At 28.3% G+C, this 144,179-nt stretch overlaps 1 protein-coding gene and 1 long non-coding RNA gene across 8 annotated transcripts; both read right to left on the bottom strand.

The window, feature by feature from the left end:
* Positions 1-37,069: 37,069 nt before the first annotated feature.
* Positions 37,070-57,386, bottom strand: LOC147816031 (uncharacterized). The gene is made up of 3 exons (XR_015430991.1): positions 57,182-57,386; positions 50,191-50,440; positions 37,070-37,334 (listed from the first exon to the last, which is right to left on the bottom strand). It is a non-coding gene; the product is annotated as an uncharacterized LOC147816031 (long non-coding RNA).
* Positions 57,387-79,346: 21,960 nt separating this feature from the next.
* Positions 79,347-136,655, bottom strand: LOC147816030 (disheveled-associated activator of morphogenesis 2-like). 7 transcript variants are annotated; one of them, XR_015431597.1, is made up of 11 exons: positions 136,489-136,643; positions 135,394-135,493; positions 130,595-130,730; positions 127,875-127,958; positions 120,766-120,827; positions 116,522-116,708; positions 111,830-111,947; positions 104,325-104,447; positions 102,777-102,910; positions 88,751-88,850; positions 79,347-82,185 (listed from the first exon to the last, which is right to left on the bottom strand). XR_015431597.1 is itself a non-coding variant. In XM_087158018.1 (5 exons), the coding sequence occupies exons 2-5, from the start codon at positions 135,394-135,396 to the stop codon at positions 127,932-127,934; spliced, it is 249 nt and encodes an 82-aa protein (XP_087014144.1). In that variant the 5' UTR covers positions 135,397-135,493; positions 136,489-136,643; the 3' UTR covers positions 123,891-127,931. The 7 variants fall into 7 exon arrangements, 4 of the variants coding, with proteins under 4 accessions (XP_087014144.1, XP_087014143.1, XP_087014142.1 ...); XR_015431596.1 differs by lacking the exons at positions 79,347-82,185; positions 88,751-88,850; positions 102,777-102,910; positions 104,325-104,447; positions 111,830-111,947 and adding exons at positions 116,042-116,161; positions 131,984-132,066; XR_015431598.1 differs by lacking the exons at positions 79,347-82,185; positions 88,751-88,850; positions 102,777-102,910; positions 104,325-104,447; positions 116,522-116,708 and having other exon boundaries at positions 110,908-111,947; positions 136,489-136,642.
* Between the last annotated feature and the right edge of the window lie 7,524 nt (positions 136,656-144,179).

Here is a 144,179-nt window from a genome sequence, read left to right as displayed (position 1 = left end):
TTTTTATATTATTTTCAATTCAGAAAATATTTCCATTCTCAAATATACAGTTACAAAAAAGTTAGCTTTTTAAAATAATATATCTTAAATATGTTTAGTGATCTGACAACCAATGCAATCCAAATAAATTTTTTCTTAAATTTGAAGCATAAACACGTGCTTTTAAGCCTGACAATGTACAGAAAAAAGTTTAAAAAAAGCAAGTTTTCTTAAAAAAAAGCAAGTTTTTTAATAAGATTAAAAAAATCTAATTATATATTAAAATTAATTACTGAAGTTAACATAATATTCACAGACAATTAGTTACCAATAAAACTCTTCAAATAACAGTAAACTTGACGAATATAACAGTACATGACTAGTTTGCAATTAAACAATCAGAGAAATAATTTGCTGATATGAAAATCCCTGTTTTCTGACTAAAAAGTTTCAGAGTTAATAATAAGGCTTCTTAACAACTATGCGCAAGTTGCATTTTTGTAACATTTTTTTAAGCATTGTATGGTTTTATTTTACTTATATTGAATATATCCTTTGTCATTAAAATCATAAAAAAGGTATGCATGAAAAGTGGAAATTATACGTTAATAAATAAAAGTAAAGTATAAAGATTAGTTTCAGATTACTTTTTTTTTAACTCGTTTTTTTTTTTTTTTTTTTTTTTTTTTTTTTTTTTTTTTTTTTTTTTTGCACTTACTAATAGACGCACATAATTTGAAAACATTTTAGATAAACGATTTAAGTTCATGCATAAACATTTTAAAACTGATATTTCTTATTCATTAGAATTTGAAATTATTAACAACTCCGTAAATTCAATTTTTAATAAATGAACTTATTTATATATGCTTGAAATTGAATCATTAAAAATGACACTTTGCTTCTTTTAATTGATATTTTAGTAGTAATAAGAAAACGCTGCTACATATTTCGATCCGTTAATAGAATCTAAATGCAAATCTCGGTTCCATAGCAGTATTTAATTAAATTTCTTATCCTAACCCACACAGAATACAGGGCAGGAATAAAATTTCCCCAGAGGATATATGGATCATTATTTTACAGTTCCATAACTCTCACGCTAACAGCGAAAGATTTTTTTCAAAACTATCTCCATCGAAGACACTGGTAAATGTAGCTAGCTATTTAACTTCGTAACTGCCCTAGTCTCCTTTGTTGAGTTCATAATAACTGACATAGAATATGTTAAGTTTTATATTTATAGCAAATGACTGCTCTTCAGTTTGCAAAAAATCATTAATCACAGTTGCTGCTGATATACAGAAAGCGACAAAACATTTTCTGCCATACCTTGTACAAATTGCTTTGCATCGGTGAAGAAATTTTTCTGCGAAGACAGAAATTTTAAATATTCAATAGATAAACCATTGAATACTAAGTATTGAATATATTCAATATTCAATAGGTAAAATTGTAGGGCGTATTTATCACAAAGCGTAAAGTTAAAGGTTGAATTTTTAATTTGATTAAAGCCCACTACAAATACAATCAAAAAATTCTTCTAAAAATAATTCAAAACTTTCATGACTTCCATAACTAATTAGGGCTAAATATCAATGTGTATTTTAATCATCGTACTGTTTTGGTTTTTAACCTTTTATTTACTTTTAAACCTTAATTTTTAGACAGAAAGAAATAAAAATGTAATTAAAAAATTTTAATGCATTTAATGCATTTTTTCAATATTATGAAAACTTTGCACACATAAAAATCGAAACAAAAATTTGAAAATTTTTAGTAAATGATTCTTTCAGTTAAAATATTTCAATAGAAATAGTTCAAAATTTCATTTAAGTTCAGCTCAACAAATTGAAGTTACATAATTATTTTAATAGACTTTACACTTGAAGGGATTTGATAATTCTTTGACTGGCTTCAAGTCGTTAGAACGATAGTTGCAACGAGAGGTAGCTTCACCCTGTTTCATAAAGAATTTTATTGATTTCATAGTAAATATTTAAGACAAGAAAATAACAGGTTCAACTTTGTAAAAACGTCCTTTAAATATCAACTTATGATGCTGCCGATTATAGTTAAATATTGAGTCGAAGCTCCGAATAGAAATATTCACGAGTCTTTGGTTTGATTCAATGTTTTTGAGGATTCTATTAATTGATTCGAATCTATTACTTTAAAGATACTCAAAAACTGAAAAAAATTTTGTTTCTTTCGAATGATTTAAATTCATTCTTACAAACTCTACTCTGTATTTAAAATTTAATTCGTAAAAATATAACTTTTTACTGGAGGTTTTCAACAATTCCGAAATTAAAATATAATATCAGTCACTCAAGTTATGAAAAAGTAATGCATGAAAAAGTATGAAGCACTGATGCAAAGATTTAATTTTCTTTAATTTAACAAAATGATTCAGTTAAAAAAGTTTTTAGAAAATTATTATATTTTACAAATAGCCTATAATTAAACAAAAAAAAAAAAGAAAGCTATTGAAAAATAGAAACTTTAAATGTAACGAATGACATTAATGTAATTAGAAAAAATTGTCTATGTTTATAGATAAATAAAATGATGAAAACAATTTTTCAATAAATAGAACACTAAAAACAAAAAAGCATACATAATATTAATTTCTTAACTTTTCTAGATAAATAGTACAAAAAATTTAAAGTACATATTATTTAAAACATAAAGCACACATTTGCATAAAAATATTATACAAAATACTATTACCACAGTTTGCTTTCTTTAACTTTTTTTTTTATATTTTCTTTTTTTCTTCTTTTTTTATATTTTCAATATTATATTTTTTCTTTTTTTCTCCTTTTTTTTTCTTTTTTTATATTTTTTTCTTTTCTCTGTATTTTCTTTTTTTATATATTTTTTAAATATTTTTTTTTAATATTTCTTACTTTCTATATATTTTTTTTTTTTTTTTTTTTTTTTAAGCAAACTGTTAGATTGTTTACATAATACATAGGTTCAAAAGATTACAATCAAGTAAGCATTGGATTTGCAAGTGTTTCATGGAGGCTTAAATTGGTTGGATGTATGTTATATATAATGCCGAATTGGATTTTTTAAGTAATTGTTTAATAGATCACTTTATACCCCCTTTTTTACGATGGGGGAGAATTTTTTTTTAATGACAAGATTTATAAATAAATGAATTAAATAAGTATATAAACATGAATAAACAGATGAATTAAATTAAATAGCTTTCAAATGCCCAAGAAAAACCATTCAAACCGAAAATAATTTCTCAAAAAAAAAATCACATTTAAAGAAATAAAAAAAATTAAAAATTTGGAATAAAAAGTTTTATACCCCATCTTTTTAATTTGCTACGATGGGGAGAAATGGATTTTCTTGATGGCAAGAATTAACTATAAATAAATTAATTAAACAAATATAAAATCTTTCAAAACACTGCAGAAAATCCATTTAGTCCGAAAAAACTTTTTTTTAAAAATTCACATTTAATGAAATAAAAAAATAATAATAATTTGGAAAATAAAAAACTTTATACCCCATCTTTTTTTTTGCTGCGATTAGGGCAAATGGATTTTCTTTTGTTTAAATTGATTAAAACTATAAAACATTTAAGATATATAATGATCTAACTGACTGCAGATTTTAAACTAAGACTAAATGAGAAAATTGAGCTATACATTTCTTAAAATGTTTATCTATCAACATAATTCATTTTTAAAAATAAAGTTATTTTGCAGCTAAAAGAATTATGTTTATATATTACTTATCAAAATTAGAATACTACAGATGAAGTATGCATGTAAATTAACAATGAACGATAAAATACTTCTAGAACAAGTCTCCATAAAAACAGCAAAGCAAGTTTAACAAAGTTTTCATCTTACTTACATAAAAACGATTCAAGAAAAATTCGCAAATAATCACAAGCTTTTAAAACAAATAGGAACATAATGAATAAACTAAAACATCTTTCTTGAGTAAGTTTGTTTATTTTTAATCACCCCCATTTCCTTGTTTCTGTTATTCGACATTATACACTATTATTTAGCCAGAAGTTTATAGATTGCCACTATTGTTTATAGAGAAGAAAAACTAAAGTTATATGTTAGTCGTGTCAGACAATTTATCAGACAATCGAAAGGCTTGTTGCACATTTTGTGCACAGTTTCAGTATTAGTTATTTTTCAGAGGAAAATTCAATTCTTGACAGTTATTTTCTCTACGGAATTGTTAAGCAGTTGTCCATATACTTGTTGGTATGGTGTAATGTATGCATCAGAACTGAGTGTCATTTTACAGTTGGGATACATCAAATTTAAATGAAGAAATAGTCCAGTTACTAAGCAGATATGTGAGCTTGTTTCCCATTAGTCCACCTTTTTCATATGCTTCCTAGTTTTCACAACAAGTTGATTCGTCTTCTTTTTCTTGGGCACTACAGCCTATGGCAGGCCAAGGCTGTCCCAATAAGTTTTGCCGTCTTAATATATTCTGTGCCATGGTCTTCCAGTTAGTTATTCCTTTTATATTTAGGTCCCTCTCAACTGCGTCCAGCCACCTAGTCGGTGGACGACCCCTTTTTCTTGTACCTTCTGGCTTAAAAGAAGTTTCTTTTTTAAACCAGGCTAAAAAAAAGGTTGGTAAATTTGGTTAAAAAAGTATTTTTAAACTTTTTTGCAGGATTTTGGTCTTCAGATCTATAAAGGAGTCCCAGACATCGAATACGATTGGCCTGAATAACATGAACTATGCCTGGTTGTTTATACTTTTTATATAACTCATGATTGTAAAGGGTGCACCATTTGTTATTCTCATAGCCTGCACCAAATATTCTTCTTAGTATCCCTCTCTCAAATATCAGCAATTTGTTCTCTTTTTTATTAAGAGTCCAGCACTCACTACCATATAGGATCACAGGCCGTAAGAGTGTTTTGTATATGTTAATTTTTGTCTTTTAAGAAATTCACTTTTTAGTTGGCGTTTTGAACCAAAGTAGCACTTGTTTGCCATTGCTAAACGGCTATTGATTTCAGTATTTGTGACATTTTTGCAGGTAACAGTAGTCCCAAAATATTTAAATTCATCAACAGTTTCAAAGTCATAATCATTCACATGAAAGGGCATTCATTGCCTTAGTGAGCCCTCTGTTTGTATCCATGTGTTTAGTTCTGTCAGCATTAATGATTAGTAGTCCCATTTCACTAGCTGCTACTTCAAGAGCTTTGGAGTTCTCCACTACTGATTGTCTAGATCTTCCTATAATATCAAGATCATCTGCATAAGAATTTGTGTTGATCTTTGAAAGATACTGCCTCTTACATTGATTTCAGATGCTCTGATTTACTTTTTCAAGTGCGATATTAAATAAAAGGCAGACAAGTGTACCTCAGACCACCATCAGTGTAGAAGAGCTCGGGGAGTTAATTTTGCAACTTACGTCTGCACTTGACTCTTCTGAGTGTTGCCTTTGTCAAGTTAATAGGGGGAATACCAAATTCCTCCATTGCTTCATACAACTTATTTCTCTTGATACTGTCGTATGCTGCCTTAAAGTCAATAAAAATAGGAAAAGTCTCAATATTAAATTCGTTTGTCTTCTCAATAATTTGTCTTAAAACTTGTATTAAATCGGTTGTAGATTTTTCTCTTTGTAAACCACACTGTTAACTTCCAACCACCTTCTCCACGTGTGGAAAAAGTCTTTTATATAATACATTGGAGAAAATCTTGTATGCTGTATTCAAGACGGTGATCCCACTATAACTTTTACAATCCATCAAATCTCCCTTTTTGTAGATTAAGCAGATAAAACCATCATCCCATTCAATGGGCATCTGCTCCATGCTGGAATGCTGGAAATATGTGTTATCTCGGCATTAAGCACGAAGCGCTTCTAACCGATTCATCGAATCTAGTAAGTCCTAAATTATAATGTCCTAAGTTCACAAGATATTTGTAAGATATCTACACAATATAAGTCCATTGCAGATGTTGGGCCTGCGTTGCACTGAAGAAAATCATCATTGGGATGGGGGTATTCCCCTGAAGAAGTGTCTGAAGAAGGCTGAGTGCCTCCTGATTTTTCAAAAGTTCTTGTAACTCTTTCATTAGTGTAACCAAACGATGAGCTGAGGTAGCTGTAGTTGAAGCTTTGTTGTTGAATCTTTTTCTCCTGGGGCCTGACCTCGCACCCAGAGAAGTTCGAGGTATGATCCTTACTGCAATTGCAGCAGGTAGGCGGTGTGTTCTAGCTTTTTTTTGCACTGGAATGAGTAGTGACCTTCGGCACACTTCATACATCTTGGATCGGAAGTGCAGGCACGCTGAGAGTGTCCGTAGCCTTCACATCTAAAACCCTGTATCGGCCACCGGCCGCCATGAAATTTCTCTACACAAATCGGAAAGTCCTTAATGAATTCGATATGGTAGATCTTCATGTAGTTTTCATCTCTGTTATGATGAGGAGGAACAGTGGGAGTGGCCTATAGGCCCCGCCCACTTCCTTTTTTAACTGAACAACTTTCAGTATTTCTAAATTCTGTTTCCCTAATTCAAGGGAAATATTGTCCGTACTAAAGTCCGTACAAAGGAAGCCCTCGGATGAAAACTTTTAGGTTCTTGGGTGGTTGAGCTTTATGAACATTTGTGGATGGCTCTGGGACTTTTTCTGTGCTCTCCTCCGGAGTTTCCATCGGGACTGGAGTCGGTTTCACTGGCGGAGTTAGAGGGTCAGAAGAACAGTTAGTAGGCTTTGTTGAGTCTACATTAGTTGAGTTCTTCTTATTATTCCTCTTTCTCTTTCTGATAGGTGGTTCTTTAGGATTTTCTGTCTGGGGATTCGTATCAGAGGCCGAAGGCTCCTCACTAGGTTCCAAGTATTGGTCAAATTCAGTAGCATTGGTTGTGACCAATTTCTCAGTTGTTTGAGCTATGGGAACTGAAGCGGGAACTGGGTCTTCTTTCTTTGCTAATTCCATCCCCTCCGGTTTCTGTCTGCCTAATCTGTACATGATGTAGTGGGCAATTTCACTCCTTTGAGTGATGTAACGTCGATGAGATCCATCAAAAGTAGGATATTTTCTGTAGAAATATCGGAAAGAGTCATCAATTTTGCACAGTTCCTCTAGGGAAAACTGTTGGTAGAAGGCTTCAATTTCAGGCTTCTCTAAGTTTCCGGACGAATTATATTGCGGGGGAATCCCGCAGTTAGCAAGTATATCATCTAACGATGACTCATCAAATGGCAGTACTTGAGAGCGGCCGGAAGGGAAAACCTTTCCGCCGCGCGCTCTTCTGTGATACGGTATTGGTCGATCAGAGAAAAAACACGTCCTCACTAGTCAAAGGCTTGAGTCTATCTCCCTGTCGGCATCTGTTCCAATTCCCATATACTGCATATATCTTGGATTGCCCTGATCAATGCTGGTTCCTTAATTACTGGCAATGTAGATTATTTACTAATCCATTTATATCTTCGCAACTATTATAATCTCATATCTTCTTAACTGACTCTTACTTGTATTATTTTTACAGACAGGCCAGACCAACTCAAAATGTAAGTTAAATAGCCAAAGCATAAATCAAAATGTCGTCAATCAGTGAAGAGTAGTACAACACTCTTCCAAATTGGTTATGTGCAGATTAAAGTAACATCAACACTTTAGAGACTCTCCTCCCTTTTTATTTAAAATCAATGCCAATCCACTTTCTTGAAAAGATTAAAAGAAATTTTCCTACCATTTTCGCTGAATTTTTTTTTTTTTTTAAATCCATGTGTAACGAAAATTTGAGCTCTGGTAGCTATCGCTTAAAGAATAATTTTACCATACAAGCTTCTGATGCTTCAAATAATCATTTACTTCATTTTGTCTCATTTAACCTGTATTTACTAATAATTTCGCCTTCAATTTTTTTTTTTGCGAGTTAATTACTGGCACATATACTTGGAATAGCTTGACATTTGAGATTGAAGTTTCAATTTTCAGGGCAAATTCTGTGCGAATGTTGTATTTTTTCTTCAAAAGTAAGTTGGTCAACAATTTTTTGACATCGACCACTATCATTAGAGCCTTGAAATTGAAGTTTGTCTCATCATTTTTGCTTTTTATGAGCCAAAATGCATAAATTTGAACTGGTTACTAAAAAATGGTTCCTTAAATCCTAATGAACTGATCGTTTAAGCTAATCAGTTTAACTTCTTAGAAATAAGATTTTTGATAATTTGTATCAGGCTTCCTCATAACCTTTTGTTGATATCACTCGTTATTTTAAAACGAATCACAAACCTAGATTTTCAAGCCATTCCTAAGAATTGAGAAGTGATCAAAGTGTTCTCTGAAGTGTTCAAAGCTCAATTTAAGCAATATGAGTAAACTGCTTTTTTGTAAGCGCAATCATTGAGCTTGTCGCACTTGACTATTCAAGCATTTATCTGACAATTTAGATGGCCTAATAGATTTAAGTTGTCAAATAATTAAAATCCATATAACATGCTTACAGTTTTTGTAACATTTCTCGATTTTCGAATTAAAAGTCTAAATGTTGTGCTTAAAATGGGGAATGCTATATTTGAAGCATTCAAATCTTTCCTCTAAAACTTATTTAACTAAGTTACTTTCTAGCTGTTTATATTCCAGAACGCTTGGCTTTTCGATTTCTTTTTCTTTTATTTTTACGTCAATTCAGTTCTCTGAGATTCAATATTTCCAGTTAATTCTGCATATCTTTTAACACACTGTTCAAGAAGCTACTCAATTTCGATCTCTCGTTCAGCGAGTTTACGAACAGAGTTTGCACTATTCTTGGAATTCCAAACGTTTGATCAAAGTTTGAAGCAGTTTTAAAAACCACTAAACATAGTTTGTTTCGTAATAAAATCCAGCTTATTGATCCAACTCAGTGTATTTAACTTTTTAATCAGTGTGAGGGGGGGGGGTGATCATGAAAATACAAATGAAAGTTTCAATTTTCTGAAAATGTCTGCTTCAAGTATTTCCTATTGCATCTAGTTTTGTTTAACGTTTTGTAATCTTTTACTTATAATACACAATACAATTAAAATATATGCTCTTTCAACTAAAATAATTATAACTACATTCAAATATACACTCGTAAATAAAATTAGCTTTTAAAATAATATCATAAAGAAAAAAGTTTTAGAGATCAAAAAATTACTAATAACCAGTATAAACAAATACATTTGAAACAAAAATTAACACGATTTTAAAGCTTGATATATTTTTCAAACTTCAGGCATTGTTTAATAATAATAATTCGTTAAGCTCATAAAGCTAAGGTCTAATCTTAGAAATGAAAAAGTTACTTTGAAAAAATGAATTTTCTAGAGAAATTTTCAAGTAAATTAAATAAAAATCATTCTGAATTTGAAAATGTTTAAAATAATCAAAAAAAGCTTTTAAACATGCAAAACAACTCATCGTTAAAACAAGAAATTCATTAATTTTTATTTGGGTAAAAAATTAAAGTTAAAAAGGTTTAGAGCTAGCAAAAGATAAATATTAATGAAATTTTATAAGAGAACAGTTCATTTTTATTTATCTATAAACTCAAACTACGTCTTTGTGATTTTTAAGAAGATGCAATATGCTTAAAACTATTTAAAAAACAAAAATTGAAGAAAAAAAAACATTTAGATAATAATAAATCTTTGCATAGGTGATTTTACTTTTGCAACATTTTTATATATTAAACAAACAAGAAATGAAATTAGAGTTCTAAATATTGAGTGACAATACTTCTCAAATTTTAAAATAGAGTTTTGATATACATGTCGGCAACGCTGACATGCTTTGTCGGTATTTCTATACTCTGCAGCATCATACATTGTAATAAGAGGACGTTATGAGGATACAGTTAAAACCCTATCTAACCCTAACAAAAAATAATTATTTTCCAATTATTTTTTATCTAAAAAGAATTACTCGGGGCGAAGATTCATATAAAGCATCTTAATTAAAATGAAAATTATTAAAAGAGTTTGCTTTTTAAAGTAAAAAGCAAATTTACAAAACTTTCAAAGTCTTGTAAAAATAATCGCATTTTTTTAAAATTTTCCTTATACCTCGATCGATACACACGTTTACGAACGAGAAGCCATCAAAAAATATCCATAATTTACCCACTACAAATTGATACTTCGTTTTTTTTTTGAAAAAATGTTAAAATAGTATCTTTCCTTAAAAAAAAAAGGGTTGGGGGGTGATGAATGTACACTCAAATTCCTGCATAAGATTAATGTAGTTAGGCATACCAGTCTTATCACGAGTAATCGAAAAACTTTTTCAACACATGGACAGGGAAATAAATGTTGAGAATTTATGCCACTCATTCAATTAGCATTCGTCATCATGGAACAGATTGTGGTATGAAAGAAGGTTTTACGTTAGCGATCGTTTAAATATTAATGCAACCATTAGGTACTATGAGTATTGTGTGTTTTAAAAAAAGGGGTTTTTGAGAAGTTTCAGAGGCATAAAATATTTTCAAACTATGAAGCAAAACTCAAATTTACAAAGATTTGCCATTTTAAACTGCGTATTGCCGTTCTATAACTTTTTCTTATAATTAACAAGCTACTAAGTTTAAAACACATATCGAGTAAAATAAAAGTCATACTGATCGTGTATAATAAAACGTTTCCCGACAAAGACTTTGATCATAGATGATTGATGTAACTGAGAACAGTCATTTTTAAACGGACTGCTGCTGTCCATTAGAAATTGGCAGAAAATGTTTTTGCTTTTTGTTAAACAACCTTACACAGTAAAACGTCAAAAGAACTTTTTATTGCGGAGCTTTATTAACGTTATCTAACTGGAAAAGATTTTTATTTCTATTTCTATAAATTTCTATTTAATAAAAGAAATTAAATCCCTTGTATCAAACTTCATTAACGTTTGACAACACCAGTTCCTTTTTTTTTGTAAAATAAAAAAAATATTTGAAATATATGAAATCACTAAAATAAATTGATTTTCCCACAAATCTTAAATACTAAGATGAATTTCAAGCATTTAAAAAACAAGCTTAATTTGTTCTTAATTTGTGTGTTATGCACACGGATAGCTACGAAGATTGTTCAATTTTAAGCATCAAATTAAGAAATAACATTTTGGGAACAGCAATCTAGATACAAATTTATTTATGTTTTTAAACAATGCATTTATAATTATTGATAACATCAACAAATTTGGTTGCAGATTACAAGGAGTCGCTCGCTACCTTATTACTTCTATGGTAGTTCATAGTTGTAGAAATGTTTGATTTTTTTTCATAAGATTAAGATGATTTAGGTTTAAGTAAATTATCAGTTTTTTAATGAAATGATTTATTGATACTTTTAATTAATAGAAAGGTTACGAGGATATCTTAGTTTCCTCTAGAGATTTAACTTTGATATCACATTTCCGTAAACTTTTATTTTTCTCCATTTCTTCAAGTTTTGAGACGACTAATCATGTACTGATACATTCAAAGAATATTTAGTTTTATAAAACTGTTTCAAAATAGTAATTTTTTTAATTAAAAAAGTGTCGTTAAACAAAAAGTAAAGAGAAAAGTAACATTAAAACTTTTTTTTTAAAACTGCTCAACATTTGACAATTTTCCAATATTATCTGTAATATTTATTTAAAAAAATCGCTCTAGGATTTTAAAAAAATGTTTGCCTTATATTCGAATTTTTTTTTGTTTAATAAACCTTTGCATGAGTCACTTTTTTCCTAACATTTTTTTTTTGCACTTCAATCAACAAGTACTAAAATTCAAGTAATAAGTTACAAGTTACTTAATGTAATTTAATGCGCTAATAATTTCACTGAACTATTTTTGAGACAAATTAACACCTCTAAGCAAATTCATTTCAAAATTTGAAAAAAAAAATGCCACCACTTTATCAACAGTGCCGTCATTATATTAAGAGGATGTTACGTGGATACAGTTGAAATTTATTATAAACCTTTCAAAAAATAAATATTTTCGAATTATTTTTAACTTAAAAGAATTACTCGGGGCGAAACATTCCGTTCAGAAAAAACAACGGAAACAAAATAAGTTTAAAAAAAACAATTCTTAAAAAGAGTTATGCTTTTTTAAAATAAGAAGCAGGTTTACAAAACTTTCAAAGTCTTGTAAAAATATCAAATTCAATAAAAAATTTATATACCTCGATCGATACAAACATTCACAAACGGGAAGTCGATGAAAAATTATGAATATACAAAACTTTCCAACTACTCACTACAAAGTGATACTTCGTTTTTATTTTAAGAAAACATCTTAAAACGTGATCAGATCGCAATTTAAAAAGAGCAGCGGAACCATTAAAATCCAATCTATTCCTTAAAAATATACATTTACTTAAAATAAAAAATAACTCGGAAGAAAAATACATAATTGCAAAGATATCGCAAGGAGATGCATAAAAATACTCAAACTAATACATAAATTGAGTATGGTTAGATATGACATCTGTTATCACGAGCCATAGGAAAAATTTTTCAACGCATGAAGACACATGACAGGCTAATAAGTTTTAAAAGTTTACACATATTTGAAAATTATTTTGCGTCAGGAAAGGAGGTTTTTCATTAACGATCGTTTTAATATTAAGGTAACCATTTAGCAGAGTTGGTATTGTGCGCAACAGAAAAATAGCAAATTTTATAATAAAGTAATTAATTTGGTTCAAAGGATTGCTAAAATGTACAACAAAATCGCACATTTTCATAAGCTTTGCCATTTGAAATTTTTTATATTTTATTTTGATAACTACTAATGATACGCTACTAAAGTTTAAAACTCATATTAAATAACAGAGAACTCGTACTATACAAATATCATCTTATAATAGAAAATTTTATCTGACAAAAACTGCCTGTTGCTGTGAATTAGAAGCTAAAGAAATCTCCTTAGGGCAGAAAATGTTTTCGTCTCTTTTGATATCTTGAAATTCCGAAATAATTTTGCCAGAAATTTTTATTATGGAGCTTTAAACAGCATTTCTCATGAATATGTAAATAAATGTTACATTGTGCGTCCGTGCGCAATTACTGTTTTACAAACCAAATGAAAAGGAAATTAAGAATTATTGACGTCTATGAAGTTTTCCGCATAGTTTCAAACATTTAATATATGATCAATTGGAACTGCGGATATAGCTGAGAGCATTAATAATTATTTAATATAATACCATGCTACTTATTTATTTCCAAAAGCCATAATTCTAATTTCAAAATTCTTCTGGAAATGACATTTACCTTGTTAATCACTTTTTGGTACAATTAATATTATTCAAAATAGTTTTGCTTCATTATTGAGTAAGTTTGATAAAAAAATATTTAAAGCAGCTAAATTTTCATATTTCTTATGATATAAGGAATCTAAGTTAATTTTACAAGGGAAAAAACATACTAAATTATTAAAGTTTGATTAGTTTCATTTTTCTATGATGAAATTCATGTCCTGAAGAAACGCATATGTGTGATGAACAGGAAGATATTGAAATTGTTAAATTTTATGCATGAGTTATGAAATATTTTGAGACATAGCTACACGTCTAAGATAATAAACTAAATTACTTTTTGAAACATTTCATTTGTTACCTTTTTTAGCATTAGTTGCACAGAACATAGAGTTATCCACATATTTTCCATCTTTTAAAACAAATAGAAAAAATAACTAATACTTCTTTCGAAGCTTATGGTTGTCGAATTGATGCTTTCACGAAATTTATTTAATTCGTGTTTCGGTTTTTTCCACAAAAGCATTTAATTAAAAAAAAATATTAAAAACTAAAGAAAGGTAACAGCAATTTTTTAGAAATCATTGCCTGATTTATTTCCCAAATCATCTTTACACTTATGACGTTTTTCCATTCCGAGACGACTAATCATTTACTGATTGTTTAAATCAATTCATAGTTTTTCCCAATAGAGTTTAAAACTACTTGGTTATTCTCTATCTAACGTAGAAAGTTAAGGCGTGTAAAGAACTGCTTTTTGCTGAGAACCACCAGAAACAAAAAATTTCTAATTGACACAATATTAAGTATTCGGAATCTCAATGTTATTAGTTATTCATTTTTTCCTTGCGTTTAAAAATTCATCTTAACTATTCATGCAAAAGTAATGCTAAAATAACAATACAGTGTTTAGATAAGTTATAATTCATGGCTGTAGGAAGCTGTATTAGGTTGTATGTAGGTATTATTAATGATAACTAAACAGTTATTTGTTTGATAAAAAGTTAGCTTTCATGATAGAAAGAAGCACTGATATTAGAATAATTTTGTGCAACAGGTAAAAAATAAAGCAATACTGTTAGGAATTATCGTTCGTTTAATCTTTAATTTTGATGTAATTCATAAAAGGAGGTTTCCATATTAACGGTTTGTTTTGCTTTTTTTAAGCTTGTTTGTTCTTTTTTGTGTAGAAGAAACAAAATCAACTTTAGTTTATATATATTTATTTTTGAGCATTAATATATTTATATTTACGCCATTTTGTTTCAAGTTTTATTGAGGAAGCTAGTATTTTATATTTTTGTAAACAGAACTGTGAAATAAATAATTTTGTGTGTTGTAAGTTGTTAACGGTATAATCAAGAACACTGGCATTAATAACTAATGCTGATTTGAAGTGAAAAACAAAATAAATACAGTGCAAAGATGTACTAAGATCACAACTTTGATATGCACAGTAATCGACTATAGGGACAATTTATTAATTATTTAAACTTATTTCTGAAATATTTGTTAAACACTTAGTTCATTTTTTAGTAATACAAGTTTCATACATAAAATGCCTAGTCATTTTAGATAGCAAACATTCTTTCCCTCTTTAATATATATAATATACCCCTCTTAAAAAATATATATATTTTAATTAGTCAAAATTACAAAACGGCACCGGCGGATTCCTCAAACATCTATCCATATTTTTGAAATTTTAGAATGCAACTCAGAAAATCAATATTTATACTTGAACATTCATGTTTTTATTTGAGAACAGAAATCTTGCTTTGATCAATAATCTAAAATCAAGTGAATATTTTTAGTACTTCAAAAAGAAACCAATATGACAAAAAATTATGCATAAGAATTGAAATTTTCTAAGCATATATTTTTTTAAATCAGAATTTTAGATATAAATTTCTTAATTAGCAGAAAAATACTTTACATATAGAAAGTGTTTAATGATGACTCAAAAATATGGAAATTGTTCCATTTCAATTTTTGCTTCATTCTTGCTTTATTTATAATTTCAATTGATTTTTAAAAAAAATTACTTTTTATGATGCATTAGAGAGAAATCGATACATGTCTCAAAACTATTAACATAAAGAGAATGATTTAGGAATTTTATGGTAGGGTGAAATATACTTAGTATCCGGTGCAATAAACTTATACAGCAGACCCAGAAGAAATACAAGTTAATAATTTCAAATGGTGTGGAAAAATAGACCTGACGCAACAGTAAATGGGACAGAAAACAAAGCGAAATGAAATGAAACTAAGATATTTCGTGATCGAGAAACCAGTTTTTATAATTAATAATTAACTAATTATTTATAATTTTTTGGGGAGGGAGGGGGAGAAAGCACCACCTAGGGCACACCTAGTTGATTGTGGTACCAATGTTAACTTGAAAACACGATGCGAATTTAATGAGCACCGAAGAATAAATGAAAATAAAGAGTTTGTCTTTCTGGAATTATGAAAATAGTAATAGAAAAAGTTTATACTACCACATGTCGTATGGCAATGTAAATTTTAAAGAAAAAAATGCAACAGATTTCAATCATAGAAAATTTAGATTACGGTGAAAGAAATTTTTTTAATTTAAATCAAAATAAGCATAAAAATAAGAAAAATTATCTTAAGTGGAAAGAAAAAATATAGCACTATCTAGAACTTTCTCTGCAATAATTAAAACCATTTGTGTTTTCAAGAACCTTCGTTCGACAAACTAAAGCCGCTAAAACTACTATAAACTGTGACCTTCATTTAATATAATTATCAAAAAACTTTTTGTAAAGCTTATGCTGCATTTTATATGATGACTAATAGCAAATAATGAACTAGTGGAAATTGCCATTATGTTATAGAAATGCATTTTTTAAATAAAGTTTGAAAACATTTAGTAATTTATTAAATAACTGGGGACATTTTTTTTTAACAAAAAAATAATTTTCAAGAGATTTTTTCAGCCGCCTTTTTAGTTTTGAAGTAATTTTTCAGTGCTTAAACTAATTTTATGACATTCCGTTGAATGAAATAACCACAAATATAAATGTAAAATGAATATAATACAAATATAATTCTAATGAAACAAAAACACCAGCATAAAGTATTTAATGTTTAAATTCATCACTTCTGAAACAAACTCTCAAGTTCGCATCAAAGTGAAGACTTGTGTTTGTTTTTTTCTTTTTTAACAACTATACTTTCACCACGATGTCTAAACGAAATTCTATATTTTTTAAAAACAATAAGGTAGCTAACACTTTTCACTAATTAAGACCTGGTCAAATCTGCAACCATCATTATTTGTAATATTTGCTAACGAATTTACAATCATGAATACTAATTTCTGCAGAAACTATAAACAATGACACCTACAAAAGAATTAGGTTTCACATTTTAATAATATTTTCCAACAAGCTTGAAAATTTTTTCCTCTTTTTTTTAATAAAAAACCAACAGAATTAATATCGGGCTAACAGCCACAGAGTCTCTTAGTTTTCTTTTATATGTAGCCAAATGTGGATTAATAATTAAAAACTATCCCATAAACGTGTGCTTATATGAGTATCTATCAGGAGTCCCAACATTGTAAACTGAGTTCAAGATATCAAAAGATAAGGAGTTGACATCACTACAAATCCATTAAGTGAATGGATTGATAAATTGAATGTATAGTTTAATAGCAAACGGAGCGAGGAAGCAGCTACTGAGTTTATCGCAAACCTTATTAAGTTATCAATGCAACAAAATCAAACAGTCTTAAAAACCAAGTCTTGAACACCAAAAAAAGTTGAGAACGATTACTATTCTACGTCTGAGCCCATAAAATTGTAGCTTATTAAATTGTATGAAATTGTGCAATAGAAAATAACAAATTTGTTTTCAGCTATTTATTACGTTCTGATAGAGCTTTTATAATGAAATATTTCTTAAGGGCTTATGATTACATTCCGGAAAGAATGTATAATAAAATAAACAGTGCATGTTTAAAAGAAAACGTTTTACTTAAACTGACACGTTTCGTGTATTATATTCACGATTCATGTATTAGATTTCGTCATACTGGTCGGAATTAGTTTTCGTTGAATAAATTTAATGTGTGAACAATAAATATAAAAAAAAAAACCTTACAAACGGGATCACACTTCAAACGCAATTTGTAAATAATTTTAACTCTCAGATATTTCCAAAGCCTATCAAGCTAAATGAATAATTGTTCAATACTCTTACATCACTTTGGTTCTTTGCTGTGCTTGCGGATAGCTGACTATGACTAAGATTAAACTAAAAGGGTGTTTTTTTTCCTGAGAAAGCTACTGTCTTTAGCGTCTAAAGATAATATTAATAACAAGGCTTCTATCATTAGTCTCAATTAAGAATGCTATTTCGAATTCTTAGATAAAATTAAATCCTAAAATTTTTAAATTTTCCCCAATTACAGCTGGATGCAAGTTTTTATAAAAATTAATGTTCCATTTTTTTTAATTGTGCACTTCTTGGCGAAACGCTTTCAGAAATTCAAGGCCTTCATATTTCGAGAATTTGACGAATTAAAAATTTGAAATATTTAAGAGTTTTCAATTGTAATCAGCGCCATAAAATTGAAGGCATTATTTTCTGTATCGCGCAGCAAATAATATTCAGGAGATAAATGACAGATAGAAAATATATCTAGTTACATAAAAAAATAATAAAAATGTTAACATTTCTAAAAAAATTTTTGGTTGCTCATCATTTAATTCTATTTGTCTTTCTAGTAAAATATATTATAGAAACAAAATTCAGTGACAAGTATAAATGTGTGTTCTAATTATTACAGTTTACTGTAATTCATTATTAATCTTTCGTTTCATAGAAAACAAAAAAAAAGGCTGACAAGTTATTAATTAAGCAATGAGAACATTTTCTTCTAAAGACATTGTCAGCAAACTGTACAAATCAGAAACTTCTGTTTAAAAAAAATTTTCTTAATGCAAAATATTTCTGCTGTTAGCCATAAACTTTTATTCTTATTATTAGAGGTCATATTAGAAAGTAAAATATCTCTTAAGTTTGATTACATTATGAAACCCTTCTTCGAAGATTTAATTTTTTTAATGTATAGTGGAAAAAATATTTCTTCGAAATCTATCAATATTTTACCAGAAAACGTACCAGGCCCGTATCCACAATATTCGTCCGGAGGAGAGAAAGTGGACATAAAATATGCTTTATTTGATAAATTTTCCGATAACATTCATCCGCGACATTTACTACCAAATTAATGCACAATGCTTTTAACTTTGAAGCTGAATAGTATTCACCTGTAGTGTCGTTCCTATTTTTTATATAAACGACATAAGCTTAGCTGTATATAACCTACTTTTCAGGGTAAGTTATCTAACTTGGATAAAGTCTAACCACGGACAAGAAAGCTCTGTTAAAAGAGGAATAAACTTTTGTTCAATTCATTTCACAATGAAGATTATCTTCGTCATAGTTATAAATGATATAATCACACCTCAAGCAATTTGCATAACGAAAATGTCATCATGCCAGTTTGCAGCAGTAGTTCAAAATGCCCATTGCAGTAGTAGTTAATAGGTTAAACTAAAGTTTAGTTTTGATATCGAAAGTTTTTTTTAAATATAATCATTCAAAAGCCTTAATTATAAAAAATATTTTGTTTCTAGCTTTATAAATAAAATTCAAAATTAAAAAGCAATTTTGTTTTAAATAAGAAAAAATTATTAAATGTTCCATAAATCGTAAACATTTATACGCTTCTGAAGCATATGATGACCTTGAAACAAGATTTTTATTTGATAACAGATACTACTATGAAATATTCAATCACGTGTAAATGAAGCTACCAGTAAAAATTCCAAAAAAATTTTTTTTAATGTTTAGTTTTTAAGTAAATATTTTTCAAATTTTCTCAGGAAGGCGGTTAAGCCTTAAAGGACACCATTTTCATTTTGTTTACATTCAATCGATGTGATTTTACTTAGGATCAAATTTAATTGAGACCTTATCATCAAAAGATTCTAACTTATAATCAAATTTAATACCGACCTTATAGTTAAAAGATTCAAAAGCGACTACACAGTAGCAAACTCATATGGCATTACGCACCCAAGAGCTCGCAAAATTAAATTGCGTTAAAACGAAATTTTTACTCAAATAGCAAGAGAGCTTTCAATCTTGCAGTTCCTATCCGTAGGGGGAAATTTAAGGAATTTGTAGATGTAAAATAACACACAATTGTGTGCATAAAATTTTTCAACCCTCACATTTTGGTCAAAACACAAAAAAACTTTTCTTTTTTTGAAAAAAAGTAACCATTTTTAAACATATGTAAATGGATTTGTTAAAGTTAGTTATTCATTTTGGCATAAGTATAGAGGAGCTTTCTATTAAATCAAATTGTTTTCTCACCAAATTGTTTCGTCTATCACAATACATCGATAGCTTATTTTTGACTTAATTTTGTTTCTTAAAATTTAAATATTATATTCCACCTCCGAAATCTCAATTTTCTTCCGTGCCTTTTCAATATTCTAATCAAGACTTTACCCTAAAGTTTCATATTTCAAAATGCTGACTTTAGCAGAGGTGCCAACTTTCCTATTTAGCTATCAGAAATCAGAGCACCAAAATATAAACGGATAAATTAGAGCAATTTTAAGGTGTATATACAACCTAATTTGATATAGGTATATAATTTTAATAAAAATATGCACGGATTTACTATTAAACATAAAAGTAGCATTTAGATAAAAAATAATAAAACTAATTTAAAAATTATACAACGTTGAAACTTTATAAGATGATAAAATTAAATGGAATGAATTTTCAAGGTCTTAGTCAAAAACTAGCCTTCATGGCTTTTTTTGTCATCTTGCACTTGAACCTCAAAAGACTTATGCTCACAGCATCAGTTTTAGTTAATATTCTAATATGCTCTTCCATAAGGAGAGAAGATTAGTTTGCTGGAAGGAAAAATATATAAAGTTTCTTTCCTTTTTTTATTTGTTTCTATCAAAACATTGTTTTTTAATTTGTAGAATTGTTTGAGGAGTAGAAAAAAAATCTCAGATTAGTTGCAGCCCACCAAATTTCGTAACTCTTGGTAATGGAGAGGAAAATAAACTTATTTTAAACAGCTTATTACGGAAATTCTTAAAAAGTATAATTTTTATTATTTGAAAGTAAATAGTAATCTTGACAATTAAAGCGTAATGATTGAGGACAAATTGTAATTGATGGCACCTCTGCTTTAATGGACATAGACTCAAAACAAAGCTACAAAGAACTGTTACTCCATTTATCTTCCCCTTCTGAGCTTGCTTCGAATAGAAAAAATAAGGCATCACACTCGTAGGGCACCACACTCTCAGCATGTCCGCAACCAATACACCACAAAAAGGTTTTGACTACTAAATGGTAGAAGTGTACTTTGTCTTTAAATGAATTTCCAACCTCAAAATTTGCAAGTTAAAAACTTTAAGATAAAAACACTATTTCGGACTGTGGCAAAATCGCTCTACGAGTTGCGTGATGTCATTGTAGGAACTTATTGTGAAACGCTGTCACAAGAAGATAACTTTTATTCCAATGAGAAATAGATTTTTAGTAGTTCTAATGTATAAAGCCACATTTTCACAAAAAAAAATTGAGGCCCTTTAAGTAATTTTATTGAATATAATTCAAAATGATTATAGTACTTAAACAGAAATCAAGAAAAATGTGAAATCTATAGAAGTTATTTTTTAATTTTTTAACCCTTAACGGTCTGGAAGTATATGAAGTTTACTTCCTACCATATAATTAATCATAGTAATTATAATTAATCATAGTTATGTAATTAATTGCAGTTAAATTGTTGCAATCATGACAACAATAAGTGTGATAAAAATAATAAAGAGATTGCAGACTCCCTCTATAAGTAAAAGTGCCGTTTAAATGACTGTCCGTTAAGGGTTAAAAAAAATTCTCTTTTTTTTCTTCTTTTTCTTTGTTTCACAATAAGCCTTACAATTAGGGTTTATAACACGTGATTCGGAACCCCTTCCTTGTTTTAACGCTTTCTACCTTCTCCTTAACCCTTTTCAGCATCCCCAGAACATATGCCTGCAATACTCCAGTTTCATATTTTTTTAAATACAACCCAGAAGTAAATGGACGTTTAAAATTCTTTATAACCTTATTATAGGTGCAGGGAAAGATCAAAGTGACATAAATTACAGAATAAATGTAAAGCTGAAAATATAAATATCCGTTTAAAAAATGTAAGCTCCATTGCGTAGTGTCCATTTATTTCTAAATTATTCATTTGACTATTTCATTATTCTGACACTTTATAGCAAAAAAAAATTTTATTTTTTGAGATTAAGTATAATTTCATAGATGATGCGTATTGAATTAGTTCCACCATAATTCATTCACGATTTAGTTGCAATTTCCGAATAACATTTCATATACATTAAATGTCCTAAAATAGTTTGAAAATTTAGTCTGAAAGGATCCGTGCGGAAAGCTGTTTTTTATTTGAAAAAGTTGAAAAATCCATTACATTAAAGAGCTTTACGAGTTGTCGAAATGAAAGAAAAGCTGTTACTCAGAATTTCAACAAATTAGAATAGAAATTTCTGAAAATTATATATTTATAATTTAACACTTTCATTTTTTCATGTATATCTTTTTTGATAAGGTAGTATTTAAATGGTTTTGTTATTTTTATTAATCATTAGTATTTTGATATTTAATTACAACAATTTAACTTTTAATGAACAGACAATTTGAAAGTCCATCTCTGTCAGTAGCTTTATCCGCCGTTTCTCATTGATAAAATGTGAAGAAAAAATTGCTAAAAAGAATTAATGCCAAAACTTAATTTCTGATAAATTGATCTATTTTAGGGAGGCCATTTGTCAAAAAATAATGGGCACTAATGCTGCTTAGAATAAATACTAGTACGTGTTACTGATGAATGCAATTTCAACCAAAGTATGCTTCAAAACAAATCGGCGATGAAACGTTTTTTTACTTCCAATCGTCCGATTTATGTTTATTTATTTTGTTTAGAAATATCTTATTTCGTATTTAATTATTTTTCCCTTTAAGTTTAAATTCGATATTTCACAATTAATAGAAAGCTAATTTTTTTGGTTGAAAATTTAGCCCAAAATTCGGTAGAATTTGCTTACTAATATTTATTTTCTAATCGAATATATTAATAATAGTGCCATTTGAAATATGGATATTAGGTCATTTTCCTGGGACCATAAGTTGTTGCATGCAGCGGAACAGAATTTTAAGTATGTACCATTCGTCCTAATAGATGAACCTTATTTCTGTTTCATAAAATATGATAGCCGCATTTTCGAAAACATTTTGTTTTTTGTTTGGGAAATATATGCAACCCTTTAACCTTGAAAGAATAGTATTTTCCAGACATTTATCAAGCTTCATATACGTTTGGAAATGAAGTATTTGTGACTCAGAGACGAAACGTTTTTTAAAAGATTTCATTTTGTGTGGGTGCAATACGCATCACTTTTTCTCCCTACAAAATTTAGTTTCAACCAGAAATGAAGGGGTTACCTTTTTCCTACTCATTCCCTAAAAAATTTCATTTCCTTTTGAATGATGAGATGGAATTTCTCAATCTTGCAATTACTATCAACAAAAAAAAATTATTTAGACATTGAATACTACGTAAATTGCCCTAAGCGCGAGCGTAAATGCAATTTTAAAAAATTCATGGTTGGAGAAAATAAAACACAGGACAGTATAAGATTAAAGATTGTGAGAAATTGAAATATTTGAAAATGCATAACAGATTAAGAAGTTATTTCACTTTTAGTTAAAAAATATATTTTTATTCAAAATATAAAACTCTTTTACTATAGTGTCTACTTTTTACTTGTTATAAACTGTCACACATAATAACTGTCACACTACCACTCATAATATTTCAATACATCTCTTTATTTTTGTGTTTCCTTTTTTTTCGAAATACAAAGAACAAAAAATTATAAATATAATATTTTATTCAAAAATGAAAGAATTACATAATATAATAAGCTCAATGGAAATTTCTCTTGAATCTTCCTTTATTAAAGTAGCGATTTCTGTCATTGGTCACTACAGTAGTTCATTAGCTTCTCAAAAATTTTATATTATTCCAATTATATTGAGTTTACATCTACACGATTTCAGTTTCAATTTTTATAATTTTGAAGCGACTATTCAAATTTTTCTAAAGTCGCCCAAGAGAGCAGTAGTGTGAACATAGGAGGAGACCAAATCATACTTTGAGATCTCACTCGTCTTCATTCTTTTGAATTCTTTGAAACATTTTTCTTCACAATCCTGACTTTCTTCACATATCAGTTGCACTAAAAGAATGAAGTTTTTCAGTAGATTGAATAACAGACCAATAGTAAAAAATGATCTGGCATCCACGATCCCATCTAGTTATAGTAGATCACAAAAAAAACTGTTTCTTCTATTATCAGGGGTCTGTCCAGACATTTTGTGAAAGGTCCGTTTTTTGTAAAATTGTGAAAAAATTACTCGTAATTTGTGAATATAAAATAAAAGTTAAGTCACATTCTTTCAACCATGGTCCGCTTTTGTGAATTTGTGCAAATAGGGTCCGTTATTGCAAAACTTTTTCAAGGAGTTTCTAAATTGCAAAGACATACAAGATTATGCTCAATGCTGTAAAATTATAATTTAAAAAATTAAATTTTAAAAAATAAACAGCAAATGCAGCTACTAAATAAGCGATGCAACATACAAATATTTGGCATTTAGCCGACTGCTGAACGCAGAATATTAATCTCGGACGAATAAAGGAAGAAGCGTCTGCGGAAGACGAAATTTAGTTCGTTTACGTCTGTCTTTCTTCCCCCCCCCTTCCTGGGAAGGGTTTATTCGATTAACAAAACAATAATGAAGATAAACAAATTTGTGAAGGGTCCGATTAAAAGATAAATTATTTTGTGAAGGGTCCGTTTCTAAGTTAAAATATTTTGTGAAGGGTCCGTTTTCATGAAAAGATATTTTGTGATATTTTCTTCAAAACAGACCCCTGATTATTATAATAAAATCCTCTAAATGCTTGATAGTAGGTTGGATACCAGCGGATAAAATGGTCTATAGCACAAACTAAATCTTTTCAGAACCAGATATTATTCGTCAGTGTAGCTTTCTCCAGCAGATCTCTGGTGCAATATCCATGTCTTCATTAGTCCATATAATCCTAACATTACGGCAATCCACTTTGCTGAGGTAACAACACTAAATGGTGTGACATGCTGCATGTTATGATTTCTTATAATATTTAGCTTCTGTGGGTAGCAAATACTTCACTCCTATATATAACTCACGGAGGAAATATATTAAGCGAACTCAATATATACCGTTAATGGTATTAATTCTATATAGTTTAAAGGAATATTGCCAATAGGTTGATTCAATGTTAACAGATTGAGACTGTTACCAAACGGTATCACGACTGCTAATTACGGCCCCCGTACACACGTGGGCGCGTGGATAAATACGGCGATCATAACGAAGGGGTTTCCTTTTATTCGTCTGTTTTTCTTGCTGACACACAGACCTGAAACCTCAAGGTTCGGTGGCGACTTGTATATATCGATACACTACAGTTTCTATCGCTTCAACCTTGTCATAAGAGGACGTTCTGAATCCATTTCTTTTGGATATCCCCTCTTATAAACATTTTCCTGGTGTGAGGTTTTCGGAAGATGTTAATGTTCAGGCAGTTAATGGCTCTTGATAGTTCTTTTAAGAGAATATCGGAAAACTTCTTTCAAGAAGCGATAGTAAGATTTATTCATACAATGTTTGTATTGCTTGATGCAATATTTATATTCGCTTTTTTACCCAAACTTGACTTTTCTAATCAGATACACTTTACATGATTCCTGAATTTCCAATTGATGACAATACTTAACATAGAAACATCCTATAGCCTACACACTTCTCTATTGAAGGAGCTGTCGAAATCGATTTGAGAATCAATCTAATTACGTAACTCCCTTCTATTGATATCAGTTTTAAATTAATACAACTTCACAGGAACGAAAAATCTTCTTTTAAAAAAGAACAAATTCTATTTACTGCAAATTTTCAAACGCAGTCCATATTAATATCTAGTTATATCCTTGAGATTATGTCATAGTAATATTAATACTAGATAATAGTAATATTTAGTTCGTCACCAATAACTCATTGTGCAGTCCTAGTGCGACGTATGTAAAAGTACTATTACTATCTAGTTTTCCGACGTAAATTAAATACTACTATTATCATTTCAAACCTAAACAACCTAAGCAAATTCTAAAAACGTTACGTTGAACAACTTACCACAAGAATTCTGCATATGTTTCAGTTATCAAATGCACTTTTCTTTTGAAATTTTCATTTCAGGGCATGTTCATAAAAAGTAAAGTTTTGCCTATTTTATCACCTGGAATAACTTTTTTTAATCTGATGTTCAAAACCTAAGCTCCAAGAACGAGGTTCAATGATGTGATTTCAAGTAAGCTAACAAGTTAGAGCTAATTATTAAGTTACAGCATCAAACACAAAAACACTATGTCTCTGAATAAGCATACTTTTTTAATGAATTTAGATTTCTGACCCTCAAAATAGGGGCAGGGATCTTTATTAGGTAAATTTTATTTCATTTTAAAATACATTGCTTTCCATTTAGAATATTAATCCTTAAAGTTCACCTTTTAATCCTTATTAATCCTTACTGTTCACCTTTTTTCTTATGAAATAATCGAATAAGTTTTCCTCGAAAACTAAAAGTTTGTTCTATTCAAGATGGGTAAATATTTTGATCTGGGAGATTTAGTTCAGGATGATTATGGGTAATATTCAATCCTATTATTATTCGGAAATAAACTTTAGTTAATGTTTATAAAGAGAAATGCCTGGTATAAGAAATCAGGTCATTTGAATAATTATTGTATTGATTTAATAAATTTGATGTGGACTGTAAAATATGTCTTATGTCTGAAAATCATTGGGGAAAATAATTATAAATACTAGCAATTTTCTGATTTTCAGTTCATGGTAGAATTAACCGGAATAAAGGGCAAATTATAAATACAATTAAAAACTGTTATTCAAATATTTCTTGAATATTGAATTTTGCATTATAACTCGTGGATACACAAAGTTTTATATTCGCTTTTACTTAAATTTATTAATTGATGTAATTTGTTATAAGTTATGAGCCAATTTAATTTATGTTCCTGGTGCCTTTCCCAGACTTCGAAATTTGTTTGTAATTTTCTTTTCGATCAACTTATTTTATTTTAAAACATATTTAAACTGTAAAATTTTCAATACATTTTGTTACTTAAAAATAACTTTTCCTTCTTTGCTTATTTTGTAATCTGGATAAATTTGCTACAAAATTGAAATGCTAGTTTTTCTTGTTTTGAATTTCATACAAAACGATGCTTTTGGTGTTATTTTAGCAGTTTTTTTTTATTAATAAATTTTGCAGAGAGATAAATTATTTTATTTTGGTTGTCATAAATTTATTATTAATCAGCTTCTCCAGACGTCGACTACCTTTGGAAATGAAATGAGTAGCTTTGTATCCATTTTATTAGGTTTCTCGCGAGTATTACGCGGTTGAATTAAAAATAATACATATCTATGGTCGTATTATCTAAAACTTTGGGGAGTCATTAATTAGTTTTTTCTTAACGCAGTAGATCAATTGACTGATTGCGATGGATTGGCTGGGTTATGCCATGAAAAAAGTGTAAACTTATGCCTTACTTCTATTTTATCCACGTTACTAATTAAAGTAATACTTATAATTACTATTAGTTTCGATTAATTTGATTTAATTACTTTTCCAACATTTACAAAAAATACACAAGTAATTTCAAATTCTAATCATTCTTATTTTAATAAGTTCGTTATAAACAACGTTTCTCAGTAATTATTTCTCACATGTTTAGTCAGAGAAAGTGCGTTTTTATGTCTGATTCTGATACTTAATTAGATATTTGAGGTAGTTTCTTTCATCCAAAAAAATCGGCACTAAATTCACGAAAATCTGATCATTAGAGCAAAAGTTATTCCGGGTGATATCTTTCATTTTGTGCACTGTAAAAGCCCAGAAATATGTGGCTAGCGGACTTTACGGGAAATGGGCTTTGTCTTAATACGTAAGCTACAGGGCATAATAGGGTATTGAAAGTACCCCATTTTTCTTGTTAATGAATGGAGATGTATTGAAAATCATGAAAGGTAGTGTATAATAAGATTTAAAAAAATAAAGACAAAATAAAATCACATTTCTGGGATAACTTTTTCATATGAATAGTAAATTCCAAATGAAGAACTACAGTTAGAGTGTGGAGACAGATCTTCCGACAACCTTCAACTATCAGAAGGTACCCCAAAATTGAATCTTTACCCTCATATTATTTAACCGAATTTGAGCAATATATGAAAAGTTATACCTTCAAATATAACAATGAATAATTACTCACAATGAACGGTTAATTTTAGTTTGCAATGCGAAATGTCACGTCATTTGGCGATAGTTTTCTCGATAGTTATTTATAATACGAGAGTAAGGAATTAGTATCACGTCCGTTTGATCTTGAGCCGCTGGAGTCAAAAAGGCTCGTTTCATATATATATATATATATATATATATATATATATATATATATATATATATATATATATATATATATATATATATATATATATATATATATATATCGGGTTGAGTAAAGAGTTTCCCGCCAAAAAAAACAATCCTGTAAAAATGATAAATACATAGGACAAACGTCAAGCTCTAATGCAATGGTTTGTGTAGAAACATTTCTGTCTTGATCAATAATTTGCTTTAATTGGTCACAATTAGGACTGGGCTACAAATTGATAAATCGCGACATATCGATTTAACGCCTGTATCGGTAGGCCGACACAGCGACTTTCGTTCCAGGCGATGCATCAGAAATCTGATTTAAACCGTCGAGTAAAGAAGACGAACAATATAGCGATACAAAACACGCAAGGATCTCTTACATTCCGATGCCAACTCACGCTGGGGAAGAATATGTTCGTATCGTTATATTGAAACGGCCTTGATTGATGAGAGGCAGAATCAGAATCAGTTTTGAGAACGTATATCGTGATCTCACATGTTCGTTTCCGCATCTCTTAGTTTTTTTTTACTTCTTTGTCGCGACTTGATATCGTTTCTTGTAGATTATTTTCAGTGGGACTGACTTTGTAATCGTCGTCGTTACCTTGTTCTGAACGCTGTTCTATTATTGAAAAGAATTTATAAAGAAGTGTTTCTTAATTAGGTAAAAAAAAATTTGAGACAAAACTTTCTTTATTTTTAAATGTGAAAATAAATTTTGATATTATATGTTTAAATATTATTTTACTTTATTGAATTTATTGCAAAAGGAAATCTAACTTAAGGTGCCCATAAAGAATTAAATTAAAAAGTAATTAAATTTGTTAGGCTATTTTTTACTTTATTTTAATTTATTAAAAACTTTTTGGATAAAATAATAATTTAATGTGTTCTAATTACTGATTTTAAATTTATAAATCTTTAGTTGGTTTCATTTTTATAAATAAAATTATAACAAAACTTATTTTTCCTCTTGTGGATTTGGACATAAATCAATCAACTTTGTTTATTCAAAAAAATTAGTAATGTTTGCGACAGGGTTGGCAAGTTTTTGACACATGACGGTTTTTACCGCTTTATACCATGGTTTAATCGTCATGCCGAAAACCCCTCTGTCAAAAACGTCAGAAACTGTCAAAAACCCATAGTTTTGATAAAACTGTATTTTAATTTGAGTTTAACTGGTTGTGATTTAAAATTAATTCCTTTTTAGGCAATAAGATTGGAAAAAAAGTTGTTAAAGGATATTTAAGAACAGAATTTTGCACTTTTCCAACATGATTATATCAAATCATACTATTTGAAGTAAAATATTAGGATACTTAACAAAATTTTCAACATTTCCAAGCATAATTTTGTTTGGCATATTACATTACTGAAGAATGTCAAGTCATTCCTGACTTAGAGTTTGTTAGTAGTTACAAGTTTTGAAAGTTTCGTTTGGCTTATTTCTAATATTTAAGAAATGCCAAATTTTAAATTCTTCTTTTTAGTTCTTGAATTTATTAATAGTTCCAAGTTTTTTTGTTTGTTTGTTTATTTCTAACAATTAAGAAGTGCAAAATTTTGAATCTTTTGCAAATCAAGCTATTATGATAAAAGTTAAGTATCACTATTTTCAATAAGTATTTTACAATATTTCTGTATGAATGTATATCTTTCTATAAGAATACATGTATATAGGTGCAAAATCAATAGCAATCATTTACAACATTCATTTATAAAGGCAATTAAGTGAAAATAATATATTGTCCGCTATATGCCATAAATTAAAGAAAACAGTAGGTTTTTGACGGTTTTTACCGGTAAAAACACGGATTTTACCACTATCATGTCAAAAACCAGTTTTTGACGGCAAAAACACAATCCTGGTTTGCGATTGCGACTTCTTTTTTTAAAATCATTAGGCACTTCGTTTTATTAAAGAGTATAATCGTGTTTTTTAATTTTCTTTCAATATTGTCAGTTGAATATATTATCGAATATCATAATTCTTTTGTTTTTATTTTTAAGAAATTAAACCTTACTTTGTTTTTTCGTTCAGAATTCGGTAATTATTCAATTTAACTTTATTATTTATGTGAAATAATAATGATAAAAAATAGTGTTGTTTTAAAAGTGTTTTTGTTGTTGTTGTTGATTAATTTATTTAGCACTTTGTTTTAAGCATACAAATAATTTTTATCAAACTTATTTTTTAAATTTTCTTTCCATATTGTTAGGTAAATATATTGATAAATTTCAATTTTATTTATTTTTTTATCATTTATCTTTAAACTAAGAAATCTTTCGTTATTTGCGCAATCATTTTTAGAAAATATAAAATTAATATCTTCCTTAAGCAAAACATACAATCAAATTCATAAATTGATTTAAATCAATCAGAGTATGAAGTTTTGATAGAAATCAGATTTTCTGCTCCTTACAAGTAAATGAATTTCAAAAATACTATATTGCGATACATCGCTATGCAAAACTGACGATGCATCACGATATAAAATTTCTTATATCGCCCAGTCCTAGTCACTATCAACCTCAATAGGGCGGCCAGAACGTGGTTCATCTTCAATGTTGAAATTCCCACTATTAAACTTTCGAAACCAAACTTCTACCGTATTATAAGAAACAGTATTGAAACCTAAACTTTCACAGATTTTCTTGTGGCATTCAGTAACACTGTGTTTATTTCGAAACTCATAGTACATAATCGTTCTGATCTGCTTACGTGATAGCTCCATTTTAAACACTTTTTTGGTGCACAAGATGATAAAGTTTTGACAAACAAATTACACAGTTGTGTAGTTTCAACTTTCAGCTTTAAAATGTAAAAGCCCGTTTCAGAAAAGGTTAATGGCTGCTGATGGCACGGAGGTATATATATATATATATATATATATAAATACCGTAGGTCGTAAAAGGGAGATATATGTGATCATGGTCTTGATGATGCCTGTTTGGCAAAATGGGAGCAACCAAGATGATCGAATACATGGATCAAGATATATTGATCAGATTAGGCAGGGTTGAGTGGACACATGAGCTACAATCATTTCGACATGATACGGACATGACGGGAATCAATCATAAAATAATTTTTAAAAAATAGTTTGAAAATGTACTTATCCATTTCCGGCCCTGTCCGCAACGTCTTACAGCCAGTCTTGCCGTTCTTGTCTGAAAGACAAAAAATCAAATATAACAACAAAAATATTAACTTTGCAGAAAAAAATAACGAAATCCATTTTTATAAAGTAGGGTTTCCATTTGGGATATTTAAAACTAGGGATTAAATAAAATTTTCTGTCCTGAACTTAAATATCTAAACCGTTGAAAAAGGAATTCAGAAAAGCCTTTCGTAATTTTTTGAAATACAATAGAATAAATCGCAAACAATAAACAGAAAAATTCCGCGTCATAACGATCACTTTTAGTTCCCCCCCCCACGATTTTAATTAAATTTGGAGGATTTGAACACACATTATAAAATAATTCGGATAATTAAGCTTGAAAATTGTGAACAATAAACTTGTGAAAAATTGAAGTTATCAACAAAAAGGACAAACTTGTAAAAGTTAATGCTACTTTTTTCTAGAGATGTACTGATGGTCACTAAAATTTTGATGGGTCTGGATTACCTGTTACATTGAATCTTCCACCCTCCCAGGTAATCGGCAAAGATTTTATCTGCTACCCATGCGATTCCGGGTAACCAGGCAAATTCGGATTTATCATCTCGTAAGTTCCGGTTACTCAGCCGGGTATTAAAACATTTATGCAAAACAATATAAAAATCGTATAATTTTCTATTGAGCCAATATTTTACAGGATATCCCAGCTAAAAATAAACTCCAGAAAATCTACAAAAAAAAAAAATGCAGTTTGAAGACTGTGGTGATTCGGCCAACTCCGCTACAGAATTTTTGAAATCGTAAAACACTGCAAAATTACTGCAGTTTGTAAACTGCAGTAATTTTGTAGTTGTACCAACTTTAAAATTTTTACTGTAAGTTTACAAAATGCCTGCCATCTATCGTGAATGATCGAAAAATTTTCGTTAAAAAATTTTTTTTGTTAGAAAATGTTTCTGTTAAAAAAATTCCCTTTGAAAAAAAGTTTTTGATAAAAAAACTTTTTTTTTAATTTTATCTATTCTCTATTTTATTCTCTAATTAGGGAGTATAGTACTTGCGAAATTTTTCGTTGTGAATATGTCGATACATTATAGCCTGGGATTCGAACCAACACCTCCTAGATAAGAGCAGGCCTCAACACGGGTTACCATAAATATCCTTTAGTAGTCCAAACGTAATAACATATTTCGTATTTTCAACCACTGCGCAGCCTAGTACCCTTAACGAAATGACATCTTTCTTATTTTTCATCTACTGCGCAGTTAAATTCGTGTGGTCGGACTGCTAAATTCATCCGTACTGAGGCCTTCCTTCTTCTAGGAGGTGTTGTTCGAACTCCCATCACGCCTGGCGTGAAGTTGACCGATTAGCCCTCTCGGCTATCCCTGTGTCAACACGGCTGCAACAAACTAAATAATTTCATGAGCTAGGTCTTGTTGCCAAGGATAAAGTTTCTGTTTGTTAAACCATAAAACACAGTTAATAAATTCTCTCAAGGATAACAGTTTGAATAGCGTCATTTTATGGTTATTTAATTGCTTTGATTGTATTCGGTAGAATAACAATTAAATGAATTATTGCTTAAGAGTGTTTTTCATGAAAAATTCCTAACAGTGTAGATTTGTTCCCCCCCCCTAAATTTTGTTAATTTTCTTTTAAGTTTAATTTTTAAAAGCAAGGAGTTCTAAACGAATTTTTGAAATAGACAGTTTTATAAATCTTATGCTCATTTAGGTTCAATTGAAAATACTGTGAGCTATTTCTTTTTCAAACGAAATTATTTGTTGAAGTGAAACTTCTAATGCGACTTCCAACAAGGTTGCGTTAAGCGTTTAACGCTACCATGGAGGGGGTATGAAAGCACTGTTGCGTTTAACGTTCAACGCTCCTGGGGAGGGGGAATAGAAAGAGACAGAGACAGAGTGAATGCGTGGCACTCAAACGCATGCGCGTAGTATACCTGTTACAGGTCAGCGCGAGAGTTAGCAACGAGTAGCGTCCGATATTCCAACACAAGAGAGAGAGAGAGAGAGAGAAAGAAAGGTAGAAAGTAGGAGAGAGAAAGAGAGTGAGTCGGTAGATCACATGCGCGTGGTATTCTTGCTATGCAGCGAAGTAAACAGTGTGAGCGTCGTGAAATTAGCTGAAATACGTACTTGTTGTTCTATTTTATTGTTCTATTTTAATTTATAATATTCATTATTTCATTTACTTGTTTTTTTTTAGTTTGATTTGATACACATATAATTTAATAGGGTAGTATTTTTTATTTTCAAATTTAGTGGATAACAATTGTAAAAAATGAGTGAAAACAATCCCACGGACAATGCGACGGATTTAAGGTTGTGTCAAGGTACGTCTCTTGTGAATATCAATTGATTGTTAGGTTTTCTCTTTTGAAATTAAATTATGATGCATTCACATACATTATTAATACAAATACATTTTCCAGGGCGAGACGATGAGGCAACCACAAGCACTTCCACTGGTTCAAGAGGTCCACGAGGGAAAAATGCACAATATTACCGGGATTACAGAGCACGGAGGCGAGAGGAACAGGAAAAAGAGTCGTTGAATAGAACTAGTGATCCTTCTACGGCTGCTGATTCTTCTACAATTAACGTCGCAGGCTCAGTAACATCGAAGAAATAATAATCTCAATAACAATCGCTAATAATCTCAATCTTTTAGCTGTCCCGATCGGTCGACGAAATGCTACAATCTATCTTGCAAAGACAAAGAAGTATCTCAGCTAAGAGAAATCATTTTCCACCAGCCTGTGGATTGACGATTCATAAGTCGCAAGGGGGAACTTTCAATGAGGTTGTTTATGATTATGAAAAAAATTCAATCCCAACAGCTGGTTTACGTTGGCCATGTCGAGAGCGGTTTCAATTGAGGGCTTGTGTATCATCCCAGTCAACAAACATAAGAAATTTTACCATGGGAACGGGAGTAACGACCGCTCGTGGGTCGCTTAACGGAATGAGATGATGAAATTGCGTCAAAATCCACTTTCCACCTTGGATGAAGAACTATGTAAATTTATCAACTGGAAAAGAAACTTATCAATCGTAGCATTCAATTGTCAAGGTGTTCGTGCACACGCCAATGATTTGACGGATAGAGTTTTTGAAAAATCGAACATTTTAGTGTTATCAGAAACGTTTATGGGCGATAATGAACCTCCTGTTCTCATACCAAATTTTGATTTCATTGTAAGATTTCAACGTAACGAAATTCGGAATGCAGGGGTTGCTATCTATCACAATCAGAAAAATAGATGTCATATTGTGACTCCACATTTAGATATAAAAGCTCCTTACTCAGGTAACCCTCATGTGACAATTTCAACGTCAAAAAGAATTGGAGACATATGTGCTGTAGAGTGCATAGTCAACCACAGCGAAAATAATCCGAAGAAATTTATTCTAATTGTCATTTATATTTCACCAAATGCAGCCATGAGGGATATTAAATTATTTATTGCAAAATCTTTATTGCCACTATCCACTGCAGGTTCACAAGCTCTGGCAGACGGTGAAGAAATTTATTATTGTAAGCGGCCTGTGGTCCTTGCAGGAGATTTTAATGTGAATTTCTCGTTACCTGAAGCTGAAACATTATTAACTTTCCTTAAAGACAAATTTGGATTGGAAATGATAAGTGGTAGGAATGATCCAACAACCAAAGGGGTAACTACCATTGATGCAGTTTTTGCAAGAAATATTGAAAAAATAGAACTCAAACATTTCGTATCTTACTTTAGTTATCATAATCCTATTGTAAATGTTATAGATTTGGATATTTCTTCACTCGAAAAGGATAATTAAAAGATGCGATCAATTGTGAATTGTAAGCAATGTTAATAAAGTTTGTCTAAAAGAAACAATATGATTTCACTAAAAATTAATTTCTACCCCTTCCTATTTTCATTTCCACATTACGAAGTTTCACTTCTTCCGCGCGGAGGGACTGCACGCACTATTTTTTTTTTTCAATTTATAAAGCTTTATTTTCAAGCAATAAAAAAGGTATATTGTTTTAAGGGTCAAATTAATAAACTTTTGATGGAAAGGTTTGAAGCTAAAAAATCTGGATTAAATATCCATTTTCAAATTCAATTCTGTAAACTCTTTTGATATAAATTTGTTTAAAATCCAAATTGAAGTATTGTTTTGATTCGACAAAATATGCATAATTTTTGTTTAGCAATAATCCTAGCTTTGTATGAATTCGAGACAAAAAAAATATCTAATTAACATTAACTACTTGCCTTTACTTTAATATTGTTTTTACCATAAACTTTGCGCAAACATAGTGTTCTTAAGTCAATAAGAAACAAATAATAAAAATTAATAAAAATAAAATTAGTGATAAAATTACTAAAATACAGAAATATTTAAATACTTAATTTTAGGCATATTTTAAACCAATTAAATTGTGTCAAAATCTTACATAAAAGTTTTTGACACTTCTGAATTATAAATAATTACGATTAAATCAAGTATGTATTTTATGAATTTTAACTTTTTTGAATATAGACAGTGTTCGTTATTTCCGTTATCAATATGCATGTTTAGAATTTTTACCTATTTATAAGAAATTAATAGATAATCAAAAAAAAAGAAAGGGAAAAAAAAAGACATAAGCATTATAAAAAGTTGATATACCAACCAGGAAAGCAAGATTGAAGATATCAAATTCTTTCAATTTTACATCAATACAAAGTAACTGCAGTTTTTTTGCAGATTCAGAAGTATACTTCTGAAACAATGACTGCATAATTACTTCAAATTTACTGCAGAATAACCAGGGATTTAAAGTTTCAGTTTTTCGTAAGTTTATGATTTTAAAGTGACCTACCTCACTTAAACTACAGTAATTTTGTGGACAATAGCTAAAAGTTTTTTCGAAATAAATTACTGATAAATTACTTCCCATTAGCTGCAAAATAACTGTAGTGTTTTTAGAGCTAAGATTGTACTACAGAAAATCTGGAGTTAACTCTAAAAAAACTACAAAATTACTTTAGTTCTGTAGAAAAACTGCAGTTTATTTTTAGCTGGGATAGCTCAAAGGAAAGCTATTTTCCACTTATATAAATAAAAACGAATGTTTTTTTTTAATTCTTTTTAACTAACATGAAATTAAAGTTTATGAGAAAAAAAGTATTGAAAAACACAAGGTATTTTATTTACTTCACATTAGAGCTCTGCACAATGGGCAACAGATAACGGTCTGGGAAACATCCCTGAAGAGGATCCTAAGATTTGCTATCCTAATTTGAAACTTCTGCAGAGGGGATGGCTCCTTCGTTTTGGTAGCCCGATGACCTGCGCGTGAAGTCGAGCATTTTATGGTAGAACAGCTTAACGAGAACCGATACCGTGCACTCTCGGTCCCTACGCTGGTTGATCAAAATGGCCACCCACCCACGACCAGTAAGGCTTGACTTCGGTGTTCTATTGCAAACCGTGTCTTTACAATCAGTTCACTGCGGGACTAAAAAGCACAAGATTAAGCGAGTCAGTAATAGTAATTAAGGGTTATAAAGTTAGAGAGAGAAAAAGAAAATATAGTACTGGAACATTCTTAAAACGCAAGATACTTTTCATTTTTTAACTTTTATTTTGAAATATTACTTTTTTTTAGAAAAAAATGGGCAGAAAAAAGGCAAATTTGACAAATAGGGTGAAGAGAATTATAATATTTAGACTTAGATTAAAAAATCTATATACGAATATTTTTAATTAGAAAAGACCAAGCAGTGATGGTTCACGGGATAGAGCAACCACACCTATCACAGAGCTGATGTAAAATATCCTCAGTGGTAGACGGATCATGGGTTAAAGTCCCCTTGCCGTCAAGCTAACCGTTGGAATTTTTCGTAGTTTTTCACTCCTTGAGAGGCAAATGCTTCTTAGTTCCATCAGAAACTCCTCCACAAAGGAAAATTTCTCCCAATATTTGATTCAGTTCTCTTGTCTTCCGTATTGTGTACAAAATTACAAGTCTGCGGAGTTAAACATTAGTAGTCGTTAACCCAAATATTGGGTTTGACAAAACAAAATTTAAAAAATGAGATCAAATAAAAATAAAATTAAAAAAAGACCACAATAACGATTAATAAATCAATACGAGTACTTACAGTGACCAGTGAACTAATCCCAGATATCATTGATAGTTCAATCAGGGTTCAATGGCCCCTGCTAGTTCCATCAGGCCCCACACCGAGTTCCAACAAAGGCGTTAATTTCTAAAAAAATAATAATAAATAAATATAAAAATAAAGCACCGTTACAATTGAATTGAAACGTAAGATATCAGTGATTACTTAATCCGTGATAAAACTCAAAATATAAGGGAATATACAAGTCATTTAAAGGGCGAAGGGTTTCTAAATAAACTACATATATGGAAATATATAAGAAGAAGACCTAAAACAACAGTGGCTTGATTCTGTGGAATCATATTTTAGAGTAATTGGGGTAAACAATTGGCAGCCCAGGGTCAAAGAATAAGTTTCCCGGGCAAAATCCTCAACTATAGGAACCCACTCTGGGCTGTCGTCATATTTGTAAAAACATAAATAGACATAATCTGCTACATCCCTGTAATCCGGAAACAGTTATAAAATCATTCTTGAAAAAACATCAATAAAGACAAAGTTCACACAGTCTAATTTAAAACACAAAAACGACGTTTTTCCACTTGAAGTGAACAAAATTCAAATTCAAGTTTTAAGTTTTTTTTTTTAAATTGATTGCAAGATAAAGAGCTCAATTTCAATCGTTTTATGTTCATTTATTTTAAATAATTCAGTAGTAACAAATATGAAGTTGTAATAAATCAATTTTTTTTTCAATTCTCGATCTTGATTTGTTGAGACTTTGAATAGCTGTTTTAAAAGTGTCTTTTTCTTTGGAAATATTAAAAGGTCAAAATGAAGCTTTTTGTACTAGGTGTGTCACCTAAAGATGGTTGAGTACAATTCAATTTTGCTATTTGTTACAGGAAACAAAAATGATATTTATAGTGTCAGACACACAATTTTATTTTAGATCTAAACTAATGGAGAAAAATTTAAGTAAAACTTCGATCGCTTTTATCGATAATGAGCTAAATATCAATTTTAAATTTATAAAGCTTATATTGAATTTAATTAGATTAAATTGTAAATTAAAAATATACTTAGGGATTAAATCGTCTACCTATCAACAGGAATGCGTAAAGTCCCTTGGCGCCATCATAAGGAAAAGCAATTTCCAAACATTCAAAACACATTAAATTTATCAAATGATCAAATAATAACAAAAACTTAGTGCAAAATACGTTAGAAAAAAGTATAATAAAAAGAATAAGAACAAAATAAAAACCTCTATTTTTCCCCGCTAAAGAAAACTAACTAACGTAGTCAAGGATTAGACAGTAAAAAAGATAAAATTAGAGTTTATTGGCGCAGAAGCTACCTTTAGGTGATACTATCGGGTTTGGCGAAAATGGTTAACATGATAATCAAAGAGTACTCAAAGAAGAGGGAGTATCAAAAATTAGTTTTAGTTTTAAATTGTAACGGCAGCAATTAAAAATTACAAACTCTACTGTTAAAAAAATAACATGTTTAGCACATCTTAATCGTCATTGGTATTATAAGAATATTAATCTGCCCATTTGCAAAGTACATCTATAGCTAACAAATTCACGTATTAACCATTTCCGAAAAATAAACTAATTGTAATATTGGACTCAGCATTTTTAGTTTATTTCTGAATTTAGTTGTCAATAGAACGTAATTACTTAACGAAACATTCCTTAAATTCAGAAAATCTTTAAAAATGTTTTATTGTAATGTAAGACATTCAACAAATATTTACTGTAAAACTAAAAGGGAAAAAAGTAAATAAGAGCGTGAAATTGACTGTAATGAAAAATTATGTTAGTATCTTGTGGTGTTACAGAAAATATATACGTAACTTATTATTAAAAATAACAAAAACATTAGCTGAAAAAGAACATTAGAAATAAATAACATAGTTAATTTTTAAAACTTTAAATTGCCATTTAAGTAAAGAAACAAATATACAAAATAGCTACATGTTTATCATGAAGAAGAAAAAGTGGAACATTCAAAAAAGCAGTTTTGAGATTTCCGATGTGACGAAAAAAATTCACCTGGAACAATTAGCCGTTCTTCAACTGAGCATTTGAAATGAAAAATATAACTAAAATTTTTCTTCAACTCTTCGAATTAGCGGATTGCTATATCTGTGTAAACTAAGCGTTGTAATCTCTATGCGTGCTCTTAATTTCTGGATTTTTTCAGATGATATTTATTTAAGAAGCTTAATATTTATAACAATGATAAAAAAAAATGGATTTTATATTAACGTTTTGGTATAAGTAACTTAAAATAATCATGTTTCAAACATTTCAAAATTTACAAAACTGAAAATAAATTAATCATAAAAAAAGATTATTTATGTAATTAAAGATTTCAATCTATACATAATAATAAAAGCGGCTGTGTGTGTGTCTGTCTGTCTGTAATCACAATATATCGCCCCAGAAGCCTCGCCAAGGCACGAAACTCGGCACATAATTGTGTTTTGACATAATGAAGAAGTATTTTTTTTCTTTTTCAAAAATTTTGATTAGTTATTTAGTTATCAGTCATTTTGTAAGTCTATGCTTTTCGTCTGCTTTTTCGTCTTCAAAGAGCCATATTCAAAAATCTATTAAAAAATGCATATACTTTTCCCCACTCTTATAAATGCATGCTAATGCGAACCTTACAATTGAAATATTAATTTTCGACAACTTAAACCAATGATATACGAAGGAATTAATAATTTAATTGTAAAGTTCGCATTAGTTTACATTTATTAAAGTGGAGAAAAGTTTAACTTTTGTATTAAAAATGTGGCAACATATTCGATACGTAAATAGAACGCTTCGCTTTGATATATTTGTCGCTGTTCATAATTGTTATAATAAGTTTTTCTTCTTCTTTCCACTCTCTATTTTTTTTTTTCTTAAGCGAAGACGATAATTTTTGTAGCGATATTGTAGTACTTTGTACAACTAAAAATTCTTTTCACAACACTTTAAAAATATTTACTTTATTTTCTTTATATATACAGAGAACAGTCGGCAAAGAATTCGATTAGGTTGAAAAACATTTTGCTAAAAAGGAACGAATTCCAAAAGAAAAAATAAGCAACTTAAAGAATAAAAATGCTGATGCCAGCCAATTTTTTGAAAGTTAACTTAGAAATAACAAACCAAACGATGTTAAATAACAAACCAAACGATGTTAACAAAATGACGTAGAAAGCGCAACTAGATCAAAATTATACAAGCACAACTAGATCAAATTATAATACCTGAGTGCTTGACGTAACAGATATAGAAATAGAATTTGATACCATAAAAAATTATATAGAAATAGAAATTGATACCATAAAAAATTTATTCGTTTTCGTGTTCTTTTCATGTATTTAGCATTTTAGTTTTTTATTTCTTAAGCGTTGTAGCTATATAATTTCAAACATCCTCAAGAGCTATAACACATCTGCAGCAGAACTGGATATGAAGACAAAATTGCAGGACAGGAACACTTTATACATAATAATAAAAGCGGCTGTGTGTCTGTCTGTAATCACAATATATCGCCCCAGAAGCCTCGCCCAGGCACGAAACTTGACACAAAATTGTGTTTTGACATAATGAAGAAGTATTTTTTTTCTTTTTCAAAAATTTGGATTAGTTTTTTAGTTATCAGTCATTTTGTAAGAAAATCTATGCTTTTTCGTCTTCAAATAAGAGCCATATTAAAAAAACTATTAAAAAATGCATATCTCTTATAAATGTATGCTAATGCGAGCCTTACAATTGAAATATTAAATTTCGACAACTTAAACCAATAATATACGAAGGAATTAATAATTTAATTGTAAGGTTCGCATTTGTTTACATTTATCAAAGTGGAGAAAAGTTTAACTTTTGTATTAAAAATGTGGCAACACATTCCATACGTAAATAGAACGCTTTGCTTTGATTTATTTGTCGATGTTCATAATTGTTATTATAAGTTTTTCTTCTTCTTTCCACGCTCTATTTTTTTTTCTTAAGCGAAGACGATAATTTTTGTAGCAATGTAGAAATAGAAATTGATACCATAAAAAATTATATAGAAATAGAAATTGATATCATAAAAAATTAATTCGTTTTTGGGGTAGACTATATTTGAGGGTGCCCCCGCCAAGTTGTGATCGAGGTTGATCGCCAAGCTGGGCGATGTTGAAAACCAATCGTTATTCTGATTGGTTTAGATTTTAATCGTGATTCTGATTGGTTAAGAATTTAGCGTTGTTTTTAAATGTAATTTCAGAGATCCGTTAGTTCTACTTTGGATACTGGCTGGTAAGGTTACTTTTGCTTCTGGTACTAAAAATGAATACTGTCAATAAGACAAATCTTAAGTTTCTGTACGATTTGAATAACAAAGGAAAAAAAGTAGTGATTGACTGGTGTATGAATGAAGGTTTAATTAGTAATAGATATAAATGTCCTGTTTGTGGGAAAGATGTCTCTGGTTGAACGTAAAGATTGATCAGATGGATTTGAATGGGTCGTGTGAAAGGTTCAAATGCTCCCAACATAAAAAGATCTATTAGAAAGGGATCGTAGTTTAGACAGTACCTAACTGCAATTAGAGAATTCTGTGCACCAAAATCTGAAGATATTCAAGCTTAATGAAGAAGTGAGTTATTTTTCTCTTTTTCTTTCTGTGCTTACTCCATTAATTTTTGTTTCGATTCAAAATGCATTATAGTGGGTTTATTAATTTTGATTCTATTCTGTTCACTGCAATTTTAAAAAGCTTTGCTTGAATTTTCAATTGTTTCATTGAAATATCACTATGTTTTGGCCGCTATTCCTGTTACCACGGAGTTCTGGCAACCAAGTAAGACGCCAAACATAAGTCGCCGATTTCGCCAAGGGGCACCCTCAAGTATATTTTCCCCCGTTTTTGTGTTCTTTTCATGTATTTAGCATTTTAGTTTTTTTTCTTGAGCGTTGTAGCCATATAATATATAAAATAGGAATTTAATTGTTTTTGAAGGAACGATCACACTTACCTTGGATCTCTTTGGTTTTTCTATTCTTTATTTTAACAGTTTTTATTAAATGTAATTAGTTATTTCAGAAAGTTTCAGTTTGCAGGTAAGCACTTAGATTTTAATACTGAAGTTTCATGATTTGCTTTCATAGTATGTTCTAAAGTATTCGTTGACTTCTTAAAAACCCGATTACTGACATGACATGGCAGAATCGCCTTCCAAAAAACTTTGTATTTTGTCAAAGAAAAGGATATTAAGAGATTCTCAAAGAAGAAGAAGGGCCCAAGAAACATCTGTGGAACGTCGAAGAAGGATGGAACATGACCGAATTTCGACAAGCAATTCTAGAGCCCAAGAAGTATCAGAGAAACGTCAAAGATTAGAAGAGGTTTTCACCTAATGATGATTTCGAAAGCAACTTTTGTATTATGCTTTTACAATTTCTGAGGCCTTTTTAAAAAAAAATTTAAAAAAATCAAGTCTCCACCTGATATTTATATTATAGGTTAGATTACCATAGGCCTTAGGTTACCATAGGCCTTATGTTACCATACCAAAGTTACATCTTCAAACATCCTCAAGAGCTATAACACATCTGCAACAGAACTGGATATGAAATTGCAGGACAGGAACACTTTAATTGTCCACTAATTTTCAGATTTCCTGCTATGTTTTAAAAAGCTTTATTTGTGAAAACCGTTAGCGTGGCGGACAGCTGGCCGCCTTTAGCGGCTAGTAAGTAATAAAATCAGGCAAATTTAAAAAATCACAGTCTTGTATTCCGTCTATAACAGTCTTAAACTATTTTTTGTTGCTGAATCAAATTATTTTTTTAAGAGATTAGCTGATTTTTGTCGACTAATCTAAATAACATCTTCTTATAAAAAATAAAATAATGTTAGGCTAGTTATTGCCATCGATTAACCGATAGCTCGGTAATCGATTGTTATAACAAAATCGATTTTTATCAAAAAGATAATTTTCATCAAATAAGTTTATGTTCAATTTATATATTTCAGTAATAGGAATCAAAATAATAAAAATGCTTCTGTAAAGAATTTCAAATGAAAAAATTCACAATGTCGAAAAAAACTTAATTATTAAAAAGTTCATCTATTGTTCTGGAATCAACTTATTTAAAATTTAAATTTCGGCATTCAAAATCACATACTACTCTAAAAAAATATATAAATTATATTTTGACTTTCAATCATAGTTAAACTAGAGTGAAAAAAAATTATTTTTCGCATTAAATTTCAATGTAAATTAATGTTTCATATTTTTTAATTCGTTCTATTTTTAGATATTAGTTTTATAGTTTAATACGCAAAAGTAAAAAATCTTTCATACACTTCCTCTTGCCACTAACTTTCAAGCTAGATTTCACATGTTGGAAGCAGATTCAGCACTTTCTTTGTTTCATAAAAAAAAAAAAAGAAATCTAAATCAAAAACTTTACAGAAAATATTTCAGATTAAGTTTTAAATTTGGAAACAGTTCTGGCAGAATAGGGTCTACGAATCCACACCTCATGACGTCACGCAGCGTACATATTACGAAAATCAGAACTAAAAAACATGCAAATCGCAACAAAAGGATATGAAAACTTAGAAGTTATATTTTCTGCAAGAAATGAGTGGAATATTCCACGCTTTTATTTTTATATCTATCTATCTATCTATCTATCTATCTATCTATCTATCTATCTATCTATCTATCTATCTATCTATCTATCTATCTATCTATCTATCTATCTATCTATCTATCTATCTATCTATCTATCTATCTATCTATCTATCTATCTATCTATCTATCTATCTATCTATCTATCTATCTATCTATCTATCTATCTATCTATCTATCTATCTATCTATCTATCTATCTATCTATCTATCTATCTATCTATCTATCTATCTATCTATCTATCTATCTATCTATCTATCTATCTATCTATCTATCTATCTATCTATCTATCTATCTATCTATCTATCTATCTATCTATCTATCTATCTATCTATCTATCTATCTATCTATCTATCTATCTATCTATCTATCTATCTATCTATCTATCTATCTATCTATCTATCTATCTATCTATCTATCTATCTATCTATCTATCTATCTATCTATCTATCTATCTATCTATCTATCTATCTATCTATCTATCTATCTATCTATCTATCTATCTATCTATCTATCTATCTATCTATCTATCTATCTATCTATCTATCTATCTATCTATCTATCTATCTATCTATCTATCTATCTATCTATCTATCTATCTATCTATCTATCTATCTATCTATCTATCTATCTATCTATCTATCTATCTATCTATCTATCTATCTATCTATCTATCTATCTATCTATCTATCTATCTATCTATCTATCTATCTATCTATCTATCTATCTATCTATCTATCTATCTATCTATCTATCTATCTATCTATCTATCTATCTATCTATCTATCTATCTATCTATCTATCTATCTATCTATCTATCTATCTATCTATCTATCTATCTATCTACCTATCTATCTACCTATCTATCTATCTATCTATCTATCTTGCTTTTCTTAATTATCTTTGTTTTTTTTTGTCCTTTTGTATTTATCTATTATGCTACATATATTTAAAAAAATTTAAATTTCTCAAAACAATGTATTACCAAAAGAAAATTTTCTATGCGTCAGAAGAGAAAAAACATAAATTAAGCAGATAGGAAAAGTAAAGAATTAATGTTTTAAATTTGAGAACTACAATAGGAACAATATTTAAAAATAAATAGCAGCATTTTTAGACAAATGTACTATGCTTGGACACATAGAAAATGAATTTAACATAAATTGAAAGTTTAAATACCACGTTTTTTAAGTAGAAGTAAACAGTAAAGTAGACATAATTTTTTTTTGTCATAAAAAATGATAAAGGTAAGGTAAACGGCATACGATAAATACGTTTGAAAGATGGTCGGTATTATCAGCCATTACAGATGGGATTATTTTTTTCCTTTTTATCGAATTAAAAAAGCTTTTAAAAAATGTTACTTCATTTTATTATTTTCTTTTTTGTTGTTGTCTAAGTTTAAGCCAGAAAGTGGTCTGAATTTCGATTGGAATTAAAAATGGAAACACATTTTAGCTTAGAACTTTTACAAAAACAATAGTAACTTGTTGTAGTCAAGGTCAAAGCACCATTTGAAATTTGAAAACTCTAGCTAGACAAAAAGAGGTCGCAATTTTTTTGGTAATGAAATTCGCTTGGCAATATAAGTGTAATGATATTTACTTATCGCTTTCAAGAAGCTATTAACACATGTACTGTCTTTTTTTGCAGAAAGCTCAAGTTGAGATTCGAATCCTCTGGCTAGTCGGAAATTTGTGGAAATTTCGATTGACGATAAATGCTGCTTTTAGAGATAAGAAAAAATAATAGAAATTTGTCATTCCGCCAACAGTTAGTTCCAGCTGAGCCGTGATGGCTCAAGGGATAGAGCTTTTTCCTTTAAATGAGGTGAACCGGGTCGAATCCCAGAGATGGGTGGCCAATACGAATTCCGCGTCTGGCTTGCACCGACCACAGTACTGACGTAAAATATCCCCAGTAGTAGACGTATCATGGGTTAGAGTCTCCTTGCCATCAGGCTAATCGTGGAAAGTTTTCGAAGTTTTCCTCTCCGTGTAACGCTAATGCCAGTTATAGTTCGATCAAAAAGTCCTCCGCGAAAGCAAAATTTCTCCCAATACTTGATCCAGGAGTTCCCTTGTCTTCTGGATATGGTTCAAAATTACAAGACTACGGAGTTTAATATAAGTAGTCGTAAACCCAAAAAATGGGTTGGCTGTTCAACGACTATTATATAACAGTTCCAGCTAAAATTTTAGTCCTCTAGATCTTAAAAGATAGGTTTGAAAGTTTTCATGATTCCAGCCAAATACATACAAAGGCGTGTATGTCAGATACATGTAGCAAACAATACTTAAAATTAAACAGTTGTCTAATCAGCATATCTTTCTTTTATAAGAATAAAGTATTTTTTAAAGGTAATGCAAACGTATAATAACTATATAGAATAAATGACATGTATTTCTCATAAACATAAAGATAAGATTGTATAGGAGAAAACAATTTTTTTAAAGTTCATATAAATTTTGACATCTTTAATTTCAAGCTAAGCTTGGATTCTAACCCAACTCAAAATATAACTTTAAAAAAAACTTTTTTCTTTGCTTATTTTATTTCTTCTTTCTGTGAAATCTTTTTTTATTTTTTTGTTTTCCGATTTGTTTAAAGAGTAAAAAAAATATCGTAGATTACTTGAGTACAACAAAATTTCATAACTCTTGGATATTAAATGGAAAAAAATAGTTTTTTAACAGATTGAACTGTAGGCTAGAGTTTCTGATCCTTAATTAAAACAATATAAAACGAAAACATCGTTCAAATGATGAAATTCTCGTTTATTCACAACACAAGAAACAGTTCATGGAATCTCCCTGGTTCCATACCTCAAAAATAAACTCAACAACTTAATGCGTAGCAAAAATTAAAATGAAAAAAAGAATTCTAAATATATCTATTTGGAGTTAAGTAAAGTTAAATACATGGAAGGTAAATAAAATCTCAGTTATGCGTAGCTATAATTTTTGATTGATTTGAATTCAAAAAGTAATAAGTGATAAAAGAAACTTTTGCTTTTTTACCTAGAAATTTTTGTCATTAAAATTTTGTTAAGAAAATCGTGATTTAAATTGCCTGAATTCCGTGAATTTTTTAAAGGAAATAAAAAAAGATCTGAATCACGAGTAAAAATAGCAAAACATGGCACATCAACCCGAGTATGCACTTTTGAATCTCAAGCTGGCAATTTTAAACGGAAAAAGTAATTTCATCATTGTTGCTGTCAATACTCCTGGCCATAATTTATTTTAAATGAAAGTTTGAATCATGTTCTTTACTATTTTCCTTATTGTTTTTTCTTTTCTACGTTTACTTACAAAGTGGAAAATTCTAAAAAAAGAAAATACAATATGTAAGCTATATAAAATAAATTGTTAGATTGCAAAATTAATTTTATAGTATTCAATAAAAAAACTTAGCTAAGATTGCCTTAATTTTCAATTTATGTAACAGTAGGTACTATTAATTTAGAGAAAATATTAAATTTCATGCTTCTAAAAAGAACTGAAAGCAAACATATTTTAAAACTAAAGTTTAATTACGCATTCTTATATTATTTTATAATCGTCGTTAAACAGTCGATAATTTGACAGGAAGAACAATTTATTGCTTTATAAGGCGATTGGATCAGAAATTACTATGTAATGCGTGTTCAACGTATTGCATTCGATTAGTTGCACATTTTTGCAAAACTGTTGCGTAGTTAATTCAATCAGAATAACTGAATTCAAATTTCAAGTAAGCACCTAAAATTTCAGATTGGCATTTTTATGTAAAAAAAAAAGCGACGAAAACTAAATGTTTTGATAAGTAGCTTCTATTTAATTTTGATAGCTTTACTTCATTTCTAACTAACTGATAGTTCTTACCCAGAAAAATGTCGAAACAATCAAGACAACACAAGTTCTTCCAAGAAGATGGATTAGGCGAGGAGGTCCAATTCCTTGGCCACCTAGATCACCTGATATAACGCCGCTAGACTTTTTTCTTTGGGGATTTATTAAAGACAATGTTTACAGGAGGATCGTGTCGAACATTGATGATCTAAAAGCCAGAATTACAACCGCAATAGCCTCTGTGGATGCCGACATGCTTGCCGCTACCTGGCGTGAAATTGACTATCGACTTGATATTCTCCGTTCGACAAGGGTCATGAAACTTTTTGAGTCTATCTAACCATTTATGTTATTAATTTTAATCCATCTTTATTATTTTATGAGTTATTAAACATCAAAATGGGTTCGGGACTTTATAAACACCCTTGTATTTTCCTTGATAATATACTAAATTATTTTGTTTAATTTTTATTGCTAATTAAAGGTTTTCTTTAAATTATTACTCGTTGTAAGCGTTTGCTAAGCTTTTTTTATATCTGAACTGTAGCCAGTTAGCTGATAAGATTTTAAAAACAATTTCTATGTTAAAATTAGTCAGTGCAAAACGTCTGACTGATCGTAGTAAAGAAGTGCACACCTTTCTTTAAGATTGAACAAACAAATTATTTACTTTACTGTTTCTTATTTGTTTGGTTTGTAAGAAGTAAATACATATTAGTGCAACTCCAAAAACCACAACATTTTGCTTTATTTTTTAAGCAAACAAATTTGGACTGCAATTTTTTTTTTGACGTTTAAACTTATATATTAAGCAGTTAATTTTAAGAAAGTTGCTCTTTTGAAAAAATATGTTGAAAAAATTTACTTCTATTAAAATTATTTTTCAACCCAAGTACGATTCCCAAGATATTATTATAGCATAATTTGTTATTAGGAAAAATGCCTTATTTTGTTAAACAGCGAATATTAAATATTGAAATTTGTAAAAAGATTCTGAAAGCATGCCAATTTTAGAATCCTCATCTGATTTTTTAAAAAACTGCAATAAGAAATACGCGATTTCCAAACTTATTTTGATAAAAAAAAATAATAAATACGCGGAGAGAAGGCTAGTATACTTTTTACAGAAACTGTGAAAACCAATTTTTTTCCTATATATTTTGTCATAAGAGGATAAGAGTAACATTGCTCCAAGAAACCTACTCAATAAATTTCATTTTTTCCAGAGTTGAAATTCCAAATCTCTTGAGCCATGGGTTATATCATGGGACTATGGGTTATCTTAAAATATTCATTTGCGGTGGCGACTTTACTTGGTTGTTTTCAGGGACTATCGCCAAATATATATAAATCTTTATTGCGACCCAATTTACAATCCAAATTTTTCGAAATTTTGTCTACTCCCCTATTTTAAGGGTCAGGATTCCAAATATGTAAAAAGAAATATATGTTTATTCAGAGAAAGTACGTTTTTGTGTCCGTTATCGTAACTTAATTAATAGTTAGCACTAATTAATTAGCATATTTGAGGTCACCCCCAGAAACCATTAAGATTGACAACTTAATTCGTGAAAATCCAAGGTGATTCGCTTTTTTTTTTTTTTTTCTTTTTTCTTTTTTGAGGACTGAAGAAGTAAAAAATGCGTTGAGCAATAAATTAAAAATTCTTATTCATTGTGTTTGTAATGCATAAAAATTGGCAATATACAATTTTGTTTCATTATAATGAATTTTTTTTAGTTTATTTTCTTACTCACATTCATATTTCATTCATTCAATTAAGAAACATAAAATCCGGTCGTTTGACCATCCATGGTAGAAGTAGGTATGTATTAAGTGTTGGTAGGTTTAGTGTTAAACGCCATTGGCAAATTGAGTTCTGATTTGGATTTAATGGCGTCCAATAACTTTTCAACTGCTTTCAAGAGTAATAGTAAACCGTGCGCATGCGTCGTCATTGCATGCGTTGCTAAGGCGACCGTTGTTATCTTCCTTTTTATTTTCACTAGCAGGCATTTTCGATGTATTTACATAATAATAATTTAAAATATTTTTACATTCTTTTTATTATTAACGTATCATTACTGGCTTGACGGGGATTTCAATATGAATGCTAAAGAAGGAAAAGTATTTTGTGAAACACGTACATAGGCAGAATTTGAAAACTAATCCGACGACAAACATCCATTGAGACAGTTTTTGCAACCCATGATTTGATATGTTTAACGGAGTCAATTCAGAAGGAAAAAAAGCATTTGACCAATGGGTAGCCAGTGATCGAAATATGGCGATCACAATTTTTTTTAAATTTTTAAAAAATGGATGAAAAAAGTTAATTTTAACAAAAAAGGTAATAAAAATCACAATATAGAATAATAATGCCGTTTTTACACTTAGATTAAAAACCTATCTACCAATATTTTTAATTAAAGAAGACAAATATGATAATTAATAAATCAATACGAGTACTTACATGCAGTGCCCAGCATACTCCGTATCAAGTTCAATCTGGTGCCGAAGGTGGGTTTTACCAAGTTACATGACAAGTTCAATCCGACGGCATGACAAGTTTCACCAGATGGCATGACAAGTTCCATTTGACGCCATGACAAGCTCCACCCGACGGCATGGCTAGTTACGTAAAGCGCCATGGCAAGTTCTTTAGGACGCTACACCAAGTTCCGTCAAGGCACACAGCTAGTTTCAGCAGAGGCTTTTAATTCCTACAAAAATATCAAAACGTTTTCACAATTGAAACATAAGATATCAGTGATTATTTATTTCTTGCCAAACTCAAAATATCCTACAATAAAATGACACTTTCAGTTTTTGATATTTTTTTTAAAATTTCTCAAGAAGTACTTTGAAACTTTAGAAGTGGTCATGCGATTTTTTTTTATTTTTTTTTTCTAATTGTCGCTGAACAGCAGACTGGAATTTTCAGTTTATGTCAGCCAATGTTCAACTCCATAGCCTTGCAATTTTGAGCCCAATCCAGAGGACAAGAGAACTCCTGGATCAAGTATCGGAAGAAATTTGACTTTGTGATGGAAGTAACCTACATTTACGTTACGTAGAGAGGAAAACCTCGAAAGTCTCCCACGGTTAGCCTAACAGCAAGGGGACTTTAACCCTTGATCCGTCTACCTCTGAGGATATTTTACGTCAGCACTGTGGTCGGTGCAAGCCAGATGCGGAATTTGTATCAACCAGCCCTCCCTGGGATTCGAACCGGGTTCAAATCATTTAAAGGCAAAAGCTCTATCCCTTGAGCCATCACAGCTCATCAGGAGCTGTTGGCGGAATGACAAAGCTTCTATCATTTTTTCTGATCGCTAAAAGCAGCATTTATCGTGAATCGAAATTTCGACAAACTTCCCGACTAGCCAGAGCATACAAATCTCAACTTGAGTTTTGTGCAAAAAAAAGACAACACATGTGTTAAATAGCTTCCTAAAAGCGATAAATAAATATCACTACAATTATATTGCCAAAAAAATTTATTACCAAACAAAATTGCGACCACTTTTCATCTAGCTAGAGTGTTCAAATTTCAATGTGTTCGTGGAATAATTTTTGCCTGGAAAAATTTTGCCTTCGTGGAGCACTTTGGGAAACAACTAACCCGCATTTGAGTTACATGGAGAGGAAAACCGCGAAAGTCTCCCATGATTAGCCTAACTGCAAGGGAACTAACCCATGATCTGTCTACCACTAAGGTTATTTTACGTCAGTACTGTGATTCATACTTTGAAGTACATTTTAAATCTTTTAGAAATTTGACAGACTAGCAATACTTGACGAAAGAAAATAAGTATTTTTGAACGCCCTAAAGCAAAAAATCCAGCAAGTAACTTGTAGCGTATATATATATATTACTTTGGTTCTTGTTTGTAATAACTACATAACATTTAGTAAATCTAGCTTATATATTTAAAAAAATAAGAACGTTCTTATAAAAAATTCATTTTTCTTTTTCTCTTTTGCCTTAACTTTGAAAACTGCGAAATTAAACAAAGCTTTTGAAGCGATTTAAAATTAATTACAAAAATACTGTTTTATTGTTAGAAAAGAAATTGCGCAAGATATAAGTATTAAAAGTAGTTTTTTTTAAACTGCGCATGCGTGGAAAAATTAAAAATTATTTTTTCATAATTTTGTAGTGAACCATATTTGAAAGCTAATGGGAAAATCTGATTTAACTCTCTTAAAGACTTAACACGTTTCAAACAATTTTCTAAGCTTCTTTTGTAATTTTTTAAAGAAAGCTCTAAATGATCAGGGAGTTTCTACAAATTTCATAATGTACGTAGTATTGCAAATTAAATTACACTACATTGGAATTACTGGACAACATGAACCAAATTTAATATGTGAAAAAACCCTTACTATTTTGAGATTTTGCTTAAAAAATACAAAAACTCTTTAGAAAATGACTTGAAACTTTTTACAATTGTAAGATATTTAAATCAATATTTTTTCCATTAGTTGCCAAGTATGGTTCTAATTACTAAATTATGAAACAATAATTTTAATTTTTTTCCACACATGTGCAGTATAAAAGATCTGCTTTAAATACTTTGCACATTTTCCAGAACTTTCTCTTCAAATTTTGGAACAATAATTTTGCAATTAATTTTAAGTCGCTCCAAATGATTTGCTTAATTTTACTGAATATTTTCAACGTCACATCGAAAAATCATAAGATAAAAAAAATTAGTTTTTTTTTTTTTTTTTTTTAATAAAAATGTCCATATTTCCTTAAATATTTAAGTTAAAAAAGCTTTTAAAAAAGCTTAGATTGAATTTAATTAGCTAAAATTGCAAACTGAATATTCATTATATTAAGTATTATATTAGTATATTGTACTAATTAGACCCAATATGTTTCTATGTAATACTTTTTTACACAAGGAGTTTGCAATACTTTTATACTTAAACATACATGTAATTGGTTTTATTCAGGAGATTTTTTTTTATACTTCCTACTTGTATTTATATTTAACGTATTCCATTACAATGTTAACCAACTGATACACGAATGATGCAAACCAGTTTCAGTCACGTAAAAAACAATAAAGCTGTATGATATCAACCTGATAATTACGATTTTATATAAAATCTTATAATCCGTCTAATAATTTGGCCAGGGATTGTACTAGACTGAACATTTTTTAATTTCTTTCCAAATCAAACTATCGATAGAACATAATTACTTCAGCTCATATGAAAACATTTATTGTATTCAGGAATTATTTCCAATGTTTTATAATTATGTAAGAAACTTAACAAAGCATTTACTGTAAAATTAAATGGATAAATTTAAAATAATGGAAATACAGCGTGAAACTGACGGTAATGAAAAATCAAATTGGTATCTTGCGGTGTTACAGAAAAAATAAGTACGTAATTTATTTAAAAACACGCATACTACATCAGAAATAAATAACATTCTTAATTTAAAACTTTAAATTGGTATTGAAGTAAAAAAGCAAATAAACAAAATAGCTATGAAGAAAGAAAAAAAGAAAGAGGAAAATTCACAAACGCCGTTTTGAGTTTTCCGATGTGAATAAAAATAAACTCACGTGCATCAATTTGCCGATCTTCAACTGAACATTTGAAATGAAAAATAAAACTGGAATTTTTTTCTTCTAATTAGCGGATCGCTACTTCTAAGTAAATTATGCTTTGTAACATTTGAGTGTTTTCAACTTAATTTCAGGATTTTTCAGTTGATTTTTAAGAAGATTAATCTTTATAACAATGATAAAAAAAGTTAATTTTAAATTAACGTTTTGATATAAGCTACTAAAATAATCATACTTCAAACATTTCGAAATTTGCAAATTCAAAAATAATTTAATTCCAAAATAGGGTTCTTTATGTGATTAAAAAGTTATATTAGTTTTCAAATCTAGCAAATTTATAAAACCACAGTTTTGTATTCCGTTCATAACATTCTTAAACTTCTTTTTGCTGTTGAATTAAATCGCACTTTTAAGAGATACACTATTTCTGTTGAGAAGTCTAAATAACATTTTCTTATTAAAAAAAATAATAATGTTACCCCAGTTATTGCCATCGATTAACCAATAGGTAATCAATTGTTTAAAAAAAATTCGATTTTTTACAAAAAGATAATTTTTATCAAATAACTTAATGTTTAATTCATATATTTCAGTAATAGTAATCAAAATAATTAAAATGCTTCGGTAATGAATTTTAAATGAAAAAAAAAACCACAATATCGACAGAACTTGAGAAATAAAATAAAAAGTTCATGCATTTTTCTGGAATCAACTTATTTAAAATTTAGATTTCGGCACTCAAAATCACATACTACTCTAAAAAAATGTATAAATTGTATTTTGATTTTCAATCATAGTTAAACTAAACTAGAGTGGAAAAAATTTAATTTTTTGCACTAAATTAAATTTAGATGCAAATTAATGTTTTAATCGGTAATAATATTTTTTTTATTTTTTCTATTTTTTTATTAGTTTTATAGTTTAAAAAGCCAAAAGTCCTCCATTAGTTTTCAAATCAAGCAAATTTATAAAACAGCAGTTTTATATTTCTTCCATAACAATCTTAAACTATATTTTGTTGTTGAATCAAATCACTTTTTTTAAGAGATACTTAGGTGTGTCTACAGAAATCAGGGTAATATTTTCTAATAAAAAATAAAGTATTGTTAGCCTAGTTAATGCCATCGATTAAACTAATTACAATAGCTGGGTAGTCAATTGCTGTAACAAAATCGATTTTTAATGCATTTTTCTTTTGATGAAAAGATAAATTACACTAAATTAATGCTTAATTCATTTACTTCATCAATAGTGATCAAAATAATTTAATAAAATTAATAACAGTTAATAATAATTAAATAATAATTTAATAACAATTTAATAACAATTTATTAAAAATTAGATTTCGACACACGAAATAACATACTATTCCAAAAAATGTATAAAGTATATTTAGATTTTAAGTCACAGTTAAACTAGATGAAAAAAAATATTAAAATTTTTGCATTTGGTTGCGATATTTTTTTAATTCGTTCTAGTTCTTTCTATTCGTTTTATAGCTTAATACGCAAAGCTACCATTCAAGCTGGATTTTACAAGTTGAAGACTAATTTTCAATTTCTTTGTTTCATGAAAGAAGGAAATCAAAAAATTTACGGAAAATATTTCGAATTTAGTTTCAAATTTGGAAGAAGTTCTTGTAGAATAAGGGGTGGTTTCATTAAGATGCGACGATATTAAAAAAGCATTTCTTTGCGTAGCATACAATCTGAACATGTTTTAAATATGAGTGGTAAGAAAAATTAAGAAAAAAAAACAGTTATTAAATGCTTTTTCTCTCTGGATTGACTCCGTTAAATGCCACAACATTTCAAATCATGGGTTGCAAAAACTGTCTCAATTGATGTTTGTCGTTGGATTGGTTTTCAAATCCTGCCTATGTACGTGTTTCACAAAATATTTTTCCTTCTTCTTCATTCATATTTATATTGAAATCACAGTCAAGTCATTAATTATACTTTAATAATAAAAATAATATAAAAATACTCTAAATTATTATTATGTAAATACATTAAAAATGCCTGCTAGTGAAAATGAAGAGAAAAACATCAGTGGTCGCCATAGCAACGCAGCGAACAAATTTAAACTTGCTTAATCGCCAAATTGCTCTTTGCATACCGAAGGCTATAAATTTTGAAATTAAAATCACCGGTAAATTCATTTTATAGTAAAACATCTGTGTAAAGAAATTCGTTATAATTTGTTTTTAATAAATATTTCATGCCTTAAAATTCTGTTACTTTAAAAAAAAATTGAAAAGCAAAATAAAAACTGTAACAAAAAATTACGTATGGAAAACTTTCAAATTTGGCATTAAATTTGAATTTGGGTAGAGAAAAAAATTTGAAAAGAATATTTGCGTAAAGTTTCAGTTTCAAGAAGAATGAACAAAAAAGAAATACACAAAAAATAAAGAAATATTAAACCTGAAGAAATATTAAACTCAAAATTTTAAAAAATGAACTAAAATATATTTCGTTTTTAACAAAGTTAATCTTGTATTTGAATTTAATCCTAGAATTTGAATACTAAACAAAACCCCTGAAAAATTCTTACGTAAGCAGCGGCACCAACTTTCCGAACTAGCAATCGATAATCACAGTCAAATAGAATTAACAACAATAACATAAAAATGTATACACTATACAGTAAACGTTTACAAAATTCAAAATAGTGCAATTTTAAGGCACAATATACTTAAATCTATATTGGTATACAATATTAATAGATTAGACCAAAACTTTGCTATTCAATAAAGAGTTAAAGGTATTAAGTTAAAAATTAATATGCACTGAAAGAAGTCGGACCTCTAGTTAATGAAGTCTTTAAACCCGATAATAACTTCGTTATATGGAAAATTCGCTAAAAAGAAAATAGCCTTTTGAAATACTTAACACAAGCAAGTTTTAAATTCATGAACATAAGACATAATTAAAATATCAATTGATACACCTTTATCTTGCAAAGTAGTATCTACGATTTATTTTTTAAATCTTTACCATAAAAGAAATTTGCGTGAAATGCAATAATAGAGCAAAACATTATCCAGTGTTACACTATCATGCTACATATATTTTGAACTAACGAAAGCTAAATTTATGCATAAAATTATAGCTGCATTTATTATAAAAGTAATTTTAAACATACATTAACCACATGCGTTCTTAAGTTTAATTTCTACTGATAAAATCCATTCATTTTGTCTGAGTTCTTCGTTTGAAATGCAAACAAAAAAGGAAAGGGATTTTACTGCTTTCTCTAAAAATTAAGTGGCTTCGAAAATCAACTCTCAGTCATTTCCCCCCATAAAATGCGTTAACAAATCTAAAATGCTCTGAAATAATTTGGGAAATAGGGAAAGTGGATTTCAAGGAAAAGTTCGTTAAATAGAAAATTCGATTCGCTATTTGGAAGCTATTTTACGAAGAAATCTCCAAAATGTTCTTGGTTGCCCGAAAAAATTCGCAAAATGGAAGTTCGTTAAATAGAAATCCGAATGATTTCATTAAAAAAACAAGTCTAAATTGATTACTCGGAATTATTATTTAGGCAAAATTAGAACTAGCCCCTATAACATTTTTATGATCCTGTATTTGAGACACAAAACAATTTTGTTCACAGCATTTACGATTTGAGTTTATGATGTATTTATGAAATTTAAACATATATGTTTAACCATCTATATTTCCTTAAATATGCTTACAAAAACTTGATAATACTATAACATTCAATACTTTAACTTCAACAATAAGTTAATATAAATTTAAAAAAAAAATTAATGCAATCACAATTATCAACTTAAACAGCAATAAAATAAAGGATTAAACATTATATAAATCTGCAATAAATGTGGGAAAGAAAATAGAAACTTACTTGATAGATCGCAACTCGATTTTCAGTCTTATTAAAAATAACACGGATTTGACAGACAATATATTGAGTTACTACAAGAAACAATTTAAAACACGCTATTACTCCGCTCGAAGATAGAGAATACTAGTTAGGTTTTCAAAGGTTGCTATAATCTGATTTTATTTCTTCCTAGTTGGCTTCCTAGTAAGTCGCCAATTCAAAATTCACTGATTAAAAAGGTTTCAACTAAATTTTACATGGAGTTTTTAACTATAAATTTTCTTCAAGTATGTTTAAAACAAAGTTGTGAAATGTTTTATTTAACATGAATTCGATTACCTAGATTCGAGAACGAAATACTTAATTACTCATTTTAATCGCATTGACGAAAAAAATTAATGCATTTTATTATAACAGATACTTTTACATAGATCACGATTTTCTAAATAAATACTACTATATTGTCAATTTTTAAAACCTTGTTTTTGTATTAAACATAATAAATCCAATTTTTAATATACTAGTTTGAATCGTTTGCCTATCCATTGCATATACAATCGTTTGCATTTACTGTTTTAATCGTTTGCTGTAATAAGTAGAATTAATCTTTATTTTATTACTAAAATGTTGTTGTTGTTGTTGTTAAAGCACTTATCAAGTTTTTTCAAGGTAATATTTTTAATAAAAAAGTATTAACTCACGTTTAACTTTAAATATACTAATATGTAGGTACTTTTTATATCTGCTTTTTTCATAATTTAATAGATTAATTTATTTTTTGAAATTAAAGGAAAAGTTCAAATTATTTATCTAAAAATGAAGTCTTTTTCTTAAGGTTAAATATTTGAAAAAATGGGACAAGTAACACTGATACTCCTTGTAATTATGCATAATTTTAATTTCACTTTCTATTAATCTTATAAAAACATGGAAGACCATTAAAAATTTATTTCAGTTTTTACTGATTATAAAAGACTTACTCATACCTTAACAATATGTTGCAGAATTAATTGGTTGGTATTATTTTATTTTTAATGACTGTTCCTTATTGTCTCTTGCCTTAAATACACTTGTTCACCTTTCTTAATAAAATTTTTTACTTCTATTGCAGCAAAGATGAGTCAAAATTTTTAACAAGCTCCTGTTGGGGAAACTTTTAAATGAAGCATGGAAATTATTGAGCTCTTGAAGAAAAATGAGAACATTTGGAATGTAACATTTCGCCACCACAGGAAACATCATTTAAGAGCTCATAAAAATTTAATCGAAACTGCTTTTAAATTTCTTTTGGAATAAATTGTTCACTTTTATCAGTTCTTGTTTTTCCTAAGTTTTAAATAGTTTGTGTTATTCATGTTAAACAAAACAGTGCCGTTTAATAGCTTTCTATTTTTTTTAAATTCAGCTTCACATAAACTTTTAATTTTTTATAAATAGCACAATTTTTCTCAAACTAGAGTATTTCACTAAACTTATATATAATAATACTTATCGAACTCTAAAAAACTATTCTAATAATTTTTCAAAAACTTAAAGTCAACATAAAAAAAAATAATTGTAATGGCATTAATTTGGTGCAAAAAATTATCAAACTCCTAAATTTTATTATTTCTGTTTATTTTTTCTTTTATATTAAATTTTGCTTTCTCCGTTGTAAAATATACATATTAAATGTAAATTGCAAAAAGCTATATTATGTTATTAAATATATGAAAAACTTAAAGGTAATTTATTTGAATAATTTAAAATAAGTATATGACTAAAGGTAAAGAATAATCTAAAAATATATTTATTAACTAAAGATTAAAATGTATTAACTATAGATAATCTATTAGAAAGATTAGCATTCGAAATGTGTTCCATGGTTAAAATCAAGTGTCTTTCTTGGTGAAAGAACGCATAATGGAATAAAAAATAAAATAAAATGGCGGGAAAAAGGTTCAAATTTCAAGCCCTACTAACTCCTTTTATTATTAAGTTATAAATTTCAAACTCGGACGGAAATTTGGCCTCTATGAGCCGAACCACCTTACAAAGAAAAATTTTTATAGACCTATTAGGGGGGCTGCAAACGCCCCTTAAGTCTTTTCTTTAGCTAGCCGGGAGAAGGTACTTTAATCTATGTAGTAGCCCGATCTCCGTGTAAGCGTGGTTCAACGGTTAAGACTGTGTGTTAGCAACTTACGCCTTAAGCAATTTGGTGCGGGTTCGAACCCCAGATAAGGTTAATGTTTAAAATTTTTCATTTTTTTTCTTTTGCTTATTTTACATTATATTATTTATTTAATGTGTTTTTCGATATATTAAAGGATCCTAAACTGCTGTTTGTAGAAAATGCAACACCATGAAGGAATCATCAGAATCAAATGAAATTCGCAGCAAATGTCAATTATAGGATATTATGCAAATTAATAAAGTTTCAGAGCCATCGCGCGTAAGTGGCGCGCGCAGCGCCCTCTGAATTGATGCTGAAAGCGTATAAATAAAGTGCTGTAGCGGGACGTTGAAAATAGTCTATGATTATTTGTTAGTGGCAAACGTTTAGTGAGACCTGAGTATGCCTCCACGACGGAAGAATAAGAAATTCAAGCAACTTACGGAGTTTGAACGAGGGAGGATAATCGGCCTTCGAGAAGGAGGATTTTCCTATCGCGCAATAGCAGCTCGTATGCAGCGGAACAGCTCCACAGTGATGCGAGTTTGGAAGCAGTGGACCGACGAGCACCGAACAACTCGAAAAACAGGCACTGGACGACAGAAGGTGACGTCAGAGCGCGATGATCGACACCTGCTCCGCATGGCGGTGAATGATCGCACAGCTTCCTCCAGGCAGCTGGCAGCACATTGGTCTACTGCTACAGGTGTACAATTGTCGGCTTCGTCAATTCGTCGTCGTCTGCTGCGCCGTGGATTGCGTGCAAGGGTGCCATTATACAGGATTCCCCTCACGGCGGATCATCGACGGCTACGTCGGCAGTGGGCTCTTGAGCACAGAGACTGGCGAGCTGATTGGCACCAAGTTGTCTTTTCAGATGAATCACGCTTCAATTTGTGGACCCATGATGGCCGTGTTCGTGTTAGACGTTATGCCGGTCAACGCTGCCTTCCTGAGTGTATTATTGAACGACATAGTGGTCGAACACCCGGAGTTATGGTCTGGGGTGCGATTTCGTATCATGGACGATCCAATTTGATACGAATTGAGGGTAATCTCAATAGCAACAGATACGTCCGTGAAGTGCTACAGCCCGAAGTCGTTCCTTTCCTTCAAGGCATCCCTGGAGCTATCTTTCAGCAGGATAATGCACGCCCACATGTTGCGCGGACTGTTAGAGACTTATGTTCAGCACAACGCATGCAACTTCTTCCTTGGCCTGCTTATTCGCCGGATATGTCGCCTATTGAGCACGTGTGGGATATGGTTGGTCGGCGTCTCACTCGTGATCCGCGTCCTGCAGTTTCCAAAGACGAACTTTGGTTGCGCATACAAGCGATATGGAATTCTCTTCCTCAAGCAGATATTCAACATCTGTTTGACTCCATGCCACGTCGTATAGCAGCACTTATTGCAGCGCGTGGTGGCTGCACCAAATACTGATTTCGGACGCTTAATTTGTTTCTTTTGTTTTGAAAATTTCATCATTTATTTGTATCAGTACAAGTCGTTTCTGCATTAAATTTCATTTGATTCTGATGATTCTTTCATGGTGTTGCATTTTCTACAAACAGCAGTTTATAAATAAAAATAATTTTTTTTATTCGGGAAATTTCAAATAATGCTTAAAAATTCAAAAAATCCCAAAAAATAAGTTTATTTTTATTATATCATTTTTCAAATTTCTTTTACACGATGGTTTAGCATGCGAAATGTGTTCTGTGCTTGAAATCAAGTGTTTTTTTTTTGGTGAAAGAACGCATAATGGAATAAAAAATAAAATAAAATGGCGGGAAAAAGTTTCAAATTTCAAGTCCATCTAACACCCTTTATTATTAAGCTATTATTAAGCTGCAAACGCCCCTTAAGTTTTTTGTTTAGCTTACCAGGAGAAGGTACTTGAATCTATATAGTAGCCCTATCACCGTATATACGTGGTTCAACAGCTAAGACCACGTGCTAGTGACATACGCCTTTAGCGAGGGGGTGCAGGTTCGAACCCCGGCTGAGGTCAACTTTTAAAATTTTTTATATTTCTTTCTTTCCTTTTTTTTACATTATATTATTTATTTAATGTGTTTTTCGATATATTAAAGGATCCTATATGTAAAAAATAATTTTTTTTATTCGGGAAATTTCAAATAATGCTTAAAAACAGGAAAAATCCTGTAAAAATAGTTTATTTTTATTATATTTCTTTTAAAACTCCTTTTACATTATTTTCACGATAGTTTAACATTCGAAATGTGTTCCATGCTTAAATTCAACTGTCTTTCTTGGTGAAAGATAGCATAATGGAATAAAAAATAAAATAAAATGGGGGGGGGGGGAAAGGTTTAAATTTCAAGTCCATCTAACACCCTTTATTATTAAGCTATAAATTTCAAACTCGGATGGAAATTTTGCCTCTATGAGCCGAACCAACCTGCAAATAAAATTTTTTATAGACCTATTAGGGGGGCTGCAAATGCCCCTTAAGTTTTTTGTTTAGCTTACCGGGAGAAGGTACTTGAATCTATGTAGTAGCCCGATCACCGTATAAACGTGGTTCAACGGCGAAGACCACGTGCTAGTGACATACGCCTTAAGCGAGAGGGTGCAGGTTCGAACCCCGGCTGAGGTTAAGTTTTAAAATTTTTTATATTTTTTTCTTTTCTTTTTTTTACATTATATTATTTATTTAATGTGTTTTTCGATATATTAAAGGATCCTATATGTAAAAAATAATTTTTTTTATTCGGGAAATTTCAAATAATGCTTAAAAACAGGAAAAATCCTGTAAAATTAGTTTATTTTTATTATTATATTTTTTTTAAACTCCTTTTACTATATTTTCAAGATAATTTAGCATTCGAAATGTGTTCCATGCTTAAAATCAAGTGTCTTTTTTGGTGAAAGAACTCATAATGGAATAAAAAATAAAATAAAATGGCGGGAAAAAGGTTCAAATTTCAAGTCCATCTAACTCCCTTTATTATTAAGTTATAAATTTCAAACTGGGACAGAAATTTGGCCTCTATGAGTCGAACCACCTTACAAAGAAAAATTTTTATAGGCCTATTAGGGGAGCTGCAAACGCCCCTTAAGTCTTTTCTTTAGCTAGCCGGGAGAAGGTACTTTAATCTATGTAGTAGCCCGATCTCCGTGTAAGCGTGGCTCATCGGTTAAGACTGCGTGTTAGCGACTTTCGCCTTAAGTGAATTGGTGCGGGTTCGAACCCCGGCTAAGGTTAATGTTTGAAATTTTTAATTTTTTTTCCTTTGCTTATTTTACATTATATAATTTATTTAATGTGTTTTTCGATATATTAAAGGATCCTATAAATAAAAATAATTTTTTTTATTCGGGAAATTTCAAATAATGCTTAAAAATTCAAAAAATCCCGAAAAATAAGTTTATTTTTATTATATAATTTTTCAAATTTCTTTTACAATATTTTCACGGTGGTTTAGCATGCGAAATGTGTTCTGTGTTTGAAATCAAGTGTTTTTTTTTTTTTTTTTTGGTGAAAGAACGCATAATGGAATAAAAAATAAAATACAATGGCGGGAAAAAGCTTCAAATTTCAAGTCCGTCTAACTCCCTCTAATATTAAGTTATAATTTTCAAACTCGGACGGAAAGTTGGCCTCTATGAGCCGAACGATCCTACAAAGAAAAATTTTTATAGACCTATTAGGGGTGCTGCAAACGCCCCTTAAGTTTTTTGTTTAGCTTACCAGGAGAAGGTACTTGAATCTATATAGTAGCCCTATCACCGTATATACGTGGTTCAACGGCTAAGACCACGTGCTAGTGACATACGCCTTTAGCGAGGGGGTGCAGGTTCGAACCCCGGCTGAGGTCAATTTTTAAAAATTTTTATATTTTTTTCTTTTGCTTATTTTACATTATATTATTTATTTAATGTGTTTTTCGATACATTAAAGGATCCTATATGTAAAAAATAATTTTTTTTATTCGGGAAATTTCAAATAATGCTTAAAAACAGGAAAAATCCTGTAAAAATAGTTTATTTATATTATATATTTTTTAAAACTTCTTTTACATTATTTTCAGGATAGTTTAGCATTCGAAATGTGATCCATGCTTAAATTCAAGTGTCTTTCTTGGTGAAAGAACGCATAATGGAATAAAAAATAAAATAAAATGGCAGGAGAAAGGTTCAAATTTCAAGTCCATCTAACTCCCTTCATTATTAAGCTATAAATTTCAAACTCGGACGGAAATTTCGCCTCTATGAGCCGAACCACCCTACAAAGAAAAATTTTTTATAGACCTATTATGGGAGCTGCAAACGCCCCTTAAGTCTTTTATTTAGCTTACCGGGAGAAGGTACTTGAATCTATGTAGTAGACCGATCACCGTAAAATCGTGGTTCAACGGCTAAGACCACTTGCTAGTGACTTACGCCTTAAGCGAGAGGGTGCTGGGTCGAACCCCGGCTGAGGTCAACTTTTAAAATTTTTTATATTTTTTTCTTTCCTTTTTTAACATTATATTATTTATTTAATGTGTTTTTCGATATATTAATGGATCCTATATGTAAAAAATAATTTTTTTTATTCGGGAAATTTCAAATAATGCTTAAAAACAGGAAAAATCCTGTAAAAATAGTTTATTTTTATTATATTATTTTTTTAAACTCCTTTTACAATATTTTCAAGATAGAGCTTTCGAAATGTGCTCCATGCTTAAAATCAAGTTTCTTTCTTGGTGAAAGAACGCATAATGGAATAAAAAATAAAATAAAATGGCGGGAAAAAGGTTCAAATTTCAAGTCCATCTAACACCCTTTATTATTAAGTTATAAATTTCAAACTCGGACGGAAATTTGGCCTCTATGAGCCGAACCACCTTGCAAAGAAAAATTTTTATAGACCTATTAGGGGGCTGCAAACGCCCCTTAAGTCTTTTCTTTAGCTAGCCGGGAGAAGGTACTTGAATCTATGTAGTAGACTGATCACCGTAAAATTGTGGTTCAACGGCTAAGACCACTTGCTAGTGACTTACGCCTTAAGCGAGGGGGTGCTGGTTCGAACCCCGGCTGAGGTCAATTTTTAAAATTTTTTGTATTTTTTCTTTTCTTTTTTTCACATTATATTATTTATTTAATGTGTTTTTCGATATATCAAAGGATCCAATATGTAAAAAATAATTTTTTTTTATTCGGGAAATTTCAAATAATGCTTAAAAATTCAAAAAATCCCGAAAAATAAGTTTATTTTTATTATATAATTTTTCAAATTTCTTTTACAATATTTTCACGATGGTTTAGCATGCGAAATGTGTTCTGTGCTTGAAATCAAGTGTTTTTTTTTTTTTTTTTGGTGAAAGATCGCATAATGGAATAAAAAATAAAATAAAATGGCGGGAAAAAGTTTCAAATTTCAAGTCTGTCTAACTCCCTCTAATATTAAGTTATAATTTTCAAACTCGGACGGAAAGTTGACCTCTATGAGCCGAACGATCCTAAAAAGAAAAATTTTTATAGACCTATTAGGGGGGCTGCAAACGCCCCTTAAGTTTTTTGTTTAGCTTACCAGGAGAAGATACTTGAATCTATGTGGTTACCCGATCACCGTATAAACGTGGTTCAACGGCTAAGACCACTTGCTAGTGACTTACGCCTTAAGCGAGAGGGTGCTGGTTCGAACCCCGGCTGAGGTCAACTTTTAAAATTTTTTATATTTTTTTCTTTCCTTTTTTTACATTAAATTATTTATTTAATGTGTTTTTCGATATATTAATGAACCCTATATGTAAAAAATATTTTTTTTATTCTGGAAATTTCAAACAATGCTTAAAAACAGGAAAAATCCTGTAAAAATAGTTTATTTTTTTTATATTATTTTTTTAAACTCCTTTTACAATATTTTCAAGATAGTTTAGCTTTCGAAATGTGCTCCATGCTAAAAATCAAGTGTCTTTCTTGGTGAAAGAACGCATAATGGAATAAAAAATAAAATAAAATGGCGGGAAAAAGGTTCAAATTTCAAGTCCATCTAACTCCCTTTACTAATAAGTTATAAATTTCAAACTCGGGCGGAAATTTGGCCTCTATGAGCCGAACCACCTTGCAAAGAAAATTTTTTATAGACCTATTAGGGGGGCTGCAAACGACCCTTAAGTCTTTTCTTTAGCTAGCCCGGAGAAGGTACTTCAATCTATGTAGTAGCCCGATCTCCGTGTAAGCGTGGTTCAACGGTTAAGCCTGTGTGTTAGCAACTTACGCCTTAAGCAAATTGGTGCGGGTTCGAACCCCAGATAAGGTTGGTGTTTAAAATTTTTCATTTTTTTTCTTTTGCTTATTTTACATTATATTATTTATTTAATGTGTTTTTCGATATATTAAAGGATCCTATAAATAAAAATAATTTTTTTTAATCGGGAAATTTCAAATAATGCTTAAAAATTCAAAAAATCCCAAAAAATAAGTTTATTTTTATTATATCATTTTTCAAATTTCTTTTACAATATTTTCACGATGGTTTAGCATGCGAAATGTGTTCTGTGCTTGAAATCAAGTGTTTTTTTTGGTGAAAGAACGCATAATGGAATAAAAAATAAAATAAAATGGCGGGAAAAAGTTTCAAATTTCAAGTCCGTCTAACTCCCTCTAATATTAAGTTATAATTTTCAAACTCGGACGGAAAGTTGGCCTCTATGAGCCGAACGACCCTACATAGAAAAATTTTTATAGACCTATTAGGGGGACTGCAAACGCCCCTTAAGTTTTTTGTTTAGCTTACCAGGAGAAGGTACTTGAATCTATATAGTAGCCCTATCACCGTATATACGTGGTTCAACGGCTAAGACCACGTGCTAGTGACATACGCCTTTAGCGAGGGGGTGCAGGTTCGAACCCCGGCTGAGGTCAATTTTTAAAAATTTTTATATTTTTTTCTTTTGCTTATTTTACATTATATTATTTATTTAATGTGTTTTTCGATACATTAAAGGATCCTATATGTAAAAAATAATTTTTTTTATTCGGGAAATTTCAAATAATGCTTAAAAACAGGAAAAATCCTGTAAAAATAGTTTATTTATATTATATTTTTTTTAAAACTTCTTTTACATTATTTTCAGGATAGTTTAGCATTCGAAATGTGATCCATGCTTAAATTCAAGTGTCTTTCTTGGTGAAAGAACGCATAATGGAATAAAAAATAAAATAAAATGGCAGGAGAAATTTTCAAATTTCAAGTCCATCTAACTCCCTTCATTATTAAGCTATAAATTTCAAACTCGGACGGAAATTTCGCCTCTATGAGCCGAACCACCCTACAAAGAAAAATTTTTTATAGACCTATTATGGGAGCTGCAAACGCCCCTTAAGTCTTTTATTTAGCTTACCGGGAGAAGGTACTTGAATCTATGTAGTAGACCGATCACCGTAAAATCGTGGTTCAACGGCTAAGACCACTTGCTAGTGACTTACGTCTTAAGCGAGAGGGTGCTGGTTCGAACCCCGGCTGAGGTCAACTTTTAAAATTTTTTATATTTCTTTCTTTCCTTTTTTTTACATTATATTATTTATTTAATGTGTTTTTCGATATATTAATGGATCCTATATGTAAAAAATATTTTTTTTTATTCGGGAAATTTCAAATAATGCTTAAAAACAGGAAAAAGCCTGTAAAATTAGCTTATTTTTATGATTATATTTTTTTTTAAACTCCTTTTACTATATTTTCAAGATAATTTAGCATTCGAAATGTGTTCCATGCTGAAAATCAAGTGTCTTTCTTGGTGAAAGAACGCATAATGGAATAAAAAATAAAATAAAATGGCGGGAAAAAGGTTCAAACTTCAAGCTTACTAACTCCCTTTATTATTAAGTTATAAATTTCAAACTCGGACGGAAATTTGGCCTCTATGAGCCGAACCACCTTACAAAGAAAAATTTTTATAGGCCTATTAGGGGGGCAGCAAACGTCCCTTAAGTCTTTTCTTTAGCTTGCCGGGAGAAGGTACTTTAATCTATGTAGTAGCCCGATCTCCGTGTAAGCGTGGCTCATCGGTTAAGACTGCGTGTTAGCGACTTTCGCTTTAAGCGAATTGGTGCGGGTTCGAACCCCGGCTAAGGTTAATGTTTAAAATTTTTAATTTTTTTTCTTTTGCTTATTTTACATTATATTATTTATTTAATGTGTTTTTCGATATATTAAAGGATCCTATAAATAAAAATAATTTTTTTTATTCGGGAAACTTCAAATAATGCTTGAAAATTCAAAAAATCCCGAAAAATAAGTCTATTTTTGTTATATAATTTTTCAAATTTCTTTTACAATATTTTCACGGTGGTTTAGCATGCGAAATGTGTTCTGTGTTTGAAATCAAGTGTTTTTTTTTTTTTTTTTTTTGGTGAAAGAACGCATAATGGAATAAAAAATAAAATAAAATGGCGGGAAAAAGTTTCAAATTTCAAGGCCGTCTAACTCCCTTTAATATTAAGTTATAATTTTCAAACTCGGACGGAAAGTTGGCCTCGATGAGTCGAACCACCCTACGAAGAAAAATTTTTATAGACCTATTAGGGGGGCTGCAGACGGCCCTTAAGCTTTTTGTTTAGCTTACCGGGAGAAGGTACTTGAATCTATGTAGTAGCCCGATCACCGTATAAACGTGGTTCAACGGCTCAGACCGCGTGCTAGTGACTTACGCCTTAAGCGAGGGGGTGCAGGTTCGAACCCCGGCTGAGGTTAAGTTTTAAAATTTTTTATATTTTTTTCTTTTCTTTTTTTTTACATTATATTATTTATTTAATGTGTTTTTCGATATATTAAAGGATCCTACATGTGAAAAATAATTTTTTTTATTCGGGAAATTTCAAATATTGCTTAAAAACAGGAAAAATCCCATAAAATTAGTTTATTTTTATTATTATATTATTTTTTTAAACTCCTTTTACAATATTTTCAAGATAGTTTAGCATTCGAAATGTGTTCCATGCTTAAAATCAAGTGTCTTTCTTGGTGAAAGAACGCATAATGGAATAAAAAATAAAATAAAATGGTGGGAAAAAGGTTCAAACTTCAAGCTTACTAACTCCCTTTATTATTAAGTTATAAATTTCAAACTCGGACGGAAATTTGGCCTCTATGAGCCGAACCACCTTACAAAGAAAAAATTTTATAGACCTATTAGGGGGGCTGCAAACGCCCCTTAAGTCTTTTCTTTAGCTAGCCGAGAGAAGGTACTTTAATCTATGTAGTAGCCCGATCTCCGTGTAAGCGTGGTTCAACGGTTAAGACTGTGTGTTAGCAACTTACGCCTTAAGCAAATTGGTGCGGGTTCGAACCCCAGATTAGGCTAATGCTTAAAATTTTTAATTTTTTTTCTTTTGCTTATTTTACATTATATTATTTACTTAATGTGTTTTTCGATATATTAAAGGATCCTATAAATAAAAATAATTTTTTTTACTCGGGAAATTTCAAATAATGCTTAAAGATTCAAGAAATCCCGAAAAATTAGTTTATTTTTATTATATCATTTTTCAAGTTTCTTTTACAATATTTTCACGATGGTTTAGCATGCTAAATATGTTCTGTGTTTGAAATCAAGTGTTTGTTTTGGTGAGAGAATGCATAATGGAATAAAAAAATAAAATAAATTATCGGGAAAAAGTTTCAAATTTCAAGGCCGTCTAACTCCCTTTAATATTAAGTTATAATTTTCAAACTCGGACGGAAAGTTGGCCTCTATGAGCCGAACGACCGCGCAAAAAAAATTTTTTATAGACCTATTAGGGGGGCTGCAAACGCCCCTTAAGTCTTTTCTTTAGCCCTCCGGGAGAGGGTACTTGAAGCTATGTAGTAGCCCGATTTTCGTATAAGCGTGGTACAACGGCTAAGACTGCGTGCTGGCGACCTACGACTTAAGCGAATGGGTGCGCGTTCAAACCCCGGCTGAGGGCAATTTTTTAAATTTTTTATATTTTCTTCATTTCTTTTTTTTTACATTAGTTTATTTATTTAATGTGTTTTTCGATATATTAAACGATCCTATATGTAAAAAATAATTTTTTTTATTCGGGAAATTTCAAATAATGCTTAAAAACAGAAAAAATCCATGAAAAATTGTTTATTTTTATTATATTATTTTTTTAAACTCCTTTTACAATATTTTCACGATAGTTTAGCATTCTAAATGTGTTCCATGCTGAAAATCAAGTGTCTTTCTTGGTGAAAGAACGCATAATGGAATAAAAAAATAAAATAAAATGGCGGGAAAAAGGTTCAAATTTCAAGTCAATCGAACTCCCTTTATTATTAAATGGAAATTTGGGAGATGGTAAACGGGAGAAGGTACTTGAATCTATGTAGTAGCCCGATGACCACATAAACGTGGTTCAACGACTAAGTGACTGACGATGACGATGACCATATAAACGTGGTCCAGTGACTGACGCTTAGAAAGGGTTCGGGTTCGAACCTCGGCAGAGGTTATTTTTTAAAAAAATTTTTCCTTTGTTTATTTTGCATTATATTATTTATTTAATGTGTTTTTCTTTATATTAAAGGATCCTATAAGTAAAAATAATTTTTTTTATTCTGGGAATTTCAAATAATGCTTAAAATCTCGAAAATTCCCGAAAAATTTAATCCAGGGAAAAATAGTTTATTTTTATTATATTATTTTTTTTAATTTCTTTTACAATATTTTCAAGATAGTTTAGCATGCGAAATGTGTTCTGTGTTTGAAATCAAGTGTCTTTCTTAGTGAAAGATCGCATAATGGAATAAAAAATAAAGTCCAATTAACTAACGCTTCTCCGTTACAAATTTTGAACATTTTATGCCAGTGATATAAACGAAAAAGAGCTAGATCTATATTTAGAACATTTAAAGCATGATTTGGCATATAAGAATAAGTTAGATAAATTTGGAATAGATGCATAGAATAGTGAAAAACAACAATCTCGAAGACACTTTTCCATACATTGACGTTATCATATTTTTTTCAAGCGTGGCATTGGACAATTGTCACTCATGGTAACTATATGTAGCGGAGCACGTTTATTCTCCATTCTGAACTTGATTAAAAATGAACTAAAAAATGACTTTAGAAAGAATGAGTCATTATGAGCATTGAAAATGATGTACTGGAAATTGATTTTAGCAATGTGATAGAAGGCTTCACCCCTGAAAACGCGCAAAAAGTATTGCTACCTTAAACTTTTGATGAAAATAATGTAAATAAAGCTTTTATAATAATGTATCAATGTTTTACTTTCGTAAAATAAAAATTATTCAAAAGTTAAATTTTTTCTTTGAAATTACTCATAAAGAGCCCCCTAATGAAGACAGGCCGAGGGCCCCTCTAAACGGCTCTGCTTTTTGGATTATACATTTTCATTTAAAAAAAGTACAAACAAAAGTTTCGTGTACAAAATGAATAAATAATGAAAATGTGATCGAGATTACACTTTATCTTTCTCATATATCTGCTATTTAACTAAAGTTTTTCTGGAGAGTATGCATAGCGCTATCGAAAGACGAAGCTCCAAAACTAGCACAGCAGTACGTTGTAGTTCTGGGAGGTAATGTCCCAATAGTTTCGTCAAGAGAGCTGTCCAAAGTTTAGAACAATTAATGTAAATTTTACTTTGTGTGTATTTCACCATATCGCGAAAACTTATAAAAAGAATTTGAAAAATTTTTGCTCTCAGTTATAAAGATCGTTTATCCAAAAGAAAATTCTATGCAAAATATAACTTATAGTAAATGCTAATTATTTTATTTAATAATAGTCGAAAAATTGAACTGCAAGGTAGAAATTTTTTTTCAAAATTTAACTTTTCACTAATTGACCGATTTTACTGAAATTTTGCTATTTAAAATTGCATTCTTTAAAATGATATAAAAAAAAAATATCTACTATACAATTCAAAAATTTTAAGACTTACATTAAATTAAAAAAAAATATCCTTTACTGCAAGATATATTTTGAGTGGAATTAAATTTAAATAAAGGAATTTTACTATTGTGAACAAAAATTTTTCAATTCGTTTAAAAAGTACTCAACAAAAAAAATTTAACATGAAGGGATCCAAATTTTGGAATTATCTTCTGTCCAAACCATTGGAACCATACTTCCAGAGTTCCGGCTGCCCCCAATATCTTGGGGGTCAGACATCTACATCACTAAAAAAAATTAGGTTGGTTTACTCAGAGAAAGTGCATTTTTGCGTCTGATTTCGTAAAATATTGTTACTGTAAGACTGTCTTTTTCGTGTTAAAAGGGCATTTTTATTCTATTTCTTTACTATTTGATTAAAAGCGGCCAAATACTGTCTTTGGAGATTCCTGACCTCATTTCAAATCAACTTAAATAGAGTTAAACCGTTTAAGCCTCATTATATGAATTATTTGCTTATGCTTTTCTGCTACTTTATAACCTGAATTAATAGTGCTTTGTTCTTTTAATCAAGTGGAAAACTGTATTCTTTCTTCTTAAAATAAATCAATTATAATTTAAATGGGAATAAAAAGTACATTGAATGCTTAATTTCTGGATCATTTTTATCAATATTAATGTACTTAAGTGTGTACTAAATAAAAGTTAATTTAAAAAAAGGTGCTATTTTTTTCAAAAATGCTGTAAATCAAGTTTCGTTTCTTTTTTACCTACTATTGCAGGTAACACAACTTTTTTTTATTATAATTAATTTAAGGCAGAAAGTAAGATTTGTATACTATTGAATTTGTAGTTTTTGTTGAGAATATAATTACACGTATAGAATTGGCATTTTATGTTTAAATATCATATTGGTACAAAATGTAAGTCACTGATCCTAACCAATTTCAAGCATTAATTTGAAATAAATACTGTACTAAAATTTGGATATATGTCCAATTTTATTGTGCTTTTAATCGAATTTATTAACACAGAAACTGTTCGTGTAGAACAGTTTCTGTGTTAATAAATTAATACAATTAATTCAAATATGGTGTTTTATGTTTTTTAAAGTGCTGACCACGCTGTAGTTGGTCTTGTACCTGGAAGGTACTGGGTTCGAATCCAGCTTAGTGCATAGATGTAATCTATCTGTCCTTTTAGGGTTGACGATGATCCACCTTAATGGGACCTACAAAACAGAAATAAACAATAGTGCCTGTCACGTGCCATATGTTGCCAAAAGTGGTGGGCATTGAAATAATATTTCTGAAAAATATTAATCTTTGGAATGTCTTGCACATCAAAATCATCTTAAAGACTTAACAGTTAAAATTGAGTCAGCTACTCTAAAAAAAAAAAATCTTTCTTGTGTTGCAAATTTTATAAATTAGAATGTCTTTAAAGATTAACAGAATATTGTATTTTAAGTTTATACGATTGTATAATATTTTCATGCTCAATTGACTGAATTAAATGATAAATTTTATATTATGTCTTTTGAGCTAACAATATGTCTTTGTAAATCTGTTTTGGCTCTTTCTTTTAGTATCTTGCTTTTTTTTATGTGTCACGTTGATGCATTCTTTTATATATATGTTACGGCGAATGACCGAAAAAGGTGGGTGTTGACTTTTACTGGTGAATGTCGACAAACACCAAATACGTAAGTGAAGGATCGAATATTTCATTACATTCTTGTACATTCGGACCCTCACCGGTGTATGTCAACAATCACATAGTCGCTTTGGTGAATATCCGAAATATTTGTTATATCCAATTTTATAATAATTTATTCGCTGAGATTATTATATTTATTTGATATATTTATATTTACTCTGTATTTTAATACTTACTGACGATAGATTAGAAGAAACATCAGTGTTTGGAGTATCGGGCAAATATATACCGGGCAATGGCACTTGACTTTAAAAAAACATCAGTGTCGGGTATACCGGGCAGTGGCACTTAACCTTAATAAAACATCAGTGTAGGGTATACCGAGCAAATGTAAATGTATGGTCCGATACTCCACACACTGATGTTTCTTCTGATCTATCGTCAGTAAGTATTAAAATATCGAATAAATATAAATATATCCACGAATAAATTCATATCAAATCGAATGTAATAAATATTTCGGACATTCACCAAAGCGACTATGTGATTGTTGACATTCACCGGTGAATGTCGACGTTTTCGAGACTTCGGTCATTTACCGTAACATATATCTAACGTCGTTGCCGAGAGGAAGGATAAAAACAGGTCTTAGGCAGGGAAAGAGGGTACAATATTTAATTTTTAGAGAGAGAACAATCATCAAAGTGACACAAAATCGTTGTGTTCTTCAATAAAAGTTATGTTTCCCTAAACTGTGGCTTTTCTTCAAGTCAAGTGCTAGCTTCTATTGTTCAATACTTATCAGTGTTTCAATCAAATAGGTCTACTAACGTACTATTGGACATATTTTCTAAATTTAAGAAGTTTTTAATTAAATACAGTAGCATTAAATTCTAAATTGAAATTTATTTAAACTGAAACAGTTGCAGTGAAATAGTAGTAAGCTTGTATATAAAGTGAATTAAGTACCTTGGATATATATTCTATAAAATAACAGCTTTCCCTTAACATGTATCTTCAAGAAATGATACATTTTCTTTTGATAATTTTTATTTTTACCTTTTTATTTATTTTTTAGTGGTAAGTAAGAGTACAGCATATGTAAAAAGTATAAAATAGGACCAAAAATTTTTTTTATAAAATTGGATCAGACAATTTGAAGCATGTATATTTTTTTCATTAGATCTTTCTATTTAATATATAGGTTTAACGAGTTGCTTTGCACTAATTGGTATAAAATAATTTCTATATGTTCTTTATGTCCATTATCTGATATAGCTATAGTTTAAAATTGTTCTATGCTATCCCTTCGAAAATAAATTTGATATTGAAGTACATAATGATTAAAACAATTTTCTGCTCCTAATTAAAAAAAAAAACTATATATCTATTTTCTCATTCTTTAAACAAGTTTTTTTTATCAAGCTTAGTTCTTTAAAAGAAAATTTCATTGATATTTAAAATCGAACAATTTAAATCAAATTAATTTAGATAGCGTTTATTGATTAGTAGATGTAGTTTTAATCTGTTTATCAAATATATGCGATTATGTATATGTAAATATATGTTGTTTTATTGTTGTGTTATTCTAGGTCCTGTTTTATACTAAGACGTACTTATAGAGGCTAATGTTGGCTGGAAACTTGTAATAAATTGTCACAATTTTTTTTACTGATAAATGAATTGTAGTGGTATCATCAATGAAGAATTTTCCACCCCAGATAAAAGTTGGATAAAAATAAAAATTATTATTACAATATCTGGTTATTGTAACTAAAATTGTCCGCAATATAAAGAAATGTCTACCTTTTCAAAATGTTTGACTTATGAGCAGGATTGTTGATTTTGCAAATTCTTATGAAAAAAAGTCAGCTTTTATATACTTTATTTTTGTTTTGTTAAGACATATCTCTTAAAAATGCATAGAAGGAAAATAATTCAACAATCAAAGTCTATTTTCTAATTAAGGATTAAGCTTTTACTTAAATATATCAGGATGCAATGAGAATTGTGTATTACAGTATACACTCAATATGTTGAAAACCTTGTTATGTCAAAAAAATATTTTTCTCCTTGACATTATACAACCACCAAATGCTAATTTGAATTCCTATGTTGTAGAGTTTCTTCTCAGAACATTATGTTGATTTTTTTTTACATAAAAAATCATTTCTAATTAATGCATAATTATTTTTGTCTCACTTTTAAAAATAAAATTATTGTTGTGTTTAAAATTATATGTGAATGTACATTTCTGAAGCATTGATGATAATTCAATAGAAGGGAATATATACATTTTCTGTAATTTTTTAATCACTTTGTATTTTAGAGTAAATAAAAAAGCATTAAATACCTATCAAAATTGAAAATAATTTATGATTTTTTACTGTTTCTTAAATACTGTTGAGAAATACATAAAGCTAAAGGTTAAAGTAATTTGTTAAAAATGGTTTAGAATTACATACTCGCTCCTGTAAACATGAATAAATATTTCATAATAATTCATGTTTAAATAAACAATTTCCTTATTCAAAACCATTTTCAACAAGTGTGTGATTTAATTTCTCCAGCAAAGTCCGTCTTCTAAAGATAGGAAAGTAATCGCTATATTTTTTAAAAATAAGTTGTTGTAGTTAACTATATTTATAATAAAGTAGTTGTAATTAAGTACAAAAATGTAGTTTTTTGCACATCTGTATATGCATATATACTATACGTATATGCATACATATTACTTGCTACGAATTTATAATTAGACTAATGTAATCTGCTTCTGTTTTGTGATTTCAATTGAAAATACAGTTTTCTAAATTTAAACCTGTTATTCTTAAAATCTGTTTTGATAAAACAAAGATTATTTTTTACATAAGTATTTAAATATTTGATGAAAAACGCTTGAAATATAAATGGAACAAAATCTATATTTTTGCATCGCTGTTTTTTTTTTTTTTTTTTTGCGAAGATATAACTTTTGAAGTGATACATAAAAAATTGGGGAGTGTGGTAATGAATTGGCCACTAATAATGTATGAAAAAGTATTTTTATTTATGTGAAATAAATTTAAATGCTACCGATAAGTGGAGTTACTTGCTCTGTCGAACACATCAAATGTGAAAAATTTGCAACTTCTTTTTTTTTTCTGCAAACAAAATACTACCTAAAAAATATCTGTTATTTAATGACAACTAGAAAACCTTTTGTAGACTAACTTTAAATGTGTCAATGCTTGAATTTAAATGATCTTCAGAATTCTGAATACATGTACAAAAAGTAATACGTTCGACTGAATGGACCTCATTTGCCCTGATTATGAAGATTATTTTGCTTTTGCTTGCTTTTTTTTTCTATTTAGAATTCTTTTTTCTTGATGTATGAAACTATTAAAATGGCTGTTAAAGATTTTAGATTAAATGGCAGTTCAAAAGGCATAATTTATATTCATTTCTAAAGAAAAATGTTGCCTGATGTTAAATTCTTCAGAATATTAGTTTATTAGAAATTGATTACTTGAAATTTAATTAAAATAAGTTTTTGTTTCAGATGGACAGTGTTTTCAAGTCAAAGACAGACCAAGGATATACATTTTAACAGATGTAAAATTAATTTTGATAAATCATTATCTGTTATATTTAGTCAAAAAAAGAAGTTGATACTTACTTTTTAATAGAATTTCATGTGGCCCATTCATATTTAACAATGGCACATTCAACCTCACGTGTTGGAATTGAATGGGCTAAATTTCTATTTTTTTGTTTATCTATTATTTACAGTAAGCATTTTCTAATCCAATTTTTATAAATTTTTCAGATAACCAAATATATAAAATAAACATACAATTTTGAGCTAAAGAAATAAAATCGAAAATATTACAAAACTAACTGAAATTTGACTCATTTATGAGCACTCTTTCCTATGAGGGATTTCCTGGTTTACGAAAAACAAAAACGACCTTGCTTTGTTAAAAGTAAATTATTTAATTTGTTACATGCTTCCATCGTGAAAACCAGTACAAATATATACTAATTAGTCCTCACACTACAGGCTCCAGAAAAAGGTGTAATACAAATGTTTTAAGATTTATAAATTCATTTTTTCAGAAATTTGGAAATTCTCTCTGCATCATTTTTCTTAAAATGTATAAATAAATATTTCACATAAACTAATTTATGTGAACACTCATTAGACTTACAGGGTGGCCACTCAAAACATATTTCAAATTTCCCTGATTTTTCCAGGTTTTCCAGGTAAAAATCTTAAAATTTCCAGGTTTGTGTTTTTTTCCTTTATTCTTATAAAGTGTAGGATGTGTACAAGAAAAGTGTCTGCATTATAAAATATCTTATTCAAAAAAAAATTTTTTAAACATATCTTGAAAAAAAAATTTTTTTTTTATTATTTTTAATGTTTTGGTACAACATTAATTTTTTAAAAATTACGACACGGAGAAAATAATATGTTTAGCTTGCAGAATATATTGTTTTTATTGAATAATTTTAATTGTTTTTTATTGAATTTAATGTATTACTTTAAGTAGTATTTGCTCAAAGTGTACCTACAAAATGACAAAATCAGAATCACCAATAAAACCTTGGATAAGTATTGTTTAATATATTTTTATTAAGGAAAAGAAAACCGTTTCAGGTGATTATATATCAATAATTTTTAATAATTACAGTGGCTCCCAAAAGTGATCACTCACTTATAACTTATATTGAAATAGGAAATAATAATTCAATAATTAAAATGAATATTTCACAATGGGTATTTGATAATAAGATTTATAATCTATTCTTAGCAAAACTGCATGGAATATTTGAAAAACAAAGCAAAAGTAAATTTTTTAATCAAATAGTAACAAAAATGTCACCCCACGAAAGTCATCGTACATTTAAATGTTTTGGATCTCAGAATTAAAATTATTGTCAATTGCTTTTTTTATTTAATTATTTTTCATTTAATTTTTTATTTCTTTATTAGCAATTTAGTATCAAACCTATAATAGCAAAATTATATTTTAATTTTTGTTGCTAACTCCATAATATTTTATTTTATCTTTTAAAAATGACTATTTTGAAATAGCATTTTTATTTTAAGAGATTCAGTATAAAAAAAATAAATGTCAGAAATGTAAAATTGTCTAATTTTTAGTTCTATACTCTATAGAAGAAAAAAAAATAGATAAAATTCCTTAAAATTTATACTTTTTTGATTTTTTTTTTGTTATTTGAAATTAAAACATTTAAAGAATTCCAATCTAAACACACAGTTTTTTAGTTTAGCATAGTTAATTGTTTTTGTTTGAACAACTGGAATCTTGTACAGTGCAGAACTGAAACACTAAGTTTCGTTTTCCTTCTCCTGACTAAACACATATGAATAAAAAAAATGATATTTTATGTATATACATCATTTAATATGATATGTTTCCTATATATTCCTTAGTCATTGTCAGCTTTTTTAGGTAAAAAGAGGAATAGTTTTGAAATATCTCTAGAATGGAAGCAACATTTACGAACTTTCGATATTTTAATAACTATGCAATTCTAATTTTAAATCAAAAAACTAATATTTACCTACAAAACCGTAAAATTTGATATTAATCTATAGTTAGTTCTAAAAAAAACTTTTTTCAAAATAAAAATATACTATAAAAGGTTAAAATGAAATAGAAAAAATTAGCATTAATGCAAGAATTGTAACAATTTGTCGACAAACATTGCTGTTAGTGATGGGGGGAAATGCGTGATTGGTTGGTTTGCTGAGAATATATAATTTACAGATTTCTTTGAGTTCAAAAGCTTTCAGAAAAAGAGTGAAATATAAAATCTATCATTATTAAATTATAACCAACTAATTTTTAGAGAATTTAATAAAGTTAAAAATACAAAAACATATTGACTCATTTTGTCAAAATAGAAAAAAATTACCACTCTCAATTGCGAACTATCTTGAAACATTGTGAACAAACCCACGGACAGAATTTAAAAACCGAAGGAAATATCCTAACCCCGTCTTCCACATCCACCATAATCTTTGCCTTTCAAAAATTGCACAGTCCCATAGTCTGCATAGAGATCGAAGGTTTCTACATTTGCTTAGCAACCATGGGAGAATTTTATGTTGTATTCTAGTTTAACAGGGTTATAATGGAGCAAATTTTGATGAAAGCAAAGTAAGTTGATGATATTTTAACTATTTGGAGATACATTTCCGTCTAAAAAATGTGGGTATAATGGATGAAACAATTTAAATTAAGAAAATTAGCAAATAATTTAATTTAGTGAAATTAAAAAAATATGTAGGAAAAAATTTCCAGCCTTTCTTTAAAATTTCCAGGTTTTCCAGGGTTTTATCCATATTTCCCTGATTTTTCCAGGTTTTTTCCAGTATAAAAAAAATTCCCTGATAATTCCAGGTTTTCAAGGTTTTCCAGGTGGGTGGCCACCCTGACTTAATATGCATTGAACAAAATTAAAGACACAGTTTAAAAAAGCCCAAATAGTGTTTTGCTATTTATAGGTATTTATTTCATGAAAGATAAGAGATACATTAGGTAACATACTAAGTAAGCTGAACAAAATAAACGAATCACAAATTTTCAGCTCATTTTAAAATGAGAAAATAAATTGTGCAGCACGGAGCACAGCTTAATTCCAGAAATTATTTAAATACTTTTTTTATATGTGTACTACAGGTCAATACTCTCAATTAGACTTCGTGTTATGTCAATCATTGTCCTTGAATATTTCTGATGGTGCAAAAAAATTTATTACATGTCAAGTTTTGTTTTAGTTTTTCTCATTTTAACATGATTTTTAACATTATATATTTACAATAAATTTTAAAGCATAAAATGAAAGTAAATTAATTTTTATATCTTTAATTGAGCTATCAATGCTTTCAAGAATTAATTTTCTGGTGAAAAGCCAATCCAACATAAATTATGATACAGTTGAATAATGGTTGAAATTTAATGATACGTCATGTCATGGCATGATATTGCAGAATTACACATTTTGAAAGTTGGTTCTTGTGAAAGTTTTGAGTAATTTATATTCGTCAATAAACATATAATACAGGGTTAAAGAATACATAGAATCACTCAAATAAAATAGGGCAAAGTATGCAAAATTCCTTATTAATTAATTTCATTTATGTAAAAGTATGGTGACTGAAGGTAAGAAATGCTAAAATAAAAAAAGAGGAATCAGGAATTATAAATAGGTTACAAAGAAAACAAATTTAAAATACATGAAACTTAAAATATGATCTCAGAAAATAAATATTTTATTGCTAGTTAAGTAGGTTTGTAAAATAAAAGTAATATTTACAAAAAATAAATAATTCACATTCTCTGACATAAAATTGAATTAATTTTCTTATGGAAAATCAAACTAGAATAAACTTGATTGTGAAAGATTAGCCAAGGGTCCCAATCCTTGCTTCCGAAACACGCGTGGCAGTGCCTTTCCATGGGGAAATGTATGGAATTAGGTTGCCGGACGCTCTTTCACTGTGTTCATATAACTTTTGCTAAAAATAAATAAAGTCTTGTTATATAAAAAACATACTCTCTTAAAAAAAAGAGGAACGAAACCACTCAATTTAAGGAAAAATTTAGAATTAAAACCTTTCACTCCATTAAAAGAAGGCGTAAAATCAAACAAATATTAAAATATTCGAGAACTTGTTTACTTGAAGAATTAAAGTTTACTAATAAAATCTTCTTAAAAAAAACAACTAAGCCACACAAAAAATTATTAAAAATGTCTGAAATAAATAAATAAAAAGCTAAATTATTAAAATTTCTCAATATCACTCATGATAACAAATTCTCTCACTATAGAATATTTTACAAAAAATTTTTAAGAAAAAAAGGATTCAAGCATCTTACATAAAAAAAATATGCTTTTTTAAAATATAAATAAATAAAAACAATATTCTCTGGGGAGAAAATTTTTCTTTAAAAAATTAAAATCAAGAGCCTTAAACGTAGGACAGGATATACTTTAATTGCTTAAACCTCACTTGCTTATTAGTAAATGGTAAACTTTAGTTACTGATATGCATGCCATGAAAAAATACATTATTGAAGAAAAATAAAAGTTTATATCTGTAAAATAATAATAACCTAGTTCCCGAACTAAGATTTATTTAAAATCAATTTAACAGAATGCGCGGATAAAAAACAGAGATTGAAGTTTGAAGAAAATATTTAATAATTAATTGAGATATATAAAAAATTAAATATATTGTGTGACAAGAAAAAGATGCTTTTGAAATAAAATAATGAAAAAATAGTTAAATAAAACCAATAAGCTAAATATAAATTTTATCGTTTGTTCTAATACTTTTAATCAATTTCAAAATTTAAATGAGTATAAATACAGAATGATAAAGCATTACTTAATATGGTAAGACAATTTATACTACTAATTGGCAATTGAAAATGAAATGTATTTGATTGAATTATAAATGACTAAGTAAATTATCACCTTACATGGAAAAAAAGACATTTTGTTGTTAATATTTTCACAATTCATAAGCTTGTTATGGTCAATAATGAAGTAATTGAAGTGATGAATAATAAAATAAATACAGATATAGTAAACGTGACTTTACGCCTAATTTTTCCAAGTCAATAAATAAAATAAAACCAGCATATAAACAGATGTAGAAAAATGATTAGTTTAAAATTAATGATAATTCACAGCATAAATTAGTCAACACCTTTTTCTCCTCATGGCAGTGAAGGAATTTTGTAAGAGTCTCCCACAAATTTAATGGATGAGTAACTTCTATCGCTGCTAAGTTCTTAATGTTTTTCTTAAAAATCAGAAGAGGGTTCTACTCTAGCACGCTAGTCATTGAAAATTCTAAAGCAGTTCTTTTCCAGCAATCTTCTCACTCTTTTCTCCAAGTTTTATTTAATACTCCAATTTTTATGCCTATATATTTTTCTTAGTTTATTTTAACTACATTAAAGGCTATGCCCCCTTCTATTCATTGCTCACCAATCCTTAGAGTTTCACAATTTAATTTCTACAAAAAAATTAGAAATTTAAACAAAGACAGGTTTAAATAAAACATGAGAAAATAAATTTTCATAAATATGACGAATGGCCAAGAGTGAAACTGTATGAAAGGTCAAAGCAACCTCCCATCCTGCAGTAGCAAAACATGAGAATTTTTCTTTAGCATTTTCAAATTTTCTTTGACCATAGTCGAACCAAAAATGGGATAATACACCTTCCAATTACACATATCATTTTCTTCCAGGATCTCGTTTTGCAGTCATATCTTGGAGAATGTGACATTACAGTTTAAAAGAAATCAACAACAGCTGAAATTAAAATATATTTAAGAATTAGCAATAGAATTCACCAAACATTTAAAATAATTTATTAAAAATATTATTATCAAAGCTACATTGTTTTTAATATTACAAGTAGCAACACATGCTTTAGTAAATAATAAAAATAATTGATAGCAAATAATAGTTATGAATAACACAAAAGAACTTCATAAAGCATATAAAAGCAAATGCGTTTTGTCTGTAAAAGGGATTGTTTTAAATAATAATCACACAAGTAAAATTCATTTCAACACGATTTAAGCAATATTTTAAATAAGCAGTCTAGGATAACAAACTTGATCTTCCATCCCTGAGTGCAGGATGAGGGTAAACTTTGAAATCATAATTATGAACTCCCATTTTTCTTTATTTCATGATTCTCAAAAAAAATTTACTCTTCTGTTTTTGTTTTACCCTTATCTATAGGTTTATTTATTTTGCATTATAGATGACGTTGTAGAGGAGAAATTTATATACATTATAGGTACCAACTGCTTAAAATGAATTGTTGAGTTAATTGAACAAGAAGGATATCCATATTTAAAATTTGCTATTCAATTTGATAGTAAGTTGGAAATATTAGACACCGAACCTTTTCAACAATTAAGTTTTATCAATACATAAAAATCAAACGACTTTTTCAGCTATTCAAAAACGAAATCGGTTTAAAATTTTTAGTGAATATAGTTGACTCTCATTTTTTTAAAGCACCCAAATTTTTTTTGATTCTTAAACAACTGAACTTTTTTGTGACATAAAGAACATTATTTTAAATGAAAATTACATGCAGTTACATAAACACAACACAAAAAGGAATAACAGGAAAAATGTAAATTTAAAGCTCAATTAGCAAACTCTAAAGTTTCTTGTTCTTCAGGAGGTGCCGCTGCTGTTGTTTTGCAGCTTCAATTTCTACACAAAGTCAAATATAGCACAAAGAGTAAAGGAACAAAAGAAAAGAAGAAAGAAAGAGTTGCGCCAACACAAATTATAAAGAAAATATACATGTAGACCAGAATTGACTGAAGGTTGAAAATTTATATTTAGGACATAGTTTAAAAATTAGCAAGTTGTTTAAAGTAAAAATTATCCCTTAAAAGAAAGATAAAAAGCACTATAAGATTATATTAAGTGATGAACTTAAATTTTTTGGATGAATCCTATACTTTTCAAAACATTTTATATTATACTTATTTTATAGTTTTTTCAGCAAATTAGCAATCTTCAAATCCCCATAGTGTAGGACATGACATAAACTGCTTGGTTTCAAATGCAAAAACCACCAAGCAATGACAATTCTATTTTGAGAAAGAGAGATAGGCCGAAAGGAATACTTTCTCAAGTTTTAAAGCATGTTGTCACACTTCTTTATTCTTTCCTTTCATTTTGGTTTAAATAAATTTCTGAATTCTGCAAATTTAATTTTATTCCAACTAGAATAGAAACATCTGTATTCTTCACAATTATATCCTAATTTTGCTATAACAAGAAAAAAGGATATTTTTGAAAAAAGCAAACAGAATGAATAAAGCAAAGATGAATTAGATTGACAAACTTTTTATGTATTATTCCTTTATTTTTAAATGCGAAAAGTTATTAATTTCAAGGGAAAGTTTTTTTTTTATATATATAATTTATAAAAAAATACATTTAAAGTAAAAAAGGTTTATTTAATTTTAAAAAAGTTTTCTTTGAAAATTATCACAGGCTTAATTAGCTTCAAAAATTAGAATGATTGTTAAATATATAAGTCAGCAATATTTTTTTTAAAAAAAATTTGCATATTTTTGCTTTAAGAAAAATACTTGTGAAGCATTTTACCAAATCTCAGTATTTTTCACCAAAAACACATTAAATAAAATAAAGAAATTTCAGCAACAGCACTGAAAAAAAAATCCTATCTTTATGAAATCAAAGTAGACCTGATACATGCATAAACACATTTTTGGCTTTTTGATAAGAAAATATACAGTAAACACTAATATTTCTAAATTTAAACTGTCAAAACTCACTTTTTAAAAATAAAATATTTCAATGGAAAGAACTATTCATTATTATTGCATGTCCTGGTGCATAAGTAAACTTTTCAAATTCCAAAAATTTTACAAAAATCAGGGGGGTTCGACTTATACATTGGTATAGTTCATTCAACAGGAGTTGACACTTGGCTCCGCCTCCATCACGTGGTTTTCCAACGATACTATTTTGCTATTTTTTGGGAAAAGGATGTTAACAAACCTGAAGAAGGTTGCTATTTGGTAATCGTATGAGAAAAATATTTATTTCGCAATCTTTATGTGTATTTTTTTTAACATTAAATATTTCATAAATTTGACAGGGTGGCCACTCAAAACAGAGTTCAAATTTCCCTGACTTTTCCAGGTTTTCCAGGTAAAAATCTTAAAATTTCCAGGTTTGTGTTTTTTTCCTTTTTTCTTATAAAGTGTAGGCTGTATACAAGAAAAGTGTCTGCATTAAAAAATATCTTATTCAAAATGTCATTTTTAAAACATATCTTGATAAAAAAAAATTTTTTTACAAGATATTTTTTTATTATTTTTTAATGTTCTGGTACAACATTAATTTCTAAAAAATTAAGACGTGGAGAAAATAATATGTTTAGCTTGCAGAATATATTGTTTTTATTGAATAATTTTAATTGTTTTTATTGAATTTAATGTGTTACTTTAAGTAGTATTTGCTCAAAGTGTACCTACAAAATCACAAAATCAGAATAACCAATAAAACCTTGTATAAGTATTGTTTAATATATTTTCATTAAGGAAAAGAAAACCGTTTCAGGTGATTATATATTAATAATTTTTAATAATTACAGTGGCTCCCAAAAGTGCACACTCACTTATAACTTATATTGAAATAGGAAATAAAAATTCAATAATTAAAATGAATATTTCACAATGGGTATTTGATAATAAGATGTATAATCTATTCTTAGCAAAACTGCACGGAATATTTTAAAAACAAAGCAAACGTTAATTTTTTTATCAAATAGTAACAAAAATGTTACCCCACGAAAGTCATCGTACATTTAAATGTTTTGGATCTCAGAATTAAAATTATCGTCAATTGCTTTTTTTATTTAATTATTTTTCATTTCTTTATCAGCAATTTAGTATCAAACCTATAATAGCAATTTATTTTATCATTTAAAAATGACTTGTGGTCGTAATAGAATAGACCAAATTTGATTATTTGTCTTCATAAGAGGTAAATCAGTAATGAATATGTTAAATTAGTTTACTGTATTCAATTGAACTGCGCAATATGTGATAAAATGCTTAAAAGAAGGACTTCATATCAGAGATTAAAATCATAAATTTTGTGGAAAAAATTCATAAATTTGCAATTGAGTGTTGTAAAAGTTTCTGTAAAAATTTTTAAAAAATATTCTGCACGAATTTCACCAGACAAAAAAAAAAAAAACTAGTTACACGTATTTTCAACCTTTAAAAGCTATTGTAGATGTTAAAAGAAACTCCACTAAATGTTAATTTAACGAAAAATTAGATTTACTAATAGACTGAGTTTTTACTTTAAAAGTGTATGATGACTTTTGTGGGATAAAGTTTTTGTCACTTTTTGATGATTGATTCCTTAAAAATAAACTTTTCCTTTGTTTTCAAAATATTTCATATTGTCATTTAAAATGTTTCAGTTTTGTTAAGATTAGAACACATTTTTTATCATTAAATATATATTCTGAAACATTTATTTTAATTAATGGATAGTTTTATTTCATTGAAAGTCATCATAAGTGTATCAACACTTTTGTGAATCACTGTAATTACGTTTCAATATAAAGCTTTAATGTATACTGTATTTCATCTTACCAGTGCTTTTTATAAAATTCACTGATCATATTTTCCTTAAACCAATATCTCAAGTCAAATTTTTAAATAATGGCATTTTAAAATAACATTTTTATTTTAAGGGATTCAGTATAAAAAAATAAATGTCAGAATGGTAAAATTGTCTAATTTTCAGTTCTATACTCTATAGAAGAAAAAAAATAGAAAAAATTCCTTTAAATTTATACTTTTTTGATTTTATTTTCTTATTTGAAATTAAAACATTTAAAGAATTCCAATCTAAACACACAGTTTTTTAGTTTAGCATAGTTAATTGTTTTTTGTTCCGTCTAAAAAATGTGGGTATAATGGATGAAACAATTTAAATTAAGAAAATTAGCAAATAACTTAAATTAGTGAAATTAAAAAAAATATATAAGAAAAAATTTCCAGCTTTTCTTTAAAATTTCCAGGTTTTCCAGGTTTTTATCCATATTTCCGTGATTTTTCTAGGTTTTTTCCAGTATAAAAAAAATTCCCTGATAATTCCAGGTTTTTCAAGGTTTTCCAGGTGGGTGGCCACCCTGATTTGATATTTCTCTCTTTTGAGTGAAAAGATAGTCACTTTTGAGACATTTTGCTGGGAAAGCAGCAGTTTTTAAATTTAAAATATATATTCAATTAGCCAGAGTAATGAAAGGTATAATAGCGGATGATAAAGAGAAGTAAGTAAGTGAAAAAGAATTTACTGTTTGCGTTTGGCGCGCATTAAGGGTTGTCTCCTTTTTAACAACAAAAATGTTTCTCCTATCCAGCGCTAAAATTAACTCTGCGCCCGAGTAGGTGGAGCCAAGTGCCAACTCTTGGTGAACCAATTATAGTAAAGTTGGGCATTCGTTGAATGTGAAATATTCATGCATTATAAACTATAAGATATGTATGAATAACTCAGTATCAATTTACTCCTTTCAAAAACTATTTTTACTATGTTATGTATAATTAATTCTGAATTATCTCTCATATTTTCTTTACATATATTGGTTTTTTTAAAAACAATTCCTTAAAATACGTTCTGAAAAATTAAGATTAAGAAAAGTTATATATTTCAAAAAATATAACACAATGGAAACTTTTAAGACAGACCATAAAGCTACAAATTTAAAGATTTCAGATCACCTGTCAGATTCAGTACAATTAACAGTGTCTTTATTCGGATCTCACATTTAAAACTTCATCTGCTGAGTCTTACAGAAAATAATTTTAATCCTCATTCAAAAAATTTGTATTTCCACACTTTTAAAAAGACTTCACAATAACAATTGAATTTATATTTTGGAGATGGTCTCAAACATCATCTTTACTTAAGGGTAAACGTATCATATTCAGAGAGATTTAACAATTTTATTTATTTATATTCTAATTTTAGAAATTTTCCTATTTGGTTTACATAGTGGTTGACTTATACACCAGACCATACCAGAAACTTGATATGTTGTAATCAAAATTGGGTTGACTTTAATCACAGGATATACAATAATTCATCTATTTAAGATTATTCATAATAAACAGTAGAGTAAACTGAATTTAAAAAAAAAAACAAAAAACAATAGAAGTCATAATATTTATATCCAGTAAACCTGTTTTAAAAGAAGGAATAGAAAACAGACAATATAATTTTAATTTAAAACACTTACAAAAATTTTTTGTTCACACAGGGTATTTGCGACATTTTAGATTTTAAATTCATGGCTTTCCATGACAAATTCCAAGAATTTTTCATGACTTAAGAAAATTACTATTTTCTCCGAAAAAAAAAATCAATAAATTAAAAAAAGCATTATAATAACATTAATTGAAATGATAGATAAAACCCAAACTGTTATACTTTGCATCTTCATAATTATAGATTTTAAATTTAAAAAAACAGTAATGAAAGAGTTAAAGCAATATAATAGCTGAAAAATACAGAAATGCAAATAATTTTTTTCTTTTTTTCTGCAGAATTTTATTCTATAGATACCTTTATTGTTTAGTCGAAATGAAATAAATACTTCTGATTTTTCTGTTCTCATTTCAGAATAAAAACAATTTGCCAATGACTGGCTTGCTTCAACTGGAATTTTAAATTGATAAAATAAAAAATTCTGAAATCACAGAAGTTTAAAAGATAATTCGCTCTATAAATGATGTTTTTTCTTTCATTTTTTGAAAGATTATTTAAGATTAATTTTTTAATTAACTTTAAGTAAGCAAAATAATATTAAAAAACTCCTAAAAATTAAATAGTAATATCCTGAAATGATGAATATTTATCAACTAAAATTAAAAAATGAAAAAGAAAAAAGGCAGTTTATTTCAAATCGCATTGAAAGAAAAATTAAAGGAACATTAAAATGAATATTAGAGGCATGAATTAAAGCCTTAGCATTTAATTACACACACTAAACTACAAAATAAATAGATTTAAACAACATTTTAAAATTTTTTTAAAAAAAAGTTGAGTTAGAGTAGAGCTTCAAAAATTGGCCATACTGCATCAAATGTAAACAATATGATCTGCTTCAGATAAACTTATAAAAGTTTGCTATTAACTAAGTCCAGGGCGAAAAAAAAAAAGGGAACTCGGGTACATTAGAGACAACCTCTAAGAGGATAACCAAAACTTATGAGAACAAATTTGCGAGTGGATTTTAAATAATAAGCTAATTTAGGGTTAATTATAAAGAAAAGAGTAATATATTTACCTAAAATGAGTAATTCGGTTTTCAAGAAGTATTCGTAATTGTACCTCAATATTGGCAAAAATATCACTTTACAACAGTCACAGTTCCAATACCATCTGGCCTTAGGTAGAAAATAATTTTTACTTTTTTAGTATATTATTTTCATAAAACACATATAATATTACAATAAAATTAGTATACTAAATTATTTATAATATACATAAACTTGTTCTTAGCATTGATGCAATCTTTATAATAAGATATGAAGTTTATTTAAAAATGTTTTTAACTTCCACTTTACATATTAACTTTACATTTCAATCAAAAAAGAAAGAAAAGAGGAAAAGAGAAAAAAAAAGAAAGGTAAGTAAGAAAATAAAAAAATAAGCGAAGAATAAAATATTAAGCATATTTTATCGATTTTCTTTTTCTCCTATCTTTTAGCATAAAGAGGCGGAGATATAATTCGTCACTTATACAGGCCCGAAAACTAAAAGTGTCATTTGGCCTTCTACTATTAATTGGTTACAAGACCTTCATTGTATGCCATTATTAATTTTAAGTAACAATGAATAGATTTATTAATAATGAGAAAGTGTAGAGTTGGTATAAAAATTTTTTTATTAACTCGAAAATTTGAAAAAAGATAGAAGAATAAAATCCAAAAATATTTAGCATATTACGATTTAAAAAATGCACTTTCATTGTTCTTTAAAATTTGCAGAACTTTTACATAAAACATTAAAAAGTTAGCATTTTATTAATTTACTATAACCTAAATATGAAGTCTGGAATTGCTTATTAAATAGTTTTAAAAAGTAATTCGATTTGAAATAAATATTTTAAAATTTTTAAATAAATATTTATAAGAATTTTTTATTCTAAAAAGCATTTCTCGAAGTATAATATTTAAATCCGTTTATATTCTTTGTTTTGAAGTAAATATTTTTGATGAAATTTAATACTATTTCCCTTAAAAATAAAATTATTACAACTTATAACTAGAACAATTCTTAAATTTATTGAAAAATGTTTTTATTTTAATTGCTTATTATAAAATGTTTAATATGTTGTATTAAGCACATATTTTAAAATAAAGACTTTTCTTTTATTAGATAAAAGATATATTTATTTTTAATGTTACATGATTCCTAAAAATTTATTATTTTAATATTAGATGGTAAAAACAAGTAGTTAAAAAAATTTCATATAATAGCAGGAAAAAGATAAAGGTACGTTCTTGTTTGTATTACGGCATTTTAGGAAGAAGCCTGAAATGAGCTACTATAACTACTTATAACTATATACATATATATATAATTACCTTTCTTTAAGCCTTCTTTAAAAGTAAAATTAATACGCAATTCAGAAATGATGAAGACATTCAGAAATAATGAATATATTTATAGATAAGAAAAAAAAGTACTTTAAATTGCTGAAATCCTCCTTTTAATCATACATTTTTTTAGTTCAAAGTAACGATTTTTTATGAAATATACTTTTTTATTTTATTAATTTGCTAACTTTAATTACAATTTAAGTATTATGTTATAATAAATGTTAAAATAGGACATTTTTAATTTATATAAATTGTTTTAATCTATTTAAATGTTCAATATTTAATGTTCATTTTAACTTAAAATCTCAGTTAAATTACTTACTTTTTAAAAACGGGATTCAAAAAGGGTTTTAAGAGTTTTGCATAAATAAAATATGTTTAAATTTTTTGAATTTTTAGAACAAAACTCTAGTATAATAAACTCAATAATATATTTTTCAAAAAATTTTGGGATAATATTTGAAAATAGTAATTGCTAAAGAAATTCTGTTTTTAAAAATTGATTTCTCTCAATATTTGGAATTTTTATTAATTGAATTTCAAAATATTAGACAATTTACAATAAAACGATTTACTGATAAAATTATTACTGATAAAATGATTTTATTTTAAATTTTAATACAGAATATAAATGAAAATCAAAATTATACTTTAAAAATGCTCAACATATTTATTTTTCATTTACATAGCAAAAATATTTTTTCATGTAGCATCATATTTATATTTAAAATAGTTTTAAAAAAAACTTAAATAAAATCTTTCAAATGTCATATAGAGAGAGGGAGCTGTTTATTATTTTATTATATTAATCAAAATTATACTTTTAAAATGCTCAACATATTTCTTTTTCATTTACATAGCAAGAATATTTTTCCATATAGCATCATATTTATATTTGAAATAATAATAAAAAAAAATCTTTTAAATGCCATATAAAGAGGGTGCTGTTTATTATTTTAGACGTGCTATCAAAAGCTTCCGGTAGATGGCAGGGAAATTATTTTTCTAGCTTTCACATCATATACCTCCTCAGCAAAGGGAGAAAGAGGGCTTTATTTTCTTCAGAATTCGAAAAGATTAGAACAGTCAGTTTCATATCAAATCGCTAAAAATCAAGATAAGAACAACAGTATCAAAGATTATTTTCTTTAAAATATTATGGCAAAACAACAGCATAAAAGAAAATGGGAATCCCTTTCCATAAAATAGCATGGCTAACTGATGGTTAATAAAATTAATTTCTGCTAACTAAAGCTCTTTTCAGTCATAGATGACTTAATACTGTCAATAATACTCTAAATAAAACCTATTTTATACTTAATATGTTATTTTTTAAAATTTAATGTTATTTTTATAAAATTAAATTTGAAAAAAAAAATTTCGTGCCATCATTTTTTTAAAGTATTCTTATTCTTTGTGAGTGGAAAGTTTATTTAATTTTTTCCTATGAAGGGGAAAAATACTAATTGAGCTCTAAAATCAAAAATTCGTTCTTTTTTTAATTGAAACTATAGAATTATGTAAAGGAACATTATGTTTTATGGAGACAGCTAATCCATGTTATCCACTACGGCAAATCTTACATTAACAAATTAAAATGTTATAGAACAAATAAATAAAGTTTTATTTTAATTAATTATAAACTCTTTCTTCATTAAAAAAAATTAATAAAGAAAGTTGATTTTTAATACTTTAAACTTTTATGAATAAAGCCTTTTTATAAGTAACCCTTTCTAGTTCAAACGAAAATTACTTTTAAAATGAATGTTGTTTTTCTTATGGTACTTGATATTTATCTGGTAAGAGATTGAGTGTTACATATGAAAGCATCAAAAAATGAGCTGCGAGTTAAGTAAATTTTTCCATGATCTTGGGATAAATAGAGTAATTTGAGTAAATCTATTTTCTTTTTTATAATATTCTGTATTGTATTATACCATTCCTTTTAAATAGAATTTCTTTAAAAAAAAGAACTCTATAATTCAAAAAGAAGTCTATGACTAAAATAAAAAAAAGTAAAATAGTTTGAAAATCAATTACTTAATTTTGTGGTGATGTTCAGTTCATCACCACACACATTAAGATAAGAATAAAAATGAATAACAATTAAAAATAATATACTCTTAAGTAAGAGAACAAGATCATTAGAATGATCACTAATTGCAAGGTGTTAAAACTATTTATTTAAAGTTGATCATTTAAGATATTTAGAGTTACAAATTTTGTTCCAGGAAGGCATTCACACTAATTAATAATAGGTACATAAAATGAATTTACATGAAATTATACATTATGAAGCTGCACTGCTACAATATAAAATAAATAAAAAAATAATTAAGGGGTGATAGAAAATCTTATAATATAACTTAGCTGTTGAGGATCCTCATATTTTTTTTGTGTCTTAACCTCAGCTCTCCAAAAACATGTGTCCCTTTCCTTTTCTCTCACCTCCTCTAACCAAGCCCCCAAAGCATACTCAACTCTTATTGGCTGTTACCACCATCACAAAATAAGTAGGGCTATACTTGCTATTTCTTTTTTTTTTTTTTAATTTTATTTTTGGCTAAATTATTTAAGGGCAGAAAAAGGCAGGTGAAAACTTATGAAAGAGAAACTAAAACTTTAAAGTAATTATAGCAGTGCAGAGCAGTGCAGCAAAGATAAAAGTAACAAAACATCATAAAAGCAATACCACATATATATAAAAGTAACAAAACATCATAAAAGCAATACCACAATTTATGGTGAGCTTCTTAAACATTCCAGAGGAAATATATAATAATTGTACCAAGTATAATCATATTTTTTTTACTATCCCCAAGTTGTATTGAAAATACTGTTATATAAAACTGTTATGTGTTATATGAAAGTACTGCTTCCCTCATGATGTTCTGATGATTTTTTTGCCTGCTCTTCTCTTTTTTCTTTTTCGAATTTACAGTAAAATTTTCACTAACATTTCCTTGACTTATCACTATTTTAAGAAATATTCTCTTTTACGAAAAACTTATTCCCTATTCTTGAAATAGTAAATTTTTTCCCTATGAGTTTTTAATAAACATTTCAATCATTACTATAAAAATAATCTTAAAAACTTATGAGAGAACGTTGTCTTACAATATTTTCCTTTTATTGATTAATAAAAAAGGTTTGACAGAAGATGCAAAGCAAATATTTTGCATGTAATGATTTACATATGGAAAAAAATTATTTATGAGTATAACGTTATAAATTGAAGATAAATGCAAGATAAGTTAACTACGAATTTGTAATTGTTAAGAAATGCGATATTATATATTACAAATTTAAATCCCTTCCGAAAGAAAATTCTGTCTACGGCTTGATATATAATATTTTAAAATGTATGAACGAATCATGAAAGCACAAAATTATTGGCAAAAGATCCGATACTTCTTATCTTGCTGTTGAAAATTTCTTAAATTATATATTTTTTGCAATAAAACACAAGTTTCAAGTGAGAAAAAATCCAAAAAGCATGTTTCTCTAAGACAAGGTGTGGGGTTTTGTAGGGTTGATTTGCTTTTGATTCTCTAGAATCTCGCAAAAAAACATTTACACGGGTGTCTGTAAACTGATCGGTGTGGCTTTTGACCAGAGAATGAGAGGAGGTATTGTAGGGACCCCCTCCCCCCGGGCTTGACCTTCAAACCTTAAGCTTTCGCTATCCATATCAAGCAGAGAAGAAATTTATAACTCATGTGTTGCAATAGCATAAAATGCGTCATTCGGAAAATATTTAATATAAAAATAAGCAACTTCATTTACCAATTAAAGAGCAAAATAGTTTTTTTTAAACTAGAATTATTTCATTTTAAAAAGTTTTATTTTAAATTCAATTTTTTTAATATCAAATTAGACTAAAATAAACATTAAAATTTTCTCCCTTTCAATTTTGATTTATAGTAAAATTTATCATATAATTTAATTCAAGACTTACATAGCACTCTAATTAAAGCGGAAAATAGTACAAGAGTCATAGCATAGTTTAAAAAAAGTTATAAATTTTTTCTGCTACTAAATCAATTTAATATTCAAATCAAAAGACGTATAAAAAATTACTCCTTTCCCAGTAACTATTGAATAATGAAAGAAACATAACTTGCAGTGGCAACACAAAATAATAAACACACATTTAATCATTTTCAATGCTGATTTGGAAAAAATGTTTCCTATACATGCAGATTTCTTGCAACAAATTTTTTGGGGGAGTTAACAACTATAAGTATGTGTAAAATGGTTTAAATCTCTGGAGTTAGTTGAAGAACCCTGTTTGAAATATAAAAAGAACGTTAAGAGTACCGAAATTTTGAAATATAAAAAGAACGTTAAGAGTACCGAAATTTCGACTTTTATCGAGTTGAAATATTAGTATAGTTTCCAATTTATAGTTGAAGATACAGAATCTAAATATTTCAGAAAAGGCATAATTGTTTAGATGAAATAAAATTATTTTATAATTAGGACTTATTAGGGGAGATCTTTAAATCATGAACAGGTGAAAAATAAAGCGGTATTTCTTGCTGCCTATAAATGACAATTTTCATGCTACAAAAGAAAATCATTTTCATACCTCCCTTTTAATTAGTGGAACTCTTTTAAAATTAGTCAAGTAGAATTCCGACAATAATAATTAATGCTAATAATAACTTTTTCAAAAACACGCCTTAGTAGATAAATTACTTATCATGCACATATTTCACTAATAAAATTATTTTTAGATTGTGACATGATTTATGCCTTGACTGCAGCAAAAGATTTGCCTACAGTTCATCAGCCTCCACAGTCGGACTTTTGGAATGATTCTAAATGTGCATCATACACTCACAAATAATTGTTTTTCGTCACAGATTATTTGTAAGCATCCTTTTGTTTTTCTACTGGGAGGCTCCGTTACCTGTTCGTTTCACTCATCAGCCCCAGTAGTTGCTTGTCATTCATGATTGTAGATTAAAAGAGGAGAACTGTTTATGTTCCCCTTTCTTTTATAAAATTACTGCCATTAGTTGTATTTTGAAGATTACTTAGTTTAGCAAATATAAACAAGGAAAAAATCGGTTCTCGCAGAGAGTTATTACACAATAAAAATGCAGTTTCTGCCCATGCACAAATTTTTTTCTTCTCAAAACCAGAAGCAGTGGACATAAACCGTTCCTTCCCCTTGTTCTTAAAAGTTGATTAAAAATCATTTTGTTTGTAAAATATATAAGTATTATAATTTTCGCGTAAGCATATTTTATTTTAAGAATCCTAACAAAAATTAGATGATAGCTGATTTGAAAATAATCAAACGTACTTGAATAAATAATTAAATTAAGAACAAAATGTGTGAGACAATAGCAATTAAAACAAGAAATAATTTTTCTTGCTAATAATATATAATGATGATCTTATATGATATACCGGATCATATTCAAAACTGCTTTTATCCCTCTTTCTTCCTAATATTTTTTATTTTTTAAAACGTCTATATAAATGTTTAGATTTATATTTGGCAATATTTATAAATTTTTTTTTCTTTTTTAGTAAATTTTTATGTCAAGGGAAGTTTGAAGTTATGAAAATCACGTAAAAGATAAATTTTTCTACATTCCAATGGAAAAATATTTATTATATAGGGAAAAAATCTTTAAGTGAAAAAAAACTAAAAAAAACTCTGTATTAAACTTGGTCTTTTCAGCATGCCAAATTTCAACTTAGTTGCATTCCTGCAGAGTAACTTTGGTCTATTTTCCCATCAAGTTTAGAAGTTACAAATTCTCAAATTAACTATCGAATGCTAATTTTTTTTCTTCCATTGTAATCCTTGTATAGTTTTCCACACACCTTAGTAATTTAAAGTTCTAAGTGAGCAGAAATGCAAAATGAATAGCAAACGTTAAACTCTCAAAACAATCCCTTTCAAGTTTCTGATATAGAAAAAAATTTATTTGATATAGAGAAAAAGCAAGTATCAAGTTCGGTGAGCATGGCAGTTTTTTTTTTTTTCTTTTTCCAAGTTCATATGAAAGGAAATTTTTAGGATTGGTCAGAGAGCAACTTAATCGATTAGATCAACTTCAACACTATAGTCTCAAGTAAAAATCTGTAAGAGTCAAAATAAAAAAATAAAAAATCAGGTTAATATAAGCATTAATAAAAAAGCAACACACAAAGATCAAATCAGGCTATAATTTTTGATCTTCTTATACTTGTAGTTGATTGTTTCCCAAGATGAATTTCTTTCTTTTTCTTTTCATCAGGGAGTGATTTTAATATTTTTACATGAAATTACCTTAAAGTGTTTTTATATTCCTGTATGGTTAATTTATACATAATTACTGTCCCTTGTCTTAGCATTATTTCTTATATAAATATGAATACCGAAGAAGGAAAAGAATTTAGTAACTTCCTAGGAAACATATTTAGGTTAACTCTTAAATGTTTGCAAGCTTTAATGATGCATTTTTATTGGAGTTTTCATTGACAAGTCTGGTAAATCATAGATTGTTCAAAAAACTTGAATGAAAATATTATTTCAAATTATTTATATAAAAACAGATACGAATTTTACCCACTGCCTCCTCGTTGCCCTGACTGGTCAACGATAAAATTATAATAATTTAAATATTTTTAGGAATGAATGCTATAAAATTAGTAATTTGTAGTTTAAACACTTTTGTATGTGGTAAGAACTAGAACTCTTTTTCTGCACATCTAAAAATGTTAAGTTTTTTATGTATCAATATGAATTAATCAGTATGTATTATTATAATGTAATGTCAAAATGAGAATCATAAGGATCAATTTTACCCAATGCAATTTTAGGAATAAAAAAAATTTGTATGTATATTAGTGTATCCGTCATGATATTTAAATATTGATTACTAGAAGAAGTACAAACGTTTGTTTTAGAATAAGAATTAGAATTTTTTTTTAATAGGGATGAGCTGTTGATGGGGTGCAGCTGTAGATCCCCTTTCTGTAGGGTAAAAAGGAAAATTAATGATGTCCGGCTATGCGTTTTTCATCCCTCCCTGTTGGTGGTAGTTCTTGAGAAGCCTTGGGCTTTATCGGCACTTTGTTTCATTTTCTTATACTTTACTTTGCATGAAGCTCCCCTAAACATCCATTTCATTTTTTACTTCTTTGCTAATGATGCTGATCATTATTATTATTTAACATTTTAATGAAATTACTTTTTTTAAATCGTTTGTGATTAGATATCCATTAAACTACTTATTTTCCTTAAAAAAAGTAAATAGATGAAAAAATAAAAACTCTAACAACACAAAACTCTCATATTTTGTATTTTACTCATTAAACAGTTTTAACGTAAGTAATACAGAGTAAAAATCTTTTACAGCTCAAAATGCAATTTAAAAAAATATCAAACAAAAGTGTTTCTACCGGAAATGGAAAATTACAGAACTAAATAAAAAATAAAAAAATAAGTACATTAATAAACTCTAAATTTAAAAAAAATAAATTTAGATTTACTATTAAGATCTTATTTTTGATAAGTAAGACAACTTTACTTGATGAGGAGGATTTCAAAATGGAAAGAGCTTCACTTTTATGCTTTATGTAAACCATTTATAGGTATGTACTGTTCAAATTAGTACCTTTCTAGCTTATTATTTCTTGCGGTTCATAAAAGGACATAACGGTTGAGGCCACACAACATCATTTTCTCCTCTTTTCTTTATCTTTCAGCTCTTTATCTAAACAGTCGAAAGTTTGTAAATTATTTAAATCATAGCGAACAACTATTTGAGTCCTTCACAACTATTGAGATAATAGTATGTTTAGTACGCCATGATACAAATTCATCAAGTTTCTTCAAATGCTTCAAATATAAACAGATATATTATATAAAGCTACAATACTTGTATATTTTGAAAATAAAATGTTATGTGTTCTGTGAAAAATATTGCAGCTTACGGAAGTATATATAAAGAAAAAAAATCAATGATGAATGAATGATAAGCAATTACGGGAGTTGGTGAGCAGAGTAAGTAAAGGGTAAAGCCTGCTAGTTTTTATTTTTGTATAAGTGGAATTATTTTTTAACAAAAAATAGACAGGTAATTTTTAACTATGCATTTAATAAAATATTTAAAGTTTCAAATGATAAAGAAAAAATAACTTTTTTTACAAGTTACAGTTATGCGAATAATAACATAATAAAAACTGATGTTACTTCAAAAATATTCTATGCATGTTTTAAAACTGTGTGAAAACTAATAATGGATTTCTAAAATCAATGTTGTTGCTCAAACGTAAATAAAATAAAGTTTTAAAGTTAAGATTTTTAAGTCAAAGATTTTAAAAATCATGAATTTTAATGCCATAGAAAGTATAAATCTGCATAGCTAAATAGAATATCATCTGTAAAAAAGTTAAAAGAACATCATTATCCTTACGAAGATAGTTAAAAGAAGTAAGTATTTAGTGGAAAAGTAAAGTAACTTCAAATTCTTGTTTAAAGTATCCAAAGCAATGAATTCATTGCAGTTGGCTATTTAGGATTTTAAATCTTTGTGATAATTAGCTTTCAAACAAAAATATAATTATTATTTATGGATGTAAGTGAATGATATAAAATAACACAGTCTTCATGCATTCATTTATAAAAAAAAACATAATATTTTTTTTTAACGAGGGAAGTAATTTATAAAGACTTTTGGACGAAAATATATATATTTTTTATTAATTTATAATTTTGTAATACTAATATTTTATTTTGCACAGCCAGTTTGCTAATGTAAATAAATTTGCCCAATTAAAGATACTTAATTATTTAAAAAAAATATTTCATAAAAAAGAACGTGTTTTTTATATACTAAAACTGTTGAAAAGCTGATGAGAAACAAAAAAAATGGTCTATTTACTTAAATGTGCTTAATTATAGCAGCTTTACTGTTTATTATAAAGAAATGATATTCTAATTTACTTCTCTGCGAATCAAAACATTATTTCATTAGCATCAGTTAGCATTATTTCCCAGTTTATATGCATAAAAAATTTGCTTATGAAAAGTATTAAAATGAATTTTGATTTTAATAATTTTTTAATTTAGTAAGCTTGCTTATCGCTAATAGTTAATAAAAGGTTTCAGTGCATATTAGTTTTTTATTATGAGGACCAGAAATAGTTTTTAATAATTCAAAATAGATATTGATTACTATAGATAAGTATGTTTGAAGTCCTTGAAGTAAAAAGAATGTGGGAAAGAGATGGGAAAGAAACACATTTTGTCCCCTACCCCCAATTCTAAGAAACATTCTTTTCAAGTACGGAAAATCTGCCCAGTAGGTGGTCCTTGATTGCACAGATTCTTTTGGCGAGAAAGTTTTTTAAAACCCACTGACGGTTATGCACGTAAAAAGTCGCATTTTAACCTGCAGTCTTCCCTGCATAGCAAAACCGGTTTTCCCATGTTAATAGATAGGGGAACTGTGTGTAGGGGAGAAACAATCACCCAATTTTGCCCATTTCCTTAACCGCCAGTGGGTTAAAAAAGGAGATAAATACTCCTTTCTTTAAAACTCTCTCGCCAAATGAATCTTTGCTTAGTCTCTAGTCCCCAAAGGGGTCTACTTTCTTCTTTGCAAAAAGAGAGAACTAAACACTTTAAAAGAGCAAGTAAGTAAAATGTTTTTTTCTCTTCAGCTCATGCATTTATTTTATTAATTACATACTTTTTATAATTAGTTTTATTCGTTTTAATTGTACTTGTTAAGTTTTTAGAAATTATTTTTTATAACAATAATTTTTTAGGTGGCTTTTTGATTTCATGCTCTCCTGTAAGCTGCTAGTTTAGTTTTAAAATGAATTAGAAGATTTTTTTCATAAATAAAAGTTCAATTAACTCTATCTAATAAAAGAAGAATTTATAATTTCTTAGTCATTAATAACAAATGTTTCTTTCACTTTTCAGAAGCATTGCTTAATTTAATAATTTGCTTAATTTCGGTAGCCATTTTTTTTCTTTGAAGGACTGTAAAAAAACATTATTTGAATAATCTAAACCGCGGGTGTCAATTATTGTTTCAAAAAATACTTTTGATTAGATATGAGAAGTAATTTTAAATAATTTTTAAACCACCAAAAAACAAACAAATAAAACAAATATTTATAAACAATTTATTTGTTTTGATACTCAATATAATATATTTTGTTTACTAAATAAATGAATAACAAAATGACATATTAAATAGAAGGATCTTATTTCTAATTTTTATTTTGTTGTTTTTATCTCTTTTTTTTTTGCATTTAATGAATTGCTGTAAAGGTAAGAGAACATTTAAAATCTTTATATTAAGTTTAATTTCACAATTAAATTTGTTATAAAATGAATTAATTTGTTATAAAACTATTATTACGTTGTAAAATTAAATTTGTTATAAAATTAATTTACTTCAAAATTAAGGTTCAATTTTTTTGAATTGAAATTAGAATATTATTTCATGGCTATTATTTTAATTTACTATTTTGAGTTTTTATCTGTTTTTATATAGTTGTTAACCTTTAACCTTCACCTTTAAAAATTTTGTTTTTAAGAAACTTATAGTTGACATATTTTCAACAATAAAGTAACATTAATTAATTGTTTAATTAAAATTTAATTTGTGATGATAACTGTGTAGATATAATCCAGAAATTGTTGGAAACTTTTCTCAAAAATTCAGGAAATTTTATTTCTAAAATTGAGTGGGAGTCCTGAATAACAAAAGCTTTATTTAGAATTTATCTATTTATTTTAATTCTTATTGGCTCCCATGTCTTATTTTTTTTCATACATATCTTATTCTTTTTCTAAATTAGAATCAAAAAAATTGTAAGAGAAAATTTTTCACTTTAAAAACAACTTCATTATTTTAGAAAAATACTTAACTTATTATTATTTTGTAATTTTATTATAATATTATTAAATATTTAGTAGTTCACATATTATACATAATTAAAACTTATCTTTAAAAATTATACTTACATTTAAATTATAATTATATTTTGTTAAAAAATTCATCATCACAAAAATTGTAGTTGGGTATAATATTAGGCAGGTGAAAAACTGAAAACTTCAGCCAAAACGCCATCTTCTTCACGTATGAATAAACACCAAATTTACAAAATACAGAATATGAAACTTCTCATTGAAAAACAAATTATGAAAATAATTTTAGAAACTAACAAGTAGTAGGTAATAAAAAATTTGAAAAAAAAAAACTCATTATAAAGCTTAAGAACACAGATTCTTTTCTTTAAAAAAAATTAAGTGATATAATTCAAAGATGATATGAAAAACTTGTGTTACCTATGATATACTAACAAAACTCATGATGTACTAAAAATTTAGAAATGCAATAAATATTACTTTTAATATTTATCCGTGTTTAGAAATAAAAACTTGTTATTAAACGAAATTTGAAAATATTTACAACATTTAGATAAATGACTTAGTTTAAAAGAATGAATGTGTGTAAAATATTCAATTTAAAAATTATTTTACAACAATGAGCTCATAAGTAAATAATCAATTTATTTTAGAAAAATTACATATAAAATCTTTATTTAAATAATGATAGTAGACAATAAAGAGAGTAGAACTTACAAAAAATTAACTTTTTAAAATTGTTTGATATTTTAAGAATGTAACAAAAAATAATCAAAGATTAATTAGGCTAAACTTAAAAGTTTAAAAATAATGATTGTAAACAAAAAAATATTGTAACTTAGGCAAATATACTTTCAAAGAAATTCATTATACTACACTTAATTTTAAAATATTTAATTTTCACTTTTTTCTTAAACAATCAATTTCATTTTTAAAAACAAAATAGTTTGCCATTTTTTGAAAGGTACCAAATATTAAAATAAAAAATTAGATTATAACTAAAATAATAATAAATAAGCTTTTACTAAACAAAAAAAGTTTTATTAAAATCTCATTCAATAAAATCTTAACAATTAATAACTAACAAATTTAAATTTTGATATTTTAATTTGATTTTAACCAAAACATTTAATTAATCAAATACGGTATAATTAAAATAAAAGCTAAAAATATACAAAGATAATTGTTACTTTTTTATACAAATTGACAGCACATGAAGAATATATATTAAAAAATACTGAAACTGAATATAAACATACTCATTGAATATTTTTGACTGGTAATTTAAAAGCCAATATAAAGAAATAAAGAGTTTATACCAAAAGAATATGGTTAAAGGATATTTGGAAAAAAGAATTAAAAAAAACTGTGTCAAAGATTATATTCTCTTATTTTCAAAATTTAATATAAAAACTAAACTTTAATTTCTTTCAATAATTTTTTTCTTTCAAAAAATGAAGTAGAAATAGCAAGAGGAATAGTTCACACTACTTTTTGTACATACAAATAACTATTATTAAGAGTGTTCTAAGAGAATGTTTGTATAGTTAGAAAACATTTTTAATTATTTTAACATTTTTAATTACGTTTGTTTAGTTAGAAATTTTTTTTAATTTTTTAATTCTTTAAAAAAAAACGAAGATTAAGCAGTTTCAAAGAAATTTGAAAATATTATTCATCTATTAACTAAAGATATCTAAGAAACTACGGAAGATGCAAGAATTCTAAATAGATTACATTTACAGATAAAGACAAGCATTTCTATAATCATTACTAAAATAAATCTTACTCCATCATTTCTGAAATAGTACCTTGTAATTCTGTACTTCCTTCTTCTACCATCATAAAGAAAATTGAAGCATGAACATAAGTATAAACCGCCAGAGACCACTCTAATCTCAATATATCAGAGCATTTTGCTGCTTCTTTCCAATCACATTTAAAGCTAATTAAAATATAACAAAGTTTATCATAAAAACAATGTATGTTCACAATTATAAAGCAAGAAGGTAATTAATTCTGAATGTTACCAGTGGCACCACAGCAATTCCCAATAACAAACATAACGAAAGTTTTTACACTCTTGCTGAACATTAATAGACAGTTGATATGTGTCAATGGCCTAGATACCCAAAATGCAATTTTTAGTGCAAGATGATAAATACTATCGACACTGGTGGACAAAATTAAGAGATGGAAAGCATTTTTGCCCATTTCTATTATGCTATATTCTTCTATGATGCACATTTCTATGACGCTATTTCTGGACGGTTATTGATATGGAGGGAACCCGATACCATCCCAGCAACATTATCGAAAGGGATCATTATGCTGGTGGAGGACTCATGGTTTGGGCAGGAATCATGCAAGATACCCGCAAACCGCCCCCATCTTTGTTTGCTTTTTAGGTTAAATGGAGGAATAGTTTTGGAAACATCATCTCTGGAAAGCAAGTAACATTTACGAACTTTCGATATTGTGATAACTATACAATTAGAATTTTGAATTAAAAATCAAATATTTACCAACAAAACAGCAAAATGACATATTAATATATAGTTGGTTCTTGAAAAAAACCTTCTTTTAAAAATTGTAATATGTTATAAAAGGTTAAAATGAAACAGAAAAAATAGCATTAATGCAACAATTGTAACAATTTGTCGACAAACATTGCTGTTAGCGATTGTAAAAAAATGTGTGATTAGTTGGTTTGCTGAGAAAAAATAGTTCAAAAATTTCTATGAATGGTAGTACAAAAGCTTCCAAAAAAAGAATGCAACATAAAATATATTATTATTAAATTATAACCAACTAATTTTTGGAGAATTTTATAAAGTTAAAAAAACAAAAACATTTTGAATCATTTCATCAAAATGGAAACCCTACGCAGACTGATCCAAGTGGTCACCCACCCGCACACTGATTGCAGCCAGTGATGCTTGACTTCGGTGATCTGTCTTAACGATCAGTCAACTGCGGGACTAAAAAGAACTGTCAGATTTGTTATTTTATATACATCTTTGAATTATCATGCTTTATTTTTTTACATGATATAAACTGTCATACAAACATGATATAAACTGTCATTTTATGATTGCAATAATGTATTCACTTGTAATAACTTAATTCAGAGTATAAATTATAGTCTTTTAGAAAGTTTATCTAAAAGGCAAGTAAGATAATCCATGGATTTTGATTTTCCAATATATCTGCAGTCTTTTGTGGATGTTAAATAATCAGAATTTGAACTATTATTTAGCTATTAGACAAGAAATTCATAAAAATATTCGTCAATATCAACACAATAAATGAGTAAGAGACATTTAAATTTAAAAGACAATAATTGAATAACCTCTCACTTTTACAACATCTAATTCTCCTTAGAAATGTTGAGCTGTTGTTCGTAGATTAGATTGTTGATCTTTGAGTTCTTTCACATTGCTTTCTAGAGCTGTCATTTTACTTTCAAACTTAGCAACACTCTAAGAATAAAATTAAATGATTATTTACAGTCCTTTTCTAAAAACAGAAATTACTGTATTTTTCACATAAATGATAGTACGTTTTTTTAAAAAATAAACAAATACATCAATTAAAAATTTTATTCAATAAGTTCCAGTATTACCTTTCTTAAAATAGATTGAAAAATACTTTAAACTAGGGGTGCGCTATCTCTTGATCTGCAAACCAAGACAATATCAAAAATATAAATTTTTTTTAGAAAAAAACATCCCAGAATTTTGAATTGCACATTTAATTTTTTTCTCTTTTTTTAATGAAAAGGAAACTAAAAAAATATCAGTTTTGCATTTGTTGAATTTTAATTTATAATTTTATGTCCAATGTTTAAAATAATTTAATTTTATTGAGTTAACTGATAAAAAAAATTTAGTATCTAGTATATTGATGTTTCTGTATGAAAAATACTATAATTGCTAATATCTGTCTAAATACTTGGACAAGCAAATTGGTCAACCTGCTGTCCAAGTGGCCCTTCTCTTAAAAAGATTGTGCATCCCTACTTTAAACACTTTTAGGTTTTTTAGGTATTTTAGGTGTGAAACTATCTTCCGCAGTCTTAGCACCAAACGTTTTTTTACAGTTTCCCGTACGAATGATTTTGCTTTCAAAAAAGATGTCTATAAATTCTAATATAAGGTATAGTGTTTTCTAAACTAATTTTTAGGATCTTCGTTAAACACTTTGGAGGTAAATTAATGAGGTCGGAAAATCATTGATAGAAATAGAAATGTTACTTAGTGATTTAGTTTCATCACACTAGTAATGATCTTTGTGCTTCAATTATAACAATTCTTATTTCAAGTTGCAGAATTAGAATTTTTAGATCATTCTAAATGAATAAAAATATCATTTCATCAGATACTGTACATTAAATGGTTATTTTCAAAGAGAGATGACCCATCTTGAGTACTCATGGTACAATAAAACTACGAAGAAACAACACCAACAGAAATCACACTTTTTAAAGCTGGAAACTAATAGTTTTTAAAAATTGAGTCATCATAAGCAGCAGAAATGAGTTGTATTTTTGAGAATAGATAAGCTTATTTAATTTTGTATAATTCTTATTATTTCAAATGATAATATTCCTCTGCATACTATTTGTTTTTGTAAGTTTATTCCAAAGTAAAATACTTAGACGGAAAATTCAGGAATATTACAATATATTTTAACAGTAGAATGAAATGAAATTGTTTTAGTACATTAATACATTAACAGGCACAATTTTTTTTCTTCATATTAACTCAAAAAGTACATGACATATACATTCAAACTATACCAATTAGTAAAATAATTTTTCATAGAATTAATATAATTTTTTTTTTTTTGTTGGTACGAAAAGAAAGACCTAAATGGACATAAAATAGAAATACTTGACTAAAAACTCAGAGACTTAGTTATTGGTCACAGAAGTATATTTTTATCAATAGAACTATTTAAAAAGGCATTAAAACTGAATTCTCAATGTATTTATTTCAAATATCAATTAATTCATCAAACATTGTGAGAAGATTTTAAATTAATTTAAGAAGAGAGTATTGAAAACAGTATAAAATGGTTTTGAACTGTTTTCTGTAAATGAGGTTCGCTTCATTGTGTATAAGTAATACTTATTTAAATCAAGCCTGTACAAAAATTCTATTTCATAGGAAACTGAATCAATTTTAGTGAATTTCTAAAAAATACAAAAACTGGGAGAATTGAACCAGGAGAAGCTGGCAATAAGCACTTACATTCATCGAAGTAAAAAGTATGCATATAAATCTTAATCTAAAAGTCATTTCTTTAAACCATTATGCATAATTACTTAAACTATTAACACTCAACATACTGCAGCACAGGCCATATTATCACACTGGTAACCTGTTCAGAGATAAAAGAATTATTTTCGCCATCAGTGGATATTTGATCGCCCAAAAGTTTTTTTTTTTAAAATTTCTTCGACAAATATGGAGAAATTTGGGAATATAGGAGTAAACAGGAGATAGTCGTAAAATACAGGAGTCTTCTTTACAGGTACACATATAAATAATGACCTTAAAACATATTCCTCCAAAATATAAAGGGCTCCCACTTAAAACCAGAAAAAAAATTTCCCTGACTTGTCCAGACATTTCAAGTAAATTTCAATGAAATCCAGACCATGTTTTATCTATAATAGGGGGTGCACAACCAGAGGAATCTGAACGAAATAAAAAATATTAATTCCAATTTTTTTTTCCTTTAAAAAAATTAGGAAATTTTACATTTATATATTCAAGTTGAAACATCTTTCGATGTTTTAACACATTATTACGAATTGTGAGTAAAGATTCGCTAATTTAGATCACGATTTTTGACGTGGTTTATTTGTGCCAGTATTATAGCATGTCAAGTTATTTTTCAATTGTTGTTTTGGCAATTATTGGTACAATTGCTACAAGGTTTTTAAAGTCCCGATATATTTCATATGCTATAGCTACGTCTTAATTTCGAATCCCACATTTAAGTACATCACTTTTTGACACGCTTTATTTACGTTGATTTTATTTTAAATATGAAAGGATTTTGATAGATTTGTTTGGTAGTTTTTACTCTGTGATTTAAGAAAATTCTTATATTTTTAATACTAGTCAGAGAGCAGGCAAGTTTTGAATCTTGCATTAAAATAATAACTTTTTACGTGCGCTATTTGCGTCGATTTGAACATTAATATAAGAGGTTTTTCGAAAGTGTTTTTTTCTTCTGTTGTGATTTAGAATATCCTGATATTTAAACACAATATTTGCAAATCGCGCAATTCGTATGCGTTTATTTATTTATTATTTTTTTTGTAATTTGAAAAGTATTTATGTATCTTATCAAAATCGACACCTTCCTGAAGAGAATTTTAAAAAAAACGAGATGAGTAAATTTACATAAAACACGGTCCCATTTGCAAAAAAATAATTCAAAACATGTGCATATTTTTTTTAGCCCCATGAACACGTGGAAGTTTAACAGCACACACTTAAACTATTCTTTTTGCTGTCATGTGATTTAAAAATCACATATTGCGATTCGAATTTAGGCGTTTTAAAAATAATACGTTATGATTCTTCTTGCAATTTAAAAATCGCACATCATAATTCGCATTTACGCAATCTTAAAATTGCACATCGCATTTCGTTTTAACAATAACGAGATTTGAAAAATCATCCATCGCGATTAGTATTCACGAGATTTAAAATCACATATCGCGATTCATGTTCAGTCGTTTAAAAAATCATACATTGCGAGTCTTCTCGCAATTTAAAAACCACATATCACTATTCGCGCTATTTGAAAACCATGCATAGCGATTTTTATTTGAGCAATTTAAAAATAAATAACACATCGCTATTTGCATTCACGAGATATAAAAATCAGGAAAGGAAGAACACCGTTTGTGATAGATTCCAAAACTGATGAAGTTATTTACCCTAAGTTTAATACTGCCTACACCAGCTTCTGTCAAAAGGCAGTTTTCCAGAATGAATTTGGCCTGTTAAAAATTACAGAGCAGTTTTCAAACAAAATCATTAAAATTTTTTATTTAATAACTCGAAAAAGCTATCATATGATCAAGTAGATAAAATTATCACAATATTTAAAAACTTTGCAAATTATAGAATAAACATTAAAAATTTTTTAAAACCATTTTCTTCCTACTTAGACCATTTCAGATCATATGCTGGGAAATGATCTCTATATCATTAAATTTTAACTTTAAAAATTTTTATAAAAATAAGTTTCGAAAAGTATTGTAAATTTTAATTGATTTTAAATATATATGTGTAACTGTAAATAGTAAGTGTCATTTTAAAAAAGCATTGGTCATAAGGAATTGAAAACAGGTATCTTAATAGTTTTTTTTTAATAAGTAAAATAATTCCTTCAAAATTAATGGGTTTTTTTTTTCTTCTTTTTCTTCCCTCTCTCAGCCTCTGCTGCTTATAATTAATTTAAAATAAATGTTTTAAAGTTAAAGTATATTCCCGACTAAATGCTAATTCTTTTTAGCTGAAGGGGTTTTGTTTTAATTTTAATCATTTTTAACCCTTATCTTTCTTTAAATCAAAGTATTTAAATTGCATTTTTTTTAATGACAAAATATTTTTTTTTTTAAATTTAATTCAGTGGACAAATTTTTTAATGTTAAAATTTATGTTTTAATGGACTTTTGTATTATGTAATATGATAAAAATAAAAATGATTTTTCCAAAATTTTTAATTATTTTAATTTATCTAAAAAACAATTTCTGATAAATTGATTCTGATTCTGTTTCCCCCCCCCCTAAGTAATCAGTTTTGCAGTTTCTCATTTTAAACATTTAAAATTATTCAATTTTATGCAAAGATATTACAAGGTTAACTGACAAAAAGAATTTAGTCTTGAGAACAATGATGTTTATATAACAATTACTACCAACAATTGCTGCCAACACGACTGTCTAAATATTTTGGCCTGCGGCCTTTTATTGGTAAATCTGCTGAGCATGTGGCCCTTCACTCAAAAAAGGTTGTGCACCCCTAATCTATACCATGCAATTTGTCATTAGAAAACAGAGTTTTTAATTTGTAAGGCTTATTGCGTAATAAGACTTTTAGAAGGTCAAAAAAATCTTTAAATGTGCCAGTTTCCCGAAAATAAGAAATTTTTACAACAAATAATTGTAATAGACATTGGAATTATTGAACTTGAATCTCAATCACTGATTACTGTAACTGATAATTCTAAAATTGGTTATTTTTCTGGAATGATACAAGAATTCTCCAGCTTTTTGCCAGAAATTGCAATCTTTCCTGACTATTCCCTGCTTTTTAAAGTTAAAATAAAATTCCCTGAGAATTCCGGGTTTTCCCAGATCCGAGGGAATCTTGATATCATAAATCTGTTTTTAGTAGCGAAGCAGAATATGCATAATGATATGCAGAATTATTCAATATTAATACAAATATTGAAACATTTATTATTTACCATTTAGGAGACCAGTGAAGCATTTGAACAAGGCTTCACTCAATTCTCTCTCTATTAAAAAATCGGAAAGGCTACTGTTTTGGGCGTACAATTTAACATTACATTTTGTTTTGTTGTGCAAAAACTAAACAATTTAGAAACTTGAAATTATACAGGTAAACTTGTAGGAAAAAATACTATGTGGGCCGCTCTACAGACAGCAGGAATACAACTTCAGAGTTGAAACTAGGAATGTTGAAAAGGCCTCGATTGTTTATGCACAGCTTTTTTTTTCTTCATTTTTTTTTTTTTTTTTTGAAATTCCAATTTGTTGAAAGTTATTGCACTTTTAAGGGCTTTTTTATCTTCTTTTTTTTGCTTTAGATTACATTTTGCTCTGCTGCACAAAACTCTATAATCTACTGTGACAATGTCACTGCCACGGGGGTATTATTTATAAATTTTATCCTAGTTTTTGTTGGTAAGTGTATAAAATTCTTTAAAAGAAAAGATCGATTAATTAAAATAAAATCTAATTTTCTTGATTTAAAAAAAAAAAAAAATTCAGGAAACTCATCCTCATATCTGATATCCTGAGTAGAGACTGATGTCTAGAAGGGATATACAGAACAAAGTTCACAGTTGTTCAGACAAAATTATAAACTATAGGGGAGAGTGGGGTCAATTGTAACAGGGTACGATTGTGACAGAGCAAAAATTTCGAGTGTCCGGTTCTAGATTTGGTTCCTAGGTGGTGCACAAGGTGTATTTAATAAATCTACATGCACACTCCTGCTGGCAACCATTTTTATGTACTTTTGAAAGAGTTACATCACAAAAGATATTTTCATGCGATGTAAGTGCTTTTTTTGGCATTAGAATATTATATTGTAACAAAGTAATTTTGTTTAAACAAAGAAAAATTATTATCCGAATATGTAAGTGGACACCTTAATTAACATTTAAAAAAAAGATTAGTTTTGTTAATAAACTAGCATTGCTTTTAACAAATGAAGCTGAAATGGCGTCTTGGGGACAATTGTAACAATAAGTAAAGGGACAATTGTAACAGCTGAAAATAAATAAACTTACGTTTACAAATCATTACTTAACTCTTTAAGAACCACCAATAGTTTCCTACGTCATTTATATTATGTTGCATGTGCATTATTTTATTTGTCACCTTTCACAGCATAAATTAAAATTTTTAACCCCTTAAAGTTAAAAGTTTAACCCTTTAGGTTTCTGCTCATTATTATTTTTACTCCTAATATATCACTACTATTTTGATCAATAAAAATACGTATATATCACAACTATGATAATATGTATAATTAACTATGTTTTAGTTGAATTTATGAACTGTTACAATTGACCCCGTAAGAGGGGATAATTGTAACAAGTGCACGACTATCAAAAATTGTTAATAACTAATATAATAACATTTAAAATAATGTATTTACTTTTTTTTCTAGTAGAGGATAGTCTACTTTACTCGTCTGTCAATTAATACTAATAATATATTGGAAGTAAAAAATGTTACAATTGATCCCACTCTCCCCTATCATGATCGGAAATTAAAACGCTGTATCTATATTAGTAATATAAGTTTATAACAATATTGCTAATATATAGATTCTTTGCACAGATTTGGATAAGTGAGTATTAAAAAAATAAAAATCTGTGACTTCGGGAAAACAATGCAAAAAATTTTAAAATTATTTTCTTATTGTCTGTATGAATATTGAATTTATGTGACAAGTTATGCTTTGAATTATGAGGAAACCAGAGACGAAACTTATTCATTTTGCTCGGCAATGCTTTGAAATTGAATGAATACAAGTATCACGATATTTGATTTCTCGAACGTGTGAATACTAATAGGAACATTCACTTTTTAAATCGCACAAAAAACTAGATCATTTTTTTCACAAATTAATAAAAGGGAAAAGTGCCAAAAAATCATTCTCTTATTATATTTATATGCCACAATATATGAAGAAATAGTTCCCTAAATATTCAAAAAGTCACTATTTTTGAAGAAAAAAAAAGTCTTTAGACACTTTTTTTGCTTAAAAGAGCTGCCATAGTCACCTAGGAACAAAATAGGTGGCAAGTATAGTTTGTCTATGGTAATAACTCCCCCATACAAAGTCTGAGGCTATCTGCTGCTATGGAAACAAGAATAGCACATCTGGAACAAGATAGCTTCTCTTCTCTCTAGGGCTAACACAATAGACTGGAGAAAAAAATTCCCCTTCTCCCGCCTACCAGAGCCAAACACTTGTCTAAACAGTGACCCCCCCCCCCCTACTTGGGATAGTAATACCACTGTCACCGACACTGGACTAGACGAATTTTCAAGATCAGATAAAAAGATAATACCAAGTTTATCGTCAATGTGGTTGACCAGAGGTGGTTACTGTTAAGACTGAAGAACAAATTCTTTTTCAGCATTCATGGAAAGGTGAGTTAAAATAGGGAGGGAAGTCATGAACAAAACCTAAAAAAAAACAAAAAAAATCATTTTAATCGGGATTTCAACAACTCAATTTAAGATCCGAAAAACAGTTTCTTGAATTTTCAATGTGTTTTCAAAATTATTAATAAAAAATTCTTATATACCACTCCCAGGCAAGGTGTAGAACAGAATGGATTAATCCAGAGTTTAAATCGTCATGCCCAAAATCCTGTTATTAAAATTATGTCACAATTAAAAAAAAAAATATTCTGATAAATAAAAAGTTAATTTTTGAATATGAAACGAAATGAAGACAAGTTTTTGTTTTATTTAAAAAGTTTATTATTATTTTTAACATTGCATAATTTATCCTTATACAAAAACATAATTTATCTGTATTAAAAGCATATTTATTCATATTCAAAGGATAAGGTATTCAATTTTGTTGTTCAATGAATTGTGGAGCTTCAAAACTTAAATATTTTTCAGATTATATTATTTTTCTTTTATAAGTTAAAGCATACTGTATAAAAAACATTAAATATTTATTAATATTAGTAACTATTATGTGTACAATGGTTACACCTATAGAATTTTTACCAAAGTTTTGGGACACTTTAAGAGTTTAAGACAGTAAAACCAATGTATTCTGTCCAAAATCTTAATCCTGTTGTTCTCAGGGTGTGAAAATATGAGACAAAATTGTGGCAGAGACTTAGATTAAATATGCAAACATGAAGCTACAGACGGATACATCCGAGCAATACAAAAATCTAGATATGTCTCCAAAAAATTGAAACTTTAAATACGTAGTAGATCAAAGAATCCTACTCAATTAAAGATCTTTTTACTTCTTTTAAGTCATAGTTAAATATTTATGTCATTCACTACTACATCAGATGAAGAAATGTAACGACAATTTAGCTGCTTTAATGAAAGACAGTTAAATTTTTAAGTTTTTCAAATGTGACATGGTCAGGGATGAGATTAGCCAAAACGCAAAAAAGCTGAATTTCCACGATAGTAAATTTTACGCAAGCGCAACCCTTTAATAATAAATTCCAGACAGTTTAAGGTAATAAATAATGTCTTGACATTCAATTGTGTACTAATCTATTATTATAAAACGATTACATTGATACTTAACATTTAGTGAAAATAAAATTACCAATTGAAAAAATAAAGCTGGAAATTAAATTTTTCCTCAGTTCACGTAAGAGACAATATCTACTTGAAAAACTACCTGGTTTTGCAAATTAAAAATACTGAGGATATAAATTAATATTTCATTTCTTTTAATAAATACTGTTATGTGATTTATAGCAAATATATCAGTAATATTACTTTTTAAATTATATTGGAAAAAAAAAACTTTAACAATGGACTGAATCATTATGTTCATATTATAGTGTGATCTAACTACAGCCCTCTGAAACATATCAATAACAGTGAAGTAGAAATATATAGTAACTCCTTAACATACAAAAATTGCTATTTTAGTTTGAAAAATTACATGACAATCAGCAACTGTTTAGATAATTGTTTTTTATTTGATAAGAATTTTGCATTTTATAGCATAAATAACAGCAATTATAAATAAAATTTTGATTAATTAACTCTTTAATTAACTCTTTTTCCCCCAAATTTTTTTTTAATTAAATCCCTTTTTAAGTGATTGCTTTTGTTTGCTTTATCTCTTATGTTTGCTATATTTAGTCGTTAGTCCATCTTCAAACATCTTGTGACAAATCCTATTTTTTCTTCTTTGCAAGCACAGAATAAGTTTTGAATATATTCCCTTCCAGTTTCTCTGATGTTGTAACACTTACATATACTAATAATCGTCGTTAGAAAAACAGTCACCTTTATAGTAACTAATTTTAAAAAAATTTACTTCTTACAAGAATCGCGATAGTTGATCTTAAAATTGCGTGAATATGAATAACAATTATGGATTTTGAAATCACATGAATATGAAACTAGATATACGATTTTGAAAATGAGAAAATACAAACTGGGATATAGAAATTTTAAAATGCGTAAATACAAATCACGATTCATAATTTTTAGATAGCGTAAATACGAATCATGATGCGTAATTTTTAGATTGCATAAATAAGAGTTATGAATTTTTAGAGTGCGTGAATGCGAATCCCAATGCCTTATTTTAAAATAACGTATAAATACAAAAATCAATGTTTGATATTATAAACCGCATGAGCAAATCAACACATTGAATTTTAAACTTGCGTGAATACGAATCACAATATCGGATTTTTAAATCTCGTAAATAAGAATCGCAACGTACAATATTCAAATTGCTTGAATAAGAATCGCAACACGCAAATATGAAAAGCTATGTTTGATATTAAAATCGTGTGAATAAGAATCAAAATATTAGCAGATTCCTGGCTTGGGACCTTTAAAAGGCTTGTCAGAAGCAGCGTCATTTGAACTATGAAAATCGGATCTATCTGTAGGGCGGGTAAAAAATTCGGAAAATCTTATCAGCTGCGTGTAAAAGGGGTGAAAATAGGTAAAAATGAGAAAGGATTGGTAGCTACGTAGTTTGAATTTTCTGCTTCTCTTTGAAAATCGGTGAATTTTTTAAAAAAGCGGAATACTTATAAAAAAAATGAAATTTTTAGAAAATCTGAATTTTTGATAAAAAAAAAAAAAAAAAAAAGCTGAAATTTATGAGATAAAAATGAAAAAAGCGGAAATCCGCTAAAAAGCGGAAAAATCTCATCCCTGCATGGTTACAAAAATGACGCTCTGAGTGTTTTTTTGTTTTTTTTAAACGAAAATAACACTATGGCGAAATAAATATTACTCAATCTTGGAAATTAAACTAAAGGAAAATGCTATTTGAAAAAGTAATCGCTTTTTGAAGTAGCAAAATAATAAAAATTAAGAAGCGTATAATTATACAGATTATTACAATTGCTAATAAAGTATAACAATTTTGGTTAATTTGCGAGTCATTAAATGAAACATTAGTGATTATAAAATAGCATTAATTGCTCTATAAGTTACGAAATCAGACATAAAAGTATCCTTTTTTTTGTTGAATTTCTAAAACTCACATTTTGGATTAGCAATAATCTGGGAAATATAAATTCAATAGTTTAAGCAGGAAAGCTAAAAAAAAGTGTGAACCCCTTAATTCATTAACGCCCAAATTTTCTCTACTTAATATATTTTAATGAATCTTTCAAATCTTATTTATTTTGTCTGAATAAGAGTTTAAAACTTAAAATTTAAGCATAATTTGAATTAATTTTAAAATTATTGCATTGAGCTCTCGAAGAAAATTACAAAAATTTAAAAAAACACCTAAAAGGAGAAAAAAGTTCGTAAAATAACGGATGTATTGTTTAAAATATGTCTGATATTTCCTAGCAAATGAAATAAAATTCATAGCAAATCAAATAATTCAAAGCAAATCAGATAATTCAGATGTATTTAGTTTATTCCAAAAATAATTGACCTTAAATTAAAAATATTAACTTCCTGGCTTTTTCATTTTACAGTTTATTTTTCATCTGAGTATACTAGGACAGTCACCAAAATTAAAAAAAGCAAGCCTCTCACAGAGACATAAGTAAGCTTTTCTTCTGTTATCTGTTCAATATTAGATGGCTAAATATATGGCTCATCATTAATTTGGAAGTATTTGAGATGCAACAACATCCTCAAGAATATTCATAGAAAAGATCGGTATAATTAATGTTATTGTGATGTCATAATTAATGTCATGAAATTACTAAAATATTTCTTGTGAACTTCGCTAAAAAATTTTTCTCCTTTTAACTCTGAAATGTAAACTAATTATAATAAAAGGCTAAGAAATAGAAGTTCTATCACTTTTTCTTTTTTATTTGTAGTGACAAGTAGTTCTGGTATGATAACAACAAATGAAAAGGAACAATTCCGGCACTGCTGAAATAGAACACACGAAGAGAAAGATATTTTGTTGCCGTTGAACATAAAAAATTTGAAAATGGTTTCTCCTATCTTCCAAAAATATATAAACTTATAAATACAGATTTTATATAAATGATAAATAGGTTTAAGAAGCATTAAATTTTACTCAAAAATGATAACTAGCATATTAGATAAAAAAAATTTTTTTATTTAAATCAGTGACATTTAAAAAAAAAATCCAAGTGGTTTAAATTATGATTTTTCCTCTTTCAATACCTATTCATGTTAAATAATTCCTTGTTAACAATGCTTGATATTTCCGATCTATACTGAAATAAATACAATAATGTTATCTTTTTAACATATTAATAACTAGCACAATCATATATTTTAAATAGGCGCTAAGAAAAGATGTTGGTGCATGCAAAAGTCTAATTCAGACATGTATTCTTTAATCCAACATGCTAAGCAGGACATGTATTATAAAAAAATGCTGAAATTTTTTAAGCACTGGGAGATTCTGAATAACACACAAAAATAATGGGTTAGCGTTATTTTTAAAAAAATATCTATATATGTATGCATATAGACAAATTTATTAAAGAAAATTATTTAGAGTCAGATAATAAGAAGAAGAACAAACAGGTATGAAAGTTACAACAATAAATTTAACATGTTAAGCAACATACCGAGCTGGTTCCAAGAATTCTTTAGCAGTTACACCATCTCTGTGCTTTAACTTGATCAATGCCAATTCAGTCATAATGAAAGGTATCAAATACACATCATCTTTAACTCACTTTTCAAACTTACAAAAACAAGTGCTGCCTAATTCTACAGACTGTGAAACATCTTTACTCTATTGCCATGTAATATCTGCAAAATAAAGTTTCAGGGATTGTTAAGCTACTTAATTTTATTTTAATAATTACAAAGATGATAAATATGTACATTGCACAAAAAAATAAATGGACTACCTTGAATAACTTTTTATCTAATGATTAGTTCAAGAACATAGACTTAAGGGTTTGGGGGGTGACATCAGACACAAAAACGAACTGTCTCTGAATAAACTTTTTGAAAGATTTGAATTTCGGATACTTAAAATATAGGAGTGGCAGCAGCCTAGGAAATATGGTCTCAATAGTTTAGATCCCTTAAATGTTAATTTTACTTTAGCGTATTTCGCCATATATTGAAAAAAATTTAAGCATATTGAAGAATTTTACTTATAATTAATTATTAACTTAATTTTGCCAAAAATAATTCCATGCAAAAATTAGTTTTAGTGACTACTTACTATTTTTTATTATTTTATTTAGTAGTAAAAAAATTTGAATTGCATGGTATACAATTTTAACATTATTTTGAAGACTGTATTTTTGCCTGGAAAAATAAAAAGTTTGAGCAAAATCGGTCAAATAATTTCTAGAGAAATTAAATTTAAAAAATACATCTTTTACAAAATTTGATTTTTCAGAAACTATTTAAACGATTTCGCTAAAATTTTGCATTTAGAAATTTACAACTGCATTCTTTAAAAATGATCTAAAAACTTAAATACCTTACAATCCAATACTTTTTGGATTATTACTATTAAACAAAAGTAATATATGTATACTAAAAGTTTTATTTTGCATGGAACCTTCATGAAAAAAAAATTTATAATTATAAGTAAAAACTTTTTAATTTGCTTAAAAAGTTCTCAGACTGATGGTGAAATAGGCAAAAGGTAAAATTAACATTAAGGAGTTCAAACTGAGGAAGGGTCTCTTGACCAGCCTATAGAGACTATATTTTCCAGAATACCGTTAGATCCTATATTCTGGGGATCTGAAATTCGAAACCATCAACAAAAAAAGTATGTTTATACAGAGAAAATACATTTATGTGTGTGACTTAAAATATTGTCTGCATTAATTAATCAGCATATTTTAGGCCACCCCCTTGAACCATTAGGATTGAGTCCCAAAAGGTGAAGATCCGATCATTAAATCAAAATCTATTGAGTGGTCCTTTTTACTTTGTGCACTATACATAAGGTATAAAAGATCAAAAGTCATTTGACAATTAGTGTTAAACTCACAAAGCAAAAGCACAAAAAAAAAATTAGATTTTTATTAAGCCCAACCAAAATCTTTTTTCAATAAACAAACTAGAGGCTGAGACTATCTCATCTCTATTTCCAATATATGAATTTTAACCAATAGAATATAATTATGAGAGTGATATGAAGTTTTGTTTTGCACTGACAAACACTTTTGATTCCAAGTGTTTCAATTGAACTATATACAGCGCCTACTTTAGATTTCATACAGAAGGTAAGTAAATACAATATGAAATTTAATGACCAATATTATAATATGGGATTTATATAGTATTATTATTTGATTTATTTTTTGGTTTCTAATGTACAGTACACATAAGATTTAGACATTTCTTCTTTTACAAAATTAAAACAACGGTTTGCTTATCTCCATATAATATTTCTATTTTGTGTGTATTAGTACACCTGAATTTCTATCTTAAATCTCTATCTTTGAAATGCAAAAATTAATAAATAAAGTAAAATTAAATAATTTTTAAATATCATTTTTTTGTACAATTCTAAAAGAAAATTTAAAAAAAAAACACTATTTCAAGAGAACTTTAATGTTTCCTCAGCTGGAACTGCTATTAAATCCTTCCTTACTCATACCCCACAAAGGCTTCTTCCTTTTGCTGACTGATGGAAAAATTCTTAGTTTCCAATGTCAAAATAGAGCAAAGCATGGGAAGAAGAGGAGATGGAACAAGGTTTCTCATGAAGGCTCACTTTTGAAGGTTGGAATCAGCTCAAGAAAACCGAAGCCAGATATAAATATGATTACTTGGAGCCTGGGATATATGTCAGATGAAGGTTTAAAAAGAAATTAGTATCAAATTTCTTCATCTATTCTTTTTGCATTGTAAATATTTTAATTTTTAAAGTTCAAATAAATATCAATGTGCAAATAAGTTTATATAATTATTTCTATGTCATTGTTCTAAGAACAATTTATGGAGTTATTCTAAAAACATTCTCAACAATTGTTATTCTAAAAACAATTTATGGAGTTATTAATGTACCCTTCCTATAAATGGAGAACCCTTGTAAGCAGACAATTTTTTCCCTTTGGGCAATTTTGTCCCAAGAGTGTCCACTTAACCAAGGTTTCCTTATATATCATAAATTAACTATACCTTGAAAAATTGAACAATTGCCAGAAGACAAGTTAACTCCTGAACCAAACATAGGTACAAATATGCCTTCATAGAAGACATTTTAAATGAAATTTGTGTTATATAGAAAGGAATCCACAAAAAACTCTTAAGCTTAGCTCGAGGGCAACTCTAATTCATAATTTGTCTATCACTGAAAATATTTTAAACCAGTAATGTGAACAGCTTTGAACCAGTCTTTACCGGGACTAGGATTTGCCAATGGTTTTCCTCTCATTGTCATTTTCTTATTTTTTGTCACTTTACAATATTTAATATTTTTGAGTTTACTAAAAAATTACTGCATGCCAAAAACTTTTTACAATATAAAGTAAAAGTGGTTATTTTTAATAAAAAAAAGAATTTAGAGGAATATAATTTTATATAAATTAATTTATATAAAATTAAGATTGAGACAAGGTACTGACTACTTAGTTTTTTTAGCTGGATTACTAAGGAATGATTTGCTTTTGTTTTGAGAAGTAATAATTTTTACCATTCAACAGAGATTATTTTCTGCAAGTGTCTGAAATTAAGAAATAATAAATTTCTTTAAATGTTTCATACAATTTTTATAAATTAAAAGCAACTTTATCAAAGAAAAAGTGTTAATATTAAAAAAATTCCAAAATTTCAAATATTGCCTGGTATACAGTTTTTTTTTTATAGGATAAAATCAAAAATTAAAATGAAATTAATTTTTAATAATAATGGAAAATGTAGAATAAAATAATTTTTGAAAAAAAGGATACTTATTATTTTTATTTTACAAAAAGTAAACATTTTCAAAGCGTGTAGTTAAAAAAAAAAATTTAGAAAATAAAATTTGTAACAATTAGATAGAATAGGTATTATTTTCATTTTAAACCAACATACTAGTTTTAGCTCATAAAATTAATTAATAACTAAATTAATTAGTTTTGAAACTCACTAATTTCCATTTCACACATTTATTAAGTTTATCTTAATCTCATATTATCCAAGATGGTAAAAATTAATACTGTGGTAGATTTATAGCTTAGTTTATTTTCAATTAGTATGTCTTCTGTTTTAAATCACTAGAGAAATGGAAAAAATTAGAAATTTTCTCCCCTGCACAAAACTCCTCAGTGATCCAATAGTTGAAAACAAGAATTTCATTTTTTTCCTATCAAATATTTAAAGATGAATTTTAAATTTTTATATCCTTGTCAGCCTACTGTTTTTGAATTTCTTATTTGCCTCTGTGGATAAATTTATCCTTAATAAACAAAATCAACATATTTTAATAGAGCACACCTTGAAGTTACAGTTTCCAGTACAAGGACAGAAATATGGTATGTCTGCTTTTCAAGAGAATAGTTAGTCAATTAGTAGATTAATTTTCTTGTTATGACAGGAATTCTGCAGAGTGATTATCTTGAAATATCTAATTTTATTTATCAAAAATCCATTAGAAATGTTAGAATTATTATATCAAATAATTATGTTCTTACTCTCCCTTTAAAGTCATTAATTTTGAATGAAATAAGCAATAGGAAAATACATTTTGACATACAAATTAAATTACATATAATTTGGAAACTCATATTAACTTAACTCTTAAAGAAAACACAAAGGTTTTAAAGAATTTAAAATTAAAAGAAAGCATCTTCAATTAATAAAATTAAGAAATTTTGCACAGATTAAAATAAAATATATGAGTAGTACGCACTTGACTTTTACTGCCAGTCGAACATGATGAATATCTCCTTCAATTTTTAAAACGTCTTTAAACTGTAAAAGAAAAAATTATTTTAATTATTTAAAGGTTTCACAAATTTTGGGGGAATATTTCTTCCTTAATACTATTTCTTTTGCTAGTTACATGAAAAAAACTTTCGAACGCAAAGAAGACTACAGATTAAATCTTAAATAATTAATAAATAAATTAATTAAATAAAAAGTTTACTTTAATTTGAATATGATTTTAAACCAATCAGTTGGAAACAAAAGTTTCGAAAGAGTTCTATTTGTTATTATCGAAAAATGTACTTTACATTCTGGCACTGAAAAAATTTGCTATTTTTAACTCTGTCTTCTGCATGAAAATTCAATCATTAGATCAAAAGTTATTAATGCATTAGCTTTGTGCATTCGTTAGAAACCTGATGAAATACATTAACAAAAAATTGCTTATTTAAAAGAAATGCCAGATTCAGCTGCAATCATGACAAAGTCAAAATCTACGCTGTTAAAAATTTGGAGAACTTTACAGATTTGGTTATTAATCTCTGGAACTTAATGAACTGATAAATTTTAATGAAATTCGTTTTGGATAAGATGATATAATACAGTCAAACCCCGCTATAGTGAACACGGTTTATAGTGAACTCCCGGATATAGTGAACGAAATATTCGGCTCCGTGCCCTGCTATACCCGTTTTTTGTGGATATAGTGAACCAAAAAAGTGATTGTTGGATAAAATGAACTTTATCTGTCTACGACTGATTTATTTCTTCATTTTTTGTAATAATTTTAAAATTTCTACTTCAAAATAAATACATATACCGATTTTTAAAGTCATCTGTAGAGAGGAAGGTAGCAGTAAGCATTTTTATCTTGTTTGCTTCTTTTATCTTACTTTCCCATCCCTAAACAAATCAAGTAGATGTTTCCTACCCAGGCAGATGATGCACCTGTAAGGTGTCAGTGGGATCAATATGCATTTTCTGTCAGAGGGAAAGAGTAATTATTCATTATTGGTCAAAGGGTTGGACACTAATATGTGTTGATAAGACCCTCATTTCAACTCCATTTTGCTCTCAGTTCAGTTAAAAAAAGCCTGCAAACAAGTGTCTCAAATTTAACTATGGCGAACAGTAAACGTAAAATGTTCTTCATTGATTATAAAATGGGCATAATCAGGAAAATTGAAAATGGATGTAATCAAGCTGATATTTGCAGGGAATATAAACTATCCAAATCTACACTTTGTAACATATGGAAAAATAGGCAATTAACAATTTCTGCTCATGAAAAGGAATTAAATGGCAGAAAAAAGTTGAGAAAAGCAGATTCCAAGGATGCTGAAGAAGCATTACTAAAGTGGTTCAGCATTCAAAGAAGCCGCAATCTTCCAGTATCTGGACAAATGTCGAGGAATTTGCTGAGCGATTTTATTAGACTGCTTTAATGTGCTCGAATGGCCAATTCCAAGATCTGAGTGGCCAATTCATCTGGCGAATATCTTCAATTTCGAGAAAATTGTGAGAGCAAACAGCTCTAAGTGAGTGTCTATTGTTGATCAAAGCAATCATAGAGCTTTTAGATTTTACTCATATGCTGCACACTAGCTAATTTGCCGCTCTAAAGAACATAGAAAGATTTATAATTACTTAGTATAATGCCTGCCAAGATTATCAAACTTCCTCTGCTATAGCAGTTGAATTTTTTTAGTTGGCAGGTAGATAGTGAGTGCCTGGTTTGTATAATTCATAATTATATAAGAAAAGAACCAGGAATTTGATGCCTTAAAGTTCAATGTTAACCTTTACAGAATGTAATCGGGTGGCGATTTCATTTTAATGGGACTTGGGCAGCCATCAAGCTTACCTAGTTTAAACTTTAAAAAGAGGGGATATTTGTTGAATCAAATTTCCAGCCAGATATCAACTTAATAGTGTATTAAAATCTGGTCTGTCATAATGGAGATAGGCTACCAAATATGAAAATTCTCTTATTTTTGAAAACACAAGTGTATTTATCTTAAAATTTAAAGAAATGATTAAAGCAATTAACCTTTTAAAATTGACTAAAATGTAAACAAATATCATTTATCTAGCTTGAAAAATTTAGTTAAAAAGAAATTATTCAATGCCTCAAATCATAGTAAATCTATATTTTCAAGCAAACCTGTGATTCTTTTTGCAACTTTAGTGTTCTTTCCTTTGCTTTAAAAACTAATGAAATGGTACAAAAAAATTACAAAAACAAATTATAATGAGAGCACTACATGAATTTAAAATGAATGTTTCAAAGACATCATGCAAAGAGAAAAACTTACCCCACAAGTAATTTCAGATTTCAAAATAAGAATATCTAAGGTTTCTAAATTAAATTTAATCTTCCTAATTGTTTAAGATTTTAGAATCTAACAAATAGAAAGCTAAAAATATAAACAAAGAATTCCAATTGAAAGAATAAACTCTAAATGGTGGTAAATTTATGGAAAGATATATTAAAGAGACAAGAATTTTTTTAATTAAAAGAAAAAATTTTTCTTAACAACAAAAGTAATAAAAAAATTTTAAGCATTTAAAAACATATTTAATAACAAATATTTTTTTTAATTGTGTTTTACCAAAAGATTATAGAGATGTTTATGTTAAAAGATAATGGTAAGATCATATTGCATTTATAATTAGATGAGGTTTATTTCTTAGTATGATTAGTTTTCAAATTAAATAGTTGTTTAGCAAAATAGCTGTAATGTTAATCAGGACTTTTTTTTATTCTTATTTATTATTAACTCAAATAAGAATTTAAAAATTCAGAAAGAAATAAGGTCAAGTATTTATTCTGCAACTTTGTAATAAATCTTTAGAATAATAGAAAAAGTGGGTTGGTAGATATATGAGCATTGATGAAACATATTATGTTGAAAAAATTTCATAGTACTTAGGTTCCTCCTTACGAAACTGTTGAATGTATTTAAAATTTGGTTACTTTTAATTTATCAAGAATTTATGGATTTTTATCTTTAGTGTGATACAAAACAAGAATTTTCTTTTATATTTAATAAATGACATGACTTTTGTACTAATAATAATGTGCTCTAAGATTCATTTTTCTCAAAATTTCGTTTTGATATTTTCCTCCTTTATTAATTTGTTCCTTGAATTTTTTTCTTCTCTTACATATGATGATAAAGGTCACTATTCATTGCAATAATAGATTTGTTACAAAATGTTTTGTATTCGTTTAATTGCATCAAAATGAAAGGATATGATATTAGAAGCAATTTCGTTTTAGCACTGACAATAAACAATATTTTAACAATATTTATATTATCAGAATTGTGTTTATTACTTTAAATTTAAATTATTTGGCTGAAATTTGAGACAAGTACCAAAATTTTTATTCGCATTATGTTTAAAATAATATAACAGTAAAATAATGATCATAGCAAAAAAATTATTTGATTGACTTAATGTTTAAATTTTAACTGAAAAACATCTACATTATGGTAAACGAAAAAAAATTACATCACTGTAGAAAAGAATCTTGTATAAAGTTTCATCTGAAAGGTCCTGTATAGTCTTTGTAAAAACAAGATTTGTAAATGCTTAATATCTTTTTCTATTGCTTATTCATCAATATCCGAAATTTAACTTTAGCATCTCTTCAATTTTTGTATTTTCTTCTTTTAAAATGTCCCATTAAAATGTTTACATATTACACCTTTTATTGTAAACCTCTTTACAATGTAACAATGTAATGTGTATCTTTTTTATTGTAAACCTTTTTTTCCATTCTAATTTCGGAATTTAAAAAAATTCGCCAATGACTGGCTTGATTCAACTAGAATTTTAAATTGACAAAATAAAATAAAAAATAATAATAAAAATTCTGAAATCACAGAAGTTTAAAAGATAATTTACTCCAGAAATGATGCTTTTTCTTTAATTTTTTGAAAGAACACCATAATTTTTAAAGAACATGATTAAAACATTTTATATTTTAATAAAACATGACTGTGAGTGGAATTTTTTTTTACAAATTCAGATATTCAGAACACCATGAAATGTGGGGGAGGGGAACGGACTACACATCAACAGTTAGAGGCCATAGGTTGTGCAACCCTAAGTCAGAACATCATATTCTAAATAAGTTACTGTCAGCACCTTCATTCTTTAAAAGAAAGAAATGCCAACAAATAATAGACTTGATTTGAAAAAACAGATTCTAAAGCAAAAATGTATAAAGGTTTGAAGATATACTAATATCCTACTAAAAGTAGAATGCTTTCTTCTACTCTTAAAATATTTTGTGAACTGAGAATCAATAACACGGATTTGCAAATTTAACAACTAAGACCAACAGCTTGACATAAATTTAAATTTATAATAAAACAGAAACTTTTTTGTGATGCATATTTTTTTAATAAAATAAGGAATGTTTTATTATTATTAAAAGTTTTGAGTTAGAGGTTCTAGAATGATGCCAGTGAACATTACCTAAACAAATCAAACCATAACCATAAACAGAAAATATGAAAGAATATTTAGAAGAAACAAAAAAAACAAAAAACTTTGATTGATGAACTTTTGACTTTTCGGAACTTATGACTTAAATATCTCTTAAAAAAATTAAAAGTTAAATCGAAAGAAAAACTTTCTGAAAATAAAACCCTGAAATGAAATATAAATATTCACTTATTGTTCTGAACAAATAATTCTTTTATTAATATAGTGATAATCAAATATTGTTCTCATTAAGTTTTAAGAACTACAAAAATACCGTTTGAAAAATAATTTTATCCATTAAGAAAAAAAGTTGAACAAATTCATAATAGCAACCATGTTATGTCATATCTACTTACAAAATATATGACTGTAGAAGAAGCAAAATATTTGCATACCAGTAAAACAGTATCCTTCTTTTTAATTAGTAATTTATGAACATGGGTGCAATGTAATATATTTATTATATTGGTACTTTTAGATTGTAAAAATAAATCAATGCTTTAAGCCTTTGGTGTGCTTTTAAATGTTTTATTCTAATTTAGCTAGTATCAATATGTTTTTCAAACATTCAATATCATTCTTTTAACAGAAATAGTCAAAAGAGTTTGTAATTACTTAAGACAAAAAAACTCTTTCATCTACTTTCCAATGCTCATGAACCACAAATAAGATTATATTTCAAAATCCTAAAACAATAATTCAACACTAATGGTTAAGAAAAGATAGTGAATCAAATGCAACTAACAATTTAAATTGTGGTAAAACCATGTTACTCACAATTCTGTTTATAAATTATGATATAAATTAATAGTTATTTTTTAAAAAAAAAAAGAAAGAAACAAAGTGTTTTTACCCCACTCTTTATTTTAAAAAAAAGTAAAGCTTTGGCTTGGTATATTTTTATGTTTATCTTATTAGAATTGGTAAAAATAAATGTAAATTTAGTACGAAGGAAATGATACCAACTTCATTTTAAGTAAAAGAAATGGATATAAAATAACAGCAACAGAACTGAAACTCATAACTTAAACGACTGTATATAATACCTGTGGTAAATACTAAAAGCTGAATATGTTAGTTAAGCAAAATGGCAATACTGCTTTTTGTTAGCAAACATTTTCCTTAAGAAACTTGTTTTACTTTATTAATAAGTTTAAAGATGCAAACACTTCATTCTCATAAACATATCTATCATCATAAACTATTTATTTTATAGTTTCAAAACAACTATCTTCATTCAGAAACAATAAAAGACTTACAAAATATAAAGAAATTACGAACAACCTTCCTAAATTACAGAAGTTTGAATTATGTTTGTAAATAACATTTTTGGTAGGAAAAAAAAATTTATAACTTTTTTTTACATAATTCCATTAACAATTAGAGAGAAGTCAATTTAACTAGTTACTTTCATAGATAAATTGTTTTACAAAACCTTAAATTAAATGATTTTAAAATTGATTGGAGGATTTAAAAATTATTACCCATTTAAAATAGAAATTCTGTTATTTGCAAATAACTCAAGAGCATCAATTTACATATTTTATTTTTCATTCCATAGCAATATGAGAAAAATTTAACGGCTTTTTGCCTTCCTGCGGAATAATTTAAGTGCAATACTGAAACCTTATATTTTAAATACATTGTATCAGATTAAACTTTTCCTAAAAACTCTCGATTGGTGTATTCTCCCTACAAGCCTGTTTATACAATTTCTTTAATCATTCTGCGGTATATCTCACCCTCTTAACCTTCAACAAAAGGCATTAAATATTTATTTAAAAAAATTAAACACACAACCACAAAAACAGCAATATTACAAAATGATAATTTACTTTTAAAAGAAATAAAAGAAACCAAAAACAAGAAAGAAACAAAAACCTCAAACACCAATCTAGGATTTTATTTGAAAGCCAGGCCTTAAGATAAATGCACATTTCTTTAAGGAACAATTTCAAATAAATTTAAAAACTTTCCAATAATCCTATTAGAAATGTAAGAATTAAAAATTCAATCACATAATCAATGCAATTCCACAACAATTAATTTTTTTTCTATGTTCAATTTCCAAACAGGAAAAAAGAAAGTTGCAAGTAAAAATGGCCCAAGGGAATAAATTTCAGAACAAAACAAGTTTACTGAAAAATACCACCATTTCACTTCATTGTATTGGTGGCTTTTTCGAGCAAAGACTGAAAAAAATAGAAAGTGAAATAAAAGGGTTTATTTTAATTGCTAGCACCTGATCAGGCCTTAGATTATTCTGACATCAACAGTTTCTTCAAGTAAAAGTGGGACTGGCTCAACTCTTCCTTAATTATTCAGCTATAACATGCTTATTAATAAATAAAGAAGAACCCAAAATATTTACAGCAATTGTAACAATTAGAAAAGGAAAAATCTTAGTTTCAAAATAATAAGTATCCATCTAATTCAAGACTGAAAATTTTGACTGAAAAAATTAACATAGCAATGAAACCACAAACTAAAAGGATCAATTCATGAATAAAAATATGATTCACAAATTTTCTCATTTTAATGAATAATGATAAAATACGGTCATTATGCAAGCAATGCAATTTTAATCAATATTACTTTTTTGAATATAGAGCATCTTCTTCAGATATTTTCACAAACTCATTCTTAGGAGTTTCATATCTTTTTCTTCTGTTGCATCAGCTAAAACAAAATAAACGAATGTTTCAATTTCAGCAAAACTAAGGCCTAATTAAACTTTGACTGTATTATTAAGCAACTTATTTAAAACAAAAGGTCCTTAAAATTAGATTACTAGGATAATAAAAGAACTAATAAAAATTTAATTCACAGTAATTAAAGATAATAGCATTAACAATAACTACACTAGTCAGTGAAAGTAATTTGAAGAGCACATTTATGAAGGACATAAGAGGAAAACAGTAAATTTCAAACTAATTTACTTTCAATAAATATTTTAGTTAAGATATATAAGATATATTTATTTCCCGTTGTGATATAAAGCATTATCATAATTAATGGGTAATGAATAAAAATGTAAAGGTAACATAAGATGTAAAAGTAACTTTCTAATCTGGGAAATATTAACAAATGAAACAGGGTCTGATTTTTGAGGTCAAAAACATGTTAAAAAGCATTATAAACTGTCAAAAACCTGTGGCAAGTTCTTTTTTGTCATTGGGTAAATTTTATTAGATATTAAATCATGCACAATACTTTTATTATATACATGATGATTTACAATATATATCAGTTATAAAAAAATAGTCAAAATTATTAAAATAATTGTTTTTTCTAAAAACATGGTACTCTTAATACTTTAAAATCAACATTAATCAATAAGTGTACAGTGAAAATATTTGACATAGTTACATAGCTATTAGTAGCTGTTTCTTTTAAAAACAAAATCACAAAGACATTTTTTCAAAAATTTAAAATTATAGTACAAAAATAAAACTGTTACACACAGGATCTTAATATTTATAGAATTTGAAATTAAAAAAAATAGTAAAGAAAGAGTTGAAGCAATATAATAACTGCAAAAAAATCCAAAAGCAAATTCTTTTTTTCTGCAGATACTTTTCTTGTTCATTGGAAAGGAAAGAAATACTCCAAATTTTTCTGCTCTCGTTTCGGAATAAAAAATAATAACAAAAGTTCTGCAATCAGAAGTTTAAAAGATCCCTCTAGAAAAGTTTTTTTCTTTCATTTTCTGAAAGAACACCATAATTTTTAAAGAACACGGATAAAAACATTTTATATTTTAATCAAATATGTGAGCGGGGATGTTGTTAGAAATTCAGACATTCGGAACACCATGAAATTCGGGGAGATGATAAATTCCATCTTAAAAATTAGACTTTTTGGTAACTTAAATCACACACAATAGCAACTTAATAGAAAGATAAGAAATTAAAAAACATTTTCCACTGACATTGGTCGTGAACAAGGCGATGATGATTGTTAAGAATCGAAAATTTTGTGATCGATAGCATGATGAGGCAATTTGGACAGCATTGCACATGCATTCACCTCCTAGACAATCTGGAACCCTTCAATTTTAAGCTGGGTAGGCTTCAAGGTGCCAACAGAGATATGCATCAAAATTATTAAATAGAAACTGTAATACTTAGTATTTTCCTTCCTAAATGATTAAAACAGGGTTGCCACAGAAAAAAATGAACAAAATAGTTGCTTTTAGTAGCCTAAAACATGAAAATAGTTGCCTAAATAAGAACAAAAATTCAGCAAAAATAAGACTAAAATTTTATTAAATGACTTAATTGTCATATACCATGATACATTTAGTCAAGTTAGTGGCAAATACGATAATTTTTATGTCAACGTTAGAGTTCTAGCACTAAATTTTTATATAAAAAAATTTCCATATTTGCAGAAAATTAAATACTTTTAATTACTAGAATTCATTCAAATTCATGCACTGTATTAAAAATTGGGATCTTTCAAATCATGCAGAATTTCTCAGCAATAACCGTTCAAAAGGCAATCGAGAAATGAAATAGACTTAGAATCTATGCAAATTGAACGCATTAAAAAGTGATAACTCAAATTTACAATCGAAAACTTTTTATTTTTTAATTATTTATTTATTTTTTTTTAATTTTATTATTTTTATTTTACATTTCCTAAGAAAAGAAACTCAGTGTCTTCAGAAGATTTTGCGGGCTGCAGGTTTTCAACCCAATTATGCTAAAAACATTGCTAGGAGTACAGAAAAGTCTTCTCATAGTCTCCTTTTCCTGAAAATAGTTGCTTTTTTTAGTCTTTTCAGACAAAAAAAAATTTTTTTATTCAATTTCTGAATTTTTCTATAAATTGTTTAAATCAATTATTATATGGTAAAAACCATTTTAATTTTTAACATGTTTTAATTACTAAGAGCTTGTTAAAATTATCAAATAATACAATCACTTGCAAACATAAATTTTTTTTTTTTTGCTTTCATTGCAATAGAAGAAAATTTATTTATCTGTACTAATCCAATACTTTCAAAATTATATATTTTTTGTGGAAAAAAAGTATTTCTGCCTTAATATTTATGTACCTTTATTAACAATGACTATTTCCAAAATAATTAACACTTTAGAGGACTAAATTCTAGTCAATAAGTTATAAGATTTTTCCACATGCCTACTCAAAAAGCTCCGTGAAACATTGCATGAAAAGATGATTTGTTTGTAAAATATTATAGATTTATTTATACTTTTGATTGGTATTAAAAAATATGCTCCAGTCTTTTCAGCAGTTGAACTTTTTATTCAACTTTCTTGAAATGTTAAAATACACAATATACTTACGGAATTATTCATGAGTGCTTTCACTCGCCCTATTAGTGAGGTGTGAATAAGACTTTCTGCTGTATTGTAATCCATACTGAGTAAGAAGTTCAATAATCCAGACAATTCATTTTGTTCTAAAAACCTCATCACAAAGCTGCAAATAAAATTATCTTTAAAACTAAATGATAATTTAGAAAAAAATTAGTTTTTCTAAGCAATTTAATAAACATAAATCATTATCAGATTATATTAGCATTATTATCAGATTGTATTACCATTATTATGAGATTATAAAAGAATATTACAATAGTGAATATTGAAAGAAAAAAATTAAATTAATGAAAGTTTGAACAATTAAAAGGTAGTTGAAAACAGTATTATCTAATGATCCTTCATAATTCATATTTTTGGAATTCTCGATAAATGCTATAAAAAAATCTGATGAATAACAGTTGATGAAGGCAGGATTAAAAAAAAATACAAGTAGTTTCATTGTTTGATGAAATTTGAAAAATTCTTTTTCAAATTCCATTCTTCTTATAAATTCTCTGTTAACTCAACAAGTTATGTCTTTAATCTTGCATTCTTTGTTAATAATTTGTCAGGTTTTGATTACAATCTTCTTTTCTCCGAACTAAATACTATTACTTTCCAACCACAAAAGCCTAACCCATATCAACCTCTATTTTTCAATTAATTTCTTATAAGAATTCCATATGTACAAATTTATTAAGGATGGTGGTTGCAAAACAACTTGTTTCATATTATATACATGGACTTTGCCTTACTTACCTTAATTTATCTCAAGTAATCATAATTTTCAGAATTCACACACATTCTGGCTAATCAAGCTTTTACTATGTATTTATTGTATTCACAAAAAACATTTTCATTTGGGAACAAATTATAAATCGTAAGAATAAAAAATGTAATGAAATGAATTTAAATCCACGTTGGAGCAATGCAAGTATGTGCTACAACCCATAAATTTTCAAAATTAGAGCAAAATTACTAAAAAGGTCAAACACCCTTTTGGGATTTATTGAAGATGCTCTAGTTAATCATTAAAATACTTATTATATTTTACTAATGGTATTATATTGGTCTTTTAGAAACAATTCTGTCAATTGTGGATCCCCACGATTCGCAAATTGTTTCTTAAATGGGAATAAAAAATATAAAAATTCATAATCTTTATGAAATTTGAAATCTTTGAATTTAATTCTTCTACGGCTTGCTTTAGAAGCTCTCTTGATAAAAATGGTCACAGAAGTATTCAAGATACAAATTGTTTTGCAGGACTTCATTTGTTCTGCGCTGTACGTCACAGTTTTAGGCACTTTCTGCTTCTGGGCCATTACATATCACTACAATACTTGTGCAAAAAGGATTTTAACTTTTACCTACAGTTGCATCCTTAATGCAGTTTTTAAGTTGTCTAAAAGTTTTGCACGGGATATTATTTCATCCTCTTCACGTGGAAACAATAACTGAAACATACCATAGTAAAATTTTTATTCTGTTAACTGAAGCATAGAAATAAATACTTAAAAAAATTAACTATAATGTAAATTTTGTGAATAAAATAAAAACATTTGTTTCAAAACTTACTTCAAAAAGTGTAGGGTGATTCCAATAGAGATGTGTCAAGCATTTTTAAAAATGCTTTCTTAAACATGAATTTCAAGTGTAACTAAATCGATGATATGGTTGGTAATGTTTCTGATACAAGTACCAGAAGTTATCTAATTTAAAATTTTACATAAAAAAAAACATGCTTTTTTTTAAATTCTTTTTTTTAATAAAACCTGCAATAGGAGAAATACCAAATGAAATAGAGGTAAATGGAATGTACTTAATTCATGTAAACTAAGAAATATGAAAAAACAGTTAATGGAAGATAAACAAGATCAATTTCATTGCCTTGTTTATCTTCCGTTATTGTATAGTAAGGTACTTGTAAATAAACTTTTAAATGTTCAATTTTTGCATTGAAATTTCACTTTTCGAATTTAACATAACTAGGAATAGTTCATGTTTAATAAGCTTTGTATTTCCTAAATAGGGTTGATGTTTGTTGTAAGTACATAACAGATTTTATAATAAACTGTTCAGCATGAAGACAGACTTTATACTTATAGTTTTCAATCAAATCACTAAAATCCAGACAAGTATTTTAACATTTACATACCCTGATGGAATGAGTAGTTCATGTTATGAAGAATAAAAATCATAAACTAAATTTAATATTCACTTTTACATAAACTAATAGCATATAAGGTTTGAGTGATGGGCATCATTCTCAAAAATTTTAGTCATGATTAAATTTATTTGGAGTGATTATTCTATAGCAATTAAAAAATAATTCAATGTACTAGCAGTAAACTCCTTATTCTTTCTTACAAATAGATCTGTAAGCTACAAATCAAAGAAATTATCTTTCATATGCCTTAAGTACAAATATTACAACAGGTGTCATATTTAAAAAAGTTGAAAAGTCAAACTGTCAAAAGTTAAATTCAAAATAATGGGTAATGCTTAACTAGTCAGAAAATTCTATTTCGTTGCTTGCCTATCCTGCTTGAACAATTCATCACAAAATGCTATAACACTGACAATGATCGTCTCAGTGCTTTGAATTATTATGCCAAATTTCATCGTATTTGGCACACAGACTTAGCCCAAAGATATTCATTTATGTAAATATAATAACAAATTTAAAATAACTTTTATGTATGGAAAAATTAGTACTTACATCTTATTTACTCCTTTAATCACAAAACTAAGGAACTAGTAAAACTATGAGCCTTTATTACTTAGAATTTGAAGAAAAAAATTATAGAAAGAGTCTATCAAAATAAGTGAGCAGGAAAATATTTAGAGGAAAGCTGTTAATTGTTTCAGAAGATATAGTTTAAAGCAAAATGTCAATATTTTAATTTCAAAGTGAGCTTTTGCAGCTATCTTAAATTTACAGAGTGGTGCAAAACTTAAAACTTTGCTCTCTAGACAGGGAGGTGTTGTTCTAATTTGTACAGGTCAATAGAACTAAAAGTTTAAAACTTAATGCGATTTAATGAAAAAAAATACAAATTTAGACTAATAAATATTTAAGCATCTGACACTGCTGTCTGGGCAAGCGAGGTAATGTTTCATAAGTTTCATTTTCATTTAATTTTCAGTTTTATATAAAATATTGATTATTAACATTGTTATGAGTTTTTAATTAAATTTACAGCATTAAGTTTTAATTAAATATTTCTTTAAATTAAACTCTTTGGTGAGTTGTAATAAAAATACAGTGCAATGGACAATATTAAAAATTTAATTAGTTTTTTAAGATAAGTTTTTCTTCAATGTTTGTTTATAGAATTATGGAAGCCTAACGGCTTTTTTAGGGATGCACTTTTTAGGCGGTGTCATGTGATCCGTATATATTTATATCTCATGTTAGTATGTATTTATATCAGTATGTAGGATTTATGCAGTGTTTTCCTTAAACGACTTTAGAAGCCCTGTCTACCCTTTGATCTCTATAAATGCACCCTCTTTACCTGTTCTGTAAAAATAGCCACCATCCCTTAAAAGCACTGCCTATTTATTCATATTCCATTTTAAAGAAAAATAAATGACAATTACACAATGGTAAAATTTGTATAAGTATCTCTTTTTCCGAATAGGGAATATTAATGATTTTTTTTATGCGATTTTAAAGTTATTTTTTAATTAAATACTTTATTTTTAAAAAATGCACCATTAAATGCTTATTTTCTAATAATTTTCGGTTCGAGTTATAGAAAAAAGCTTTCAAGCTGTTTTTTAAGAAACAGTTTTGTTTTTTTTTGTTTTACAACTAAATATAGATCGGAGTTCGATTGCATAGTATTCATATGGAGAGAAATTTTTGTATGATAAATTTTCTAAAATAAATTACTTAAAATCTAAAAAATATTTTACATTTTAAAAATATATTTCTAAGATGAGAAACCAAAAATATTGGGAATTATGAATCAAACTGTGAACTACAGGATGACTAAACCATAGCCACTTTCAAATTAAAACTAAAATACAATGATTTCAATAATTTATGAAGGAATTTTTCTTCTTAGTTAAGAACTAATGAACTTCTGACCATGTAAGTAAAACTTAATTGTACCTTAAATATAAATAATTTTTTAACACCCAAAATAACATGATCATAGAATTTTCATTAAAATTCAGAAATACCCAGGTTTTTATGAATTTTAAGTATTTACCTGGGTAAATATCCAGAGTATTATATAATATATTTTAACTCTTTTTACCTTGTTTTTCTTGTTATTTTATCCGTTTTGTTCTTTTAAATTGGCCTGCCATTGGAAATAAAAATATAATATAATATCTAAATGTAGGAAAATACAACTTATACGTAACTAATTTTGAATAGAAATTTTACAGTACACAGATCAAGCCTGAAATTACTTAATTATTTAAGCTAGTTGATAAATATTCATTTTATGCATATTAAATATTTATGTTACAATACAAATTTGATAGCATTAGTTTACAATACAAATGGTGAAATACAAATTTTACAACATCGTATCTGCTGTAGCATATTTAACAGATATGGGATAATAATATTCTATTAAATTAAGCTAGTTGATAAATATGCATTTTACAGTGCTGACAGCACATGTTAAAAATTCATATTGTAGGCACATGATCAATTGACATGATTTATCAATTGATAAACTTAAAGTTTGGTTTCAGTAGTTATTATAAATTTTGAAACACACAAGAAAGAGAATTATTGGCTTAGGTTATTTTTTAATTACCATTAGATCAGCTGATAGCTTCTTAGATTTTTAACTACCAATGTCCATCAATTCTTTTATGTTTGCAATCTTCAGCTTCTAAAAAAATTTCGACGATGTTCTAGATAAGAAAGAAAAATTTTTGTTTAATTAAGTGCAGGAATAAGCATAGTTATCAACATGAAAAGAAAAACAATATGATGATTTTACAAAAATGTAAATTTCACACCAACTTTCAAACCATATAGATATTTTTTCATGAGCTTCAAACTTTGATAATTAAGTTCACTTTAAAACCAATTTATTGAATGTACCAATTTAACTAGGGAATAATTTTTTTTAATTTAAACTAATTATCTCAAAGAAAAAATTTTTTAGTGATAAAATTAAAAACTTTGTATAATTTGGGTGTCTTAAAAGTCAAGCAAATATTTGTAAATAAAGCTCTTTTTTATGATGGGTGCCCTTTTTTAAGGGGCTCTATACAGTTTCTAATGCCCTGCCCTTTTGAAGGTCTAGAATGAGCATCACAGATTTTATATCTTAATACAAAAGTTACAAAACAATGAAATAAAGATAATATTCCAATTAAAAACAGCAACTGGAATACTGAGAAGTAATGTTTAAAAACAGTAGAGCATTTCAGATTAACAAAGCTAAGTATTACACAATACACACAAATTTATCAAGAAAATAAATAAACTGGTTTCTTGAATGTTAAGCACTGTTTTAAACTAGCAAATGAATTATTTCAGTTTTGTTAACTCTTACTAATGAGTAAATTTCTTGTTTACTTCGTTACAGAACTATATAAGATATATTTACTACACCAAATAGGTTTACGCCATTTACAATATCCTACACAATTCAATAATTTTTCTCCAAATAAAACTTCGAAATAAAAGAGAGCTTTTATAATAAATTTCAAACTAAAACTAGCTCAATAATAACAAGTGAACTATCGACCTAAATAAAGCAAAAATTTAAATACTATTTTCTGCAGATAATTTCGGTTCTGGACGTAATATTTATATAAAAATGACTATAACAAAATACTATAACATGCGACCTATCACTAGTCAACATGCAGAGCAAGTATTAAAAAAGGTTGCGCACCCCGAAATTTGTAGTTTCAAATAACTTTTTTTATTTTAGTCGAATTTTTTTAATTTAAAAATTCTCTTTTCGTAATAATATCAACAATTCAAATGCATGGAGTTTAGAGTAGATCCATGTTCAAATGCTAATAAATAAAAAAAATTGTTTACATTAAGCAGGTTTCGAAGGATTGTGTGAAAATATTTTTACGCTTATAGCTTACTAGGTAAGCATCTTTAAAAAAAGTGCCGAAATTAAAATAAATAATATAATTGGGTATAATATAGCCTACGTCACAGGTTGTGTTGTTCCAACTAAATTTAACCCATGAACGGCATTTTCTGCGAGCCTAACTTCAAGCCACAAATAAACAAACGAAGTGTTCGATCGTTTAAATAGCTGCTCGCCAGATTTTATTGCATTATAAAGACAAGTTATTGAAACTAAATACAACTAAATAAACAACAACAACTGAAACAAATAACAACAACTACTAATAACAATAACTAAATAAACAACAACTAAATTCCATTCGTTTAGCATTGCGTCATATGTTGTTCCTACTAAATCGAAGTAGTTGTGTTTTTTTCATATTATACCCAATTCTAAGAGTAGAGTTAGTACGAATTAGAATAAAGCACGAATTAGAGGAGCAGAAATTAGATTGCTGTTGTTGTTAATTTACGTCGCACTAGAGCTGCACATCCCGGAGGAATATACTGGAACTGATTTATGATTGATTTACATTTTGGGAACAAACTACGGAGAAATGTTATTGAGGAGGAGCTACAAAAAAACTTAACAGAAGGCAATGCCGAGAAAGCCAATCAGCGCTCTCAAAATGTCTTGGGGATACTATGCGTGTAAAGAGAGTTTACATGCGTCCTCAAGGATGATCCGAAGACATGCCATCACAATTTTGATCCTCAGCGGAGTGGACGGCACTCCCGCTTCGGTAGCCCGATGACCTGCGCGCGAAGTCGAGCACTTTACGGTAGCACAGTTTAACGAGGAAAAATACCGCACACCCTCGGTCCCTACGCAGACTGATCCAAGTGGTCACCCACCCGCACGCTGACCGTAGCCAGTGATGCTTGACTTCGGTGATCTGCTGGGAACCGTGTCTTAACGATCAGTCCACAGCGGGACCATCTTTCTTTGTTAAAGAACGCATAATGGAATAATAATAAAAAAATAAAAAATGAAATAAAATGTCAGGGTGGGGTTCGAATTTCGAAGTCGTCTAACTCCCTTTAATATCAAGTAATAATTTCCGCACTCGGCCCCTAAGTAGGGGCTTATGGTCCAAACATGTTTGCTGAAGAAAATTTTTATAGGTGAATTAGAAGGTGCAGGGGGGCCCTCAAAGGTCTATTGCAAAGCTGACCGTGAGAGGACTTTTAAAGCAAAATTGTGGCAGGCCTTTCGGGTTCGAGTGGCATGGTGGTCAAGATACCGGACTAGTAGCTGACGGCTGGGGTGAGGGGTCCCAGGTTCGAATCCCAGCTTCAGCAACTTTTCAAAAAAAATTTTTTTTTTCTTCCGCTTATTTTGCTTTATATTATTTTTTAAATGAGCTTTTCTATATTTTAGAGGGTCTTAAACATAGAAAATAATTTTTTTTTTAAATTGGGTAAATATCGAATAATGGGTAAAAACTGGAAAAATCCCGGAAAATTAATTTATTTCCATTGTTTTAAATTATTTTTACAATATATTCGACAGTTTATCATGCATAAGATCTCCTACAAGTAGAATCGCGCATCTTTCTTTGTTGAAGAACGCATAAAGGAATAATAATGAAAAAAAATATAAAAAATAAAATAAAATAGCGGGGTGGGGTTCGAATTTCAAAGTCGTCGAACTCCCTTTAATATCAAGTTATAATTTTCAAACTCGGACCCTAAGTAGGGGTCAATGGTCCTAACATATTAGCAGAAGGAAATATTTATAGGTGAATTAGGGGGTGCAGGGGGGCCCTCAAAGGTTTATTGCATAGCTGATCGTGAGAGAACTTTTGAAGCGAAATGGTGGCAGGCTTCTCGTGTTCGAGTGGCATGCTGGTCAAGATACCGGACTAGTAGCTGGCGGCTGAGGCGAGGTGGCTCAGGTTCGAATCCCAGCTTCAGGAACTTTACAAAAAGATTTCTTTTTTTTTCTTCCGCTTATTTTGTTTTATATTATTTTTTAAATTAGCTTTTCTATATTTTAGAGGGTCTTAAATATAGAAAATAATTTTTTTTAAATTGGGAAAATATCGAATAAAGGGTAAAAACTGGAAAAATCCCTGAAAATTGATTTATTTCTATTGTTTTAAATTATTTTTGCAATATATTCGACAGTTTATCATGCATAAGATCTCCTACAAGAAGAATCGTGCATTTTTTTTGTTAAAGGACGCATAATGGAATAATAATCAAAAAAAAAATGAAAAATAAAATAAAATGGCGGGGAGGGGTTCGAATTTCGAAGTCTTCTAACTCCCTTCAATATCAAGTTATAAATTTCAAACTGGGATCCTAAGTAGGGGTCAATGGTCCTAACATGTTAGATGAAGGAAATTTTTATAGGTGAATTAGGGGGTGCAGGGGGGCCCTCAAAGGTCTATTGCATAGCTGACCGTGGGAGGACTTTTGAAGCGAAATTGTGGCAGGCTTCTCGTGTTCGAGTGGCATGAAGTTCAAGATACCGGACAAGTAGCTGACGGCTGTGGAGAGGGGACCCAGGTTCAAATCCCAGCTTCAGCAACTTTTCAAAAAAAAATTTTTTTTTTTTTCTTCCGCTTATTTTTCTTTATATTATTTTTTAAATGAGCTTTTCTATATTTTAGAGGGTCTTAAATATAGAAAATAATTTCTTTAAATAGGGAAAATATCGAATAATGGGTAAAAACTGGAAAAATCCCGGAAAATTTATTTATTTCCATTGTTTTAAATTATTTTTACAATATACTCGACAGTTTATCATGCAAAAGATGTCCTACAAGTAGAATCGTTCATCTTTTTTTGTTAAAGAACGCATAATGGAATAATAATGAAAAAAAAATGAAAAATAAAATAAAATGGCGGGGAGGGGTTCGAATTTCGAAGTCTTCTAACTCCCTTCAATATCACGTTATAATTTTCAAACTCGGACCCTAAGTAGGGGTCAATGGTCTTAACATGTTAGTTGAAGGAATTTTTTATAGGTGAATTAGGGGGTGCAGGGGGACCCTCAAAGGTTTATTGCATTGCTGTCCGTGGGAGTACTTTTGAAGCGAAATTGTGGCAGGCTTCTCGTGTTCGAGTGGCATGGTTGGCAAGATACCGGAATTGTAGCTGACGGCTGGGACGAGGGAGACAGGTTCGAATCCCAGCTTCAGCAACTTTTCAAAATGATTTCTTTTTTTTTTCTTCCGCTTATTTTGCTTTATATTATTTTTTTATTGAGCTTTTCTATATTTTAGAGGGTCTTAAATATAGAAAATAAGTTTTTTTAAATAGGGAAAATATCAAATAATGGGTAAAAATTGGAAAAATCCCGGAAAATTTATTTATTTCCATTGTTTTAAATTATTTTTACAATATATTCGACTTTTTATCATGCATAAAATGTCCTTCAAGTAGAATCGTTCATCTTTTTTTGTTAAAGAACGCATAATGGAATAATAATGAAAAAAAAAATAATATAAAATGGCGGGGAGGGGTTCGCATTTCGAAGTCGTCTAACTCCCTTTAATATCAAGTTATAATTTTCAAACTCGGACCCAAGGTAGGGGTCAATGGTCCTAACATGTTAGCAGAAAGAATTTTTTATAGGTGAATTAGGGGGTGCAGGGGGGCCCTCAAAGGTCCATAGCATAGCTGTCCGTGGGAGTACTTTTGAAGCGAAATTGTGGCAGGCTTCTCGTGTTCGAGTGGCATGGTGGTCAATATATCGGACTAGTACATGACGGCTGGGGCGAGGGGCCCCAGGTTCGAATCCCAGCATCAGCAACTTTTGAAAAAAATTTCTTTTTTTTTTCTTCCGCTTATTTTGCTTTATATAATTTTTTAAAGGAGCTTTTCTATATTTCAGAGGGTCTTAAATATAGAAAATAATTTTTTTAAATCGGAAAAATATCGAATAATGGGTAAAAACTGGAAAAATACCGGAAAATTGATTTATTTCTATTGTTTTAAATTATTTTTACTAAAAATTCGACAGTTTATCATGCATAAGGTCTCCTACAAGTAGAATCGTGCATTTTTTTTTGTTAAAGAACGCATAATGGAATAATAATGAAAAAATAAAATAAAAAATAAAATAAAATGACGGGGAGGGGTTCGAATTTCGAAGTTGTCTAACTCCCTTTAATATCAAATTATAATTTTCAAACTCGGACCTTAAGAAGGGGTCAATGGTCTTAACATGTTAGTTGAATGAAATTTTTATAGGTGAATTAGGGGGGGCAGGGGTCCCTCAAAGATCTATTGCATAGCTGTCCGTGGGAGTACTTTTGAAGCGAAATTGTGGTAGGCTTCTCGTGTTCGACTGGCATGGTGGTCAAGATACCGGACAAGTAGTTGACGGCTGGGGCGAGGGGGCCCAGGTTCGAATCCCAGCTACAGCAACTTGTCAAAAAAAATTTCTTTTTTTTTCTTCCGCTTATTTTGCTTTATATTATTTTTTAAATGGGCTTTTCTATATTTTTAGGGTCTTAAAAATAGAAAATAATTTTTTTAAATCGGGAAAATATCGAATAATGGGTAAAAACTGGAAAAATCCCGGAAAATTGATTTATTTCCATTGCTTTAAATTATTTTTACAATATATTCGACAGTTTATCATGCATAAGATCTCCTAAAAGTGGAAACGTTTATCTTTTTTTGTTAAAGAACGCATAATGGAATAATAATGAAAAAAAAAATAATATAAAATGACGGGGAGGGGTTCGAATTTCGAAGTCGTATAACTCCCTTTAATATTAAGTTATAAATTTCAAACCCGGACCCTAAGCAGGGGTCAATGGTCTTAACATGTTAGTTGAAGGAAATTTTTATAGGTGAAATAGGGGGTGCATAGGAGCCCTCAAAGATCTATTGCATAGCTGTCCGGGGGAGTACTTTTGAAGCGAAATTGTGGCAGGCTTCTCGTGTTCGAGTGGCATGGGGGTCGAGATATCGGACTAGTAGCTGACAGCAGGGGCGAGGGGGCCCAGGTTTGAATCCCAGCTTCAGAAACTTTTGAAAAAAATTTCTTTTTTTTTTCTTCCGCTTATTTTGCTTTATATAATTTTATAAATGAGCTTTTCTATATTTAAGAGGGTCTTAAATATAGAAAATAATTTTTTTAAATTGGGAAAATATCGAATAATGGGTAAAAACTGGAAAAATCCCGGAAAATTGATTTATTTCCATTGTTTCAAATTATTTTTACAATATATTCGACAGTTTATCATGCATAAGATCTCCTACAAGTAGAATCGTGCATTTTTTTTGTTAAAGAACTCACAATGGAATAATAATGAAAAAAAATATAAAAAATAAAATAAAATGGCGGGGTGGGGTTCGAATTTCGAAGTCATCGAACTCCCTTTAATATCAAGTTATAATTTTCAAACTCGTACCCTAAGTAGGGGTCAATGGTCCTAACATGTTAGCAGAAGGAAATATTTATAGGTGAATTAGGGGGTGCAGGGGGGCCCTCAGAGGTCTCTTGCATAGCTGACCGTGGGAGGACTTTTGAAGCGAAATTGTGGCAGGCTTCTCGTGTTCGAGTGGCATGGAGGTTAAGATACCGGACTAGTAGCTGACGGCTGTGGAGAGGGGACCCAGGTTCAAATCCCAGCTTCAGCAACTTTTCAAAAAAATTTCTTTTTTTTTCTTCCGCTTATTTTGCTTTATATTATTTTTTAAACGAGCTTTTCTATATTATAGAGTGTCTTAAATATAGAAAATAATTTTTTTAAATAGGGAAAATATCAAATAATGGGTAAAAACTGGAAAAATCCCGGAAAATTGATTTATTTCCATTGTTTCAAATTAATTTTGCAATATATTCGACAGTTTATCATGCATAAGATCTCCTACAAGTAGAATCGTGCATTTTTTTTGTTAAAGAACGCATAAAGGAATAATAATGAAAAAAAATGAAAAATAAAATAAAATGGCGGGGAGGGGTTCGAATTTCGAAGTCTTCTAACTCCCTTTAATATCAAGTTATAATTTTCAAACTCTGACCCTAAGTAGGGGTCAATGGTCCTAACATGTTGGCTGAAGGAAATTTTTATAGGTTAATTAGGGGTTGCAGGGGGGCCCTGAAAGTTCTATTGCATAGCTGTCCGTGAGAGGACTTTTGAAGCGAAATTGTGTCAGGCTTCTCGTGTTCGACTGGTGTGGTGGTCAAGACACCGGACTAGTAGCTGACAACTGGGGCAAGGGACCCAGTTTCGAATCCCAGCTACAGCAACTTTTCAAAAAAATTTCTTTTTTTTCTTTCTTCCGCTTATTTTGCTTTATATTATTTTTAAAATGAGCTTTTCCATATTTTTGAGAGTCTTAAATATAGAAAATAATTTTTTTAAATCGGAAAAATATCGAATAATGGGTAAAAACTGGAAAAATCCCGGAAAATTGATTTATTTCTATTGTTTTAAATTATTTTTACAAAAAATTCGACAGTTTATCATGCATAAGGTCTCCTACAAGTAGAATCGTGCATTTTTTTTTTGTTAAAGAACGCATAATGGAATAATAATGAAAAAATAAAATAAAAAATAAAATAAAATGACGGGGAGGGGTTCGAATTTCGAAGTTGTCTAACTCCCTTTAATATCAAATTATAATTTTCAAACTCGGACCTTAAGAAGGGGTCAATGGTCTTAACATGTTAGTTGAAGGAAATTTTTATAGGTGAATTAGGGGGTGCAGGGGTCCCTCAAAGATCTATTGCATAGCTGTCCGTGGGAGTACTTTTGAAGCGAAATTGTGGTAGGCTTCTCGTGTTCGACTGGCATGGTGGTCAAGATACCGGACAAGTAGTTGACGGCTGGGGCGAGGGGGCCCAGGTTCGAATCCCAGCTACAGCAACTTGTCAAAAAAAATTCTTTTTTTTTCTTCCGCTTATTTTGCTTTATATTATTTTTTAAATGGGCTTTTCTATATTTTTGAGGGTCTTAAAAATAGAAAATAATTTTTTTAAATCGGGAAAATATCGAATAATGCGTAAAAACTGGAAAAATCCCGGAAAATAGATTTATTTCCATTGCTTTAAATTATTTTTACAATATATTCGACAGTTTATCATGCATAAGATCTCCTACAAGTGGAATCGTTTATCTTTTTTTGTTAAAGAACGCATAATGGAATAATAATGAAAAAAAAATAATATAAAATGACGGGGAGGGGTTCGAATTTCGAAGTCGTATAACTCCCTTTAATATTAAGTTATAAATTTCAAACCCGGACCCTAAGCAGGGGTCAATGGTCTTAACATGTAAGTTGAAGGAAATTTTTATAGGTGAAATAGGGGGTGCATAGGAGCCCTCAAAGATCTATTGCATAGCTGTCCGTGGCAGTACTTTTGAAGCGAAATTGTGGTAGGCTTCTCGTGTTCGACTGGCATGGTGGTCAAGATACCGGACAAGTAGTTGACGGCTGGGGCGAGGGGGCGCAGGTTCGAATCCCAGCTACAGCAACTTGTCAAAAAAAATTCTTTTTTTTTCTTCCGCTTATTTTGCTTTATATTAT

Source organism: Parasteatoda tepidariorum, chromosome 2 (genome assembly GCF_982258835.1).
Source record: "Parasteatoda tepidariorum strain Cologne lab strain chromosome 2, Ptep-v5.0, whole genome shotgun sequence".
Taxonomy (NCBI): domain Eukaryota; kingdom Metazoa; phylum Arthropoda; class Arachnida; order Araneae; family Theridiidae; genus Parasteatoda; species Parasteatoda tepidariorum.
This window is presented reverse-complemented; position numbering and strand designations above follow the sequence as displayed.

What these genes read in the sequence shown, in the direction of transcription:
- LOC147816030 (XM_087158016.1), bottom strand. An exon ending in ACTGCATTAAGGATGCAACT is followed by an intron (nt 130,731 to 131,983) that starts GTAGGTAAAAGT and finishes TTTTATTTGCAG; the next exon opens with CTTTGTGATGAGGTTTTTAG. An exon ending in AAGCACTCATGAATAATTCC is followed by an intron (nt 130,037 to 130,594) that starts GTAAGTATATTG and finishes AACTATTTTCAG; the next exon opens with GAAAAGGAGACTATGAGAAG.